General features: G+C 36.1%; 1 protein-coding gene across 1 annotated transcript; it reads left to right on the top strand.

Annotated features, from left to right (window-relative positions):
• The first annotated feature begins 371 nt into the window (after positions 1-371).
• On the top strand, positions 372-110260 carry CFAP54 (cilia and flagella associated protein 54). The gene is given in 69 exon segments (XM_051621259.1): positions 372-568; positions 5910-6015; positions 10241-10387; positions 12505-12676; positions 14552-14610; positions 15863-16006; positions 16434-16544; positions 16644-16745; positions 18387-18585; positions 19594-19689; positions 20760-20872; positions 20993-21170; positions 21779-21852; positions 23647-23781; positions 24806-24956; positions 26602-26660; positions 27638-27766; positions 28456-28597; positions 29399-29476; positions 29560-29681; positions 31503-31676; positions 34831-34923; positions 37037-37222; positions 38214-38356; positions 40627-40774; positions 42122-42277; positions 43696-43818; positions 48620-48763; positions 50120-50216; positions 53147-53236; positions 54387-54513; positions 55268-55352; positions 55872-56002; positions 57579-57809; positions 58237-58373; positions 60005-60183; positions 60858-61085; positions 61296-61519; positions 61615-61750; positions 63385-63499; positions 64503-64655; positions 65177-65374; positions 66176-66263; positions 66674-66880; positions 68441-68507; positions 70694-70876; positions 73049-73135; positions 74161-74283; positions 76239-76292; positions 78042-78258; positions 78589-78683; positions 79212-79381; positions 84749-84857; positions 86384-86516; positions 87243-87400; positions 87596-87781; positions 88938-89064; positions 90427-90582; positions 91758-91866; positions 94359-94464; positions 95203-95295; positions 95811-95952; positions 98038-98229; positions 99455-99663; positions 102766-102951; positions 105056-105162; positions 105953-106139; positions 107466-107543; positions 110060-110260. Coding segments are annotated over 69 exon segments (9501 nt in total). The 3' UTR covers positions 110180-110260.
• The last annotated feature ends 1766 nt before the right edge of the window (positions 110261-112026 follow it).

Below are 112026 nucleotides of genomic sequence, written 5' to 3'. Positions count from 1 at the left end.
ACGGTGCACGGCGATGCTCCCTCAGCTTCCCCTGGGCAGAATGGTGCCTCAGAGAGCGAAAAAGGCTCTTTCACCTGCTGGAGAGAGGTGCGAGGACCTGCGGCTCGTACCCCTCCGGCCGTGCCAGGGCCCTCGCTCGCCCCGCGACGGCTGCGACGCGACCCCCGCGCCGAAGACCCCTTCCCTCACAGAACCACAGAACTATTCCGGTGGGAAACGACCCTTGGGATCACCGAGGCGGGTGTCATCCCTCCCCGAGCGGGGAGCTGCCAGGCCCCAGGCCGCCCCCGGGGCCCTCCCGGCCGCCTCCGCCCGCCCCGCGGGGCCGCTGCCCGCGGCCGTTGCCTGGCGACGCCGGTGGCGGCCGCAGCATGGCGGAGCCCGCCGGGCCGCCGCTCCCCGCCTCGCTCCCGCAGCCCCTGCCGGCCGTTTTCTTCGGGGCCGTGGCGCCGGGCAACCCGGTGGTAGACAGCTTCGAGGCCGAGCTGCGGGACGCGCTGGGCTTCCTGCGGCGGCTGGGAGGCGCGGGGGAGGCCAAGCCGCAGCAGCACGACCGGCACCGCCGCGGGTAGGGGCTGCGTCACCACCCGCTCCGGGAGCCGCCTGCCGTTCCCGCCGGCCCTCGCCTCAAGCCCCCTCTTCCTCGACCGCTCCCCTCTTTCCTTGCTTTCCTCCTCCACCCCCTTTCCCTCGGCAGCCCCACAGGACTTTCCGCGCCGTCCCCCCGGAGCTCCCGGCCTGCCCTTCCCGGCCCGCCGGGCTGCGGCCGCGGCCCCTCCTGGCCCCTTCTGCCCTGCCCGGCTCCCTCCTCACGCCGCAGCCCACAGGCCGGGGAGCCGCCTCCCTCCCGCTCCCCTTGGTCCGTGAGTCAGCTCGTCAGGAGGATGTTCTCCTGGATCAGCTACTCTCCAACACCACCAGTCCGTTTTCCACTTTCTTCCTTGGTTTGTTTTTTTGGTTTTTTTGTTTGTTTGTTTTCTCCAAAATCTGAACACCTCCCTTTTCAACGCTTCCTAGAGGTTAACGCTTTAAGGAAAAAGCACAAGGTGGTGTGGAAATTGGCAGCACCACCGTTGGCTGTATCAGAGCTGCCTTGAGCTTTCTGGTAAGAAAATCCCTCCCGCCCCGGTGCCGGAGCAGCTGGCAGCCCCCCCAGCATGTGGTGCTGGGTGCGAGGGGGGACGCCCGTGGGCACCTGCGTGCCGCTGAAAGCGGCGCTCGCAGTCGGGCTGCGGGAGGGTACCTCCACACGGCTCGTCAGAGCATATGGCAGGTATAATTGTGCATGTTTGTTTGCTCCCCCCCATACATGTGGGTATGCATACATCTAGATTTCGTCATGCAGTTAAGGCAGAGCAACTGGAATCAGCGTATGATTCATAGTGCATGCATATGTCTTTTATAGACTGTGCATTTCTCATGTAGATTTCCCTGCTGCATTTAGGTACATGATGAGATAAATTTTCAATTGCTTCTGCTTGATTTTTGGCCATAATCTGACCAGCGCTCCTTTTACATTTTCCAGTTTATCAAAATCTCATTCAAAACCAGCACAGGAGTTAGGTTGCAGGGTGGTTAGCTCATCGGTGAGGTGCAGCTTCTACCCTTAGGTATTTCTCTCAGGTCTTTCCCAGATGTAGTCCGCAAACGACCCTTCTCTAAAGGAGCAGTAGTTGTTGTCAGGAGGTGGTCAGGTTCTGCAGCCTGGCATTTGTCTGCACTGGAGATCTTTCCTTTTCTAAACCATCTGGATTCCTAATTTGTGTGATGTGTTCATCTTCACGTCTAGGCCTAGTTCTGTCATGCAGGTATCAGTCTCCAGGCTTTTGCCTCTGGTGTTTTGAATCTCAGCATGTTGGCTTTTTTGTATTGCTTCAGCAGCCAATTTCAGTGCTTTGCTATTTTTAAGCTTTTCATTTATAGCTTCAGACTTTTTTTTTTTTTTTTTTGCTGTAGCTGATGTGTATTCTTACTCTGAAGGTTATCCCCTCTAGGCCCCAAAGAAGAAGAAATGCCACTCAGCTGCTTCAGACACCACCAAAATTGCTGATAATGAATGCATTAATTTTATCTTCTGCTTGGGATCTGGGGATGCTGAATTTAATCGGTTTGCAATGTCATGCCAAGTTATCAGTTCTTGTGAACAGTGTCTCCAAGCCTTTCTTTACCCTCTGGAATATTTTGACCTGAGTAGGCTCCACCTTATTCAAACTGGTATTTTGCAGATGTCACCCAGGTCCACAAATAACTTACTTGGCATGAGAGCATTTTCTCGTCCAAAGAATTCTACAGTGTTGATCATGGAGATGAGAACAAGCTACCTGGCTCTTGATCCCAGAAGCTGCTGTAGTAATGATCATCCCAAAATCCCAGGTCCCTGAGAACATTGTGTAACATGAAGCTCCCAGTATCTCAGTATCCTCCAGCATTCTTCATTTGTATAGAGGCAGTACAGAGGTAGAAGACTGGAATTCTGATTATTAGCAGATGTTCAAGCAGCTAGTAAAATCATAGGTATTTATTTGTGATTATGAATATTCAGGGTTATTTCTCCTTTGCCTCTTATTGTTTGGTAAGTCAAAATTGGAACTTGTGCTGCTTGCAGAACCAGCATTGGTCTAGTTGTTCCTAGGAGTTTCTGAAAGTAATGGCTGTTACAGATGCTTTCCTAAATGCTCTAAAGACTTCTTGCTGTGTCATTTGTCAGGCTACTTTTTCTGGCATGGGCTGAGATCAAAGTGTTCTCGTTATTAGAGAAGCAAGAAAATCAGCTTCCACATGGCAAGTACGTTCTGTTTAGAAAAACAAAATTGTCAGCTTCATTGTTCCAATGCTGACAGCCTTTGGTGTTGATAAGTCAACAGTAAGGCCATAATTTAAGCACTTAAAATGTTCTAATGTAAGAAACAAAAATTACTGAGGACCTGCCCTGTACTGGAATCACAAAAGTTTTCAATCAGAGGTAGTAGCAATCAAAAGAATTTTTCCCTTGGCTGAACGAGAAGTTGTTTTACCCCATTTCTCTTGGATGTGGTGCCATAAAAGTATTACCTTGAACTATTGATTATATCCCATGTTGTGTGGCTCATCCACTCTTCTTTAATAAGATATCTTTTGGTCAGTATCAGAGAATCCTTTACTACCTGTGGTAAAGGGTCTTGGCTCTGAAGTATAGCCACGTGTGCCTTGTCCTGTGCACACTGTTATGGGTTAACCTTCAGGATTATTTTTTTTTAATTATTCATAGAGTAGTTGGAAATGAAGAAACTTCACCTCTAAGCTCTGACAACCCAGTATTTTTTTGAGAAGTCACTTGCTTGACTTGTTCTGGTGTCCTGCAGCCTGTTTGAAGGAAAAGCTGATGAGCTGTTTGGGAAGTGCCTCACTCTCCTCTTTGGTCTGTGTCAAAGAAACATTCCTGTGTCATGAACTCACTTGTCGTTAGTCATGGCATTGTTGCAGATACAGTTGACGTTAATCTTCCAATTGAAGTTGAAAGTCTAGTTAGATTTGTCACTAATTTACTAAACTAGTTTAGTACAGATTTGTTACTTGTTTATTACACCTAAGAATCTCATCTATTAATATGAGCATTCCAAACAAAAAATGAAGATGACCTTCAACTGAGGACTTTACAACTGATCAGTTTTAAATAAGTTTATTTGTCTCACCTTCCAGAGCTTTACCCACAGTCATTCTTACTATCAGTTACTTTCCTGCCTTGCAAACTGATAATTATGGGTTTCTTTTCCTTCTGTCTCCTCCCCACCCCCCCAGTAGCATCCATCAAACCTCTTGGACTCTGGAATCTTTTTCCTAAGCTTCTTTCTGTGATAGTCCAAGGGAACTTTGCTCAGATGCCTGACAGAGTCCTTCACTTTGGAGCCTCTTTGCAGATTTATCCCTACTAACTGGAGGGGGTACTTATCTCAGCATAAGAAATTGGTAGCCACCAAGGCTGTTGATCACTTATGAATGGACCAGGAGGGATTAATTCCCCATTTGGAAGGTGTCCTTCATTAGACTGGGCTATGGTTTCCTTGGAGAACATAATGCCTTAGAACATTTTATTCAGATTGTTGTTTTTTGCCTAATTTGTGCTGTTACTGCATTTTCCCTTTAGGATGTACCTCTAGAATGTCCTACTTCTTTGCTGCTTACTTTCAAGAATTGAGAGTTGTGCTGAGATGATACTTCTAGAAAAAAGGACTATGATTGTTGTAATTCTTTGATGTAAAGATAATTTTGACAGGTTTCTCATACAGCCATCTGTTTCACCTTGAAATGTGAAGGTGGCTCACAGCTTTCTGTGTGAAAAAATGTTACTTATTTTGCTGCTTTTTTTTTTTTTTTTTTTTTTTTTTTTTAATTGGGAGTCTTCTTATATGCTGAATTGAAGAGCTATCTGGGAGACTGTGAGAAAAGATTCCAAGTTTCTCAATGTCAAAAAACAGTTTAAGAAAGTGTCTTGCATTCTAGTCTATCACCACCATTTTAAAAGATCAAGAAGTTCCATCTACCTCACACCAGTAAGCATGAGGTTTACATGTGAGAATTCAGCTAGAAGGATATTTTCAAACATTTATTCCTCTCTCTTCAGTTGTTTTCTTTCCTTATAAATTGGTACCTATGAATAATTTAGCTGTTGTGGTTTCACAAGGCATGCTTTGCTGAGGTTTCTGTACAAGTGATTTGTTAAAAGAATAAATGTAAGAGATGCCTGGAACCGTGAACACTGTCAATACTATTAATAATTTGGTAACAGAATTATTTTCTGAAAAATCCCTCTGCTTATTATCAGTCTCTCTGACCAATTATTGTTTTTCAGTTTGAATATACCCTTCTTAAAGAAGTCCAGGATGGCAAAGTTACACACATGAGGGCACCAGACCATTAAACAGCCGTCAGTGGGGGCTGTAACATGGACATAATGTCATCAGTCCCTCTGTAGAGAAGGCAAACTGCATCGAGTCAGTTATCATTTATGGGAGCCTTGCTGGTTCAGCCAAATAAGTTATTTGTTACACAAAATAATCCCTTATGACAACTGTGTCTAGAATAACATGCAGAGGCAACAGAAGATGATTGCAACTATTGCCATAAATTCCTTTCTACTTTAACTCATGTCATTTGGTTCTCCTGGACATTTCATGCTAAATGCAGTTCATGCTAGAGGCTTTCTAATTAATTTCTTCTTTTATGATTCATGGTATAGCTCTAAATACTGAGAACGCTATTGAGCTATATAACAGAGCTCTATATGGTCTATAGCTTTATGGTTTATTCCATGGCTACCAGTTCCCAATTTTGCTGCTACCTGGCCTGCATTGTTTCTTTGGGATATTTCTTCTTGATCTTACCAATTGTAGTTTCCAGTCCAATAATTGCTCTGAGCTGTAATACATTGAGTTTCTTTAAAATAGCAAATTATTTCTTCAAACAGAACCTCTCAAATACCAGCTGAAAGGTGGGACAGATTTTTCCACTTGTGACCACATTTGAACAATGCAAGGGGATTAATACTAGGGAATTTTAATATGAATTTACACAGGAGAAAATTATTCCTATTTTAAATGTGTAATAAAAACTGGTGACAGAAAAGAAACCCAGAATTATCCTTTGCTGCCTGTTAAATCCAGTTTTAATGATCACTTGCTTTGAAATCACAGAATCACAGAATATTAGGGGTAGACCTCCAAAGATCAAGTCCAACCCCCCTGCCAGAGCAGGACCAAAAAAACTAGAGCAGATCACTCAGAAAGGCATCCAGACAGGATATATAGAGAAGTTCAAATAGATTTGAAAGAAAGGAGTTTTCACGGTTTGCAGTTTTCCTGATTTGTTTACTTGTTATGACAGGTCTGCTGCCAGTTTAACCTGAAACATTTTCTCCTCTATCTTTTTTTTAGAGCAAATACTTTATTTAATATTTGGATCAAATACAAGCCTCGACTGCCAGAGTGGTATTTCAATGAAAAACTTCTGAAAGTTGGTGATTTCCTTGCTCAGATCAAAGTAAGTCACATGAAAACAGAACAGGCTCAACTGCAGTCTTTGTTTCATTGTGTTTCTGTGCTACTTTAATATTTAATCATATTGTACTGGAAGCTATTTAGAAAGTAGCAATTTTTTTTACAAAATAATTCCAGTGAGAGTTGGTGGTTTGTATCTTTTGCTTATTATTGTAAAATGGTGCTGATTTAAACATATATTTTCTATCTCTATATTTTCTATGCACCCATTGTCTTTTTAAATACCCCCAAACCTTTCTTTAATATTTGTCTGATGTTTCAGCACAGTAGGGTACAATATCTGACTGTCCCTGTAGATGCTGCTTAAGTACAAATTGACAGTGATAGAACAGTGGCAGTTTGTTCCACTGAAATGTCAACTCAGTGCTGAGTTAACCAAATGTGCATGTAAAGAATTATCAGGGGAGAACAGAGAGCAAAAACCAGAGTGCAATTGCACATTATACAACTGTATGTATTGATGATGCTCCTGCATCTTGAATTCTCTGTGTACTTTTGGTCTCCTCAGAAAGGTAAATCACAACTAGAAAGGATTCAAGAGCAAGATTATGGAAGACTTTATTTGAGGGGTATGTCACTATGTGATAACTCTTTTTATACTGTCACCTAGTCATCTGTTACTGGTTACTTTTGGAGGTGGGATACTGGGCTACTTGTTCTTTGTGTCTGCTGGGAAAAAAAGCCTCAAAGGTGCGTCACTTTTTATCTCAGTGATATTTGTGTCAGAAGATCATGTCATAAATCTGGGGCTTTCAAGGGTAATTACTAAGCAGCTCTCAGAAGCAGCTCAAAGGTAGTTGCAAGTCATTTCTTTTAGGACTGAAGATGGGTGTGTGATCCTGAGTGATACAGTTGTAAAGCAGAAATACTGAAGGATAACAGAATTGTAGGTTAAGTTATAAAGGTCCAGTACTTGAAAAGTTACTTGAGAGAATACACTTAAAGTTTGTAGAGGCTTAGTGTAATTTGCAGTAAGGTACAGCTACTGATTAGATACTATCTGTTTAGTGTGACTTTGTGTTTGTAATGATCCAGCAGTGGATTTTTCTGCTTTTTGCCAGGAACATATTAGAATACATTTATTTGGTCAATAGTACTTTCCCAGTTTAAAACCCTGGCTATTCAGTCTGTAAATGTTATGAGACAGTTATGTATAAAATTTAACAATGTCCTCCAATATTTCAGACCTGTTTCAGACATAGATTTTTGGTATTAGTCTTATAAAAAGTTGATTGTAACATAAAAAATAGATTTATAGCACAAAAGTTAGTGAAAGTTTATAACTTACTAGTAGAATTCTGCCATGCTTTTGGAAAGGTTTTTCTAACATCTACTTAATTTTTGTAGATAATGGGAATAAAAAATGAGGTTAAACAAAATTTGTATTTTTTTCAGAATGGAACTATTAAATTTTAATTCCTCTCTGCCTTGGGCGGAAAAACAGATAACTGATAACTGACATTATATTTAAATTGAAAATATTTTTCTAAAAACAGTCTAGTGACTTTTGCATTAGGAAAGCAATTAAATGCCATTTGTCACTGGTATTCACCCTTTTTCATTCTCTGCAGCATATGACACTATTAGATTCCCTCTTTTCCCCTATAAAAGAAGAGGGCATAATTGGAAATGTATCAAAATAGTTTGAGGAGCCATCTTTTGGAGGAACACAGGCAGTGAAACTGTTCTTCCGTATTATGTCCTTTGCTTATGGAATCTAGCAACGATAAATCCTGTTTGTGCTCTTTATGGAGAGTGTATATATGCGGCTATTAGGTGAGCTTTTCTGCAGACCATGGCAAAGGTACGAGTATCATGCAGATGTTATGAACTCTTATGTATCCTTCATTGCATCTGCCTGAAAGAATTCTGCAAAAGTGGCCCCAGTCCTGAGTAAAGAACATCAAGCTGAAGGTGAACTTCAGCAGCACTCAACGCTCTCTGGTAGGTTGAAGAAGACATATGGAAGAGTCTCTTAACTGGTAAGCCATTATATTTGAAGGTATAGGCTCATGGTGTAGCTTTAGGAATACTCACAGAAATTCCTAAGGAATCTTGAATAACTGCTTTTGTTAATATTCCCTTCGTTGCTTAGGTAATTCCATTAATGTTTTCTACATGTTCATGTTTTCCTCAAGTTATCATAGCTTCTGGGCCCTGGGAATTGCTTGGAATACTACATGAAGCTCTTAGAGCTTGGAAACTGTAGCTCTCACAGCATACTCAGTAAAGTTATTTCAAACACACCAAACCTGCTCTCTGTACTTTACATTGGCTTCCCATGGCACAACTCAAATGTTCCTTATATTCACCTTATATTCAAGGTGCTTAATGACTTGGCCCTAGATTGCCTAAAAATAATCTAGAGTAAAGACTTCTGCTTGCAACTTCAGTCCTCAAGTGTAATGTGATTTTCTATAGGAAAGGTAAAGTTACTAACGTTGAAAAAGTTGTTTTGATGGCCAGCCTTAAACTTAGAAATAAGCTGTCTTTGGAACTCCTATATTTAAGTGTATCTCTTTCACTTTGCAAACTTAGTTTTTTTCTATCTATTTTTTCTCCCCTGGAGTTAAAAAGGAAGGAAAAACTTAAGATGAATGCTAGTTAAAAATTTTAAGGCATTACTGGAAAGACTAATGTGGTGTAGCACCAAGTTCTGTGGTAAGTGGGGTAGAACCTATTGCATAAGTACCCATCTTGACTCCTAGCTGAAAACTACTCCACCTTTATGGTGTATAGCACTTCATGATGCATCGTCTTTAAAAATGAGTTATTGAATGTGAGTAGTCAGTGGGTAAGCACCAACTTAACTTTCTGTCCTCCTGCTGTCTGTTTTAATGCCTTCTCACCTTAGATGCCTTCTGTTGTACAGCTGCTATGTATCTTTTAGGACACACCTTAATTCATTATGTCATATATCTGGAAATTAGTTAGCCCATTAGTCATCATACTGATCAGTACTGATTCATTTACCCCCCCCTCCCTTTTTGCCTATATCTGCCTATTATCTCTGGTCTTATACACGTATTTTAAAATGTTGGGAGAGGAATTACCTTATTGTTATGTATCAATAGATAGCTTAATGCTATTCTGATCGATTACTTCAGACTGTGTTGCCACAGCTGGAATTTGTGTATCAGGTTACACAAGTGACCAGTTGCCTATTGTCCCTGGAAAGTAAAAGCTTCTGTATAGGGCTGCTGCTTTCATACAGCAAAGAGAACAACAGGGCCATGTGACTTGGACTCCTCAGCTGATTAAAAATTCAGGGTGTTACCTTTGTGGAAGGAATTTATGTTGAAAATAGCAGGTGCAAGGAAATACTTTTGAACTTTCTGTAATGAACCATTAAAGGATCATTTTTATGAATACAAATTAGTTACATTTTCCCCCAGAATTTATCATGACCAGTGTGTTTGTGCTAGAGTTACTGAGGTTGGTAGAGAAACCTCTAAATAATCTTTGCTGCAGGAAGTGGTGGAGGTGATTCACTAAATGGCACTTCCACATCTGAGTCAGAGCTGAACCATAGCATGATGTTAAGAGTGGTTCAACATGCTGCTGGGGAGCTGTAATTTGAATGAAACATAAAGCTCAACATCCTGTTTGTGAAGAGTTCTTAAAGACCCAGTGGCAATTTCTGGTTTATTAATGCTGACTGCTTGGCCATATGTAAATTCTGGTTGTCACTTGATTCTTTTTTAGTGTGTCTTTATCTTCCGCTCTTCTCTTCCTCTCTGCTTTTATGAAAAAAGGTCTTTGACATAAGGGAAACAGACGAGAGGGAAGTGATGATGTCTGTGTATTACTTATAAATTTCTACCTTATGAAGTACTTTTTTCAGAGGTGTAATATCGTTATCATTACTGTTGCAAAGCTGCAGGACATTCCAGGAACCCTTTGAGTTCATTACATTAGCCCAGGACCATACTTTACAATTGTTCTTTGATATGTCATTTTTATGATTAAAATAAACAGAAACTCCCAAACCACAAGCTCTTCTTTTAAGTACTTCAGCCTTTCATATGCTGAGTGTTCACATTAGAAATCACATTGCTGAATGTTTGTATGAAACTTTAGTATTTTTCTTCTAGCTGCTTTCTCAGATTGATGCTTTTTAACATAAAGATAATAAAAAATAATGTATGTTTTATAGAAATAGAAATGCAATATACAAACTAAAAAATGTAATAATATTTGCTCTTCAGGAATATAAGTTGGCACTTCTACAGTGCTATGGAAGATACTTTCAGCAGTTTGTTTCTGGAAACCTTGATGCTATAATTGATGATGTGCATCAATTTAAATCCACTTTTTTCCCAAATGGTCTCAGAGACAAAAATGCAGTACTTACGGTAGGTTTTGTTTCTTTTGTTTTTTTTGTTTGTTTGCTTTTGTCAAAGACATTCACAGGTTCAAAACAAGTAGCCTATTTTATCCTCCGCATATGTGCTTTGTATTAACTAAATAACAATATTCAATAGTTGTTAATAGATTGTTGCTATAGATTGTATTGAGATTTAAGTAATATATATGATATGAATGTCCAGTGTTGGTATACATTTTAAAGAGGATATAAGTGCTTATGCTATTGTGGCATAAGCCAACCACTATCAACTTCATGTTAAAAAGGCAATTTTCTCCTGACATGTTATTTTGTGACTGTTATAGCAACTTTTGCTCTGAAATAGTTGCTATTAATAACCATCAGAATCAGGATATGAGCAAAATTTTATAACTGTCCAGCAATTGTTATAGAAATTTCTGTACAGCGTGGTCTGAGAATGGAGCAGAGTGCAAGAGAATTAAAATATTATACTGTAATTTGTACCGTAAATGTGCAAAAAATCTACAGGTAAAAAAAGCTTGTGACATGGTAAAAAAGCAGCATTGCATTACTGTCAATAGCTTATTTGCTCACTATGTGCAAAAGAGGCAGAATGCTGAGCAGTTTTGTAAGTGCTCTAAGCTCTGGGAAGCTGAGTGACATCAAGAGTGTGCTGGTATCCTTTTGTGTTAATTGCTTATCCAGGTAGGGGCTTGCAATTTATCATTTGTTAGTCATGGGTGAACGTGATTCAGCAGGTGTAGGGGGTGTGCTAAAAACATTTTAGATTTTACCTGAAGCAGTTATTTGCTGAGAAGCTCTGTTTTCAGTACATGGTGGATACTTCAAAATAAAATAATGCAAGTTATTATATGATCAAGAACAAGTAAAGGAAACCGTAGGAATCTCCTGTGTATTGAGGTAATCAAATATTCCTACTGTCAGAGTTAGTTTGTAAACAGGTATTTAGCAAGGAGAAAAAAACAGGCAGTTTGCTTAAAATCTGGAAGCAGATGTAATGATAGAAGAGATACTGTTTATATTATTATTTTTATTTTTCAAGCATAGTTCAGCTTCCTAGAGGGAATACGATCAAAGCTTATGTTAATCCATTTTATTTCAGTTTAAAAAAATGCTTTGTAAATAAACTTGAAGTTCCAGAGGTAGTTTCTCCTGTTTTCTGTATGTCTGCCCAGGCCTTGAACCAATTATAGTGCCAGATGTTCTCATCAGTCTATACTGAAGTGCCTGTTCTGCAACTTGGCCTTTAGACACTGAGATACCGCTAAGTATTCAGATACGGAATCTAATTTGACAATGAATCTCTGCAATTGGAAATGGATAATGATAATATGTCAAATGATTGCATTTAAAGGCTTTATATTTAATTTTTTTTTGGCCAAGTTTCTGTGGCTAGCTTTTATTTTGTAGTGTAACACTAAGGAAATAATAGAAATGGATTTTCAGAGCTTGAAACTTCTACTTTCAGTGAATTAACTGAAAAAAAAAAAAATTCAAATATTATCAGGTTAGTAGGCTTCTGGGAGATTGGTAGCTACTGATTGTCCGTGTCCCACTTAGCTCATTTTCTCACATGTTGGCTTGTTCAGCTGATACTGTGGTCCAGGCAAGACTGAGATCACAGTATGATAGGTATTAAAAGGAAGAGAAGGAACAATGCATGTGTAGAAGAGATAAGGAACAGATGAGCATGAGAAATAAGATATCTGTGATACAGATGGAAAAGTAACGTGCAGAGAAGTTCAGGATATGCTGTGATTTACAGAGGACATCTACAGAGAAGCCAAGAATTAAAACCAGATTCTTTGAATATCAGTTTCATGCCTCATCCAGCCTTTATTTCTCCCTTCACTCCTTTCAGCAACCCTAGTGCCCTGGCTGCATTTTCATCCTGTGATGCAGTGGAAACTGAGTCAGGCTAAGGGCACAGCAACCTTAAAGCTTTAGCACTTTCTCCATATCCTAATGCTCATTTGGATGGCATGCTGATTTTTTTTTTTTTTTTCCTGCTATGCTTGATCTTTTCATACACACCATTTTGTTGTACTTTGCTGGTGTGAAACCAACATATGCATCTATTTTAACTCTCTATATTATTTTTATGTGTGTTTCCATGTGTTTTAGTTGCGTGCTTTGCAAGAGAGAAATGTTTGCATTTATCAGATGATTTGCAGCAGTGACAGAAATCTCCAGAATCAAGAGTCCCTGCAGACTTGTTTGAATGTCTTGTCCTCATTACGACTCACTATGCAAGTGGCTCTACCTCAGGAGAATTTGTGTTGGCTTATCTACAATGGTACCTCAGACTTTACATTCCTTTGCTAAGCAAACCCATAGAGGGAAACTTTATGCATAGTCTTTCAGGTCCACCCAAAGGGTCATGAATAAATCTGTAGTTAGTCCTCAGTCACAGTAGGTTTTTTGTGTGTGTGTGTGTATTTTTTTTTTTTTTTAATTTTTTTTCTCAAATGAGAGATTTTTATGTTGAGGTTTCTACATACTGTGCCTTTTCCAGGTGGACTGTTGCAGATGTAATAGCTTTTTTCTCATAGCTGTGGTTAAAATGAAATCTAACAGTATAATAAAGGCATTTTTTGAGTGAATCCTGATTAAAAAAAACAACCAACCAACCAAAACCCCAAGATTTTTTAATCAGTAAAATGTGTTACTTTCTTTGTTGTTTTGTTTTGTTTTTTAGTTAGTTTGTTTGTTTTTTTAAAGGGATTGCAGATCTAACAGTAGAAAATTATTGTCTGACATTACATCTTTGTGTTTTTCTTAAATGTTCTTTAAGGCTAGGGTTAATAATAAGCTTAATCTAAAAATATCATATGGCATTTAAGAACTTGAAGCTCTGTATATGATTTTAGTGTGCTATTTATAAATGCTTGAATTAGGAAAAAACTTGAGGAAAAAAAAGGAACTTCCATGAACCAGATACACAAAAAATAACATATCAAGATTTTTATTTCAAGAACAACAACAGTATAGTTTTGCTTTGAAAGACAATGCGATTTAATCAAAAGACTATTATTCAATCATTCTACTATGATCAACTGTTGCAATATAAATTGAGGAGATAATGTTTTAATTTAATTTTGGAAAATTTACTTTCTCTGTTATTGAATTGTTCAAAATTCTTATCCTTTTGTTTCGCTGGGAATGCCATTGCTCCCAGTCCCTACTTTTGAGGTGTGTTGTTTGTCTGTTTCTGTGGGAGAAAAATTAAATTTAAATCATGCTCACCTGGCATTCTTAAGTCTCACTACTTGAGTGTGGGACAGGTCTCTGTACCAAGCCTAGGCAAGAATCTAATGAGAATTAGGCAATAACTCAGATTTTACCCACTTTCTGAGCATTTTTCTGTAATTTCTGGCAAGAGATTTTGTGCCTCATTACACATTTGACTGATAAAAAACAATTTTCCTAAAGCTTCCCCCATTATTGCTTATTGGGATAATAACACCCTTCTAGCTATGACAGTTAACATTGTATTGCTTCCTGCTGCTCAGATGTCCCCTTAGGAACATTTGTACAGACAGAAGAATAGACCTTTTTAATGTGTTTGTTTGTTGTTTTTTTTCCTCCAGAACTGCAATGTCTTTTAAATTTCTCGGGCTGATTGTTGAAAAGCAATTTTGTGACATAGCCTAAATTAAGTAAATTTTTACAGGATTTTCTTTGTAAGTCACTTAGATATTCTTGAAAACTGTAGTCACAATCAGTTTTCTTCATTTTGCTTATCATATTTGATATCATGTATTAGTGGTGGTGTCTGCCAGGACAGTGCCTTGGCAGACTAGAAGAATCATGTAAGGTAAGGTCTGTGAGGAGAGGTAATCTTTGTTTGATAGAGGCTGGCATTTGGTGATAAAAATATTATTTTTCTCTCTATCAGTTACTTAATAAAAATTTGATATAGTAAATTCTGAAGATTTCATCCTTTTATTATATTAATTCATTGTGTAGGTATTTTTAAGCTATTATCATCTAATAATTTAATGGCTTAATCTTCTCTAATTTAAAAGTAGTTATAGAAAAATCATTAATTTATTTTTCAGCCTCTGGAAATAACAATCCAGATAATAAGAAAAAGTTTAAGTTGGTTAGCATATTAAATTTCATATAGAAATCTAGAATTTACCTATTTTTATTTATTTTATTTTTGCAGGTACTATTCATATTTACACCATATGCAGACATTTGATGATGATAGGTCAGTCTGCAAAGGTATGGCAAAATAAAGAGATGCATTTGAAACATTTACAAAAGATTGGACGATGCACCTGTATTTTGCATAACACTGTACCCTGACTTTTCTATTTCATTGTCACTGCCAATAGCAGTACTTTGTCACAAGGGAATAACATGTCTAGATTGAAAATGGCCAATTTCTAAGCCCTCACGCCTTCGTGAGTATGCTCCTTCTTCAGTTGTGGAATGGAGCCCAGAATAATGTCTTGCTGGTCTTCAAGGTGGGCTATGTTAGACTGTTTCAGAGGGCTCTGGATCCCCTTTCTTGGGCAACTGTATTTAATCCCAAGAATTATCTTTTCTTTTGAAAAATGTGGAAATGTACTGACACCTGGTGGCTAGCTTTTTAGTTATAAAATACTTTAAATTCACCAGCCCTTTCCCCCTGCCCTTATCTTTTTAACTGGCAATGTAATTTTTTGTTTATCTTAGCTTTACTTTTTTTCTTAATCCAGTGTGTTTTCTTACCTGTTAGTTACATTAATCTTTCTTTTTTGTCTTTAAACATCTTTTATGGAAACCAGAAATTATTTAGAAGTATATTCAGGCTTTTATTATACAGGAAACAAAGGAATTATTATAGGTATTTCAGATCCTTTACATTAAGACAAAAGGAAAATCTGTATATTGATTAATTTTGGACTGAGGTTGTGCATGTGCTCATCCAAAGAAAATACAGGAAGAAGATACTATTCAAACAATTTAGTAGGAGCAATTTTTAAAAATTAAACTGCTGCAATGACTATATTGGCCCTAAAGTTAAGATCCAATAGTGTAGTTGCTTGGTTGTAAATTAGTCTAAGTGCAGGCTGTCACCAAAGAAGGCAGACACCACTGCATCCCAAATATGCTTGCTGATCTAGTTGAAAACTAACTTGGGAAAAAAACATCACTAGAGCTGACACACAGAGAGAACTCTCAACACAAGAGCAGATGAGAGAGAAGGGCAGGACCTCTGTGTGATGTCAAGGCTATAGTGAACTGGAGGGGTAAAGGTAGGTTGGAGACAAAAAAATAATGCTTGGCCACAGTTTCAGGTGAAAATATGCATGAAGAATGTTTTGTAGTCAATAAAACATGTTAAAAATTAATACAATTTCTGGTTGGCTTTATTTTCCCCCTCTTTTGATTTTTCCTACTAGTTGAGGATGAAGCTTTGTACGAGTCCTTTAGTATATTTACATAGCTTTAAATGCACTCAGCTTGAAACTGGATTTCTTCATCACAGGTTCTGGAATACTTACTGTGGGCCAGTGTATGTATGGAATCATCCATTCCACTCTTATCTGTACGTTATTTGACATGGAGAGCCACCCTCTATACTGCAGTTTCTCAGTGTTATTTTGATTGTCAAGCTGGCATTCACGGAGAGGTAAATGGATTTGCCACATGCTGCATTTAACATGGAAGCAAATGGGAAAGATGTTTATCTAAATATCTCTGCTTATTATCAGATCATATGTATTTAGAGTTCTGCCCATATTCCAAAATTTACCTGCAAAGTGGAGGTGTGTTTCCACATGTAAATGAGTAATCAGTTCAAAGTTAAAGGCAATAGTACCTTATAATATAATCATACAGAGGAGTGCATAGACTTACAGCATTAAGCAGTGGCCAGTGTTCATGCATATATACAAAAGGTGTTTTGCAAAGCTTTTCCTTTTCAATTCCTGTTCATGACCTGGCTTTTACTGCAGCTCTTTACAGTTGTCTGAATTCAAGAATTATATGATACTAAAAAAATATATATACAGAATATGAAAAAAGTATAAATTTTTTTTTTTTAATACTTTGGACAGATATTTGCTCGCCGTGGTCTGATTAAAATTGATGAACTGAAGCAATTAGAAAATATCAATTTGCTGGAAAATTCAGAGGCAAAAAACATTTTTAGAGAGGCTACTCTAAAGGTATAATTCTGCCATTCATTATAAAGAGGTAAAGTAGTAACAGTGTCTGTGAACAAAACCTGTAACACAGTCATTTACTTACTTTTTTCTTTCTGTCAGATGTCAGTAATGATTTTCAAGAGAGCAGTATATGAATCCAGAAGAAAGCCAAAAGGCTACTTTCGACCTAAGATAAGAGTTAACCTGAAAGAAGCACAAAAGGTAAGTCTAAGTTAGATATTACAAAGAAATTCTTTAGTGTGAGGGTGGTGAGACACTGGCACCTGTTCCCCAAGGAAGTTGTGGATGCCTCATCCCTGGACATGTTCAAGACCAGATTGGATGAGGCTTAGAGCAACCTGGTCTAGTGGGAGGTGTCCCTGCCTGTGGCACAGGGGTTGGAACTAAATGATCTTTAATGTCCCTTCCAACCCAAACCATTCTATAGTTCTGTGATTCTATGATTTGCCTCCTCTTTGCCAGACTAAGGCTTCCTCAGCCTGTTCTTTTATATCGAATATCCCTAATCATCTTGGTAGACCTCCATGGGACCCTGTAACTTTTCTTAGCATTCTTCTTACATAGAGGAGCCCAAAAGTGGACTTAGTAATCTAGTTGGAGCCTCATGAGTTCCGTATAGGGGAAGAAAATAACCTCTCAATGTTTTGAACACTTCTGGTGTAGCTCAGTCTGCATTTCACCTTCTTTGTGACAAGAGGACACTGCTACTCTGAAAGTTAGTTTCTAGTCTGTACAGATGTATTCCTCCCTAGATGCAAAACTTGGCACTTCTCCTAGTAGAGCTAATTCCTCAAGTTTCTCAATGTCTGCTTGGACTAAAATTCATTCACCTTTTAATTCTCATGATATAGATCTAGATCCATTACATGTGTCATATCAAAATTAAAGAATCTCTTCTCATTTTTTGAAAAACAAAAGGAAGGAGATACTATAAAGGAACATCTTTATCCCAGTTTGTCTGATGCTAACATCAGATTTAAACATCTGTAGTTGAATGGATAGGTTAAATCTGATTTTTTTTTCTTTATGATTATCTAATTTGTTAATTTATTTCAGCATAAGCTACAGGTAAAAACATGTACTGCGCTAGGTACAGTAAAAGCCAAATAATTTGAAAGAAGAAGGCTGTATTATCTATCTGGATGGATCCAGCAAAGAGAGAAGGAAATTCCCAAATTTTTGTCTAGTTAAATGTACCTGGATTGGTTTTTTTGGGAAAGTGCCAAATAAATAGAACTGAGATATTGATGGATTATGAGCATTATTTTAAAGCATTATGTCTCTGATTTACTTCATGTATGTTTGTGGTTTGGTAACCATGTAGATCTGTGATTTTTTTAGCTGTCAATAAATGCACATATTTTTGTGTGTTCTGCCTTGTATTTTGATATGCTGTTTGAAAGGTGCAAGTGAGGAATAAAATAGTGTTTTGTTTTTACTGTGGTGCTTAGAATCCTAACCTTTCTCTGATTTTCTACAGAGTGTGTGGAGCTTGGCTCCTTAAGCTCAAGCCTGTATTATTGCAAGGAGAGATCTTGATCCCTTAAAATACATGGCCTTAATACTCTCACTCAAAATTTCTTTTGTATTGTTTTCCAAGTGAGATGCCATGCAGCAGTGCGTGTGGTTGCCATGCAGTTATGGCACTTCTGTACCCACTTAGCACGAGGTTTTGCTATGCCTTTGAATAATGAAATTCTAACTATATTTTTCAGTATATTATTTTCTGTTTTAAGCATGTGCTTACTTTCTGATGGAGAACTTTTTGATGGTGAAAGAAATCTTGCTTTATTGTAACTCAGATTAGATCTTACAAGACTTACATTGCCTTTTCTTACTTAGTTTGCATGGCCTCGCACTGCTACTGAACAGCTGCTGACAGAAATGTTTGAAAGTGCTGCAGCTCAGTTCCTTGCCATCCTGGAAGCCCTGTCTGATAGTAGCAGACATGTGTTGGGCCCTGCTCCACCTCCTCCTGATGAAGTGGAAATTTGTGATGTCATTTCTGAGCTTTTTTTTGCAGGACTGGAAATCCTCACAGGTAACAGCATAAAGAAGCAAAAAAAATGTTGGTGAGGAACCCAAACCTCTGTTGTATTAGTTTTTTTCTTTTCTATTTCATTTATAACAACAGTAGGTGGTCTTTCTTATCTTCATATAATTTAAGATGAAAATCTGAAAAGCCTATCTCTGTTGTCTGCTTTGTCAGTAAAAATCTACAATTATTTATGCATGGATGCATAGGATGGAGTTCACTTTCTTCATAGGAGCCTTTACGGTGCTGTCCCTTGGATGGCTAAAACAGTGTTTGTTGATAACACACACCCATGTTTTGGCTGTTGCTGAGCAGTGCTTGCACAGCATCAAGGCTCTCTTTCCAGCCCTCCTCCTCTCAAAGACCGGTAGGCTGGGGATGAGTAAGAAGTTGGGAGAAGGCATAGCTGGAAGAGCTGGCATGAATTCACTTAACAGCTATTTCATACCATATGACATCATGCTCAGCAATAAAACCTAGGGCTAAGAGAGAGGGTGGGAGCACATTAGTGGTTGTGATGTTTGTCTTCCCAAGGAACTGCTGTGTATCCTGAGGCCCTGCTTTCCAGGAAGTGGTGGGATAGCTGCCTGTCCATGCACAGCTTTTGCTTATTAAACTGTCTTTATCTCAACCTGTGAGCTTTTCCATCTTATTTTCTCCCTCTGTCCTTTTGAGGAGAGTGAGTGAGAGTGCAGGTCTCACTGAGTGGGGGTCTGAAAGCCAGGCAAGGTCAACATACCATGGCGTTTCATGTATTTTTTAAGAAAAAAAATAAAATCTGTTAAGGTTAGATTTACAAACTTGACAAAAACACTAGACTTGATAATTTCTAGACCTTTTTTGCTGGGCTCTTGACTTAATATATCTGTAGGTGTAGAGGTATTTTGTTAATAAAAGAATTTACAGAGACTAAATACACTTCAGAATAATATTTTCTTGATATGATTACTGGCTAATTGGAATCTGCCAAGTCAAGTACAACATAACTGATTTAATAAGTTTTCTATATTTAAGGGGGAGTGAACAGTACTGATACTCAACGAAGTCATCTCATCAATCATTTTGGTATAATTAATGCATCGTCAACCCTTCTGGAGTTGATACTAACAGGTAAACTAGCTTTAAATTTTCAAAGGATTCTGTACACAGTGATGCAAAGGCTTGGGAAGCAGAATTCATTTTCGTGTTAGCAGTGGTTCTATGCATAAAAGAACTGCAAAATGCTGCATGAGTTATGCTTGTTTATACATGTAATGTTAAGGCATTCAAAAGGAATTATGTACAGATATTGCTATGATTTTCTTAACACAAGTATTATTTAAATACCTTATAGTAAAACCTATGGACACTGTAATTATATAATGTTCAGCATAGCAGTTCATCTAGATTTGCTACTGCCCCCAAGCAGTCATTCAAAGGCCAAATTCTGCAATGATGTCCTGATACATTTGTATGAAAGAGAAATGGGATTCAGTAACAGAAGGACTGTCATAGGCTTGTTGAGATCCTTGAACCAATAATTGTGCTACTTTGGAAAATCACAGCTGTCTCTTACTAAGTTAATATTGCTAACACCTTTTAGCCAAGTGACTCTGTGCCCAGGTGATAGGACCAATGAGTGTGGCATGTGCTTAGGACTGCAGAATGCTGCTAAATATATTAGCCAAAATGCTTGCTTAGAGTTCCAAGGACCTCGAAATCCCTTTTCTGCCTGACTGTAGTTTGGATAAATTTGAATTCCTATGTGTACATGCATATTTTCTGACACACTAATGAGAAATGTTCACCTATCTTGCAAGAAATTGTCCATGTTTCTATGCATTTTTTAAACTAAATTTCTTGAAAGAAGGATCATTATGTGGTGACACCCAGATTTGAGCTCTTTCTGCAACAAAAGGACTAACTCCTTGATATTTTCTACACAGGTACACTAATACCATTAGTAGTGTAGCCTCTCTGGAAAGTAACTGGACATTGCAGAAGTAGTATTAAAGTAGTAAGGATAGACATTAGAGCAAAATGATAAAGCTCTTGTCCTTCAAGATTATACTGATTGTTCAAAAACACATGGAGTTTTATCTTTGTATTTATCAATACTAAAATTATTAAACTAAATTAAACATACTAAATTAACTAAATTAAACTTAAAAAATTATACAATGTTTTTGTCATCACTGCAGGAGAAGAGGGTGTGTCTGGAGATGCAGCTGTGAAATTCATAAAATTAGCTTTCAGCTATGAAGAGTGGGATGTGTTTGATTCTGCTGTTGAATTTGTTGTTAATTTTCTTCAGGTAATCCAGATGCTATTTAGCCATTCGTTATGTAGTATTTTCCTATGAGGGTAAAAAAGGCTGTTCAAAGTACAAATGTTTAAGACAAATTTGTGTTATTTTTTTTCCCCTCTAAATTAGACTCAAGAGGACCCAATATGGAAGAAAGCTGAAATGGAACTCGAACTTCTTACACTGATGCAAGCTTTGCTATTTCCAAGAAAAATTAAACACAGTTTCACTAGTACTGACAGTACTACCAAAGAAGCTAGAAACTCCCAGGTTTCTCAAAAGAATCAAACATTTAGAAGTGAGTGCTGTTCAGTTATAGCTGTGTTTGCATTTCTGATATTTTTGCAACAAGAAATTTTGGTTATTATTTAAAAACTATGTGATATGGTGCATGCACTATTCTATAACAGAAGCTAGCAATTCAGAAACTGCCGTGCATTGAATTTTGTCCAGTTTTCATTTGCCAGTACATGACTTTGGACCATTTCCCTCAAGTGTGAAAATGCATGATGTATGTTAAACATACATCAAAATATATGCAAAGATATAAAATAATGGATGCTTTCAGAGGGGTTTTCAGGAAAAATGTAAAATAGACATGTTTGACTTTCTTTTGTCTCTTTTTATACTTCATTTATGTACAATTTCTTGACATCAAAGCAAGAAAAACTTGTTAAAGCAACTGTAGTTTAGTTCTATGACATTCCAAAAAACTGCAGATATCTAGAAAACTTTCTCTTTCCAAAATCAGAAATTCTCACTTTTCACAGAAGTGGATAAACTTGGGAAAATACCTCCCCTTTTAATTTGTTGTTTCTTAGACTGCAAATTGGTAAGTTGATTCAGTCATGTTTTCAACCTAGAAGTAACATCTTGCATTTCCTTTTCTTCCATTTTTAGAAACATTGAATGTAGAGCATGGAGAGCCTTCTCATGATATTATGATTTTGGCAACAACAGTATTTTCCTGTGTCTCCACATCTAAGCAGGTATAATAAAATCAGATGCATTTCTTCTGCATGAATCACAATCTGTAACAAATGCATATTGTTGAAGAGCAAGGGGATCAGTTGCATGATTAACAAAGTGCAAACATGAAATAGCAAAAATGAAAAGGTACACTGAGAAGATGTAATCAATTTGTGATTAAAATAAATAAATTGTTTCAATAAAAGAATAACTTATTGGTGCTCTATACTATGGCTACTTTAAAAATGTTTCATAAATATTTAATAGTTTTGGAGTTTCATAGAGCTAATTGCATGTTTCAGCTAATCAAGCAGAGATCAAATTTATTATGTTACATTTAGGTGCTCAGCTGTTGGAGACTTTTCTGCAATATATATAGGAATGAGAGCGATGACCCTAATGAATGATAATGCCTTTATAGCAGTGATATGCCTTGAGATTTCCCTTAATGTGCTGTTGTGAGGGGAAAAAAATTACAGTACAATGTCTCTACTGGCGTTTACACTAATATAGTTTGTGATACTGAAACATTTTCCTTAGAAAAAATGTGTTCAGCTAACTTAGTGTATGTCTTAACTGAAAAATTAATTTTAGATATAATTTTAATAATGCCCCAGTTTGAGTATAACTGGGGCACACACATTTTTTTAGCTTCAGTGTAATATTCTCTAGTCAAAATAGTCTGCCTGTGAGGTAGTTACACCTGTAGATAGCATGATTTGTCATTTTTTCACATGACTGCTGTATTATGGAGGCATTTTTCCATAAATCTGGGTACCTAATCTGTCAGGGGAAGGAAGACAAGATGTTCTCCAGATTAACAGTGAGTTCACTGATCAAAAAGCTTTCTGCTGCCAAACAAATGGCAAAATTAATCTTGATTTACTTCTTTTTCAGTTTTTTTCTCCATTTCTCAATATCAATGTCCCTAAAATGTTACACTCATATATATGAGTGTACACATAGTGTGGCTATAGCAGGCTTGAATTTCACTGTACCTGAGATACTAGTCCAACTCTGGTATAAATGGCAATTAAGATGTGTGACTGATCCTTAATCACCATTCAGGATGTGTTTAACACAGTGTAGATGGACTCTACTGCCTTTTAAAATGGGTTAATTAGGAGGTTAACTGAATAGATTTGTGGACTCGTGACAAGATGTTTTAAATTTGTTAATTATTCTCTTGACAAGATGCAGATGTGTTTTAACATTGGTTCAGTTGTTTGATACTCCCTGCCAAACTTTTTTCTAGTTGTTTAAGTTGTTCTTCACTGCTCCCTTATCAGAGATGCACCAACAACCCATGGAAGTCTGGAACTTTGTAAATGCAAAATTAAACCTACTATTTTAGATCTTCTTCTGTAAATATTTAAATACTGTAGAAAAAAAAAAATGGCACTAAACATTTGAAACCTGTTAAATTAGATTGCTTCGTTTTCCCAGAATGTATTGGCTATTGTAGCATTTCACAGATGGTTAATTTGCTTGTCACTGCCATTTAAGTTTCATCTCACTGCTTTCCTTGTCTGTGTTACTGTTAAGAGCTTGGCAATAAAAAATAAAAAAATCCCCCCTTGTGCCTCTAAAACCACTTTTACTGTTGGGCGTAAAGAAGCTTGGGAAGTCTACCAGAAATTACTTAAAAAAAATTATTAAGTATTCAAAATGTTATTGTCCCTTATAAGAAAATTAAATATGGTAAAGATTTGTTTATTTACTTTGAAAAATGTTGAGGCTGTTTATGTACTGACTGTTTTGTCAGTGTTTATATACATACCTGTTTTTACAATTGTATTGTTTATTCTTTCCAGAATATCCAACCTGACAAAGAAATACTTGTTGAAGTAATAAAGTTTTTGTGGCAGAAGTGTAAAACAAGACTTCAGCAAATCCAGCTGAGTGGAAGTGACTGCTTGAAATATATCCACAGACACAAAGCTTACCAAGTACTCCTTTATTACAATGTATTCCTCTTAATATGAGTGCAGTCAGTTATAGTAAAGCCAAGATAAAATATTGGTATCCAGTCCAAGTACATTTCCATATGGTAAAATGCAGATAAATCTTCTCTGAAAATATGATTTGTATATACACTTTGAACATGCTGTCCTCCCATATGTCAGTATCAAAATACCTCAGCTTTTTCCCAGGGAAGTAACCCATGTGCTGCCAGCAGGCCATGGTGGAAAGAAGCTAAAATAGTTAAAACATTTGGGCATGATGTAAGAAGAAGAAACATTTGGTGTGTTATGGTAGAAAATATAAATATATTTCAAGGAAGTTCCCTAGATCAGTTGAAGAATGTGGCAAAAACTTAACAGTGAAGACAAATGGGGTTACTGGATAGAGTTACAGCCTTACCTTGAACTTTTCCTGAGCCTGAGAGGCTTTTGGTGAAATGCAGTTTCCAGAAGGATAATTTACACTAGTTTCTCTGGGCTGCCAATTGATGCTGACCAAACAGTTTTTGGAGGAGTTAATTTTGTGGCCCTGATCCCTGTAGTAAAACTGTTCAGCCATTCACCAAAAAATACACCAGCCGTTCATGGTGACTTTCCTATGTGGATACAAATGGAGCATTCAAGTCTCCTTTATACTGTTTGACTGGGAAGCTACAGGGATAAATGAGAGGCAGATGATCAAATCTACTGCAAGGCTTACCACACAAGATATAGAAGTTGTGCCTGTAGAACATTCATAAACCTTTCTAAAATAATAATTAAAAATATAAAATAAGAAGTCTGCTGTCTGGAGAATTAAGGACTTCAGAGCAGCACAAATTTAACATCTTAGTCTAGTGGCATTTAAAAAAGGATGCCAAATTCTAGAAAGGAATTTTGTCCATCTTTATGAATCTTTTTAAATTATTTTGAGTGCAAAACTCTATCTACCTCTGTAATACATAGCTATCTTCCAAAAATTGTTTTAACTCTGTCTTGATTTTTTTTCTTTTCCCTCCCCCATTTTTAGTGGGTTCACATACTCTGGATAATAAATGAAACCATCCAGAGGAGCAGCATAGCAGACACTAATATTGTAATGCATGCAGAGGTAACCTTACATCTAACTGCAATATTGGAAAATGTAGCTGATTCTGCAAGTAAATCTAAGAAAAAAGCAGGTAAAGCTTTCAACAAAAATGTAGTTTTCTTTCAATATGATTTTTGAGATTGGAACTTTTCTGAGTTCAAAACTTGGACAAATAGACATATTGAAAAATTATTGTAAAGGAATTTTTGAGAGCAGAATGCTCATTTTTTGTTCACACACTTTCATCCATAAGAGAACCTAATGAAATCTGTTTTTTAAAGAATTTCTGCCTTTATTTCCTTAGGTTTCCATTTCTACTGAAGTAAACCCTTTTTGCGTTACATCTCTTATGACTCACCCTCCCCACAAGTCTTCTACATGTCTCTTAGCCCCTTCAGAGTAGCCTCAGATCATTCATATGTTTTCTTAATATTGGCTAGGCAGAAGGCAGTGAGTGCTGCAGCTCATGTGGAGGAGCCAAGTGCTGGTTGACTAGTGGCAGGCCAAAGAGAAGAGAGAAATATGAGGTCATACTGAAGCTTTTGCTTTTATTGGGTCATTAATTTGGATCTCTTGTTGACACAAGTCTTGATTTTTTGTACAGGAATTCAATTGTCTTTGAACTTAAGTTGGCTGACATTACTGGGATACAATGCAATTGTAATCACATGAAACAAATTTCCTTCCAAAACCTGACTAATGTTGTAAAATATGAATATTTAGACATACTTTAAAAAGTTTTCTGTTATTGTGGATGTAGGATCTTGGAATATGAACTGTAGTTCTCAAATGATTTACAGTAACTACAGAGTAGATTTTAAGGAACCTTTTAGAACATGTTCAGGAACATTCATTCAGTTTAAATATGACTTTTTGGAAGCAAAAAGAGCTGAATAGGTAGGAGTAATTGGTCAAAACAGGCTGATAAATAGTCAGTCAAGTGCATATTTATGCTGAGAATAGTCTTTTTCCTGAATGAATGCTGACTGAATGTAGATTTTCTTATTAACAGAAAAGAAACATTGAACAAGCAGATATAAACAGACAAAAGTGAAACAGGGAGTACAGGACTGACTAGCAGATTGTCTCTCTGAAAGGACAAAAAATGAATTTATTTCAGTGAAGAAATAAAATTTTGACAGGTTAGGGGGCTGTAACCGAGAACAAGGAGACTGCTTCCTCTTCTTTTGGAAAGGAAAGCACAATTCTGGATACAGTCTTTATGAATTAGATGAATTTAAACAATCCAAATGAATATTAAAAGGGTGATAATATCCCTTCAAGGAATATTAAATTAAAATCGTATGTATAATAAAAATATGACCTCAAGTATTTAAAAATCCTCCTATAAGTTAAATTAGCATTAAACCTGCTGTGAATTAGATAACCCTAGAGTTGAATTGATTTAAAAGTGGAAAATAGGTATGAATTCTACAACAATGTGAGGAACCACAAAATGACTCCACATTTAATTGGCCTGGATATAATGTTGCTGTGAAAGATAGGGTACATTCAAAAATACTACATACACTGAATTAGTATGATTATACACATGTAGCTATTGTGTTTAAACCTCAAAAAAGCTTTTCAAGCAGCAATATAATCACCTCATAGTCAAATGCAGAAGATCTGAATCATTGCAAGACTCTTAAGTTAATAGTAGTGCTAATCAAATGGTACTAACATTTTCTGAGTATATTTAATTTTTACTTCCTGATTTTCTTCCTATAAAAAAGGTAGAATAAGTGCCTCGCTCTTGCAAGATGAAGCCTGTGATATTCCTGAAATTCTGATGGTAATGTTTAATTAACTTTTAATTAATGTAGCATTTTTTAGTAGCATAACACTTATTTCTGCTTGAAGCTTTTAAGACAATTTTGTATTTAGTTTTATGAAGCTGAAATGTTTCACTCAATCATGCTAGCACAGGGGAAAAGAGCAAAGATATTTTTTCAAATGAAATAAAATCTAAAATACTTCCTGTGGCCCTTTTTAGTAATTTGTGATATGGAAGTTTTATTTGAAGCTTTTTTTTACAGTGTGATCACCACTTTCCACTGTACACTCTATTTTTTTTATGCTTAGTACCAGCTTTAAACAGTTTAATAGCACATTTTTAACTGATCATACAAACCTTAGGACTTTCTTAGTTTAGGACAGTATTTTGGGTTGTGCTTTTGCTTGCTGGTTTCTGTGAAGGAGGTGATGTGGAATAGATGGAACATCCAGAGTGTCCAGTGTGTTCAGTGCTCAGCACTTTGCAGGAGCATCCAATCAAATAATTAAAAACTACTTACCAAAACACATTAAGAAGAAAAAATATATATTAGTGTGAGGATTCAGGAATTTTATCAATGATATGTCTTAATGTTTATACATATGGAGCAGCTTTAATTCAGTGACAGTTTACTTGAAGTTGTTTTCTGAAAAGTCAATGTTTTGTTAACAGCATCTATGGAACACTGAAAATCTGTGAAAAGCACTTTCAGCTTAAATCTCTGAGTACAGTTTCATTCTGCTATAAGTATTTGAGTTAGTAAATTGGTTTTTGAGAGTTGAAGGAAAATCAGTCCTAAATTAATGAAAATTACTTGACATTTAAAACACTGATATTAGTATATGAAGGCATGGAGAACAATGCCTATGTAAAGGTTATTTGTCAGAGTTTAAACTGCATCAGCTAAGACTAATAGCACTTTACTTTGATAGTCCATATTATAACTTTTAATGTTGCAATTCAATAAAATGTGTTTCTCTGTGTTTTCATTTCAGAAAAGTCCTACAGAGCTGTTACAAATTGCTTATGAAAGTATTGAAAAAGCAATTAATGAAATGAACACATTTTGCCTAATGACCCTTGTGCCAGATGGAAAGTCAATATTTGACAACTGCTGTACAAAGGTGAAGTCTACAAAAAGTGACACTGCAACAAAATCTATAAATAATATATTGGATTTTGATGACACAAACCTGATATTTTATTAATACTTATAAATCTTAGTATTATCAAATGTACATTATCTTCCTGTGCCATGTAAAAGAAGGATAGAAAAAGTAAATATTTGTGTGGTAGAAATAGTATTTTTCTCTTTGACTAATAAACTATAAACTCTTTTAGGTTTTCTTTGGCATTTTCTTTTGGAAATAATTATAACTTGTAGCTTTCTCTTAGAAAATAAAAGCAGAAATACTTTTCAGATTTATTGTTTGCAACTGCTTATTATTAAAAATAATTTTTACTGTTGAGGAGAGTTCAGAATTTAGAAATTTTATCATTGTTCACCAATATTATCTTTGTTTGGTGGACCAGTAGTACAATGAAACTATTGTTCTGTAGTTTCATATTCATTATTAATCCAGTTTCCTATTGATTCTCAACTTTGGCCTAGTTTTCTTTGACTGCTATCTGTGCTTTCCCTCTAATAAATATCTTTTCTTCCATCCTTTCTTGAATGGCTGCATATTACACAGATATGACAAATTTCAGTGTTTGTCAATTTACTGAAATAATAATATCAATGTCAAGACTAATGCAGTAAGCTAAGTAATAAAAGTTTGTGTTTGATTAATTGCCACTTCCTATTTATTAGGTGGAGTCAAATGATCAGAATTTGAATTCTGTTTTGGTATGTGGTAATGATAAGACAGGAACAGGTTTCATAATGGATTTACATGTGGAGCTCATTCAGGCCCAACATCGAGTATCTGTGAAACTTCTTAAAATGACACAAGGTATGTTTCAGTAATGGTCAGTGATCTTCATAGCTTGATTAAAGGCCTCTGTTTATGTATTTTGTAATACTATGAAATAAAGGAGTATCTGCTTTCTAAAGAGGAGCTGATGGTGGGCAGTTTGCACACTGTGTACAGACAGAAATAATTATGTACTGGATTTAGATAATTTAGATTTACTGCACAAAACTAGTCTCTGACCTCTACTCAACCAATGGGAGTTAAACTTTGCTATCAATTACTGGATTTGATTTCTAGACAGTTTTTTTGTGGTATTTTCATTATAATATTAGCTGTTATGGTGTCAGTAGGGGACAACTGGGGGATGCTCTGCAGAATTACTATTTCTGTAATGCTGATTTTCTTGCTAGAGAGTATTTTTGTCAATACTCTTTTTAATCTGAGTTTCTACTCCTGTGAAGTTGTTCTTAGCTCTTCCCAGTCAGGAGACATCCCAGTCTTGCCAAATGCCTTCTGAAAACACTCTACTTGGTTTCCTATTCCTGGTGGTATTTTTTAAAACAAAAAGGCTAATATTAGTTTGACTCTGCAGAGCTCCCCTGTGCACTATTTTTTATGATCAAACAAGATCCTGTGATGTTAGTATAACTACTAAAGATGTTAGAGCATGAGGGTGGAATATTATTAGTGGAATGATCTGTCAAAGGAATTCTCCTTGGACCAAAGAAAAGAACATGAGATAGAGCAGAGCTTTACTGCAAAACTATGTATAAACCCCTCACTGAAAATTTCTCCTTACCACTGTCAGAATGAATAACTTAGGATTGTCTTCCCCCATAGATGTCCAAAAGGATGAACAAAGTCTTCAGTCTAGGAAGGCCCATAGGAAAAATATTGAAGATACCCATTATTTAACAGGTAAGGTTTATTAATAAAGGTTTTAGAAGTATAATAAAACATTGCTATTGTTTAAAAAATTTATTAAAATATCTATTTTACAGAGGCAGGTATAATGAGAAAAATAAAAAAGAATAAGCTATCCAGAGCAATCTTTTTGATGCAAAAAGCTGTACAGAAGTTTCCTAAAGAGTTAACCACTTCTTCCCAAAGGCAGCTACTGGAGGTAATAAAAAGAAGTATCTTATGGTAGAAATTTTTTATCACAGTTTTTAATGTTCTGTATAACTAAATTTGGATTACTCCTTACAAAAAAGAAGAAAATGGAAGCAACTTGAGGGACATTGAGCATTTTTAACTTCTGTTGTCAACTTTTCCCTGAGAAGTTCTGTTACGATGGGAGAATTAAGTGATTTAAAACAAGGAAAAAACACATCCCCAGATTTTGTGCACACATGTGCATTGCAGGAAACCTGAAAGAAGAAATGATCTTTCTTTCTACACTTCATTATTTAGACATTGAAATTATTAACCTATGCCTTGCCAAAATGTCATGTGAGTTTCCTTCTCCCCGTTACAACCTTCAACATCCCTCTTTTTGCAAGATCTGTAACTTGTCTTAGATTTCTTTGGCTGGTGTTGATGACATAGACTTTGTTTTATTCTTATTAAATGAACAGTTTAGAAATTGAAGATTTTGGAATTTATCGAGGCTAAAAGTAGATTTGTCATGGGCTCATTTCAAAGTCTTTTGAAATCAGTGGGGTTCTTTGTACCAGCATTTGTCCCTGAAAATTGCCTTCTTATCAGTGGAGCATAAAATTGCTGTATAGCCTGTAAAACAAATAACAGAATTTGCAGTTCTCACTATATATGAAAAGGTATTTTGAACAAGAAATTACTAAAAAGTGTTTTTCTTTTAACTGCTACAAATTTGAAAGCATGATACAATTTGGAAGAGATACAAGGCTTATTCAACCTGTGATCTTACTCAGTATGATTATTTTAAAGCCTTACAAATATATGAGGACAGAAAAAAAGAACTGCTAAAGTGCAAGATTATTGGAATGTCACTGAATAACCAATAACTTGGCATTTTCTTTTTCAGTCTGTCTTTCAGACTCAGTTCAGCCTAAATCCTTACTCGAGTGTATGGTACTAAAAGGTTTCAAATAAAACCCCTAGTTGTAGGAATATATAATCTGTCTCTTCTCCCAGAAGAATGTAATTTGCCTAAGACATTCCTGATTTCTGAATTTCTGGGAACAGGCCTTTTTGGCTTTGATTTGCACTGGACAGCTGCCACAAGTAAAGATATAAAAGTACTAAGTTCTTAATATTAAATTTCCAAGTTAAGTTTCTCTTATCCTGACAATGCAAACAATGTGAAGAAACCTAACAATTCGCTATTCAAAAATGTACCCTGATCTCCAACCAAATAGCTACATAATCACTGTGTGCAGGATGCCCCCACATTTTTTGAAAGACAGTAATGTACTGTCAGTCAGCTCTCAGCTCTCTCCAGCTAATCAAGGGAAGTGGTTTAGCCCTACAGTTTCTGCACCTACATTTTCCTCCCTTTTCTTTATTTCTGGATATAATTTCTTTCCTCTGTTTTTGGAATACAGAAAATCAGTCTAGCCACTTCCACAGCTCCTTCAGAAATTCCATAGATCAGGTCTCCAGCTCTCCTAAATAAGACTTGATACCTTTTTTGTTTCCTGTTGGGGCTAATCATTGGTTGCCAGTGATTGCTAATCAACATTATTTGTGATCACTCTCTTTTTTCCTATAGGTTCTTCCAAAATGCAATATGCATATGCAACCCTGCACTGTCTTTATTGTATATTATGAAATTGCATATGTAAGGCTTACACAAAGAGCCATTTATCCTAATATCGGATGTAAGATTATATAAAAATTTGTAAGTTTTCTATGTAGCCATAAATTTTTGTAAGGTAATTAAAAAAAAATATTTATAATTGTTAAATCTGTCTGATTGTTATGTTTGAACAGTTTTTCCCTTTTGTTTTAATTTAAATCATAGGAAGCACTGACTTTAATTGAGCAAGTTGAAGCTGAACAAAGAGCATTGTATTACAGTCTCAAAGAAGTTATGAGCAGCAAGAAAAAAAGCAAAACTCCTCCACCTCCTCTGTTACTTTCAAGATCACATTGCTCCATGACGTTTAAACCAGCCCCCTTCTCTTCAGATATTGAAGTAATGTTTTTAGTGATGACTGCATAATAAATAACTGAACAATACAAAAGAGAGCAAAAGTTGTTTCAACAGTGCTATACCATCACAGTTTTCCTTGTTGTTCTTGAGAAGATTATGTTATTCTGACTTAATTACATACGCTTTTTTTTTTCCACTGTGAGTCAATTGACTCGCTGCTTTGATCTTCATATTTGCATGAAACTTTCTTCATCTCATGCGTCATGTTCCTTGGTGCTTCTGCGATATAACACTTATTTATTCTACTTTTCAAAAGCTTACTCTCTTGCTTAGAGGCTGACGCACTCCTAGTTACCCTCTGAGGAAATGCAAGGCTGTTGCATCACGTGGTGCAAGAAAGTACCACACTGAAGCTTTTGTTAATGAAGTGCTAAAGTGCCATAGTTCAGGTGGAAAAATCTACTTTGTGTTCAACATGTAGAATGCCAGAACTACTCAGATCATAAGGGTTTTTAGGAAAGGTCTCCAGTCAAACCTTTTACTCAGAGTAGGGTTGGCTGTGAGATTAGACCAGGCTGTTTATATCTTTATCCAGTCAGCTCTGAAAAGTTTCAAGGATGGAGACTGAACACCTTCTCTGGGCAACCTCTTCCAACAGGACAACCTGTTAATGGGAAGACTTTTTTCCTTAAGTGCAGCTAAATATCTCTTGCTTCAATTAAATGTATTATTTTTCATCCTCCTACCATGCACTACTGTGAAAAATCTGGATACATCTTCTTCATCACTTGCTTGCAGGCACTCAAGGGCCTGGTAGATCCTGGTAGATCCCCTGAAGCAACCTCTTCTAAAGGAAGAATAAGCCCAGCTCTCTCAGCCTGTTCTTGCAGGGCTAGTGCGACAGCTACTGACCATCTTGGTGGATCTCTGCTGTAATCACTCTAATCATTCAACATTTCTTGTTAGAATGATGGGGGACAGAAGGAAAATTGGCTGTGGTATTTCGAGGTCGTCTCGTGAGTGCTGAGGGGAATAGTCACACTCCTCAATCTCTTAACTGTACTTCTGTTAATACAATTCAAGATGCTTTTAGATTGTTTTGCTGCCATGGCACACTGCTGGTTCATGTTCAGCTTGCTGTCTGACATGACTCCCCCATCCTTTTAGTGCTGCTCCTTAGCTTATCAGTCCCCAGCCTGTATCCTTATGGGGCATTCTTCCTTCCCAGGTGCAAAATTTTGCATTTGTCCTTGTTAAATTTAATGAGGTTCCTGTTGATACATTCCTCTGGGCTATCTAGGTCCCTTTGAATAGAAATTCTACCCTCAAGCATATCAGCTGTTTCCCTCCATTTGGCCTCATCTGTAAACCTGGTGTGTGCTCACTTTTTCCCCCATGTCATTGCTGTAGTTATTAAGCAGGACAGGTCCCAGGGTAGTCCCCTGCAGTGCTTCACTTGTTATCACACTCCAAATAGAGTACAGACCATTAACAACTAGTCTCTGAGTCTGACCTCCCAACCATTGTTTTACCCATTCATCTGTTCATCATCCTCACTTGTGTAGAACAACACTGGGAGGCCTTGCTAAGGATGAGGTAAATGACATCTATGCCCCGTCCCTCATCTGCAAATAATTAATTTTGTCACAGAGGCCAATCCTAGTGGTCAGCCATGATTTGACCTTGTTAAATCCATGCTGACTATTCCAAATTACCTTATTCTTTTTCATATGACCAGAGTGGGTTCAAACAGGCTGAAGTCTTGAATGGAAAAATTCACCAGCTGCCATTTTCTTGGGAGAGAAATTTTCATAGTGATTTTGCAAGCTTCTTCAAAATAGCAGTGTGTATAAAACGGTAAAAATTCAGATCTTATTAATAGTAGTAAGAATGCTTCTGTGAACAGTTGTTTTATAACTTGCAGTTTATTGTATTTTGAAAAGTTTATTAAAAAAATTAATAGGGGAAAGTTACTCCTTTTTATACCTAATTAACATAAAGTTAAAGTAATTTTTTTAAGTCTGGTAGTTCATCTGTTTTTGTAAGTGTTAATTTTTCTCAGTACAACAGAGTGAACATAACATATTGCGCCACCAGATGGTGCAATGAGATTATTATTCTTATAATTTGAGCCTAAATATTACAGACATTTTTTTTCTAAAGATATGTATAGCTGTTGAGCAAACATGAAAGCTGTTTTTTATGAAGAAGTTATTAGCTGGAAATGGATACTTGGGTTTTAATTAGATACATGTAGTTCTTGTACTAGAAGTCAAAGTATCTCTAAAATTTTCTCATCTTAAGATTGCTCATTTGCTGAAAATTATCTCTGTTTCAATATCTCCTGAAAAACAATCAGGATTCATTGCAAGACAAATAATGTGTATTACAAGAAAAATGAACATTTCAGGTGTTCACAATTTTTGTATGTTGATAAATGACCTCATTTGCCAAACCTCAGGCCTGTTTAAATGTCCCCTGAATGCAAGCAGGCAGCTTTTCGTAGAAGTTTAATACAAGAGAACTTAATCAGATGCATAACTTACTGAAATCCATCTGCTCAGTTCTGCTGAGATGAAATCAAAATTAGTTCCCATGTTTGATTCACTGGACACGACTGTCACTGATCCAGGAATGCATGCCCACATTCTTCCTTGGTTAAAGATACTGAAAAGTGGGGATGATACGCTCAGTGAGTTTACCAGCAGCTCAGTGGTGTTAAAAAAACATTGGTAGGAGTTGACGGTAGGAATTAAGAACATGGCATTTTTAGAAAATATTTCTACATTTCTTCATATCTGCTTTTCAGTTGCCTGCTTTTAAGGATCTGTCCTCAGGTAGTTTGCTGAATCAGACACGGATGTCAACTTTAGAAGAATACCACTGCAAGGATCAAATAAGGGGATCAGATAACTTAAAATCTACAGGATGACCTATAGATTTTATGCTTTGTGATAGATTTGAGATATAGAGTAGCTCAAGGTAGGAGACAGAATAATGGAGAGTCATCTGCTTTTATTGCCAATTTAGGATATCTATCTAGTTCTCCAGCACAGTAAATACATTATTTATTCTTGTGCAGTTAAACTATTAATTTTTCCCCCAGACTTTTTTCACAAAATTAGTACATTCTACATTAGGAAAATTTGGAAATGCTATTATGTATAAACTTGTTTTGTTTTCATTTTTTTCAAAGGTTTCATGGTACAGTATTTTTGGCTGTGTAGCAGAAGGAAATAATAAGAAAGTAAGGTTAAATAACAATAAACTTCCAAATGCAGGAGAAGAGGTAAGAAAGACGTAAAACTCCTTCAGGTCATTCTCTCTACCTTTAAAACAACCCAACTTTCTATGAGTATGCATCTGATATATTTTTTTAATCAGGTAACTGACAAGGCCTTTGACCAAACAGTTTATCTTTATTTTAAGCAATTGAAATTTTCTAGGTTGAAGGCATACCATAAGCAAAAAAAGTTCTAGAAGCCTTTTTTGAATAATGAGTTAAATGATTCAAAAGCTTCATGTTAGAGAAATCTCTGTCCCTTCTGTTATAAATCTTGGTTTTGAGAGACTTCAAGGCCAGGCTGGATGATCTAGGTGTCCCTGTCCATGGCAGGGGGCTTGGAACTAGAGGATCTTTAAGGTGCCTTTGAAACCTAACAATTCTATGATTCTATGATTGTAAGAAATACAAAAGGAAAATAAATACATTATGTGTTCAAAAAGTGTGCCCCAGACACTACTCGTTCCAGGAATTAAAAAAAGAGAAATTCTAAATAGATATAAATGTAATATTTTTCTGATTGTGTAACTTCTATCAGTTATTTCTTTTTAACAAGACCTTACCTTATTTAATTCTGGCAACACAATAATATAACTCCTTCAGTAACCTTCATGTTCAGGCATGATTGACTTCTGCAGTCCTGCTGTTTCCCTGTCATGCTGTGAACATGTGGTATGACAAATCATCCCAGACATCTGTGATTACTTATAACTGATCATGTGTCAGTATTCTTTTATATTATTTCTTCATGGCAATTTGATATTTTATTTTCTGATTTTCTTCCCTTTGCGTCTGTTCCCCGTATCTCCTTCCCAAAGAGGAAGATGCCTAAAAGAGAATGTGTGTGTAGCTACTGGCAATAGAGGCTTTCATGTTCTTCATATTCCTATTATCAAATCCAGAGAATCAAGCTTCTTGTGATGTACAGTGAAAAAGTTTCAATATACTATCCTGCTCCAGGTGAATTAAGTGTTTCTTTGGAGACTTTAAACCCAGTGCTAGCTGTTCTTTCTGTGAACTTGTTGCAATCCATCCAAACCATTGACTGCAAGCTATCGAAGCTTCTGGAAGGCATTCGAGATGTGAAGACCTGAGGTTACCCAGACATCTTAGCACTGGAACTTCTGGTTGCTTAAGGATATGCTTTTGCAAATGCTGATCTACAGAAAAAGTCACTATCTGGTGCTCCATGGAAAAGGTTTAGAATCCTTGGTGGTGGAATGATCTATCAACTTATATACATGAGAAAAGCCTTCTTTAAGGGGTTAATACTAATGGTCTTAGACTGATTTCTGGTCTGCTGGTTCAGGATCCAGCCCCAGCATTTAAAGGGATTTCTGTGGTTCAGAGGTCTCCTTATGAAGGCCAGACTGAATAAGAACACTGTGTCAATGCTACATTGATATACCTTGTTTCTCATGTTGTGACACAGTCAGAGTCAGTTGTTTGTTGTTTCAAGAGCCTAAAGATTTCCTGTGGCTGAGTTGTCCTGGTTATGGATGGGAAGGTGGAAAAGCATGTAGGGGCAAGCTATGATCCTACAATGCAGGTGGACAATTACTTGAAGGAAAAATAAATATAAAATTTTGGAAATATATTGTTTATGTACACATTCACTATATACATGTTCACAAACTTTAAAAGTCCTGTTAATGATGTTGAGAGGACCTGAGACATCCTCTCCCCATATCTAATACATGCATGTGGCATGGATAGAGGAGATCCATATGCTCTTTCTCTGGAAACACAGCTCAGGGCTAAAATGTCACCATCTCAATGACTACAAGCTTGCACACTCACAGTATGAATGTGCAAATAGTCAAAAAGGTCTTAGAGAAGCTCCAGATCCTGGTACTTCACTCTTCTCTTAGGTTATGTGCTCTGTATACTTAATTGCATTCCAGAGAAAATTGATACTTCCCCCCCTGTCATTTCATTGTTTTCTCATTGTCTTCAAGGACCTAGTATTCCGTGGATTTATGACCAGTCTGTCGATCAACGTTACACTTTGATTGTATCCCAGACCATTACATAATTTGTTTAACAATAAAAGTTTAAAGTTTGAGATTTGGTTTTGATATGTACCGTTGATGTAACTAGAATATATTTTTATTGGTAGATACCAGCTGATGACAAAAGCCTCTTGGAAATACATGGCTTAGATCCCAATGAGAAATACATATTTGCAGTTGCAGCATATTCTTCTGATGGAAAACTTATTGGTGATAGCATTGGGGAAACAACCAAGCCAATCCTTGCTTACCCACCACTTTCTGCCACTACTGTTCGAGCCTATCTGACTCAGGTAGGGTTAGAGTCTTTGATAACAAATGCATAATTTAATTTGGTTGCAACTAATTGTTTTCACTGATAGCTTTAAAACTGCTGGTAAAACTCAAGGCTTCCTTGCCAAAAGCTTGATTAGCACAAATCACAATTTTAACATAACAAATTATATATTTGAATAACTCAATTCTGAATTCAAAATTATTAGAAATTCCAGTTTAAGGGGAAAGATGTCTCTCAGCTAGTTTTCTTATTCCTGTTCCTGGTTTTCAGTCTTCATTTAACTTATTTTTTCTTTTTCTAATTCTATTTTTTCATTTGTAATCAAGACCAAGTGCTAGAAATAATCCTATTAGTCATTACAGTATGGGATGAAAACTCAGAACTTACCAGGTATCAAATCCAACCATTTTCATACTGAAATTATTTTTGTAGTGTCTTGTGGAAAACCACAAAGGCTTTGTCAGACCTTTATAAAAATGTTCTGTAGTCTTAATAAAGAAAATTTAAAACAACTAGTGGCACGGAGAAAAGTTAAATTGTCTAGCCCTACAGATCAGATCACAGGGAACTGTTAAAAGATTTCCTAAAATCTTTCAGAGTAAGAATCCATATGAATTTATACCTATTCGTGTGACTCCATTTACATCCTATTATCCAGAGCACCAGGGCATTCTGCAGAATTAGCAAAATTAAAATGAACCAAGAGAAAGCAATATGCCTTCAAAAAACTGCAGCACAATACCTATAAAGTATTCCTCAAAGGGCTGCTAGAGCCTTGGATAATAGTCAAGAAACTCTTTTGCCTTCTCTGATATTAATTCTGAAGTCAAACTGATAGTAGGATTAGATTGTTACTATGTGTGTTTTATTAAAATATGTCAAAATATACTTAGAGAAACTGTAAAATTAATGTTAGAGGGAGTTTAAAAACTTTTCTTGCTATATTTGGCTTGGTCATTTGATGAACATGAAAACCTGACATTTTGTTGTTGTTGGGTTTTTTGTAGGTAGCCTATCAGACTGGCAACTATACATTAGCCAGAGAAGCATTTTCACCGATGTGGGATTATTTTGTTTCAAATTCTTCTCCACTGCCTGCCAATGGAGCTGTTATTTCTGCAAGCAGTAATTTGACTACATCTGTAAACAGGTAATGTGCCAGAACAAAATTGAAATAATAGTTAATTATAGATGTGCACATATTATTTTAAAGCGTACCAGGTTGTGAAATCTTGTTTAGACTTGTGATATGAAAAACATTCTGAAAAAAAATGTGTGAAATGAGTTATAAAAATATAGTGTTTTATAATTAGCAGAGGATTTTGGTTATCTATGGAAATGCTAGCATGGCATTTACACACCTAATTGTTTATAATGATTGTTTTTTTAAGATAATGGAGAAACATTTATGAAGTGGCTATTAGTTCTGTGTGATTCATTTTCATATGCAAAATATGTAACAGGAATTGGGTTCTTGACTTTCAGCTCCAATTAAGGGAGCAGCAGAGTTCAGAAATTCTGAACATTTTGTCAAGAGCACCAGTTAAAAATGGGTAAATGCTTGACATTTTTGTTTTGGGATGGCTATATATATTTGCCAATAATCTTTGAATATATTGAATGACTTTAGAAGCAATATTTTAAATTAATTCATTTATAAATAAATTTCAAATGTTCAACCATAATACTATTGTTTGTTCATGATGACAAAGCACAGCTAGAAATGTTGTGATTACATTCACTGAAATTCAATATGCAGAAATAAATCAAAACTTAATTCGTTCCCAGATAAAAGAAGGAGAGATATAAAATAATAGACATGAAATGCTGTATTAAAAAGAATACTTTTAAATGTTAGTCAACTGCTTCTAATTGATGATTAATTAGCATCCGATATAACTGAACAGAAATCTTCATCCTCACTTGTGTACAATTCTTTTTAGTCTAATTCTTTCATTAAGTAATTTTTGGCAAAGTGCTGGAGAGATGAAAGGGTTTTGCAGCATCTCTATTTCAGTTTGACAGACTGGCTCAGTCTTGAAACCATAGTGATAAAAAGCAACCTTATTGCATGTGTGTTAATAGTTCATGAATGCTTCAAGAATTAGAGAAGAAATAAAGAAATCCAGGTTTTTGTTTCAAGAAATAGATATTAGAGGGATTTTTTTTGCTTTTTTGACCATTTTGTCCAAGCATATTTTTAAATTTAAGTTTATTTAAATTTGTAATTTTATTTTATTTTAATTTAATTTAATTTATTTTTTACAATTAATATAGAAGACTCTCAAAGCTACAGTAAAAGAGCTGAAATGAGGCAGTCTCAATTTTACAGATCGGTCACTAAGAAATTAAATGGTCTAATTTGAAAGCACACAGGACTTAAAAAGACAGTAGAGGGTGCTGGAAGGAAAGGAAACCTCTTGTTTCCAGCCAGAAGCTCTATTGATATCTTGGTGATGTCAAGTATATATTGTCCTTCTTGAGTTTCAGTCTCTTTTAGGAAATAGAACTGAGGAGGATGATTTTTTTTCTTATACTTCAAAATAATAGGGTTTTTCCTGTAACAAAAGTGTATATAAAAAATATAACAAGGACAAACACCCCTCTGCCTCCACCTGTGGAAAAAAACCACAACAATAAACCACCGACAAAAAAGCAGGCAGATGAAGAGATTCTTTTGAGACTTGTAATACAAGACATCACTGATGAAAAGGAGTCATAGAATCATAGAATCATTAAGGTTGGAAAGGACCTTAAAGATCATCAAGTTCCAACCCCCCTGCCATCAGCAGGGAACCCTACCACTAGACCAAGTTGCACAAAACCTCATCCAGCCTGGCCTTAAAAACCTCCAGGGATGGGGCATCAACAACATCCCTGGCCAACCCATTCCAGTTCCTCACCACCCTTACAGTGAAGAATTTCTTCCTAATCTCCTAAACCTAAATCTCCCCTCTCTCAGTTTAAAACCATTACCCCTTGTCCTATCACTCCCTCTGGAGTCTGTTGCTAAATCTTAGTAATGGACTTCACAACTGCTTGCATCATTGCCCTAATACAGAAAAATAAGGTGTAAAAAAAGTTAAAGTAAATAAGCTGTAGCATCTCAAGGTTTCAAATAAAGTACAAAGTAAGTTTCACTGGATTAGATGAAATAACTAGGGAGAAAGTGTCTTAGGATAGTGGAAGGTATACCAAAAAAGGGAGTCTTATCTCTTTCATTTATTTTTTATGTTTGAAATTGTAAGCATTTTTTCAGTTTTATGTATACATTTTATTTCCAGAAGTAGCTACAGCAATCCTCTTTGTCCATAATTTAAAAATTAAAGGTTGCATTTTAATAGAATGCAGTTTCAGGCATGTGATATCTGAATCGTCATTAACATACTTTTACTGTTCTGTTGCTCTTATATTTTGTAGGTTACGTTTTGAAGTTCTATCTCAGACTTCTCGTATTACCTTGCACCTCTTTCTGAGGAATATATTTGCTGTTTGTGACATTAATGTAATGGAAAGAGCACTCTTCTGTGATTCCATCTGTTCCAATGAGATACTTTATAAGGAACAAGTATGTGTGGCTTAGTATAATGTACTGGATTTGATTGTACTTTTTGATCACCTCTGTTTCATCATTGTAAGATAAATGTTGCAATGTACTAATCCTATTTAGAGAATACTTCGTTTTCTGTGAGTTACCTGGTGTGCCTTTCTGAATTATTTAGTAGCTGTTGCTTATTTTACATCCTGGAAATATGGTTTCTGAATCAGTTACTGCCTAATCCAAAACCCACTCATGCCAGCTGGGGGATGATTTTCTTTGACGTCAGTAGTGGTAGACTATAATTTAAGGAAGTGGTATAATCATTGTAATTTTTGTTCTACTAAGATGCACCTTGTAGTTTTAATTTTAAACTTTCCTGCTACTTAATATATTTTCATTAATACTGAACTTCTAGCAAGGTTTCATGGTTTTAGTATCCTAAGCTTCTTATTATACTTTAATATAGAATGACAGAAAGGTTTGGGTTGGAAGAGACTTTAAAGATCATCTAGTTCCAACCCCCTGCATGGGCAGGGATACCTCCCACTAGATAAGGGTGGTTCAAACCCCATCCAACCTGGCCTTGAACACTTCCAAGGAGGGGGCATCCACAGCTTCCCTAGTCAACCTGTTCCAGTGTCTCACCACTCTCACAGTCAAGAATTTCTTCCTAATGTCCAACCTAAATCTCTCCTCTTCCAGTTTAAAACCATTACCCTTCATTCTTTCACTATATGCCCTTGTAAAAGTCCCTCCCCAGCTTTCTTGTGGGCCCCTCCAGCTACTGGAAGGCCACTATATATTAAGCTTCTTTTAATATACTAAGGCACTTTGTTTCAGAATTTCTTTTAGTATAATGGCATGTTAATGACACAAAAAATATTCCTTTTTTAATTGGATAGTCAAGCTTTGCCTCCTGTATTATTACATTCCTGTTCTTCTTTGCTGAGTACTTGTCTTGTAAAAATGTGAGCGGTCAATTACTGAGTGACTTTACTGGATCTGCTCAGACATGCAAGGCCTGCAGAGATAACTGGGAGGGAAAGGAAGGAATTGTTATCCTCCCCTACCTACTCTGAGAGGTTAGCATGTGAAATTTCTGCTCCACACAGGCTGAGGTTGCTAAGCAGGCTATGTAAATTATATGAGTAAATTCAGAGGGCACAAGTAGGTCAAGAACAATCTTTACCTTAGAATCATGAATAATGTTGCATTTGTTTATATGCTTCTAACAGATGTAAATGTAAATTTATTTTTAAACTTTTATCTTACTTGCTGCTTTTTAAACTACAATAGCATCTGACTTCTTTCTCTCTCAAATGGTTTAAACCAATAGAATTCATATGTGAATCAAAATATGTTTTTCTTTTGCAGGTTGCTAGATTAGCAGAATGTGAAAGATTGATGGTGGCAATTGGACTTAGCAATTGGTTGAATAATGCACGTTACACCCTGCAGTCTGTTGTACAATGTTATGGTCTCCTTGCTCCAATTATTTATCACAAGATTTCTTCAGTGCAAGTAGTACAGGTGAGAGCATTTTAAGACAAAGCAGCTGGCATCCAAGTCCTGCAGTTATAGTAATTAAAATTAAACTTGTAGTGGAGTTTACTGTTTGAGAGATAAATATCTAGGTTTCAGGTTTTTTGTAGTTGCTGAATTAAAATCCTTCTATGGTTTTATGTATTCCCAATGTGTATATGTTCAGTGTAAGCTGCAAAGATTGTGCTCTCAGATATACTAAAGTAACTGCAGAATATTTCCTCAGGATGAGCACCTTGTCTTTGAAAACAGAATACCTGAATTACCTTGTCTCATTTCTGAAGCAGCAGACATTTATTTATTTTTTTTTAGATTCAGCAAGGATACAGTAGAAATGTGCAACTTTTCCCCTGTAATTAGGTAGTTTTGACAGGGAGCAACAGTAAGAGCATGTTTGTTCCATGAGGAAGGATGAGGTGACTGCAGTGCAGGCAAGACACAGAGTAGCTGCATCTGAATATGGCAGACAGAGCAGGGTGTTGGTAAGAGGATCCACTGACAGTCCAGAGAAGGTGAAGTTATTGGGCTGGCCCAGGGTCCATCCAGGAGAAAAAGTCAGGAGCAGCAGGAGTTGGAGACAGAGGCTAGAGACAAGGCTACAAAACAGATCCAAGATCCATCCAAGAGGCAGAACTGAAGACCAACTCACCAATATTATAGCTCAAGCAGGGACTGAAGGCTTGTGTCTGAACGTAATTGGGGCTCCTGGGGCCCTGCGCAGAAGATGTGAGAAAAGAGCCCAAGTGAGGCTTCTCAGGGAATGACTTTTGGGGTGTTCAGGGCCCTGAGAAGATTTTAGGAGTGTTTAGAAAAAAGAATAATAATGTGTTTACATACAGGGATACCCTCTTGCTTAAGGAGTTGTTGGCTATGGTGACCTTCAAAAGCCACTGGAAATGGCTCGTGGTTCTTATTTCCCAAATAAAGGGAAAAATAATATCATCCCATGCTTTTTTTGTGTCTGATAGACAAAAATGGGGGAAAGAAGTCTTATTTTCAGAGCACACCCAAAACATTTTTCTTTCATTTAAAATTCTGGCCAGCTCAATATTTTTTTAAGCAGTCCTCTTCTAGGAGTAGCTCATCTCACTGGACTAAGCATTCTTTGATTTCATCTTAATTAAATCAGCAAAAATATACATCATGTATCTGTAATTTAATATCTGTGTTTTTATGTGTACATGCCATTTATTCCAAAGGGCTGGGGTTGAAATCTTGCCATTATTAATCTTAATGGAGATATTCTTATTAGCTTTTGTAGAGCCAGTTATTTCAACCTTATATGTTAGATTTCAGAGTTGGAAGGGACCTTAAAGTTCACCATCAAACACAATAGGCTGTACAGAGGTAAAAGTTTCTAAGTGTGTTGCAGAGTCCAAGTTTTCTTTTAACCCTTGTATTTACAGATCCTCATTAAATGCTTGGCTGTCCTTCAAGAAATTCCAAGTGCTACTTTGCAGAGGAGGCAGGCAGGATGTTATGAGAGTATTCAGCATATGATTGCTTGTACTTCATTTTATACAGCAAAGGTATGGTGGGTATTACTGAGCTTACAGCTTAGTTTAAGATATAGCCCTTGTCATTCAGAGAAAAAAAAAAGGATTTAGTAAGCTGGCCTTCAAAGTTATATCTTAGAGAACAGTCACTCTTAAATAATAAAGGCATAGAAACATAAATGAATACCTTTGTATCGGTGCATTTTATGTAGTAACAAAAATTTGACTTTCTAATAGAATTGAGAATGTTCATTTGTTCAGAAAATTGTCTGAATCTGTTAGTCCATGACATGAAATCTGTATTTTATATCATTGTGTGTATTTTTACATTTAAAGTAGTACTATTTTCAATAACGCCTTATGTAATAAATAAATTTAAAAGTTTATTTACTGAAAATAGGGCATATTTGTAGTTTTAATCTGATTAGCGTACCTGACTTACTTGCTACTTAGATACAAGAAACTTTGTACTGTTTAGTCCCATGTGCTGGCAGGAACCTGAACACCTTGATTTTTAACCACAGGATATATCTGTAGATCACATTTATGATTCAGATATTCACTTTTTTTAGTGAGATAAGGAGAAATTTGCTACCAGTAGGATTTTTTTCTTAGGCATAGAGACATGCTAGAGTTAAAGTACCCACCATGAGAAATATATCTTCTGGATTTCAGCTAAGAGCTCATAGTGAAGCTGAGCTGCAGCTAATGCTTTGGGGGATCCCCCTATGTTAGTGATCCCTCACCTAGTCTTCATAGGAGCTGGATGTCTGTGCTCACCTCACCAGACCAGAGCAGTGTCAAGTATCCTTAAAAGTGCACTGCAAGAAAGCCCAGTTTTCATTCTTCCTATAAAGATGCGTATTTTAAGCCCTGGTGTTGTCATTTTGTTCATGTTAATCATATAATTCATAGCAGTGAGGGCAGTGCCAGGGAACAGCGAGGGCTGGGGAGCCAGGAGCTGGGGGCAATGCCATGCCCAGCAGGGCAGCACTTGGCAGTAAGGTTCAACCAGGAGTCCAGATCATCAGGTGAGTTTGTGGTGATGAGGAAGGTCTGAGCTGAAGCTGGGAGGTCAATCCGCCAGTCAAGATCAGGTCTTGTGAGAGGAGCTAAGGTGAGACACAGCTCAGCAGGCTGGTCCATCATGATGGGAGCAGTCCGAGGTCTAACTGAGGCGTCAGTCCATGCATCAGGTGTCCAAACAAGTGGATCCATTTCCAGGCCCAGGGAAGGCTTGTAGCGCGCTGGAGACCGGCATTCCTTCCACATAGGAACTGGCAGGAACGGTAGGCCTCAGAACTCAGCTGAAAGAGACCCCCTCATGCCATAGTGGGAGGGCCCAGGTGGAAGCTATCAAGGCCAATAAAGCCTATTAGCAGCCTTGGAACCTTGATATAGCAGTTGGTTGTGGTTGGATTCCCCAGGTAAATGACTGCTTGTATTGCTGTTTTGGTTTTTTTCCTTAGAGAAAGCATTTCAACAGAGTAGCAAACAGAATGAGCAAATTGCAAATGCTTCTTATTAATCCATGGTGTATGGTTTTCTGTTGAGTTACAGTCAAGCCATGTGCTATATTTATCCTAAAGTAATCTGTACACTTATTTTCTATTCCAAAGACAAACAGTCTAACATGAAGTTACCTTGCATATAGAAGAAGCATTTTGGCCTTTAGAACTCTGTCTAAAGAAGATAAAGTAATCTAAAAACATTCTTTACACTGTTAATTTCTAAATGTCATCATTTAAAAAATAAATTTCACCACTCCTTTCACTAATACAGTTGGGATTTTCCAGTGTGCATTTGATACCAGAAAGGTAAATGAGGATCATTTAGTTACCCTTTGTATTCTTTGATAGAAGTACTGCCTGAGAACGGGAGAATGTCAATCACAGGAGTAGATACTTCTCGTTAAATCTATCTGTTCTCAAAGGGATAGGTTAAGCAGAAGTAGAACACATAGATGACAACTGCAATTCCAATTACTTTACAGGTCTATAGTACTGTTTTTTTAATGTAAGGAAACGTAAGTATTAATTGATTTCTATTTATAGAATCATGGAATCATAGAATCATTAAGGTTGGAAGGGACCTTAAAGATCAAGTTCCAACCCATCCTGCCATCAGCAGGGAACCCTACCACTAGACCAGGTTGCACAAAACCTCATCCAACCTGACCTTAAAAACCTCCAGGGATGAGGCATCAACAACCTCCCTGGGCAACCCATTCCAGTTCCTCACCACCCTTATAGTGAAGAATTTCTTCCTAATATCTAACCTAAATCTCCCCTCTCTCAGTTTGAAACCATTACCCCTTGTCCTGTCACTATCTTTGCTGATGAAAAGCCCCTGCCCAGCTCTCTTGTAGCCCCTTCAGTTACTGGAAGGCTGCTATAAGGTCTCCCTGGAGTCTTCTCTTCTATAGGCTGAACAGCCCCAACTCTCTCAGCCTGTCTTCATAGCAGAGGTGCTCCAGGCTTTTGATCACCTCGGTGGCCCTTCTCTGGACCCTCTCCAACAGGTCTATATCTTTCTTGTGCTGAGGGCAACAGGACTGTACACAGTATTCCAGGTGGGTTCTCACCAGAGCAGAGTAGAGGGGCAGAATCACCTCCCTGGCCCTGCTGGCCACACTTCTGATGCAGCCCAGGATGCAGTTGCTCTCTGGGCTCCAGCACATACTGGCAGCTCATGTCGAACTTCTCATGAACTACCACCCCCAAGTCCTTCTCCTCAGGACTGCTCTCCAGCCATTCTGCCCCCAACCTGTCTTTGTGCCTGGGGTTGTGCTGACCCAGGTGCAGGACCTTGCACTTGGCCTTGATGAACTTCATGAGGTTGGCACTAGCCCACCTCTCCAGGCCTGCCAAGGTCCCTCTGGATGGTGTCCCTTCCATCTAGGGTGTCAACCACATCACACAGCTTGGTATCATCATCAGATTTACTGAGGATACACTCCATCTTACTGTCCATGTATCAAACAAAGATATTAAACAGCACTGGTCCCAGTACTGACCCTTGAGAGACACCACTCATCACCTGCCTCCATTTGGACATTGAGGCAATGACCACAACTCTCTGGGTGTGGCCATCCAGCCAATCTCTTATCCACCAAGTGGTCCATCTGTCAAATCCTTGCCTTGTCAGTTTGGAGACCAGGATGTCATGTGGGACAGTCTCAAAGGCCTTGCACAAATCCAGGTAGATGATACCAGTTGCTCTGCCATTATTCACCATCTCTGTAGCCTTGTTGTAGAAGGCCACCAGGCCACCAGGTAGATTGCTCAGGCATGATTTGCCCTTAGTGAAGCCATGCTGGCTATCACCATTTACCTCCTTATTTTCCATGTACCTTAGCAGATTTTCCAGGAGGATCTGTTCCACTATCTTGCCAGGCACCGAAGTGAGACTGACTAGCCTATAGTTCCCCAGGTCTTCCTTCTTCCTCTTTTTGAAAATAAGGGCTATGCTCTCTTTTTTCCAATCAGTGGGCACCTCACCAGACTGCCATGACCTCTCAAATATGATGGACAGAGGCTTAGCAATTTCATCCGCCAGCTCCCTCAGGACCCATGGGTGAATCCCATCAGGTCCCTTAGATTTATGCACCTTCAGGTTCTTTAGATGGTCACAAACCTGCTCTACACCTACGGTGCGGGTTAATTCATTTTCCCAGTCCCTGCATTCACCTTCTGTGGCCTTTGTGTTGAGGCTGGAGCACTTGCCAGAGAAGACTGAAGCAAAGAAGTCATTGAAGACCTCAGCCTCTGCAATATCCTGTGTTGCTACCTTGCCCATTTCCTTCAGGAGAGGGCCTGCACTCTCCTTGGATGTCCTTTTCTCCCCAACATACCTAAGAAAGCTTTACTTACTGTTCTTAACATCCCTTCTGGCAAGAATTTAATTCTAGCAGGGATTTGGCTCTCCTAACCTGATCCCTAGCTGCTCAGACAACCTCTCTGTAATCCTCCCAGGATATCTGCCTTAGCTTCCACCCCCTGTATGCTTCCTTCTTCAGTTTGAGATTTTCTAGGAGCTGCTTACTCATCCATGCCAGCCTCCTGGAGTTTCTACCTGACTTCCTCTTAGTTCAGATGCAATGCTCTTGGGCCTGGAGGAGGTGATCCTTAAATATCAGCCAGCTTTCATGAGCCCCTCTACCCTCCAGGATGTTATCCCAAGACACTCTCTTGAGCAGATCCCTGAAGAGCCTGAAATCTGCCCTTCTGAAGTTGAGGGTAGTAAGCTTGCTGTGAGCCCTCCTTGCTGCCCTGAGGATCTTGTACTCCATCATTTCGTGGTCACTACAACCTAGGTTGCCCTTGAGCTTAAGCTCAAGCCTTTCCTAGTTGGTGAGGACAAGATCCAACATAGCACCTCTCCTTGTTCGTTCCTTGATTACTTGGAAAAGGAAGTTATCATCCTTGCACTTTAGGAACCTCCTGGATTGTTCGTGTTTTGCAGAGTTGTTCTTCCAACACATGTCAGGGTGGTTGAAGTATCCCATGAGGACCATGGCATGTGAATGTGAAGCTATTCCTATCTGTCTATATAGTACCTCGTCTGTATTATCCTCCTGCTCAGGTGGCCTGCAGCAGATCTCCACTGCAATGTCACCTGTACCTTTCTTCCCCTTAATCTTAACTCCTAAGCTCTCAGTTGGCTCCTCATCCATCCACAGGGAGAGCTCCATGCACTCCAGCTGGTAATATTTAGTTAATATAATATATATAGTTAATATGACAGTTATGTGTTTTGTCAATTATAAGTAGACAATAATGAAACATTGCATGTTATGCAAAACAAAAGTATTTAACAGAAGATTCTTTAATAGGTATTACGTTCATGGAAGGAATATGATCTAGCAGTAATTATTGTTAACTATGGGAAAAAATTGTTGGATTCCTCAGCAAGATCTTCACCCAGTCTGTCAGAAGCTATGAAAACTGAAGAAAAACAGACTAAGAAAGAAGTTAAGGTAATTGCTCTTATTTTTAGTTTTTATTTTCTCCAGAGACTGAAATTATTATTATTATTATTATTATTATTATTATTATTATTATTATTATTATTATTATTATTATTACTTCTAGTTTTAATAGTGAATGTATGGAATAAGGTTTGTGTTTTACAAGAGTTCCCAAAGTACAGCCAAGAGGCTTCTATTTGATTGTAGCCATCTGTGTTAAAACCAGTTGCAGATTGCAGTAGGTACAAGGTCTCACCTCATTGAACTGGAGAGGGCTTAGGAATATCACAGGTCAGAGCTGTGAGGATCCTGCAGATATCTACAGAATCATAGAAGCACTTTGGTTGGAAGAGACAACCAATCTTCACATATAGTTTCCAGGAATGCTTTATTAGAATTATGTAAGTAAAGAAGAGCAAAAAATGCTAAATAACATTGAAATTTAGCCTCTCAGTTTGTGTAGCAGCTGCTTGAAACTGAGTCATAATAAGAGAGTAACTTAGGAATTGTGTAGTGTGTATTTCTCAGTGAAGGATGTTAAACCTCAAAGACCTTAATACTTCCATTGAAGAGATGAAGCCGGTTGTGAGAATTTCCTGTAACTTAGAATAAAGTGTTGATTGTCCATACTTTTTTGATTTTTCTTCCATAATATTGTAAGAGATTTTACTGGTGAGTCAATTTAAAATGAGGTGAGAAAGTAGGAACAATGAGAAGAAGAAACAGTGTGAGCATGGAACTGACATATATTATAGTGTCACAAAGTCAATCAGCTTAAAGGCAAGGATTTTTGTAAGAAAATTTATAGGACACTGATAGGATCGAGGACAAAATTTTCTCCATTGTTTATTGCTGAGTTTATGTGAGCTGTTCCCAGGTTCTTAATGACACAGAGAAAGGAATCTAGGATCATAGGAATAATACAGTATCTTGATCCAAGTAGGGCTCACTGAAAATTACATTTTCACCAAAGTGAAAAAAAGTTTCCAGAGGAATATTTGTATTTCTTTAGGCAGTAAATCATCTACAGCATATTATTTTTTTTTTTTCTGGAAAACAACATATTTTGTCAAGCAATCTGTTAAAATATATTGTAGTAGCATGTGAGACTTCCCTAGAAATGTGTTCGGTGGCAGAGCTACACTCACACCCTTGAGGATCAGTCAAGAAGGAATCATGGAGCTGTACTAAAAAAAGTTACGAACATCAGTTTTATTTCACTTGAAAAGAAATACAAGACAATATTGATGAATTTATTAGATACAGAATTAGAAGACTTGGCATCTAACCTAAACTCCACTGTTGACCTGCCAGCTTCACTTAGGTAAAAGCTGTATTTTCATAATTAAATATTGGAAATTTCAGGCTGCTTCTGCAAAGACATCCCATTTAGCTGCAATGCAAAAAGCGACAGAAAATCTAAGTGTTCTTGAAGCAAATCTCCTCAAGCTGACAAAACCAGGTGGGTGTACTATTTACCTCTTCCTATGAAAATCTTGATGGTTTCTTTGTAAAAATGATTTACCTAAGAAGTACTTTTATTTCATGTATCATCCATGATAAATCAACCAAAATAATAATTTCTTTGATCTTGTTTTTACCTGGTAGTGATGTGTATAATGACTTTTATTAATCTTTTTCTAAATTTCTACCAAAATACTCTGTCCTTCTTGGAAAGGAATGGCTGTTTTTGTTCTCTTCTGTGTAATATGTGTTCTCTCAATCTGTGTAAAATTAGTTCCATGTTATTAAGTTTGCCTTATCTTCCTTTATCAGAAACTGCAGCAGCAAAGACCATTGTCCGTTTATAGCATATCTTACTAACCTACCAGTGCTAGTAGTAATGACCACTGCAGGAAATCGTAGTGGAGAAAAAGCTTCCTAAAAAAAATGAAGAGAAATTGTGCTTTTTGGGAAGAAATTGCATGTATCCTAGCATTTAACTACCTTCTAACTCAGGAATTATTTTATCAACTTTAAAATATCTTAGAGTTTGGATTATGCATAAGAATTTTCAGGCTAATAGTTCTGCTAAAGTTAGATGAACTAATAAGTAGTATTTATAAAGGAAAATTGATTAGAGCTTAAGACACAGAACCACTGTGTTTTCCCCATTATATTTACATGTCATCTTGTACTCCTTGGAGCCTGGATAGAATAATAGAATAATTTAGACTGGAAGGCATTTCTGGAATACATTTATTCCAACTCCCTGCTCAAAACAGGTGCAATTAGATCAGGTTGCTCTGGAACTTTTCCAGTAAAGTTCTGAATTTCTCTGAAGAAAGAGATTTTGCAGCCTTTATGGGCAACATGTTCAAAAAACTGACCACCCTTATGTTTAAAAAGGTTATTTAAAAGGTTAAAAGGAATTTTCTGATTTCCTGCTTGTGTCTATTGCCTCTGGTGCTATCAGAGAGGACAGTCTGTCTCTACATTCTGTATTCCTCCTATTAGGTAGGTGTAGACTCAGCCTTCTTCTCAATTCTGAGCCTCTTGCTGTGTCATGCACTCCAGCTCCTTGTCATCTTGGTAGCCCTTCACTGAACTTATTCCAGTATGTTAGAATGTCTTTTACTACAGTGTACAAATCCAAACATTATAATCTAGATACGGTCTCACAAGTGCAAAATAGAGGGGAATAATAGTTTCCCTTGACCTGCAGGATATGCTGTTTCTTATACAGCCCAGCATGCAAGTGGTCTTTGCTGCAAGGAAGGGCATGTTGCTGTTATCTTCTAGTTAGTGTCCATCATCTCTGCATATGCGTTTTTCTTAGAAGAGAAAGCGTTTCTGTAGTAAATAGAATTTAATGAGTGACCCAAAAATTCCGTCCATCTGTGCACTGATTCTTCATTTTTTGCTGCTGACATTGATGCCAGCATTCCTGCAGAACAAGTTACAGACTGAATGAATTCTGTAAATTAATTGAAAGGTACAGTGATTACTTAATAAAATTTTATTCCATTCTTACTTAATAGAAAGTTAAATTAATGGGCTGATCAGTTAGAGAGGAACGCATTTTCAGTAATTGGCAAATCCTTGATGGCTAAGCCCTGCTCTGTTGCTGAAATAGCATATTTATCAATAAGCATCAGGATACAAATTGAAGAGGAGACTTTTGCTGAGGATGTTCAAAACATAACAAAGCTTGCAGCTGTCCTTACAAATGTGTTTAAGTGTTTCAGGACAATGTGCACACCAGTAGAGCATGCTGCTAAAAATATTTTTGGGAAAACCTTTTAATAGGAAATCCTGAAATGTGGATCAACACTTAGAATTCCATTGCTGATAGTCTACAAGTAAAATAAAAGTGAGCTGAGTATGCCTCTTCCATAAGAAACTGAGAAAAACTAAATATTTCATACACAGCACAATTTACATTCTGAAAATGCAAATGTTTTCCCATTTGAAACAAATGGGAGGTATTATTCTTTGTGAAAATGCTCATTGGAAGCAATATGGTTTTGGACTTGTCAAATAGGAGAGAGTACTAATAAAGAGTGTGACTTGTCATAGAAAGAAAATAAAAAAGCCCATGCTTATCCTGTTGCATTCAGCAGGCTTCAACTGACTGCGGCCACTGGAGGGTGTAGCTATTCATCCTCTATCACAATGGGTTGTTCCAGAGTGCATTTTTAATCTCTTTTTTTCTCAGGGACCAGCTGCATTGATCTTTCTCAAACACAGAACTTGCCTAAGCACAAAATGTGTAGGTCATATTTCTTTCATAAGGCAAAATAGCAACTACCATATGTAACATTGTCCTGGTGCTCATCAGCTGGTAACACAGTTGTGTTGAACTCTCAGAAGCTTGAATTCAAGTTACTATTCTCCTATATACTGTATATTATACTTGTATCTATATATTGTGTATTTTATTTATATCTGTATCTAATGTATTATTTATAGAATAGCAATACATTTGTATACATATATTTATATAACTATTTAGGTGAAGAAAAAGAAATTCCTTTACCTATTTATGCTATCCATACGCTGAGCATGTGTGTAAGCACTGGTCACTGTCAGCATCATGTGCTCAGTTAATGCTGTATAGCTTAAAACATTTCCTTACTGCACATCCTCCTCCACGGATGATTTTGCACCTTTTTTAGACCTCTGATGAACTCCAGACATCCTACTCATTAGTCTAGTAGCTGGAAGTCCATCAGGCATATCTGTGAGCTTTTTACTTTTTAAGTGGCACAGCTACTAATGTTAGAGGAAAAGAGCAAGCTTTTGAATTTCTCTCTAAATGACAACGAGAGGTTTAAAAGCAAATTGCACTACAGACAGATTTTTCTAGTCTTCATTTATGATTCCAGGTAGCGTTTCTATTGTACACTATCACTGCATGTCATAATGGATTTTATTTGGTTATTGATGTAGCTTGTAGATCAGAGCTTACAGGACAGGAAGATCCTTTGTTCCTTTACCCTGTAATTTCATGTTGGACGTCAAACAGTGCTTATCAAGAAGGTAGGATAATTCATATTTATTTTAATTTTAAAGGCTTCTTTACTTCAGAAAGTCACCAGTAAAGCTATCTACTTCTTGCTTGGAATAAGCTTTGGAAACTTCCTCTTAATTTTATTCTCAAAAATACAAAATCAAGTAAAACATAGCTTAAAAAAGGTTCTTAATACGGTCACATTTAGAAGTGTATTAAATGCTTGCAACAAATTATTTTAGATGCTAATGTTAAGTATATAAAATATGAATATTCAAATAATTCGATTAATGGTTATTTTCTACTGACCTTAAAAATGAGCTCATTTTTAAAAAGTTGTGCCAAGTCTCAAAAATTCTGTTTGTATGAATGTTCTTTTGAATGTTCTTTTTAACTTGAGATATCAAATTTCTACATTAAATTATGTTACTGAAAGAAGAATTCACAAAAGTCTGAGTAAACCTGTGGTTTTGAAATAAGATTTAAGATTTTGGTATGTGGCCTTTGTCACTACCTTATTTTTTTTTTAATAATAGTCTTTGAAATAACAATGTAGCCTAGCCTGTAAAGTTAGTGTACCTTTCAGATAGGATCAATATTTATTTGTTGATGGCAAAAAAATTATGAAGGCTGCCAAACAGTAGAAGTAGTTTGCAAACAATTAAAAAGCTACCTAAAATCTAGACAACACAGTTTCACCTCTGCACTGAGAACTGTGTGATACTTTTAGGCTAATGTGTCTGTCACTGAGAAAAGCAACTTAAGTGAACAGGATACAATTACTTTGTTTATGCTTGCTTTATTGTTTTTTCAGAATTTTCAGGCATGTGTGCAATTAGGCATATTGAATGTCTTTATAAAATTTTTTTGCATGGGGTACTGCATGGTAAAAAAATAGTTCCAAACCTGTTTGCTCAGTCCCTAAAATATTTGTCAATCTAGGAGTATAAAAAGAGTGAACTTGTGATTCTGGATACCTGGTCACAAGAAGTATTTAGCAACAGCTATTGTGTATCATGACTTATCTTATTTTACTACCAGTATGCCTTTCCTCTATCAGCATGCAACATGAAATGAATACATACTTTGAGACATACATAGCTATAGTTATAGCTGAACCCAGAAACTGCTACAGCATAAATGAAAAACCTGTGTTAATTATTTGTTACTTTGTTGCAGTGATGAAATTCAGAAATAATTCGCGTTTTCTTGAGTTCTTTGTTCAAGTTTTGCACAAAATCATGAATGAAGAGAACTTTCAATGTGTTTTGGAGTGGGCAGGCAATGTGGAAGATTACTTGAAAAGGTAGATCTCTGTTACAGTAGCACTGAAAAACTACTATTTTGGTTCACCAGTGTCACAGTTAGAGCAGAAAATGTAAATTGTACTTGGTAGGAATCCCATCTGCAGCCATTTCGATGGCTCCTACTGTGCAGAAGTTCCATGAACACAGGATTATATAGCTACAGAAAATACTGTATTATGACCTGGTTGTACACAGAGACTTCTCCCTTGGCTGTGTCTGATTAAGACTCCTGTCTCCATTGGCGATTTCCAGGATTTTCCTTTTCACAGACACCACTTGGTACTATGGCCATTTGCCATATCATTATTATGAGGCAGTGGGATAGTTTAGAAAAACTTGTTGGATTAAATCAAGAGCAAAGTGGTCAGGACCTCCTGTAACATCTAAAAAATTCTATACAGAAAGAAGTGGAACCAAATTGTAGACACTTAAGTAAAAGGTTCCCAAAGAAATTTAACTATAACTTTGGACATGAAGAAGTTCTTTGCAGAATTCCCAAGTGAATTTGGGAAAAAAAGTGTTTTGTTTTACTGGGAGTCAGGAAGGTGAATAGTTGTTGCCTATAAATTCAGATTTCTGGAATAAACCTTGAAAGTGAGCACTCCCTCTTTTTGAAGGAAAAGAGGAAAAGCTGCTGAATTTTCAACTTCCAGTGAAAAAGGAATGGCATCTGCTCTATCTGTTCCCAAAGATACCTTTTAACTATGACAGGAGTTTAACATGATGCTGATTTTAACATTATTTGTTTGTCAGGAGAAACGACCAACTTCTTTGTATCGATGGAACTCTTCCAGAAAGGAAGGATAGACACACTACAGGAGCTGCAGGGCTTCAGAAAGTGAGTTTTACTTTTAAAAAGTCATGTAGGTCTTTACTGGACAGCAACACCATAAGCACAAACATAAATTTTAAAACCTGTCTCAATTAAACCTGAGCTGGAAACATGCACAATTACTAAAATTTGGGATACAAACTCTAGTCCCTTAGCTCACCTCTGCACTCCTCGAACCAGGAAGAAAAGCTGGCATGGGGCTTATCTGAAAGAGGAATTTGAGATGAGTCAGAGTAATGAATTTCAAAATCATTGAAAACTTGCCTTTCATCAGCTCCCTTTAAAAAAACAGTATGTTAATAGGAAATGCCTTGGGTACCATCAGAAAAGAAAATGAAAAGCTTTCTGGAATATTAAATAACTCTTTTGCTGTCTTATTTTGGAAAACATTTCCAGAATTTATTTTCTGCTCTCTTCTGTTCCTGCATAAGCCTAAAGGCTGCATACCTCAAGTAATTGATAATGTAGGTATAAATAAGTATTTGAAGTATATTTAAGATTTTCATGGAAGATTTTTTTTTAAAGAATACGAAGACCTCACCTTTAAAGAAACAAGAGGCATCAGCTTTGAAGAAAACAGGAAAAGCAGCCTCGCATTCTATTCCAAAAAAGGGGACTCTTAGACAGTATTTAATGAAAGATCCAGATGCACAAAGGTAAATGAACATAAGCTGTCAGGTACATATGCAGAGCTAAACTATTTTGACGGAAATCTCGTTTCCAAGTAAGTGTGTATTTTAAAACTTTTTTCTGTCAAAGGGATGAATTTGTGCACAGTTCACTCCCTTTTCTGCTTTAGTTTGATATAAAATTGGCTTCCACTCAGGAAAACAAAATCTATCTCATTTCTGTTTCAGAGAATAACTGTTGAAGATTGTGAGGTATTTGTATTAATAATCAAAGACTGTATTTCAGTTGTGTTGAGCATGTTGAGTCATCATGGTGGAAAAGCTACTTTAGTCTGCATACTGTAAAGCTTTTCAAACTGTGTTTGGGAGTTTACCTGTTAGAAATCTAATAAAGAATATTTCTCTTTTCCTGATGTTCTCATAGTTTCAGACTGACTTTTGTCATCCCTTTCTAGCCTTTTTTAGATTCTCTGTAGCTTTTGGAAAACTGTTTCTTGATAGAAACAAATGAAAATTCAATCACCTCTTTTGGCAGATTATTGTATATATTTGGTCAACTCATTAATAATAGTACTTTCTGACTCAAAATAATTTGTAATATTCATAACCTGGTGCTTTGGTCACTTATGTTTCCAACAATTAGCAAGTAGAAAACTAGAATTATCTGAACACAAGCAATCATACAACTGACTCTAGAAGTGTTTTAAATAACCTCAAAAAAGTCTTCCGTACACTAAATATTTACCTAAATTGACCATTTTTCCTCCTTGACAGAAAAAACCTAACTTACCTAACATAATTTTCGTGGCTTTGATTGAAGAGGGGATATTTAACTTATTCTGGGCTTTTTGCTTTTTCAGCTACTCTTTGATATCTTACATAATAATATTGCTCTATAATATAATCAGTGGTGTATATGATATACTGTTCTGCCCACATTTTAAAGGTGAAAAACCATCAGAAAAATAATTTAGATTGATAAAGGGATCTGTTTGCAGTTTATAGAAATAAATTAAAAAAAAAGATATTTGATTTGGCTACATCATTGTATGTGTGCCAGGTAATATAGAACGGTTTTATCTGGCAGAGAAACAGAAAAATCTATGGCTGGAAATTAAAACCAGGCATACACATTTGAAATAAAATGTTTTCTCACATTGAGGATGGTTAGCTACCAAAACACAGCAATAAAAAGAATGATCCACATTTATAGTGTAATAGCAGACCTTCCATCTCCTGAACAGACTGTTTGAAACACACTGTGTTAGCTGTAATAACCCTTTTGGAAGATTCAGATGCAAATAACTTCAAACACAGAGCTAAGCTTTTTGTAAGTACTAAGACAAATATCTTTGGAAAGTTGTTAAAATGTAAGATAGGATTTAGTGTGTTAAATGCACTTAAAGAAGGAAAGCACAACTTCTTGTTTTGACTGCAGCAAAAATCCTTTTGCTAGAAGTATGTCATATGCTTCTGAGTTAATACAAGTCTGTGGATATGAAATGGGATGTTTGTGTGTATCTTTACCATGATTTCTTTTTTTTTCCTGGAGGTTCAGAGAAGCACAGTTTCATTTCTTGCTACTTCATATATTTTGATTTAGGAGATGCGACAAAGAGTTGCTCAAAGTAGCTCATAACACTTTGGTGATACTGCTGAAACCAATTGTGAGTAATTACTTAAAACAAAAGAAGTTTCATCAAATATGTCTTGAAGAGATGCCCTGGAGGTCTCAGATGAATATCCATCTGGCACTTGCACACTACAACTTGCTTAGAAAGGAACTGGAAGAGCAATATGGCATTGAAATTTGTGGTTCACAGCATCTGGACAGGTATATCTTACTGCATCATCAGTGATTAGTGTTAATGTGGATTATTGTGTTATTGCCATTAATGCAAACAGATCTGAATTACAATATCGTCAGTCGGTTTATCATGTGAACAGTTCAGTATCCAAATGTGAATTGATTTATTATGTAACAAGTTTTGCTTTCCATCATATGGCAGGTGACATGCACATTTTTGGTTGCTCACTTGACCGGTCCGATGGAAGTTTTGAAATATACCACACTGTGCTGTTTTTTGTTTCCTTACAAGTTTTGGTCATCATTCGTTATTTCTGATTCCTGAAGCTGCTGGATAGTAATCAAAATTCACTTTTGAGAAACTGAATTTTTTGTGTATATCAAAATTATTTTAAATACTATATCTGTGGGGTTTTTCGTGTGCTTTCTTTTTTTTTTATCTCCCATTCTGCAGTTACAAAATTTTGGATCCTGAAATATTCTCATTAAATAACTCTGGCACGGTAGTGGTGAGAGAAGATGTAGAGAGTAACATGAGAACAACAACTCCTCCTCTCCTTAAAACATCAGGAATGACCAAAAAACAAATTTGTAAGAACTTTTAATGGGTACACAACTGCAATCAGTTTCAACTTAACTTTCTCTTAATTTTTATCTTGACCTCCATCATTAGTTCACCACTTCACCTTTGGAAAAACACTAATGTCAATTTAAAGAGAAGATGCTTCTGGATTTCAAAAGTGTCCTCCATATTTACTTGTTTTTTCATACCTAGTATAAAAAAGAAGTCATAGTCAATAATGGGACATTTATACTAACTCTTAAGTTATAACAAGAATTTATATGTTTAGAAATGCTAATACATTAGTGATACTAGCTTTTGGTTTGCAGAAGCCATGCTACACAGTGCTATTAAACTGATAATATTCCATATTATTCTTAATTGTTCTGTGGGTGTTAATTGGTCTGTAGTTTCCTTTAGATTTCTTATCAGGGCAATTGTTTCTTGAGACAATCTGCAAATCTTTCTGAAAGTTACAGACTGAAGTTATCTTTCAATCTTTAAGTAGAATAATTTAGGTTTTCTTCTTTATCTTTTGCTCCCCAGTTTTGTCCTGTGGCAAAGACTCCCTTTTTATCTTCTACGACTTTTACTTCAGTTATCTGTTTTTCACACTTACTATTCTATTATCCCAACTATTTTGAGTAACATCCATTGAGGTTTCAACAGGAGCTGAAAGGCTCCTGTTTGTAGGTGACTGTGAAACATAGGACTTTGATTACTTCAGAGGTTGGTGATAACATACAAGTCAGAGCAAAGTAGTCTGCCTGGACACCACAAGTTCAAGATGAAATCACAAGTCTGGTCTTTTCAAAAGTGCTTCAGGGAACACCTTGCTTCAGCTGTAGAGAGCAAAATTTTCCTATCATTCCATGTAGTACTTCCTTAGGTAGGAACCAACCAGCCTCTTTGCCTTTTCCAAGGAAGTGTGACAAAAACTAGCAGTTGAATTCACTGGTTCTCTTTGCAACACCTTGCGGTACTATTTTGTCTTGATGCTTACAAGTCACTGAGAAACCAGTCACTGAAAATTGCTGAAAACTAACAGAAATGCTGTTTATTACCCGCTAACCTTTGCAGCAATTCTGAATGAAAGTTTCATGAAATGTATAGTTTGCCATAGCATTCAAATACTGTAGCTTGAAATTAGCTTCTTCCTGAAACCTATAGCTCAGATATTGCTATATCCCACTATCATAAAACTTTGTATTTCCCCTTTGAATATATTTGGTATTGAATAAAATGATTAAGCTATTCTTCACATACTGCAGAATTTGTCACAAGTCTTGCTTTCTTCCTGACTTCTCCTTTTAAGAGGCCTATGTTTCAGAAGGGTTCTTGGGAGCTTAGCACATGGTGGTGTCGTCCTAAAACTTAACTTCTTTGAGGGTTGAGTTTTGGCTTTGAGGTTGAAAACTATTTGGTACACATTAGTATTCTGCTAAAACTATTTTTAGCTCTGCTTCTTCCAAAACTTAAGTAAAAGCATCTTAGATTTTAAACATCATAACCTCATAAATATGATAACCTTAATACTGGCATTATCTAACATTCAAGTATTTAGCTGCCACAGGAAAATCCTAGCTGGCTGATAGTATTTTCTTTTTCATTTTTTTGAGAACTTGGACTAATTTTTAACCAGTGAACTTCTTGTCTTGAGGTACAGGTAAATCTGAGCACAGCATTAAACTCCGTGGAACAGATACTCCTGAAACTAAAAGAAAAAAAAAAACAGAAATATCTGTCTCTCGTTCCCCCAAAGAACGCAACCAGGTTCTGTCAAGTAGCACTTTATTGGAGCGTTTTACAAAAATCTTCTTGCATTTAAGAAGAGCAGTGGTAAGATGTGCTTTCTTATGAAACATTTAATTTATTGCTAAGCATTGCATTACAGTACTTTCTACTTTCTACATAGCCAACTCACTTTAGAAACTTAAAAAAAACTTCAGTGTGAAAAAACAGTGATTTCTCATCTTCTGCAAAATGTCCAAGTACAGTTTATGAAATGTCAGACATATCACCTATTATAATGTATATTTCTATCAAGCATATAGGAATGTATATAAATGTTTTATTTTTCATTTAGTCTTTGTAACTTTTTCATGCTTGTAAATACTTGAAGACTTACCTTTCCCTGTACTAGTCTTAATGAATGCCTCAGTAGCATAAAAGAAGGACCAGTGATTGAAAGGAAATGCAGACTATACTTCCCATAAATGCTTCTAAAACCCAGTGAAAATACATGTATAGGGGGTGTGACTTAATTTTTGTTTCTTATTCTCACACCAAAAGCAACAATTAAATTAAGTTGTAAATTAATGCCCCTATGAAAATTTCCAGATAAGGTTCTATAATGCTTTATATACATTGATGTATTGAATGATCTTTTATTAAAGGTAATCCATAGGCTGTAATTTTGAAAGTTTACTTATACCTAAGCTTTGCAATAAAAGAATTAAGCTCTTAATTTCTGTATGTCCAAAGTATAATTATATTTTTAATTATATGCACAGGTTCTTGCTCACCGTGGTGGCCACTGGACTTTGCTTCAAAATGCTTGTCGAGAACTTTGGAACTATACTCAAGAATTACAACTGATTGCTAATCATTTACATTCCCATATGGGTACATTTCCCATTACCAGGACTTTTCTTCAGAACACCATATGGTTGCCATTTTATTTGGCATCAGACATGATCATTGATATGATAACTGAACTACAAGCAAGCAGGTCTCTTAAGGTAGAAATTATTTTTTATTAAGACAGTATCCTCTTTTTTATCATAACATCAGCAGAGATAGTTTTCTTTCTCTTGCATTATATTCTGATATTTCCAAGTCATTCTCTGTAAGAAGTTTTTAGAGATTTACGGTATTTTCTTATCTTTTTAATTTTGTTTGACCCAAAAATTTTTGAAATTAACAGGTAGAATAATGTGTCTTCCCTGTAGATTGTGGATCCTGAAGGAGACTTCTGCATCCCCAGTTGTTTAGGAGGTATTATGGATGAGAATGGTGGATCTAATCTTCATCCACAGTCTCCCTTGGACGATGTGAATGTGGTTGACTTGAAATGTATATGTAATCTGATTCTTAAAACAATAGAATTGTTATATCAACTGGAGAAGTGGGAAGCACTGGTACACATAGCTGTACAATTTAATATATTTACGCAGTAAGTTTAAACCAACTGTAATAAAACTGAAAAGCAATGTTATACAGTTAAATATACCATTATTTTCCTTAATTACTATATTTTGCTTTTTTCAGTGAGAGATACACAGAACAAGTGAGTCCACTGCTGGTGTATGCTCAGAGGCAGCTGCTGAAAAGGATGCAGCAATTCAGTGGCCCAGAGAGCCATGAATCTCATTTCATAAAATCTGTGTCTGATAGTGCACATAAGGTGAACCACAGATTTATTTTTTGGTCATTCACATTCAATGTGAACTACATGTAGAGAAGTACATTCACTGAGTAGATTAATATGTTTTTTCATAAAGTTCACAAATAATAAATTATAATAATGAACATAATTGTTTAAAGTGTGTGGAAAAAAAGGCTTATATTATGTGATTCCAGCAACAGCAGAGGTCTGGACTTGATAACCCAAAGAACATTTCTTCCATGCATAACGTACCCATTACACATGATGAGCCTAAATCTAATTTAATATAAATTCTTCATGCCACTCTTTTAACCTGAAAGTATTTCTCTGGATATTGCACAATCTTTGTGATTAATTAAAATTACATACAAAGAGATTGCTTTGTTTCTGCATTAGAGTACTGCTTCTAAAGACCAAAATTAATAAAATTGAGTTAACTCAAACACTGACAATACCAAAAAAAACTTGGAAAAACTTGACCACCAACAAAAAACCCCATAAGCTGCTCAGTATGTTTCTCTCATTAAAAGCCACATAGTAAACTGACCTCGCCACTTGGATTTTTTTCATGGAATTAGCTATTTAAAATTATAATTCACCTTTTTTTTTAACCTAAGGTTTATTTCTTAGAAGTTTCACTAAAGTCATCACACAGTTGATACCTCTAATATGTTTCTATTACTAATATAAACACAGGACTTGAAGGAGAATGAGGAACGTGAGGTTTGTTCTGAATGTGAACATGGGTTTCGGGAGTCCATTGCCTTGCCTAGAGGCAGCACACAGGTGCTCAGGGCTCGCAGGAACTCAGAAGGTGCTTCTGGCTTGTGAAGGGCAGCTGAGCTGCTCAGTCTTGTCTCTCTGCAAGGCTGTTTCCTGCTGACTTCTTTCAGTCCCTGCTCTTCAGAACATGATCCTTTGTCTAAAAAAAAGGGCAGTGTGACAAACCACTAAATAGTAATCATAGTTTTGAAAAACAACTTACGGAATAAAGACTGATGTTAGGTAATAGTAATAAGGATTGTTCAAAAAAGACATCATCAGGTTAGAAATGTGGAAGGTTTGGCTACATTTTGCAGTGTGGTGCCATTCAAAGAGACTAGAACTAGCTCTGAACTGGTTCTTTTGCTTCTGAAGTGATGTAGCTACATTAGCAAAATAAAATGCCTGTGCTGGATCAGCCCTTTATAGAAGTCTGGAAGTTTGCTTCTTCAACAGGGTTAGACTGCTTCCATTACTTACTTAGAGCTATTTTGTATAAGGCTACACAGCTTTACATTGTGCTTGACAGGCAGTGTGCTCTTTAGGCATCCTTGCACAGACAGGTTCTTTGTAAGCATGCATTTATCCAGACAAAGAAAGGTGGAATACTTGCTGAACATCAACAAGTTGCTCATGATTATGGCAAATACTAAATAAGTTACAAGTTTAATTCATTAACATCTAAACACTAATATGTTACATCTAATATTTAGGTATGAATGTTTCCTCTCTTAGTGACAAGGGTACTGGTTTTACATCATTGGTGTTTTATAGATTAGTCCTCTTTTATTTTGTGATATGAATGAGTATTTAGATACTAAACTTTAAGCACCAACAATTTAGTTTTCTGAATATTTTGGCTTTAACATGAAGCAAAACTTCCCCTTTAGATGAGCTGCAGAAATTACATTGAGCAGAAATTACAGCTGCCTGTTGCCTGTTCTCCTCGTGAACTGATTATTCCTGAATGGTTCTTCTCTCCTGACATGCAAAAGGATTATACAGGTCAGAGCACATTTCATTATTGTTAGTTCTCTTTTCTCCCAACCCCTTCCCTTTTTTTCATACTGGATTTTGTTTTTTAATTCCTCCTTATCATAGGTCTTCTACTGCTCCTAAAATCTGTTTTGTTTAGTATAAACTCAGTTTTGCCTTCAAATTTTTATTCTTGATATTTTGCATGGATAATAATGTTGGTAACACCTTTCTGAATATACTCAGAGGGTATCTGAAAACGGAGAAAAGCTGTTGTCATCCAGATGCCAGATGACCTACAGTATGTTGAGTGCTCTTGGTCCAGTTTTCCACTGGTATTGTTGGATATCCAGCAACATATCCAGAAGTTAATGTGAACCTGCACTGATTTTAATAGACTCAATAGAAAAAACTGAAGTGTAAGGTGACAACAAACCTATTTTACCAACAATACTTATTCTTTCCAGTGGGATTAAAATGTTACAGTCATTAAGGAAAGTTTGTAAAGCATAGTTCACAGATATGACAATGCATTGTACACAAGGCTTTGTGTTCAATTCAGCTGAGGAATGTCATTAAACAATAAGTAATGCTGTATGTAATGTGTAACATAAGATTATGCATTCAGAGAAGACAGCACTCACAGGTTTGGTATATAGGAACTATGGGAGTTATAGGAAATGGGATCAGCAGTTGTAGTAAAAGATTTGTTTCCAATCTTCAGTCACCAGAATTCAGAGCAGCATGCTGAGCTGAAGCATGGCCAGTGAAATTGGAGTTCAGGAAATACAGATGTCACATGACAACTAAAATGTAACACTGAAAAAGATACAAATGCTCAAAAGTGTTAGCGGTGGTTAATAGTTTTGCTTTAATTCATAATCCAACATGAAACAAGGGTGAACATTACATTAATATATTTTATTTTTTAAGTTGTGGAATTGTTCAAATGGAAGTTTTGGGGGGCATGCTTTACTAAAATATATATTTATGTAATGCAAAATTTTTATCCATAATTATTAATTCTTTTTAGATTGTAATCAAGCCAAAGCCCTCGTTTATGTACCTCTTGATGTGAATGATACACTGAAATGTTTTAGAGAAACTCTACAAAATTCTAAACATCACAGCAGAGCACTGAGACACAGCAGAAAGCTACTTTCATTACTTCTTGCATACACACAAGGTGAGTTATTTTTTGTAGTGTTTCTCATTTAATAAAGTGTGTATGCAGTTAAAATAATACAGAGTGGAAGAAATAGATTATTTTAAATTCAAGTTTTAGTTGTTACTGATGATTATAAAAAGCATAGAAAAGGGAGTTATATATGAAGTTCTGTAAGCCCAAGCTTTAAACCTGATTTCCTGCGATTTGTGTCTTATGGTTGGATGATTTTATTTATTTTTTTTTTAATCCAGCTCTTTCTGTCTGCACACAAACCTCAGTCACAGGGCTAACTGGCAGCTCTTCCCAAGTTTATTTTCTCTAGTAGGGTACATATATTCATTTGTTTGCCCTAAGCAATGAGCTGTGTCCAAGGAGTTTAACTAGGAGACACACAAGATCATACCATAGGAAGCTGGATAAAAATAGGCTACACAGGAATTGTGTATTTGTTTGAGTAATGTGGTGTGGAAATATTTGTGGTGCTGGAAATAGTATAATACTTTTCCAAACTGATTGTATAAATCACTTTTCTGATCTAGAAAACCGTGGAAAAGCAATCAGCAGTAATATCACTTCAGAGAGAAGGGTGACATTTAATATGGGAGTTGAACTGACATTCCTACCAATACCATGGGACCTTGCACGAGAAAATTTTATTTCCTCCAGTATGGTTGAGAGTAAACCAATGCCACCATCGCAGTTCTCAGTAGTGATCTCTTCTTATGAACAAACAATTGGTAATTTAAAAAATAAATTTCTGTTTACACTTCAGATGTAGTATCATTCTACCTATCTGTGTTCATATATGTTTATTCCAGTGTTATTTTCCTCTGTCAGTTTACAGATATACTCAACCTTTCTGTTGATTCAGAAAATCTGCAGTAGATCCTAAACAAGCCACTAGTTAGTTCATAACCTCTACAGTTACCTAATTTTTTTAAAAAGATACCAATTAAACCCAAATTAAAATCTGCTATAATGTTTAGCAGATTCTTTTTCATTCCATTCTAGGAAACAGACCTTTTCAGTTCTGTATATTTGAATATGTGACCTAATTGCTTGGCTTCCATGTTACATTCTACTGTGGCTTTACTCATACAGTTACAGTTCAGCACTGCTACCTGTTTTTTACCTGTTTTTCCTCTGTGACACAACAGGTAAAGTGTAGCAGGTCAACAGATGCCATAAGTTGTTTTATTTGAAGTAAGAGGTCTAGAAATGACCCAGGGACAGTGCTGCTGTGCAGAGGTCACTGTTGATCTCTTGAAAAGGAAGACATTTGACAAGTCTGAGAAAACAATAAGAAAGCTTAGGTAAACAGATCCATAAATACATCCTACTCTTCTTTTTAGTTAGTAGAAAAAAGAAATTGTATGTTTGAAGGTAAAATCTACAAACCTAATAATTATTTAAAATATTATTAATCCATTGAATTACATGTGAATGCATGTCTACTTCTCATGGAAAAAAAAAATTAAGATTCAATAGCTGATTTAATTATGTATTTTTTTTCTCCTTGATTAAAAAATAAATAACAGGAATCCTTGAAATAAACAACCAGAGAGAACTCAAGGTTCAGGCTCTACATGAACTTGGAAATCTTCATTTTTATGCTGGAAACAAAAGGTACAGTTACTGGATTAAAAAAGACCCTGGTTTCATTTTTTTTTTAAATTGGCATTCATACACTTTTGGGAGTTCTTGTGCTGTCTTCAGGTCCATATAACTTCTTTCATCTAAGTGTCTATTAGGTATCTTTTGTGAGACATTTTTGTGTAAATTGTGTGTTTTTCTTAGCTAGCTAATTGCAATTAAGCAAAATAATTAAGCACCTCTTCTTTTTAGGAATTAATATCTATTGTTTGACAATTTAATGTTAGTGTACTGTTGACCATGTATCTTTTTATGTTGTAGAAACTGTATTTCACTTAATAAAAATTATTTATAACTCAGGCAACAAAGGTAAAATGAAGCAAGTCTTATCTTTCGCTTTGGAAAGTGTCAGCAATATGATGGCTTTTTTTAATGTGTTACAGAGCTGCTTTTAAGTATTGGTGTCAAGCCCTTGATGAAACACTCAACATTGCTGATGCTCTCAACAACTGGGAAGAGTTAGGTTTTCAAAAAGATGCTACATACTGGTTTGCAGTTGGAACATCTACTGATACTAGTCAGAAATTTCTTTCTCAGGCTGGAGTTTGGGGTTGTTTACATGCAGCAGTTTTAGTGGCTAAGATAGCTCAGTAAGTATTTTATCTCCATATGTATGTATTTCATATTTTAAAGGAATTGCTCATCCAGGACAGTAGGCAACTTGAAATTAATTTGAAAACACTGATAAGTTGCTATAAAAAAGACTCATCAAAAGCAGAGAATTTTTTTCTTTCAGGAAGAAAGTTGCTCTTTTGGATAATATTATTTGTTCCCTTTTCTTGAGTGGTCATCTTTGATTTTAATTGCAGCTGTATATTATATGGAGATGTCACAGAAATAAAACAAAATTAGAAAAAGTCATAAGCATAGGGATTTTAAAGTAATATTGATTTTCAATTGAAATATCATGTCTCCCAAGTCATTGCACATATTAAATATTAATGTATCTTAAGGGCAGATTTACTGCCTGAAGTACTTATTTTCTGGTGAATTACAACTAAATGAAATTTGAATTACGGTTTTAAAGTCTACCATTAATAAATATTTCTGTCCAGTAGTCCTTGACTGCTTGTAAAACATTGTGGATATAATTCTGAGCTGTCTCTCAATGCATTGTACAATATAAAAATGAACAAAGTATAAAATATATCTAAGCCAGAAGCATTATATCCACGAAAGGGCAGAGTTTCATTTGAGTAAACTGTCTTGTCTGAGAAGCAGGGCTCATTAATAACGTTGTAAAATACCTGTAAACCAAGGTAGCTTTGAAAGTATTAGCATGGGTATTTCAGGATCAAATGTCATTGTCACACTCAGAATTAACACCCAAGAGGAAAAGCAATGAGTTCAAATTGATTCTAAACCACTGCTCTTCTAATTCTGAGCTGTAGTGCAGTCTCAGGTCCAATTAGGCAAGACTCAATCCCTAGCTGCTTTTACAGGTGCTTGTGGCACATAGTTGTGCACTGTGTGCTATCCCTTTGTTGCTAATACGTTGTTCCAAATCCTGGCAGGGGTCTGGGGGGAGCTGTCCTCCCAGCTCCTCACTCAGACAGATCTTTTCTATTCAGACATGACTTGTGCTGTTAAACGTATTTCCCTTGAGGTGCTCTTTCCAGAGCAACTTAGTCTCAGGCTGTAAAATACAAATTAAAGGATTCTGTTATTGTAGTAAGGCTTTCTGATATTGTAGATCAGAGGAGTCGCCTGCTATCAGCATGGTTTAAAGCTCAGATGAGGTCCTGTGTGAGATTAATTTAATCTAGTTAGACACCTACCATGTGAACATCCACACCTGCTAGTTATTTTAGGCTTCCTTTGTGGAAAGAAATACACTTTACGGCAGGAGTTACTTGACCTGCTTTATCCTTCTAGTTTTGTGTGAGCTGAATTTTGCACGTAGATTGCCGTTTCTCTCCGTTAACTTATAAGACAATCCAGACAACTCCCTTTGTCTAGGTATGTCTTTGGTCAAACACTTTGCATGGCACGGCTGAGCACCTATCTACAGAACAGGCAGCTGTTTTCCAATGTGGAAAACTTCTAGATTGTGTTAGTATCATTATCATACTAGATAAAGAAAAAACAAGAGTTTGAATAATTCATATGGATAGGCACATTCGTATTTCTTATTATTTGTTGTACTTCAGGTATATAACAACATCAAAGATGAGATTAAGAATGAAATACTGCTATTTTTCTGCCATACTTTTTAAGGTAAGAATACGATTTCCGTTAGAACTCATGAAGTTGACAAATTGCTTCTAAAATTTAAGTTGCAATAAGCCTCTATTAAAATATTTCTCTCTTCATTTTTGATGCTAAAGGAAAACTGGAGATCAGAGGTAGCTGACAATTTATGCACATTAGATGAGATGTTTTTATTCTCTTTTTTTTCACATTATTCCTGTAGTATAGCCTAAAAATTATCACTTCAATAAAAGACTAATGTCTTGGAGAAATAATGAAATACCGAAAAGCGAAGATGGCTAAAATATTTAGCAGTCAAATATATTTTTCTTCTCTTGAAGCATTCTGCTCAGGAAGAGCTTGATTCCATCAACAATAGCAAAATGCTGTCAGATCTGTACAGAGTCTTCACAGGTTGTCATAAAATTTCAACCAGGAGAACAGACTCTTTGTAAAATGAAATTTTTGAATCTTTTTTTAGCATTGGAAGGTAATGGTTTGTAATACTAAAATACCAGCTCTTTAAAATGTTTGCTCTAAAAATAGAGGGTAGTCAAAATGATTCAGTTTCATTTACAAAGAAAATAAGATCATTACAATTAAGTTTGAAAACTTTTAGAAACAAACCTTAGAAGAAAAAAGGGTTTCAGTTTACTTTTAAAAGGAAGTTTTAAGATGCCAGTAACAAAAGTGATATAGGTAAAAGGAATGCAAGTATTCTGACAGTCATACTTCACTGGGATCAATGTTTATTCATCCCAGTGCAGCAACGTGAAGTTTGTGGGTTTCCTCCAAAACAAACCGATACCACTCTTTAAAATCTTGTGCCAGCCATGGCTGTGATGGTGTGACCTCTGGTAGGCCACATTTAAAATCTCGTGAAGTTTAGCAAAGGGAGAAAAAGTTGAAGAAACAAAGACAAAGGAGAATTTTTACTATTTGCTAGCATTAGAACTGCTAGTGGTACAAAGCTGAATGATTTTGGTTCCTCCTTTTGACAGGGATAGTATTAAGCATTTGCTCCTGTTGTATAATGGGAGAAATAATTGTGACTTGACTGAAGGGGGTCTGATATTAATTGGGATAGGAGCAGCTTGCAGGGTGAGTGACTTGAAAAATATAATAAATTACTGTCACTGTACCTTTGTGATTGTTAAGCACATAATTTGTTCCTTGATTTGGGAAGCTTTTATAGTCTTATTTAGATTCCACCTCTAGTAATTGCTTTAGGCTTGTTAATATCACAGATCTGGATATGAACGTACAAAACACAGTTAGGAGGGGTATCCAACATCTGAGATGTTAGCACTCCTCCCTTTCTAGAACATTTAAGTTACTTCCTTAAAATTCACATCAGTTTTAAGTGATATTATTTAAGCTGCACTTGCTGATCTAGTTTAAGGTGGACCTAGGGTGGAACTAGCTTTTAACTGGCCTTAAAGTCAGCACCTCTCCTCAAAACCATGGCTGAGGTGGTGGTGGGGCAAGGACTTAAGGCAAAGTGAAAGAGAACTAGCTTTCTTAGCTTGTGGGAAAAAGAAAAAGATTTTTCTTCTAATGGAAGACATTTTCCATCTTCAGACTGGAAAAGAAATGTTTGAGTACATTCCCAGAATCATCTCAACAAATTTTTTTCCTCTGCATTTTCCTAGATTTTGGAGATATTTGAATAACTTAAGTTCTTTTTGTGTGCTAATCAGAGGTTTATCCTACGAAGGTTTATCCTACAAATTACCTAAGAAGCCTCTGTGAGAACCCCTAGTGGTTTATTAGTATTTTTCCTGTGCTTCCAGGGGTTTATTTGGGATGCTTTGACTTGGAATATGAGAGAAACACCATTGGCTCTTCAGAAGGATTTTTCATTACCTGGGGAGTACTTGCTGAAGAATCTTTCATGAATATTTTTCTTCACTCAGCTTAGTTTTTCTCTTTTGAATGTTCTATGAAATATTGCTCTTAGACTATTTGCAGCCAGCTTTTGGTTTTGTTTTGTTGCTGTTGTTTTTTTTCTTCACCAAGTCACATGTAAAGCATTTTTTCTAAAAACATTTTTCATGGTTTTGTCTGGAAACAATTGGATAGTTAAAACATTGACTGGATTTCATTTATGTAATTCATTTAAGTAATCTATGAGTCTCAAGGGTTGGAGTTTTTTAGTGTTTAACTAATGCCTGTACATCTTTTCACAAGTAGTTTGTTCTTATTACTTGCAGACCCTGTTTAGAGCTTCTCTTCCACATCCAACATCTGACTATGACTTCGCACAATATGAAACAAATATGCTTATTCCTGGTATCGACTTGTTCTCTGATCGCTACAGAGCTGATATCTCTACTGTAGTTGCAAGTCTGAATTTCCTTATGGTGGAACTACATTGTGCAAAACAAAATTTAGTAGTAAGTATTATTTTTATATTATAGAAATTAATTTTAAGATAGCAAGTATTTTTTTTGTTGTTTGTGTGTGTGTGTGTACTTAAGACATACCTCAGAAGCTCTAGTAAAATACTTGTATGTTTACATTCTGTGGAACTGAGACAGAGGCAGGGTATAGCTTGCTGCCTGATTTTTAGAATATACAGGCTACTTGTTTATTCAGGAAGATGACAATACTTGATCCACTTACCTTAGGCATTTTAGAGGAAATTTCCTACTATATACAGTTTGGAATAACACTGTACTGAGAATTGCTTTAAATGCAGTATGTCCAGAATGCTTTCAATAATTTTACTTTCACATTCAGTAAATAAAATCTCTTCTGCTGTTTTCATTTTCACATTCTGTTATTCCTCTGTATGGAGTGTTTTTAGAGCTTCCCTCTTACATTGATTATGTGGTTATTTCCTCCATTTAATGACTGACCACTTCCACTTTAATCCAAATTATTTCAAAGGTACAGGTATCTATACAGTGCTGAAGAAATAGATGGAATTGCTTACCAGTACTGAAGAAAGTGTAGTTCTACTTCTGTTCCTGTTTGGTCCTGTATATTCTAAGAGATTTTCATGTCAGGCAATTCTTGTATACATCTACAAATCAACTTTCAGCATGACTCCTGGCAGAAAAAGGAGATAGTTTTCTCGTGCTTTAATGAGTTGAGTCCACTTAGGGAAAAGTCCTGCAAGTGGAAGGGCCAGTGTAAGGGAGGGGAAAAGATCGGATGACTGGCAGCAGGGGAGTTAGAAAAGGTTAGAGGGTAGAAATGAAAGAGGCATTAGAGAGGAGGAGACAACGTTTTACCCCTTTTTTGTCAGCAAGCCATTTGTTGGATTAATTTCTTCTGGAACTTCAGGCTAAGTGTCCATCTTATCTCCTGTTGTTACTTCTTTCTCATCCTTCTTTACTGGAGCTCACTTTGTTATTAAGCTTTGTCTATCTGCTCTCACTGTGGGAGATCAAGTGAGATGAAGGAGCAGACAGTTACCTGGAGGGAGGGACACTTAATGTGACTGCTTGCTTCACATGGCCATGCACATTTTTTATTCTTTTCTGCACTTGTACTAGCAGAATATAGATCCAAGTCATACATCATGGTCAAAGTAATTGCAGTTTCAGCAGGATAAAATCTTCATTTTCCCTGAGTGCTTAATGTGGGAATGTTTTAGATGGTGGACACTAAGTTGATTTGACATTTAAATCAAAATACATCAAGATTCAATATTTATTAAAAATAAGATTTTGAAGACTAATTTTGTTGAACTGCTTCAAATATCAGTTGGAAACTGTATGGGTACAATTAAAACATTTGCCTCAAGCATTTGTAATCCAAACTCAGAAGTATTAGGTTACTTTATGAAAAACTTGAAGTGCATTTGACAGGAAAGTAACAATGCTTTTAGCATTTTCCAAGCTTGGGGACATTTTTCAAGTCAAGAAATGTATAAATGCTGAAAAGTAATTAAATTTTGGAAGTTTTTTCATTTTTGATAAACAAAGATACCTTCTAGGAAAGAATCTGCTTTTTATGAAATATTGTATAATAATAAATACGAAGTTTGCATACTTTACTAAGTTTTAACCTTTTTTTTTTGTTAGTTATCCCTACAAAAACTTTCAATTTGTCAATAAGCCTCATCACCATCCAGTTTATTTGGTATTGTTTCATTTAGACAATTGCAGGACTTAATTTCCTTATGTTATAAAGCTCACAGAATTCTATAATTCTGTTACTTATACTGAAAAGAATTATGGCATCAAAATGCAGACAGTTTTAGAAATCCCTTATATCAACATCTTTCCATTAGGTTTACTCACTAATGGTGGAGTTAAAAAACTCACCTTGGACACAGAGATTGATTTGGGAAAACTTTATTGTCTCCATTATGAATGCTTAGGCATGCACAGATATATACACACACAAATTTATATATATAGTATGAGGAGACAGCCAGCTGAAGAACTTCATAATATATTCATCCTTCATAGATGATAAGAGTAGTGGTGGTATATGGCAGTGAAAGCAGTTCTCTTGTATTGTCTCTATATCTGTGATATGTAATTGCAATGTACATTTCTATAACTGTACCCTTTATGACATTTATAACTAGATGACCTAATCCTTTCCTACAGATTTTACCATTGTTCACATTATACCAATACTTTGTTTCTGAGATTTGTAAGGACTCAGCTAAATGTATTGAAGGAAGAATCTTAAAGGTAATTAATGAAACTTTATTTTTATCACAGCTCATTCTATTTCAAAAAAGCTTTCCATTTATTTGTTAAATGTCGTTGGTTGAATATTTCTTTATATATCACTACTGGGGAAAGCAATGCTTTAAAGTTCAGCTTTTGCTTAGTGTTTCTTAGCATGATAGAAGGTAGAATAGGACTACTTTCTAAAAACAATTATTTATATTCTCAGATTTAGTAGGATGTAGAGGTATTTATTCAGTTTTAATTTTAATGTCCTACAGAGACAGAAATTATTCCGTAATTTCTTTCTAGTCTCCATTTAATAAGTGATTCTCCTTAAAGATATGATCCTAAGATTTTCCCTCTAAGATCCAAACTTTTCACTTGCTATTTTTAATCTTGTTCCACCATTCTTGTAAACGTTTTATTAAGTGCAAAACATAAATGTTTTGCTGTTCACAGTGTTCACTTCTGCATTTATTTTCAGTAATCGCGGTGGAACCAGGTTGTCAGATTTCTGGGACTTCTGTCATTTCAGTGATGCTTGCTTGTTGGTTTTGTTTTGGATTTTTTTAATCCCTTCCTTTTATTTTTTATTAAAGGAATCTTAACTTGTAGTGAGAATCAAAGGATTATTGGTTTTAGATATTGTCAGGAAATGCTGATAGGGGTTAAAGATGTTCGCTGAGTACTACAAGACTAGGATGAGTGAAAACTGATTTTGATCAGGGACAGATCATGGACTGACACTCAAGGTCTATCCAGATTAATTAAATTATTTTTCTTTGACAGGAGCAAGTTTTTTTGAAGAATATGGTTTTGGGGTTTCTTTTAATTTTGGTTTTTAAAAGTGAAAGACCCATATTTGAGATTTCATTTGTTTAGTAAAAAATGTGAAAGATTTCTTTCCATTGAAGGACATTCTCCATTAATCTACTATTCCAGTAGCCCAGTCTACTTGAAAATTACCTTTGAATACATTTTATTTTGAGCAAAAAAATAACTCAAAATTATTTCAATCACAGGCCTTGGTTTTTTTTTCACAGATTAAAGTGCTTACAGATTTAGGATTTTTTACAGAGGCTTTCCATGAGCTATCTTTGCTTAATTGTGGAGAGGGAATTCCATGGAGAATACCTGCAGGATACAGAAAAATTGAACAAATTAAGGTAAACATCAATAAAGTATAGTATCAAAATATAACACTCAATTATCTTTGTGAAACCACACATACTTCATGTCTGCAAGTTATTACACAGTCTTACAGAAATGCTAAATTTCTTTCAATAAGCAGGTCAGATAGTAGGCATTGAATTACTTTAATTTCTCTCTCTGGACAGCAGGAGCAAAAATAAATTTTGAAACATACTTTCTGTCTGCTTTATACAGTGAGTAATGGAGAAAATACTGTTGAAAAAATAATGTGGGATTTCATATGAAGACATGAAAAATGTGGCTAGAGTTCTCACTCCTGCTGCCCCAGCCAGGAGCAGGGCAGCTGGGGGGCAGCTGTGGCAGCCCCAGCCCTGGGCATCAGACACTTCTGTGGTTGGGGACAGGCTGAGACTGGGTCAGGACATGGGCTGGCAGGTTGGGGTAAGGATCAGACCTGGTGTGAACTGGTCTCAGACACAACCCCAGGATGGCTGCACAGGGCCCTGGCTGCCAGGAGCTGGAGACTGGCCCTGCTGTGGCAATGCTGGGGCAGGGGCTGATGGCCCTGGGGGCAGACAGGGGGGCTTGGGCAGGGTGGGGGGAGTCCCAGGAGACACTGGGCAGTAAAAGCCTTGACAGTCACAGCACCCCAGGTCAGGCCCTGTAGCCTCAAAATGGCTAGAACTTTAAAGAACTAGCACAAACAGCAGTATCTTTTTTTGGCAGCAGCGAACAAATTTATGTCTGAGAAGAGATGACTTAAATTTATGATAGGATGACAAATGTCTACATTTATAAAACAGAAATATGGACAAGCTGCAGTGGTATTAGGCCTTAAATGAAATATAAACTTAATAAAAAGTAAAATTTAAATACTTCTTTAAAAAGGTGACCTTTTTACTGTGCCAATGAGACTTGCATACTAACTGCATAGGAAGATAAGAAACTGAAATCTAGAGGTTTTCCTTAGAGCACAGGATGCATCACATTCTCACTAGATTAAGCCATCTATTATGAGCAGCCTCACTGGAGGCTTTGATTCTGCAAAGCCTTCCTGTTCCTGGCTAGAGTAAGGAATGCATTTAGTCCTTAATTATGGTAGTGAGGTCAAAACAAGCCTTTAAGTCCTTTATTTAATTTGTATATTGTCTGAAGAGCTCACACAGTTCTGGTTGAATTGTCATCTGTCTTTTTGTAACTGGGTTCCCAGACGAATGCTTGAGTGAATAGCAGAGCAGGTTCAGCATTAGGTCTCTGGTTGGGTGCGTGTAGGTTAGAAATGCATGTAATAGCTAGTGTTTGCTGGGCTTCTGCACAGCTCTCAGAATAAGAAGGACCCATATTCCAGGGAATGATAGAGATTATAGAGGCCTACATCTGGAATTAATAGAAGAGTTAATAAAGAACACACCAAACCTAAGTGACAGTTCTGTGTGGAGCTCTCAGTTATAATGAAGACTGGAAAAGATCTTTAGTTCTGCCTTTTTCTTCCACTAAGGAGACTGAGCTATCTTCTGGTGAAAAAGTAAAGGCTTTTTCAGCAAGGACTAGAATTAGGGTTAGGGTTCAGAAAATTGAAGCACATGTAAGCAAAGAAATAGTTGTTTTTAGAGCCCTCAAGTAGGCTGAGTTCTCAAGTTCATCTTGATCTGTAGTTCTTGTTTTCATCCCATTCACAGATCTGTGCTTTGGTGAAAAAGAGGAGCCATGTGCTAAGTCTGGAGTTAAGTTTGGGATTCAGAAATGTAAAGAACATAAATGAAATTAACAGTGTCTATAGAACTCCTAAAATGTTTCTCCTTATGGTTCAGAAATGTAAAGCCTGTAGAAGCCAAGTAATTGTTGGTATTTTCAGAATCCTCGAAGTACAGTTGGAAATAAACTACACTTTTTCACTGCTCTGCAAAGTCATATGTTTTATATCCATACTGTAACACATTACTTAATTTTGGTTTTGTCCATTTTACAGCTGTTACAGAAATTTGACTCCTCAAAATCTCTCCTGACTGTTACAAATTTACAGGTAAAAAAAATCTGAAAGAGCTAGAAAATTTCGTGCTAGAGATAAACATTTATTTTCCTGGCATCAGTTATTTTTGGTTCAGAAAATATACTTATTATTGGTAAATACTAGTAAATACAAAACATATTCTCAGCAGTTGAAATTTTAAATTTTATGGATGACCTCTCAAGGGAGAGACGAGTATCATTATCACCATTTTTCAGGTGGCTGACCAAATATGTAAAAATCTGTGATTTGTCTGTGCAAAGAATGCTAGTGGACTTATTCAGGTTATGTCATGAGATGTAGGATATGTTGTTCATTCTGATAAAATATGGAGAACATCCATCATCTTGCCTTCTAATTTTTGTCAGTCAGAGCTGTCTTCATAAATTTATCCTAATTCAGACTGGAGCTGGAGTCCATTTCTAAAAAAGAAGGTGAATCTGTAAACTAGTTAATGAATAATAGTTTCTAATTTTAGTTAAAATTACATGTTCATCAATTACTTATCTTTTGTTTTTCAGTATTACTAATTTTCTTTCATTTGCCTTGTCACAGATCCATTGATCTAGTAAGGGTATATGTTGGCAGAATGTACAAAAAAAGCTGTACTATAAAAACAAACTGATAAAGTAGAAACCCCCCACTGTTTTCTCCAGTTTGCTCTCTTTCATGTGTCTCCTAAAACAGTTGATATTAGAAGACAGAAGTGAGATGTCTATTTTGATAGCTTTTGATTTCACTAGTTTCAGATTTATTCTGCAGTTGTGTTTTATCTTGAGCTTTGGATTTAAACACTTCACAGTCTATATGGGGCTCTTACTGGTCTCCTTATGATTTTGCAAAGCTGCTTAGACTTTCTACTTCTAAATGTATTTATCTAAAGTTAGAATCTTAAACTCGAAAGAAAGATGATATCACAAATAGCAAAAAGATTCTATAAAATACCATAGAACCATACCATGGGAAGGTCCCCAAAGATCATGTTGTTCCAACTCCCCAGCATGGGCAGGGACACCTCTCACTAGACCAGGTTGCTCCAGTCCCCATCCAACCTGGCCTTGAACACTTCCAGGAATGGGGCATCCACAGCTTCCCTGGGCAACCCATGCCAGTGTCTCACCACCCTCACAGGAACAATTTTCATCCTAATGTCCAACCTAAATCTCCCCTCTTTCAGGTTGAAAATGTTCCCTCTCATCCTATAACTGCATGCCCTTATTAAAAGTCCCTCTCCAACTTAGGCTACTATAAAGTCTCCCTGGAGCCTCCTCTTCTCCAGGCTGAACAACCCCAAGTCTGAGTGTGTCTCCATAGCAGAGGTGTTCCAGCCCTCTGATCATTGTGGGCCTCCTCAGGACTTGTCCTCTTTAATATGCTATAGAAGATTTTGATTCCCTGCTTAATCTTCTAGTTAGGGTGAATTGTAACAACAGACAGTCCTTTGTATTAAGGTTTCTGAACTACAGATTTTGCTATATATTTTTTATGACCACATAAGTTCAGAGAGTGCTATGGACAATGCAAATGTACACAGAGAAATAGCTGTAGCTTCATAGATGCACATTCTGCTGGAAAAGTGATCACTGAGGCTGTTGCAAACTAAGTTTGGAAAAGAATAATCCATAATGACTAAGAGCATATTACTAATATTATTCCTGTTAATTGTTTATAAACATCATTATTAATAGAAGAAGAATTTGCCTTGAACAAGAAAAATGTAAAATATGTTATTTCAAGTAGTCCCAATTGTTATCTTTCTTGTAGGTACTGGAAGACATATTTAATTTGAGTCTATCTTTAACAATGGTGCCGATGTGTAACCAACAAATTATGAACAAACTAACTTTAGTCAAAACACATTCCATCATTTGCCTTTCTGCCACAATATACAACATACCTGAAAAAGTGGAAAAACACATCTATACTGTTGAAAAAAACCCCCCGAAGGAGCCAAGCAGAATTAGAGCATCAAAGGCAAAAGGTAGTTATAAGGGTGATGGAAAAGTGCATTGATTCTGCAACTTGTTTCAAGCATAGTTTTCCCACTTTTAACTACATATGTATTAACATGTGATATTATAAACATTATTCATATTTAATGTTGCTAGAAAAATAATAAGCATTGAGATTTTTCAAGGGTTTTTTGCTAGTATCTCTAATATTTTTAGAGGACTTCCATTCTTCCTCACTTACTTTGATATGGAAAGTCCCAATTATAAATAAAGAAAAAAAGAGTGTATTGTTCAAATAGCAGAGAATGCTTTGGTTCTGCTTCTGTTACCTGAAATTTCATTTTAAATGTATTTGACAGGTGCTGCTGGTAAGAATTCAAGACAAAAGGAACAAAGTGTCACAATGGTGCAGCTTGTTGACTGTAAAGATGAATTAAATATGGCCATGCTGAAGGTAATTCTGTGTTTTAGGAAAAAAGTCTTAAGAAACTACAGATTGTTCCAAAAACATTGCTAATGCTTTCAATATAATAGAAATTATCATGAGAGGGTGGCATGAGTAAGGGGACTAATCTGACTGTAATTTTACTAGCCATACATGAAGTCTTGGTGGTTTGGGGCAGTTTTTTCAAATATTCCCAGTGGTTATGGTCTAGTTTATGCTATAAAAATGTCCATGGGAAATACTGTCACATTCAGATCTCAGTGTGACTGTTTCAGCAACCAGGGTAAAGACAGAATGGGATTTCCAGGATAAAATCGTTGCCCTTCAGAGGTGACACCCACAGAACAAGTCAGAGCTCTTTGATGGGGCACTGTGCTCTACAAATAAATGGAAAACTATTCTCTGTCATATGTGAAATGTCTTACATTTTTCATGTTCCTCTTTCTGGTACTTTGTTTTGGATAAACCATACCACAGTTTATTAGCTTCTTTGTTTGAACGGGAAGGGGGGTATTTGTTCATTTTGTTTTTCTGTAGGGGATTTTATTAGCAGAAGCCGAAGAAAGTCTTAGCCGTCTTGTGCAGAACACACAGGACAAGTATGATGGGGAGATATCTCAGTGTTCTGCTGAAGATTTAAAAGCTCTCATTGAGGCCAAACTTCAGCTTGCCGCGATTTCTCAGCAAAGGCATCAAGCAGCTTGCAGGTAAGCAGATCTCCCTTACAAAGAAAGGCTGAGGGAGCTGCATCCTTTTAGCTTGGAGAAGAGGTGACTGAGGGGTGACCTCATTAATGTTTATGAATATGTAAAGAACAAGTGTCAGGAGGATGGAGCCAGGCTCTCCTCAGTGTCCAATGACAGGACAAGGGGCAATGGGTGCAAGCTAGAGCATAGGACGTTCCATGTAAACATGAGGAAAACCTTTTTCACTGTGAGGGTGACAGAGCACTGGAACGGGCTGCCCAGAGTGGCTGTGGAGTCTCCTTCTCTGGAGACTTTCAGAATTCTCCTGGACAGGTTCCTGTGTGACCTACTCTAGGGGATCCTGCACTGGTGAGGGGGTTGGACTAGATGATCTTTCGAGGTCCTTTCCAATCCCTAACATTATCTGATTCTGTGATTCTGTAATATTAGGAACAAACTTATGTTGCACAGCCTTGACTACAGAAGATTAAAAAAAATAATCCAGCATTTTTTTTTATTTGAATCCTTTATGTCTACATTAATATTATAAACCGTAGTAACCAATCATAACAACCACACTAGTATATCTTCAAATGTAAGTTACACTAGCATTTAATTTGTTATTACTGCTTTATTTTATTAAAAGATCATTGGTTATTTGCCTAGGATTTCTCTGTGAGGTGTTTTTGTGATAGTATTGTACAAAATCAAAGAAAGAGCTGCAGTGTTCACTTGTTTTGTTGAAGTCAAAGTCTGGATATATTAGGTTATGTGTTTTCTATAATTTTTAAATGTTCAGCAGAACACCGATGTTGTTACCTCCAAACTACTGAATTCTACTTTGTTTCAAGAACACCCTGTATTACTATGCTAAGAGAATAAGTCCTTGATGTATTACTGCAATCAAATTATATTTTTAATTTGATTAAAACCCATTGATGTAATCTTTAGTACATTAGACTAGATTTTAGCAAGCATTAATTACAGTATGTAAAATACTGCTGTATTTACATGGTCTATTACTATTCTCTCCAAATTATAACTCCAAAATTTGTGACCTTTTTGAGGTCTGGATTTCTATTGAAGAACTTAATGAAATTACAGTTGTGCTGTTCTTTGAATATATGGAGCATAAAGAAATATATTAGATATTAGTAGATGTTAAATTCTGAACATTTATTTTATCTTTCAGCTAGGATTATTCTTCTGTTTGGCAGAACTGTAATTTAAAATTAATTTGTGTAAGAAGGATAATAGTTTGACAATGCATAATTTTTATTTGTGTCAAGATCTTTTAATCTAATCTAATCTAATCTAATCTCTATCTAATCTATTTTATATTTGGCTGGAAAATCTTTAAGGGTATAAATTTTTAACAAGATATACAGCACATATAGCCATCACTTGTCAGTCTATATATAAATCAGCATGTAGTAAGTATAAATATAATAAGTATTTGTAACTTTTGTTAGATCTAAACACACCAAAATTATTACAGTAAATCTTAAATTTTAGTAAGCATTAAGCAAAAAGCAAAATTGATATTTTTTTTATTGTTGGAATACTGGTGGATTGCTGTAACACTCCTGCTGATGAAATGGTAGGTGATTCAGTTGGCTAACAGATAAACCAGTCTCAAGAGATCTTTTCCTTTTTACCCAACTAACAGAAATGTTTTCTTCTATGTCCTTCTACTTTCCTTCTCCCAGCTGTCTTAGTTGAATAAACAAACCTCCAAATCAGAGAGCCTTTAAATAGCACAATTCCTTCTTAGTTTAGCAGCTAGTGGCACAGCACTTCCTCCCATTCGCCCCCACTCCTCCTCTGCTCTGCCTGGAGAGTAAAGATACTATTCAGATCCTGCCTGGAGTACTGTGTCCAGTTCTGGAGTCTCTAGCATAAGAAGGACATGGAGCTGTTGGAGTGAGTCCAGAGAAGGGCCATGAAGATGATAAGGGGGCTGGAGCACCCTTCCTGTGAAGACAGGCAGGGATATTGGAACTAGATGATCTTTGGAGTCCCTTCCAACCTGAACCATTCTATGATTCTATTAAAAATTTAACAAGGATAGGAGCTTCACAGTGTTGTACAGACTCCTGACTGAAAACAGTAAGAGTACTGCAGCATGGTCTTTCACCCAGGTTTTGTTTAGTTTGTTTTAAAAGATGGACATTTCCCAAAAGTTCAGATACTAAGATGGTAATAATTTAGTAGTACTGTCAGTGCTGAAAACAGGAAGCACAAACTTGTAGGTTATTGTGAACATTTCTCATAATGAAATATTAATCTATTTCAGTGTCTTTCGAATTAGATTAATTTACCATAAATTTGTCAAAGTGAAAACTACAAATCACTGGACAGTGACTTCATCATGCTTGTGAGGGCCATGTGTAACCAAGTACCAGTATGCAGACCTATGAAATACCCTGTGCATAAGCCTGACTTAGCTTGATACTAAGCTTGATAAAACCTGTGTTAGTAGAGTTCTGACCCAGACATTCTCACCCTGCTATACTGGTTCCAGCACGCAAGGCGTGTTCAGTGCAGGACCCTTCTTTTTGACAGGCAGTTGTATCTTAGAGTGTCATTTCTCTCTTGGCTTCTAACTTGTCTCAGATTCAAGAAACTTTTTTAGAGTATCAGGCATTCTAATGGATGTCAAGCATTTTATGAATCATTTTTTGGGACTCTTAAATTTTTAATGGGTGTTTAATGGGCCTTATATATCGATAGAGGTCAGATAGCAGGGAAAAAAAAAACAAAACAAAACGCCAACAAACAAAGCAAGGGTTTGGGGTTTTTTAACCTATTTTACAATTTTATTGCACTGCCATCCATGGAAACTGCTGATATATCTGCCTCGGATACAAATGAAACACTCCTTCAGACAGCTGAATGTTTCCTGCCTGCCAGCCTAGAAATCAAGCTTTGCATGATATTACAGAAATTCATCATTTTTTTCCTTTGGCAAAATGACTTAGTGGTGGAATTGTTATAGTCAGCTGTACTTTCCTATTTTGATCATCCTGTCACTTTCTGATTCAGCTGATAAAAGGATGTGTATTTTGTCAAGGGAAATATATAGACACATCACTCTTGTTGACAGAAGAAGAGGGTCACAAAAATTTCATCAAGGGAAGCTTCTACATTGCAGCCTCTATCTTGCATAAAATTTATGTCTCAGAAGAAGTTTATGTACAGGACTAATTCCATGGATCTCAAGGAGAGTTCTTACATGGTGTGTCCCTGTAAATACGTGAGGTTTCTAACTACCCAAATATATGTTTGTCTGCTTATGTGAGCATGTTGCTGCCTAATACATAAAATGTGAAACTTTGTGCTTCTCGTCTACATTTTGCTCATGAAATTTGTGTATAAGTATGTAGGTAAAAATGGCCTCATTTTCAAAATTGCTAAATGCTCACAACAGCAGGTAACTGGAGGCAGTGGTGCTGAGCAAGCTGGGTTAATATTTCTTAAAAGCCTGAATATGCTCTTGTGTGCTGCACTTTCTCAAACTTCTTTGAGGAATGCTACCCATAGTATCTCAAACAGTGGTTTTAAAAATGTCAGGTTTTAATGCCTGGTTTCAGGAGAAAACTCTTCTTAATAAAACGAAAGAAAAGCAGTTGGGATATTTCATTGTATTATCCTTACTGCCTCTTTTGCTTTTATAAGCAAATTTTGTTCCATCTTTTCCATTGTTAGAGAGACGGTTATCATCAAATTCAACAGTGCTTTTTTCTGGTTTCATTTTGTTGAAGAGAACTGAGGTAAAGGGATGATGAAGGAGATTCATAAGGACTGAATTCTGTGAGCTGAAAGGCAAGATATTAACAGTTTTCGTTCTCATTACTTTGGGGTCTATTTGTGCTGGATTGGTGTAATCCATCCAGTTCTGCACCACAAAAACAGCAAGCTGAATAGAATCAGAAAGTACAAGAAGACTTTAACAATGTCCCTATCTCTGGAGGTTATCCATCCTGTGGTTAGATATATGTTGGCAGAATAACGTAATTTCAGAGCGGTGTAGCTCTTGTTATGACTTCTTTGTGCATGAATCAAGAACTTTGTCCTTACAACAATTAATCTAGAACTTCTCAAAAGCAGTGAATTCACACAGAGCCTGGATATTTCTTGCATTAAAGCTCTTCACAGTATTCTGGCAGTGCAGAAAGGACTTATGGTCCTATACGTTATTTTTTTCTCTTGCTTCATAGCAGCCAGTCTTAATGTAAAGAGAGTCTCTCTGTTAAAAATGACACCATAGATGAGAATTTTGGTTATACATTTTCAACAGTTGACCTGCTGACATATCATTAACAGCTGAGCTAGGGATACTCTCAGGTACTTTTGCATCATTAATAAAACATGTTTCAGTGGGTGAAGAATAAGAAGAATTATAAAAGAAAAACAACAACCCCAAAGATGTTTTAGAGAAGAGGTAGGAAGTTAGAGAATTATAGATGTAGGGGAAAAATTCCCCTTAGAGATGGAAAATTAATACCAAGAGACATTGGGTTTGGCATTTCTTAGAATATTTTGAATAGTGTGTTCTTTGGGCAACAAATCCTGTTGTGAAAAAATATTTTCATTATGTTGGTTTTGCAAGTGTCTTAATACCATGAAAATAATAGTGTCCACAAAGTCTGCTGTTAGATATATACATTCCTATAGATGTTATGAAAATTGAATAGTGTAACTGAAAGCGTCAAAAAGCATAAAAAGGAAAAAAAACCCCAAAACTCAGCAGGGAGGAATCTGCCTATTTTGGGATTCCAACTCACAGTTTTTTGAAATATGGGGTTGAATGCTGCACCAGTCCTACTGGTGTCTGTATCTTTCTTGATGCTGTTTGGAGTGAACTCTAGGAAAGGATTTATCATTGGGATGGGGAGCAGCAGACTCAATGTCATGTGATTGCTTATGAGGTTTTGCCAGGATAGAACCTGGCTCAGTTTCTGGTTGATGATCCCATGAGTATTTGGTCATGGATTTAACAGATGGAGGAAAGTTTTTGTAGCTCTCAAGTTGTAGAATAGATACAGAACTCTTCTCATCTATTTTGTAATTGTCAGTATTTTTACATCTTCTAATTTCTAAAAGCCCATCCCTAAAGACTGCTATGTATAACTGAAAGTCATGGGGAAGTTCTGTTTTGATTGTTATTAGCAAAACGTTTTCTCTTCCTGTTGTTTTCTCACTCTCATACTGCAGTGCCTACAAATTCAGAATACACTTTGAGTGCAGTTTTTGTTCTACTGAAGCAAAAATTAGTAACTGCTGATAGACATCTCTGACGTAGTCAGAAATGAAGTATCTATTCTAATAAAAGCATAAAATGGCTAATACGATTAGTATTTTTAAATAATATTTTGTGTATCACAGTGTTGCTTTGGCTTTCTCTGCAATTCGACTTCTCCAAGATGCAAAAATTTTTAGGATGGAAATGACACATTTTCAAGAAGAAAAGGATGAAAGTATGTGTGAAAATTTGGTATGTGTGGTTACTTGTTATAAACTATTGTTTCTTACTATATGAAGTCTTGTATTAAGTGTTGAGAGATTTTCAGAACACTAGAACATGGCAATCATCTGTATTATGTGGTTACCATTAACCTGGGTAGAAAATTATGTATTACGTGCTTCAGTTACCTGCTTGGCCAATTCAGTGTATCTATAATAATAATAATTTTAATTTGTAGGAATTACAGTTTTTATGTATATACTATCAAATGCCAGCACTGAAAGTCACCTTTTGTTTAAAAACAAATAGAAAGTGGAAAAAATAGCTATCAGGTGAAAACCTTATATTGTTCTGTGAAGGTATTTTAGGTTCTTTGTTTGAAATCCTACTTCCTACTAGTGTATCCTTTTTCCAAAAGCCAAACAGACCAGTTCACATTATTTCTGGTTTCCAAATTTAGCAAGATTTTAGCTGACTTCTGTTGTCTAACACAGAGGGATACTGACCTATACTCTGGAAAGCCAATGTACAAAACCTATTAGTAAAACACCACAGTAAGTCAAACTGACTCACATGGACAGAAGAATTGAGCAGTGAGGCCAGATTTTGCAACAGGCCTAACGAGACTAAGCTTTCTTGCATGCAGTGTAATTATGCTCTGACTTTGTTGCATATCAGGGTCTATTGTCTTTCTGCTTTTGGTCCTACATTTTCTTAGGACTGCCCTAAAGCCTGTTATGGCTATTAAAAAAAAATATCAATTATAAGTAATTATAAGCAATTATATATTTGCAATTAATTATAAGCAATTATATATTTATAATTAATTATAAGTAAGTATAATAAGTATTAATGATAAGTACATATAAGTAATTAGTTATGATCTTTGGTATAAGTAGAATACAGGTAGTGCCCTGTCCACGTAGTGCTTACTGGAACAAATCTTTAGAATAGGTACTGTTGAATTTTAGACTAGAAAAAGACTTTGTGATACGTGAAGATGGTACAGGGAGTTGAGCTGAGAATTCACCCAAACACTTCCAGTACTATATTACATTAATATGTTACATTAATAGTTGTTTCTATTCACCAGGAACACTAAAAAATAGAAGTCAAATTTAAAAAAAATCTTTCTAATAAGTCATGAACTACTGGAGCTTAATATTGATCCTGCTCTAATCTACAATTAGATTTTTATGTGCCTTAGAGTTTTGTGTAGAGTTTTTATTAGAGAAGAATAAAGTCCAAACTGTTCTGAATTATTCTCCAGGACACATGTAATATATGGATATATTAATGGACTCTGCCATGAAAGCTGGCTTAATCTTCATTTGTTGCAAACTTTTTTCTATACATTAAAAGCTGCATAATAAATAGACTGCTGTTCTTAAAAAATATCTACCCTTCAAATAAACTTCAGGTTATAATAATGTTATTATTTGTAAAATATTTGTGTTAATTTGATTTATTTTAGACTGATACTGCCCTGTTGCTTTGTTTGGACTAAAGCAGTTGACTCAGAGTGTAACATTGCTCTTGCTTTTGGGAATTATTAGGACTCTAATGTTGAACTGCCTCTCGATGTAGCAGCTGCACAAGATCATGTGAATGTCCGTCTGTGGCTGAGGTGTCGTACAACGTTAGTGACTGCCCTAGTAACACAGATACATGGTGTTGCTGATACGGAAGGTATTACCCTTTTTTGGTTTAGACATTTGGAGTATAATGGGCAAGTGAGCCTATTTAAACACAGTTCTTGTTATTAAATAAAAAATCAGAATATTAATTCTGGGGCTCTATTATCACCGAACTATTATTTATAGTAAATTCATCCAAAGCAATAAGAAAAATACATTTCTGAGCACAATCTCTCCCTAGAGCATGTAAACACGAAGCATTATATTAATGTTCATTTAATGATCATTATCTTTTGATAAATCACTTCTGTGTGAAAAAGTTGAAAATGTTCTAGTGTAATTGGGTTAAATAAGTCTGTTTGTTTTAAAAAACCACTACTGCAACATGCTTCTATTTTTAAAAGTCTCAGAAGTTTTAACTTTTTGTCTTCAATAAATGAAGGAATGATAGCTAAGATCAGACTTTTGAATACATGGAATATGTTTTATGGGTGAGAATGCTAATCTGATCTAAAAAATCTAATTATTTATGCTTATGGATTGCATATAAAGAATGTATTTGGATCAATGTGAACCAAGTGCAGTTTAAAAACTAAGTGGTTTTTCTTTCTTTTTAAATTACATTTGGCACAGAATCAATGAAATGGTAAATGTGGAATCAATAATGTCAGATTTTTCTGTAACTTTTTAGTGTGGAAGTGACTTCTTAAAAATGGCAGAAGATACTGTGAAGTCTTTTCTATTGTATTTTTGCTATATGTATATTCTCTTCTTCTAGGAAATAATGTGGCTGAACGCAGAAGTGTGATAGATGAAGTGATACTAGAGGCAGAAGCCTTTGGTGATACTGAGACACAGGCTGAAATGATGGTGCAAGCTGCTATTCTTGACCTGCAAGAAAAACAACCCGTGGCAACCATTAAACTTCTTTTGCAGGTTTGAGCACAAAGGACAAACTGTTCGTTTTTCTTTGATGCATTTTTCATGAGGTCAGAACAGCTGATGCCAGCATTAAATAAGCTTGAAATAATGCCTCTGAAATAGATTTTTTTCCACCTTGTGTGATTTGTCCTCATAAATAGACAGTAAAAGCAGTAACTACTTTGGTTTACATTGTCTATATCCCAACAGAAAATCATCAGTTTACTCCAGGAGGATACAGTTATTTCCCCTCCAGCTTCTTTGACTCTTGTGAGAAGTCTGGTTCTGCTGGCAGACATGCTAACACTGCAGTCAGTAGAGGACACAGAACATTGCTCTTCTACAGTGGAACCACTGAACTTACTAATTTTGGCACATGAGCTTACCATTAAAGCAGTGAGTATATGTTGGTGATTTACACAGTTCCAACAATCTTAATTATCTGTTCTCAAAGGTATTTTAACAATTTATTAAAAATGGCTCTCCCTATCAACTCTTCACTTCAATTTTCCATATATTACATAGTGCATGGAAGTAATGCATCTGACCAAACTTATATTTATGTATATTCATTTATGTAGTCTGGTATTTTCATAAAATTTAAAATACTGAATATTTGCAAAATGTATGTGAAAGCTGAAATAGGTACACACACTTTTACAATTTGAAATAAGGGATAGGTTGGTACCCAGCACCTCAGGGAGTATGTACATCTCATAAAACTCCTAACTCTTGAGCAGCCAAGTTTAGGAGTTTAGCTTTATATGTTAACTTAGAATACTTTGAATTAGAAAATCTATATCAAGTAGCATATTTTTGTGATGTCTTAGATCAACAAATTGTTACAATCAGCATGAAGAAATAATTTCCATGTAAAAAATGAAATATGCAATAAACAAAAATAAATCTAAACACATGAAAGCTGTGAGAGGAACATATAGGTATAAACCACTTACCAAATTTACCAAATAGAGATGCATTTTGGCAGTCTCTACGTATTCTTGATACAGAAGTTTAATCCATTCAAATATTTGTTCTCCCAAGTACTAAAGAATCATATTAATTACTCCAGACTCAGACTTCCACTTGTGAGACTTGCTAGCCTGCAAGAGACTTAAGACTTTGCAGCATGTCCCCATCCTTTTTTCCATTAATGAAAAGTTTGACTGGTCAATGCATGTTATTTTATGTTATGGCCTTTGTTGGATGTCATATTTCTTGTAGAAATGACAATTTCTTTCTAGGGCTTGGGTTCTTTGGCAGATGTATTTCTTAAAGACTAATTTTAGCAAGTTTGTTTTTAGAAACTAAAGCCTAAAATTAATAAATTTTATCAAGAATAATTGAAATTGTTAATTTGCTACCAAATTCCTCTGCAAAGAAGACAAGTACGAACTGAAGTAAAGGTGTTTGGGAGTATAAAGCCCTTTTCTAGTGCTCTTCTACAAGACACATTTGACTTCCAGGATTTTGCAATATCTGTCTTACTTTTTCAACTGTTATTTAATTGGATGCCTGCAACTTGATTTTACAAAGCATACTCTTTTCATAGATTTTTGTTTGTGGAGAACCCATTGAACAGCAAATAGAAGACAGCACATTGACTTGCCTGGTCCTACCTCCAAAAAATATCTACTTGCCATATCTCAACTTGCTAGCCCAAGTCAAAATGAGAATTGGTAAGAAAAAACAGCAAGTAATTATTATTTTTAAATGTTCATTAATTTTCATTCATATTTTATGCAACAACAGATAAAGTGATGCATCAGAAGTGGTAAATTAATTTTTTGTCATTATGCAAATAAAATCTTTTGAAAACAAGCAGTAGATGCCTGTTTGGGCCCATCCAATCTATATAAGCAAAGTATAATGCTTATGGGACCTATAATCAACAAAGGCTTAAATATGAATGCTATAGCTTGATGAAACTCATGGCAACCTCAGGTTTTTTAAGTGGAAGTTAACAATACTTTTCCAACTTCTGTACAAAGCATTCATTCTGCAAAAACTTCCTGTGTATGTTCCATCTCCCTGGAAGCATTTATATGGAATCTAACTAATGATACTAAATCAGATGGGATAGTAGTGATAATTCTCTGTCCCAATAAAATAATCAGTGTTTTTTATTTTGTCACCTTTTAATTTAACAGCTTTTAAAAAATAACTTTTCCTTATCTAGAAACTTGGAAATATGCTGAATAGTAACAGAAGATAACCTTTAAGATCTGTCTCAGATTTGTTGCTGTATAGCAGATGCAGGGGTAGGGATATTGTTTCCATGTTCCTTCCGCTAAACTTAATTTGGGGTATATCTGACTTCCAATATACTAGAAAATCTAGAAATCACTTCACTTTGGTTTGTATTGTGGAGCAGTGTCAGAATGTTCTGGATTCTTTTTCAGGAACATATGCTCCAGGAGCACATCCATGCACTCCAACCAGTACTTTGTATACAGCTTTTAGGACTAGAACATAGGTAGTGCAAAGTAAACACTCTGAAAGGCATCTGCTGTGGCTGTTTTCAGCTTCAGCTGGTGTGCTCTAGAGATCCATTCTTACTGTGCCTTACTGCTTGTGAGAGCTAGTTCCTGTTTCTGAATCCACAATTTTAGGAAAAGCCTATGAGTATTGGGGAGTACATTATAAGAGGCATGCAATACATCAAAGATGCCTTTAGAACTGGTTAGAAAAAAATTATCTAGGGAATATGGAAATGTTCAGAGAGGTTTAAGTTTTGCCTACAACTGCCAGGGGAAGTAAAGTTATGCAGAGGCTTACTGCTAGTCTTTCCAGATATTTTGTGAAAGGGTTGATTTGTTTAGCCTCACCTTCTTTTGGATGGCCTGGTTAAACATCAATGGCAACATAAAGTAGTGAAAAAGCATTACAGCTCTGTATTTATGTCCATTAATGACTCAGATGTTTGAGATTTAGATTGTAGCAGTAAATCCATAACATCATTTGTTCTAGAGAAGTAGCTCTTTGTTTAAATTGGTTTTCCATTAAATAATTTACTAAGAAGTGTCTTTCTTTCTCCTTAGGACAAACATTAGCTGAAAAAACAGCTTGTACACCTGCAAGAGGAGATCCACTCCAATGGCTACGTGCTCTCAAACATTTAGAATCAGCATTAAAGCTTTGCAGAGCATCTGCAACAAAAAAATTAGATATGGAAGCTGAACTTCTTTTTCAGATAGGTAAATATATAAACCCTGTTTGTCCTAGGCAATCTGATGCATGTGGCCTCTCTTAAAATGCAGACATTTTACTGTAAAAATACAAAAGATTTGGATATTTCTCACCCTGTCTAGCTGCAAATCTCTCACATGGTTTTAGTATCACATCAGCATTGTTCAGGATGCATTGCACAAGTAATTTCAAAACTGCAGTAGAACTTCTCCCACCTCTGTGTTATCAGGGATCAAAGGGTGTAGCCAATGAGATTAAAGACACTGTAGGAAGCTTATTAACTTCTCTGCATCAGTCTGAACTAAAGAAGATGAGAAGCTCAAAAGTTTTTCTAAAGGATTTAACAAAACTAATGAATTACAGAGTATTTGCATGCATTTGGATTTTATTGACATTATGATTTGCACCAGGAGGTTGTTGGTTTGTTAGGATTCCAACCAGAAAGGCATTCAGACTCTGTGGAGTAGCTCTTAAAATGCCATTTATTGGAGTTTACACTGTGAAGAAAAAGAGGACAGTGTAAATATGTCACTTCAGATGCTGAGAACCCCAAGTTGTGAAGTATTAAATGGGCTTCCAATCAGGGTGTAGCAGAACACAGAATGCAGATCCTGTCTGGGAAAGGTTGCATCACTTTGGTCTTTTGAGCTGTTTGAAGACTTTGTGCAAAGAAAACATTTCTATTAACCATTTCTACTGTTGAACAAAAAGCATATTCACTTAAGAACTTCTTGCTGCACTTTCACAGAAAGGGCAAGTGGTGTAACCACTGGTACTGAGAAGATGGTGTCAATCAGCTCTTCTGTTAGCTGGCTATATTCACCCTGTGGCTAAGGGGTGTGGACAGCACAGCACACTGTATGTGCAGCATAGTACATACATACAGCCTGTGCCTGTGCATCAACTCGTCCATGTACCATGGTCTTTTAGTTAGCTTCACTACATGTTGGGAGTCTTTATGGTTCCAAAGTTTGATTATTTTAGCTACTCTATGAAGTAATTTTTTATACAAGCATTGTGCATTACATTTGGAACAAGTTTGAAAAGATCTTGCTTATCAGGAAGAGGATAGATAATGGATTATGTTGTTCAACTTTTCTGAAGGGAAAAACAGCTTGGGTCTCACAGGAAAAAAAAACTACAAAGATAATCTTGTAAATCTGTTTCTGTATTTCTTTCTTAGGTAAGGTGGAATGCCAGATAACTCAAGCAGGTAATAACAAGTCATCTCCAGCTGTTGAAACCCTGTTGGAAGCTATAAAACTCAGCCAGCAACATGATCAAAAATTTGAGTAAGAAACTAGCAATAGAACTTTAAAAAAAATTTTAATCATGCATGAATACATTTTTTTGACAGTTTTCTGAGATCTGGTGTGGGACTTGTATTTTGAAGCATCTTTTATGTTATGGAGAGTTTTCTTCCACTGCAGTAAGGAAGAGCTTCTGTAGTTCTATTATTTAAAATAAATGCTGAGAACATTTTAAAACACGTTTTAGAGCATACAAAGTTACAGCTTTCTGTTCTGTTTCCAAATATGTACCCTCTCTGTCAACACCAGGAACAGAGCTATCAATTAAACAGGGGTTTTATTCATTTTTCAGAAGATGAGCTGTGGTCTGACCCCTTTCCAGATCATAGAAATCCAGCTTGAAAAGGTTAGCAGCCAGAAACAGTCAGAACAGAGGCAGAAGGAGCATAGGAAATGTGTTTGTAACAGATATCAGGACAGTGACTTTGCCATTAGTTATCAGCATAGAAGATGCCTGAAGAGCTGAGCCAAGCTGGCTGATCAGTTCTGTCAAGCAGCTCTGATATGCTGGACTTTATTTATTTTTTTAGTCTCTTCACCAGTCTTAATGAATAACGCGCCACGTCCGGTTACAGGCAGTGTAAAGGCAGCAATTTACCTTGCTTGTTTGGGTTTTCTGTTACTTAAGTTAATGAACCAGAACTCTGAACACAGAAGCAGTTGCACAGTAATAAACCTCTACAAGCAGTCAGCAAGATGGAAGATAGTACAGAAATGGACTGTGGGGCTGTTTTGCAAGTTTAATTTGCTACACGCTTATTTAATTTATTACTGTCTTTCTAAAACAATGTACAGCAATATCGATGGTGCTTGACTTTCTTGTTTTAGAGAACTAAACATCCCCATTGCCTTTATACAAGCCCTCTGATATTTATGGGTGTGTTTAATTAAAGATGTTTCTTCATGTCTGAAACCCTTTTTTGTTAGCAAGACTAGGAAGCAAACTAAATTGTCACAAAGTAAACACAGAACTTTGCACTAAGTTTTCCACTTAGTTTGCCCTATCTTGAACTATACAGTACTCTCTGACTTTTATGTTTTGCTTTACATAAATCATGCAAAAACTGGAATTTATTGTACTATATAAACAGTCAACTACATAAGCAGGAGTTTGTTGCTGTGCCTAGGAAAGCTAATTCATGGGGGAAATCTGGAGAGATTTACAGAGCCAAGAGGAACCTGCATAAAAAGACTGATGTAAGCCTATAGGGAATGGAAATGTTGGGAGAAGTGCTTCAGATACAGTGATTTTCAGAAGGTCACGGGAAGTTATTCTGTCCCTTTACTCTGCTCTGGTGAGATCCCACCTAGAGTACCACATCCAGCTCTGGAGTCCCTAGTACAGGAAAGACATGGACCTCTTGGAGCTGGTCCAGAGAAAGGCCACAAAAATTATGAGGGGGCTGGAGCAACCCTCCTTTGAAGAAAGGCTGAGATCAGTCTGGAGAAGAGAAGGCTCTGGGGAGACCCTATTGTAGCCTTTCAATACTGAAAGTGGGTCTGCAAGAAAGATGAGGACAAACTCTTTAATAGAGCTTGTAGTGGTGGGACAAGGGGTAATGGTTTTAAACCAAAAGAGGGTATATTCAGACTAGATATAAGGAAGAAATATTTTACAATGAGAGTGGTGAAACACTGGCATGGGTTGCCCAGAGAGGTGGTAGATGCCCCATCCCTGGGAACATTTAAGGTCAGGTTGGACAGGACTCTGAGCAACCTGACCTAGTTGAAGATGTTCCTGCTCATTGCAGAGGTTTTGGACTATATAACCTATAGAGGTCCCTTACAACCCAAAATCCAGCCTATGTTTCTATGATTCCATTTTATTTGCCTGCTTTATAATACTACTGTAAAAATAACTAAAAGGAGAAGGAAGTATAGGAGGAGAACAGGAATTGGTGAGCACAGTCTACCTGAAGATACAGAGCGCTCTGGTACAGAACTCAAAACTGTGAAGCTTCCTCAGCTGAGCCCAATGAAGAAACAAAAGATTGTTTTCGTTGACTGGGTAATTTTACTGATTCTTGGAAGAGTTTACTGAAGACCTATACCCCAATTCAATCACCCATGTTTCTGGGAAACCTGGACAATGAATATATGCCTTAACTTGAAGAATGAAGAGGAAACAATACAGGTTCTGCACAGAAAGATAATTTCCCTTGCAGAATTAGTTTTCTTATGTTTGTGATTTATTTCTGGAATATTTGTTGCACATAATGAAAATTATATTTGGCATATGCTTAAATCAATGTGTTATTTGTTAGCACATGACAGGGATGTTTTAGACTCACTATGACTTTTAAACAGGTTCACATGGCTTCTGAAAGAAGACACACCTTAGGTAGATGATGAAGGCTGGATGAATGATTTATTTGTTGAGGCTGTCTGGCTAGTCTTATGCAGGAGTCAGACAGTACCACTGTAATTCTTACTTTGATAGTAACATTGATTGATCTGTGTCTTGTTTCTTACAGGTTAATAAGAAGATCATACCTTGAAATAGCACTTTTATATTTGCATTTTGCCACAAATAATGAGGCTGTGTCACAGACAGATAAGATGGTGTCTTCCAAATCAAAAGTATGTTTTCTCTCTTTTACGTAGTGGCCTCTTCAAAGCAGGAAATACATTTTTGTTAGAACACTGTGCACCTTGCCAGACTATTGCTTACATTGACTTGATACTGATAATCCTACTAGAAAAATCACACACAGAAATCATATAGTACAGCAGTAGAATTTTATCTTGGTTGATGTTCACTCTTTATTGCATTGAATAATAGCATTTAAAATATTTTCTGTATAAATAGGAAGAAACAGAACTAACAGTGTTTTCATTTCTGATTGAGTACTAATTGATTTGCCTTGCAAAGAAAACATAACATTCAAATATGGTTTTTAAGTGGTAATATTTATACGTTACCAGATTTCCATTTTTTAGTAGAAATATCAGTGACAGCATGAGAAATATAAGCACGCTAAAGTGGCTGCAAGCCATAGATTAAAAGTGTAATATATAACATAAGACAAAAGAGGTAATTAAGATTCCAAAAGATGGAAAATTATAGCAAAACTGTATACAGTAGTGACTTTAGTATCAGTTGCTCTGAGAGAATTTTTACAGGAGCAGCCAATTCGTATTCTCTGGATAATGTTTTTCAATTTAGCAATTAATCATTGGATTTACAATCAATACTGGTTTTTGCAACTTGCAAATGAAATGTTAATTGTGTAAGTAGAAGGCCTTTTTTCTATCTTTAAAATATATTTTACCATAATACATTTAGGATCCTAATTGTGAACTGGTGTATAATTTTAGACATCTTCTGGAAAACTCTCTACTAGTGAGGAGGCTCTAAAATCAGAGGGCTACAAAGGACAAGCCTGGATTGCAGTAAGAGCAGCTACACAGGTTGGTGTAATATCCTGAAAAAGAAATTTGTATTTATTTATTTATTTAAATTTCATCTTAGACAAGCAAACAAGACAATGCAAACAAGAGTGAAGGTTTCATGAAATTTTTGTCATAGGTCTTATTTGTGAAAATTAAAACAGACACTGTCTGAGTGGTACCTTTAATCTCTCTAGGACAGATCTGACTCTGTTTGCTTCAACTTTGATTCAGTGCAAATAAAACTGCACACTGCCTGATATGTGGGCACATATATTTGACATGTGGGTAGACATCAGTGGCATCCAGGTGAGGATATCTGATTTGAAATCACTTATGTGGTAATTAGGCTGCCAGCAGTAATGATTTATTTAAGTATAGTATGTACCATATGTCAGAGAGAAATAGCTTTTCCTGACATTTAAAAATATAGTACATTGAATAATTAATTTTTGGTCATCAACTTGCTACTCTCAGAGTTTAAAATCTGTATAAATATTGTAGTGAACTGGTTTTGAACAAAATATTGGTTTTAGGTCAGTGAAGCTGTGCTTGCTTCTCAGCTGTTAATTGGAATGAAGAGTGTTAAAGAACAGAGCATGAATGATGCAGTGCAACAGAAAATCCCAGAATTTGCTTCCATGGATCTTCTTGCTTCTTTCAGAGACTTCTTATCTGGTATTCTTTTATACCTTGTGATATTAGAACATTAAATAACTAATAAACTATGCATGCCATGCAATCTAGTAATACATTGAATATCTAATTTTCATTATGAAAAATTAAAAGTCAGACTTGTAAAGTAAAAGCAAAATCCTCATCCTGCATAGCAGTACTAAATATTGAGGAGTAATGGGTTTTAAATATCAGCTTGTGCATGTATTTGATAGTTTAAGAAAAACAGCATTGTTTGCATACTGTGCCTCAGAAAGACAGTGCCAATACTGCCACACTTTTAGAAAAACAGATGGATCTTGATCACAGGACTTCTCCATACTTCTAGAGTAGGTTTTGGCCCCTCTTTCAGTCATCATTACTTTTTTTTTTTTTGGACACTGACGGAGAACAGATTTTTCCCCTAGGTTTCTTAGCTTTTACTTGGAGATTTTCAGTTTTTCTTTTGATTTTGCAAAGACATGTTGAAGTTTAATAGCTTGGCTCTCCTTGTCCTGCCCTCCCTCCCAAAAAAACTCCAAATACCGAAAGAAACAAACCCAAATTCCTGCAAAGGTATCTGCCTGGGTACTGTATTCTAGAAGTCAAAGTCAGTATAATAAAAAAAAATTCACTGTCTTTCTTGTGCAATGGATTATCATGTAAAGATGCTTCCATTAGCTTGGTAGAAGTTTGCCTTTGCCTGGCTTATTTCCAACTTCTGCATTGATTTTACAGTTGATGAAATATAAGGTTTTGATTTTAAAAAAATAAAAATCAGTGAAACTAGGAATTCGGGGATAACGGTTGCCAGGTAGTATTTAAGCACAAGGGCAAGATACCTTTATTTATTTTTTAACTGAGAAACATTATTTCAGTGATAAAATTTGGGCTCAGTGGCTTAATTTCTATCATTGTAAGTGACTGACAAAGATTGAATTGCTCTGCGTGACATTTGCTGGCAAAGCTGAGCAATGTCTGCTTACTGTACAGTGTTTAAACATATGTGTTTTGATTGGTTTATGAAAAGAAGTGTTGTATGCTAAGACTTTCCATCAATCTGATCATTTTGTACCAGCTCCATTGCTTATAATTGCAGATAATTTTTTTTCTTTTAGCAAATGCAGCAGGTGTTTCTCCTGATAGTTCTGTTAGGCAACACAAAGAAGAAAAGAAAATGTAGAAAAGCAATATTAGGCCAAAATATATAAAAGTAAAATGAAATGGAAATGATCAGCACAGCATACTAAATATTTTCTGTAAAAATATTAGTGAAACACATTGTTAAAGTGTAATCTATAAACAGTGTGGCCATTTTAAATAAATTTTGTTTTTAGAATTGACAATGAAGTATCAGGAATAATGGAGACATTCAGATTTTGTAGAAGCACACAATTTTTTGCTGAAAGTTTACTATTAGGGATTACTGGAACATAATGTCTTTTTTCAGTTCACAATGAGAAACAGCAGAATTGTGCAGGCTTTTGAGAGCACCATGTACTAATACAGTGGGAAACAATTTGAATATAAGCAGTGATGTAGAGATAACTGCACTGAAATTTATTTTCCTCTTTTTGCATAAGCATAACTTTTAGGCAGCACCAAAAAAGGTGGGTTTTTTTAGTTCATAGTCAGGAACACATTCTATTGATAATGTGCTTAATATCTAAAAGGGACTGGATCAAAGCCAGCAGTAAATATTTCAGAGTACCTAACTCTTCTGAGTTCAGGTCAATATAACTGGAAAGTTCAGCTGCTATACTTATGACTGATGATTCCTAGTATTGTTTCCATTTAGTAAATATTTGTATAGAAATAATGGGATTATCTTTAAATTTAGAGAGACAAAGAGAGAGTACCTTGCTCACTACCCCTCTTTGCTTCTTGCAATGACCAGTCAGATTCCTGGCCAAGATCTGAGAAATATTTTCTTTACTAGATCAACTAATATTAAAGCATGATAGTAGGAATTTTCCTCTTATGAAAAACATAACCAGGTTCAGAAGTTACATTTTTAGTTACAGATCAGTTCCAACACAATGCAGAAGGTTTTTTTGAATTGCAACCATTCAATTAATGTTTATTCTTGAACTGTTACTGGATTTGCAGGTGGATACAGTGTTGTCTCTGAAAGTCCCAAAACCTCTTCTACTGAAAACAAACAAATCATACAGGACGAGCAGAGCCAAAGTGAAGGAACAGAAAGTCTTGCCAGCCAGAAGAAAGAGACAATAACATGGATTCACTTAATTCGCTACCACATTTATTTAAAAAGGCTTTATAACACAAATCCTCTATTTGGTATGATTATTTTTTTTTCCTTCTAGAAAACTGCTGTAATTGAGATATTGTTCCTGAGGGCCAACACTATCATATTAAAAGGCCATCATCTGAGATAGTCTTATTTTAGAATTCCTTTAAATTGTATAAATGTGAAAAAATCTTCACTGAAATCAAGATTTATGTCTGTTTACAGGCATTGTAAATGAGGATGTTACCACCTTTTTTCCATAATTATTCATAAGCCTTCATGATACCAGGAAAATCATTCCTCAAAACTTAATTGCTGTAGCTATATTGGAAACATGTTTTAAAATTAATTATATTTGCTTTTAGTTCTACGTACATCAGACTTAAGTCACCTCAGAAATAAATTTGTTGACTGGGGGCCTGTTTGTGGGAACTGAGTGGAAATGGAAGGTCTCAGCATATTGGGTGTGTTTTGACTAAAACCCCAGATGTTATTTTTAGTTGATTTCACTGTAAACAAAGGATGCTAATAGATAGGACCTTCCAAACAGAGTAAGAATCCATTGATTTCAGGGCCCTAGTACTATGCATCTACATCTGATGCCCAGCTGCTGGACATACAAGTGATGACCTGGTAAGTGAGAACGGAACTAGATTGTACTGTGCTGCCTAGAAAGGAACTTAGCAACTCTGAAAAGACTAATTGGGATTTTTCTTTGTAGCACCAGATGAAAGGGAAGTATTCTACTTCACCACAGAACTTTTAAGGGCAGTAAAGAATCTAGAAGCAGGTGTCAAAATATGCACGTATGTCTCAGCTGTAGTTACCAGCAATGGGGCCTAGGGAGCGACTCAGCTGATCAGCCACTAGTGCTCTTAATTAGGGTCTTAAGAGCTCTTAGAACTGCTTTTGACTGTATTGAATAAATATGTGTTTATTCTAGTGGGTGCTTAGACATCTAGTGAACATAATGGTGCTTACACATCTAAATTTAAGTACTCAAACCTCAAAACTGCACCTCTCATTTTTATGATACTTTATAAAGTCTCAACAGAGCATGTTTCATTATCAGATATCCAGTGAAAAATTGCAATACAAATTGCATAACCTAGTAATGTTTAAGGACATTGAGTGTAATTGTTGGAAATACATTTATTTGATATTGAATAAATTTAAAGATTTTACTGTATTTTCAAGATATATGAATAATGAGTAGATGTAGAAAGTTTCATTTTTAATGGCAAATGATGATGGAACAAAAATCTCTTTTCAAAGCTGCCCCTAACTCAGGACCTCGATCATGTTCTGCAAGAGATGGACACCTTAGTTCTGTTTTTGACTCAGGGATTGTTCTACGCATAGCAGAAATGCATTCCTTTCTTAAAAACCATTTGCTTGAATATTCAGTGTGTTGTCTTGAGAATTTCCCAGAAGAGCTACATGATGCAGAATTGCCACTTGGTAGTCCAGCTAGTTCTCCAAAGGTACTTGTTTTCTTTCTGATGTTTCAATAATATGTTTTATACTTATATTTAACTCATGTTATTTCTAGTTGCAATGATGATATTTCTGAGAGCACTATAGAAAAAGGAATGCATTATGCAGAGGGTTTTTTTGGGTGAAAAACCTAAATTCTGTGCAAGCAGAGAAGGATATAGCTAACAAATGCAAATATCCTTGTGTTATTCATTCCTGCAAATATTATCTCTACCCCATGCCCAGTATATTTAAACCCTGGAAAGCAGAATGATATTTAAGAAAGTTTCATTATTAGTTAATGAAATTGACTATGTGATTTGGTAGGACTAAGGCTTCTAATCTTGTAGATCTCCATGTTTCACATCAAAAATGTTCTGATATCTGCTTTGTAATTTGTATGCACAAGCCTCTATGTTGTTAATTTGGTCTGTAATTAAAACATTATTAAAAAATATAGTCTATATTCTCTCAAAATTTATTGAAGGCCTGTGTGCCATTTTTTTTCACTGATTATCATAAAACTAGAAAATCAATCTTTTCAGATCTCTGGCTTTGGAACAGCCTATTTGAGCTTTCAAACATAGGCAGCTCAGACTACATTACTCAGAGAAATCTTGAATTGGAATTCTGGAGACTATGCTGGCCATGGCATATGTATTGAATATTGAGTAGTAAAACTCTTTGAAGATTAAATGTAAAAATAATTGTCTTCAAAGTTTCTCCATCCCACTTCTTACATTAATAATTATCCTAATACTAAAAAATTAAAATGACAGGTTACTCTCTATGGTTGTTTTTTTTTAACCTATTTTGTTCAGTGTTGGATGGAGTCAGGGAAGCCTTGAGGGGTGAGAACTTGTTACTTTATAAAAATGTATTAAAATACTTTTGTGAAAGTAGCTCTTCTAGAGTTGGTGAACTTTCTGCAGTGTTGGACAGCATATCATTACTCATTTCCCAACAAAGAGCTGACTGTGCCACTGAATAAATTGTAAATATATGGTATGTGACATTTATAACAGCCATCATATATCAAAAATTATTTTACTCTGTCTGCTCTTCTTTTGACATAATTAGTATTACACTGTCCTAGAATAATAAGCTTCAGAGCTCACTGTCATGTTCATGACAGGTGCAAGCTGCATAATCATGTGTTAACTTCACTGTTGTAGACAGCTAACAAGCATAAAGCTCTTACTTTTTTTTTAATTCTAAGCTTCATTGATTTTTATCACAACATTTTTAGAAGCTTTAACTATTCAGAAAGCTGTGTAAGTGATTTTTAAAAAATTACTGTAATTCATACTGGGATTTTTAAAAATGCAAAAAGACAGAATTTTTGAAAGCAGGATTTTTATGTGCAAGGTCATTTTGGTTACATGTGTCTTTGTAATTTGATTTTTGACTCCTGAAGTTTTTTCAGCTCTGCTGAACAAAGCATCCAAATTACATTAAGGAGGCTATAATTAAAATCATGTGCCCTGTAACATTTTGCATTCTTGTTTTTTGTTCCACTCCATGATAGTACGTAGGATTGGAAACACTCAACTAAGGCAGTTTGCTGTTTTCAGGCTTATGAGAAAGTTGAACAAATAAATATTTATGTATGTAATTCAGCAGCCCTCCAGCTTGACAAGAGCAGTTGTAATTACCTTCCTCAAAAAGATTCAATATGATGTAAATAACAAAAGATGCAGTTCAGTGAAAAAGAAAACATACCACACATTTATTTAGATTTTTATATATTTTTATATATCTTAAAATGGACTTTCAAGAGGTCTAGTTCAGGGACATGGCATAAATTAGGTTGTTCTCACCTCCTCCATATATGTGTTTTCTCATAATTTGGTTCACTCCTCATCCTAGCAAGATAGTGGGTGATATATTGCAAAAACTACAGAGTAAGATCCTGAAGGTAGAAGATCCTTGTGGTAGGTGGGTGATCCATGCACAGCTCTTGGCATACCATGGGTTACGGCCACTGTTACACTGCCTCAACGTTTAGAGTCTGTGTGATATCTATCATCGCCAGCTAATTGTCCCAGACCTGAAGGTTCATCCATATGCTCGAATGCATGACTTCATCTTTATGTGGGGAAGGAAAGAACAGTTTCCCACATCCCACTTCTACCACATTTTGATGTTGGATGGGAACTGGCTTTATGAAGTAAGATTATGTCACTGTGAAAAATCCATCTCCATTCAGCCGGATTTACTGCCCTGTATCAGTCATGGGCTGTATTTTCTGAAAATAAAGTGGGTAAAATTCTCCAGTTTCTTTCAGCAATGAACATTAAAAAGAAACTAACTCTTCAGGCAGCTGTTTCCAGAATCCACATTTTGCAAACAATGATGGAGGCACTAACAAGCTTTTCAAATAGCTTCAGCATTCTCCCAGACTGTCACTGTTTGGCCTCCCATTCCTTGCGAAACACTTAAAAATATAACTGGTATAGCACAGTTCAGCCTCTAAATCAAATATTTTACAATTTTTTAAAAAGTTTTTATTCATGAAGGAGTGTTGGTTGACAATATGCCCCCATTGCTTCCCCAGTAAATGGTGGCCAAACAGTAATGATTTGATGGATAGCCTGCTAATATTCTGTATATATTTTAGTAGATACAACATAGGACAAATCCTCACAAACTAAATGACTGAATTTTCAGTCGATATCACCCCTTGATAGTTGCACGACTAATGAGAAAACAAATAAGTAAACATAAACAAAACAGTCTAGCATTCAGTTTACTATTTGAATTATTAATATGTATAGCAGACAAATCCCTTTTTCAACACCAGTTTTGTATGGTCAGCATGTTAAATAAGATCTTTTAGCAAAAACACAATGCTATAAGGAAAACAAGTCAAATGTAACAGTTAATGCTATTGTAGGTGTCTCTAAGTCAGTCCAATGGTCCTTTGCATTACCTTTAGAAATGTTTAATCATGTGAACTTTTAAAAGCTTTAACTTGGTAAAAGGGACACCTTTTAAAATCGCCCATTTATCTAACTAAGTCATTCTGATTTTAGTAGGCATTAGATTAGAACAGATTCTGTATGTTACACTCGAGAAAATACAATTTAAAATTTTCTTTTGTGTTTCAGATGTCTCTTGAAGTTACTGAAATTTCATCAAGGATGCCACATGTGAGAACAGCTTCTCCAGCTCCTGTCGTCACAGAAGCAGACGGTCAGACAGAGAGCAGGGCAGCAAATGCTTCAAATAAGGAAATTAATATTCAGTGGTACATTCCTTCTCTGGCAAAGCCATCAAACGATACAGAGACTAAGGTATAACTACACCAAAGCAGCTCCTTAGGTATTGGAACAAATTAAGTCTCATTTCCAATTAATATTTGTGCTCTGACTGATCAGCTTTTAATTTAATTATACCTATGCTGATTGGCAAGCTGGACAGCAGGGAGCTACAGATTTACTCTGCCACAAAACTGCTATGCAGGACAAACAGAATGCCCTGATGGGTTTTTGGTAGCAGGCCAAAAAGATAGTTGTTCACTATACAGAGCTTTGAGGCTATGTTGCATTCATGTCTTTTGCAGGTCCTTGAGGTCTTAGAATCATAGAATATTTTGGGTTAGAAGGGACCTCTAATCATCATTTAGTCTACTCCCCTGCAGTTAGCAGGGACATCTCCAACTAGGTCAGGTTGCTCAGTGCCCCATCCAACCTGACCTTGAATGTTTCCAGGGATGGGGCATTTACCACCTCTCTGGGCAACCTGTGCCAGTGTTTCACCACCCTTATTGTAAAATATTTCTTCCTTATATCTAATCTAAATCTACCCTGTTTTAGTTTAAACCATCACCCTTTGTCCTGTCACAACAGGCTCTACTAAAAAGTTTGTCCTCATCTTTCTTCTAAGCCCCCTTTAAGTATAGAAAGGCTGCAATGAAGTCTCCCCAGAGAACAACCCTAACTCTCTCAGCCTTTCCTCACAGGAGGGTTGCTCCAGCCCCCTCATAATTTTTGTGGCTCTCCTCTGGACCAGCTCCAAGAGCTCCGTATCTTTCCTGCACTGAGGACTCCAGAGCTGGAACTGCAGGTGGGGTCTCACCAGAGCAGAGTAAAGGGACACAGTAACTTCCCCTGACCTTCTGAAAATCACATTTCTTTTGATGCAGCCAAGTGTATGATTGGCCTTCTGGGCTGCAGGCACACATTGCCAGCTTATGTCCAGCTTTTCATCCACCAGTACCCCTAAGTCCTTTTCTGTAGGGCTTCTCTCAGTCCCCACATCCCCCAGCCTGTATTGATATTGGAGGTAGCCCAGACCCAGATGCAGGACCTTGCACTTGCTCTTGTTGAACCTTGTGAGGTTCACATGGGCCCCTTTCTCAAGCTTCTTAACTCTGTTAGGTTTGGTTAGAGCTGACCAATAACATTCACACAACACTGGTGAGAGGCTGTTAGAAAAGCAAAGACATACATATACAGGGAACATGGGTTTTTGTAAACATTATTTCCCTAAGCCATTGGAGTAAACATGAAAAATGAGAGAGATTGGAGAGTTGCAGGAAAGCAAGTGACTAGGACATGAATTTTTAAAATTATTTTTAGATAAGGAATAGGATGTAGGTAAAATGTCTGCTACTGCAATAGAAGTCCATGATCTTCCAACTTTTTGACATAGCAGATCAGTGTTAAAACTTTTACTAGACCCTTTTCATCTCTTATCAGTAGGCTGATAGAAGCTCTGTGAAGTTAGTGCAAATAATGTACTCTTCAATATAGTTTTGCAGGCTATTTTAGCATGACCTTACAGACCCAGAGACTAGTATACGAATGCCATATTCCAGACATTCTCTATATAATGTTCAGTTGCCTATACAGAAGCATATTTTCAATTATTGTAGCAAATTTATTCAGTTAAAGGTGAGAACTTTCTATTTCATTTTCTTGTACTCTTATACTGGTACAGCTTTATTAGATTGGTGAGTTATGTGCATTTCATGGATTTAAACTTACTATGATGACAGGGGGGCACAAGCCAATGTAACTTATTACATAGGACCTTTGGAAATTCAGTAAAAGCTTTCTGTTCAGCCTACCTGAAGTTGTCACTTTGGAGATGAGCATAAGTGGGATTGATTGACCGGGATCAGGACAAGACTAGGATTTTGATGGTGACTCTATAGGGTATAACTAATTTTAAACTAATATAAATTATATCCATTCTTAAATTGTTTTAACACCTATAACAACTGAGTACAGTACAAATTTATATGAAGTGACATTCCTCACTTTTTTGAAAGCCAGTTCTCTAAGTCTTCATCAGTACAATGTATTTGATAGTTACTGTAATGTAGTATCACTGAAAATGCTCAGGTCTACTGAACTGTACTACATTGTAGCTTACCTACCCCATCTTCTACAGGTTTTGCTGCTTTATGCTTACAATACAAAGCCCGTCAAGATGAGCAACATCAAGATTTTCAGCTCAATGTCTGTGTTTTCAGGCTACTTGTGGATTCCATTGGCTAGGTAAATAGTCACTGACTTTATCCTGTTATTTCATGCTATGTTAAAGATCAGTCAACCATTTAGGATGAGAGAAAATAAAGCACACAATATCAAAGAGCTCCAAGTCTTTAAAAGCATACATTTTAACTTGTCAGAGATTATGCACTACACAGACTGTAAGATGTTGTACACAGCACTAAACCCATTCATCATATGCCTTTTCAACACATTCACATTTCAGCTTTGATTCTCAAAAGAACTGAGTAACACATGCTAATTACATTACCCTGGCATAGCAACATAAGAAAACGCTAGCAAATCTAAGCAGCAATCCCATTCCCTCATTGGATCAGCGGCTTTCTCCATCCCATATTACAGCTCTCAGCATGTAATAATTTTTCTCAGGTGTAGCCCCAGACTCAGCCCTTAATTTATATCCTTTTTTTTTTGGTATTTTTTTTGGAATTGCTGAGCAGGTGGAGGGCAAGGAATAAAAGGCCAAGAAGAGTTGCAGCCCCTGCCACTTAAGTTGTCAGCCCACCTTGTGCTGGTTGGATGAAAAAATATTTTCTTAGAAAGGCATACTTAAAATGCTTCTTCTTACCATTTTTAATGCAAAAAACTACTGCATTCCACATTTCCACTTTCTTTAATGGAAAACTTCTTTTTCTAAAATTCTGAGATCAGTCTTGAAATGAAAGAAAACATAGAAGCTAATCAATACATACTAAAAGCTAGGGCAGCTTAACTATAACATGGCAAGAACAAATGTTTTATAATATTAGTAATGTAAAACCTTGTGTTCGTTCAGAATTATTTCTTTACGGGAGAAATTATCTAATCTGAAGCAGGAAGTTGAAATGATGCTGAGTTCTAAAAGCTTGTCCTCGGCTTCAGAACCTACAAGTTTTCTTGAAGAAAGTGAAACCTTGAAAATAATTCCTTCAAAAAACGCTGAAGTGACTGTTGCAAAAATGCATCTTGATGAAAAAACAGAAGTAAGTTAAAATAGCTCTGCTTTTAAATATGTCTGACAGTCTTTTATTTACAACATCTGTTTTAGGGAAATAAATGACAGGTAACTTGGAAGGCAGACATAGAGGATTAAACTTCCCTCACCCTTTTCAAGAAATGTTGAAGTATTTTCACTTTTCATTCTTTTCCTTATATATCGCTTGTCACTTTACAAAAATATCAGGCATCTTCAACCTTCCACTTGAAAATAAAGGCTACATCTTCAGGTACATAGATTTGAAAATTGAAGAGTAATTTATATTAATTTACACCCGAAAATGCTTGGCATAGTGTTAAATTAGCATGGCCATCAACTGAAAAATGCTTTTAAAAAATCTGTTACACATCTTCAATGTAAAATGGGCAGTGATGGTTCTGAAATCAGAACCTTCTAATAACATTATTGAAACAGGACTAAACTGGCAGTTAATTCATTTTCATTTTCTCTATGCCACTTTCTTATTTTCTTTTTATTAGCCACATTGAATATGGTCTGCAACCAAGTGACTCCCCGCACATACACACAAAAAAACTGTAATTTCAGAATTTTCCATGTGGTCTGTTTGAGATAATGTCATTGGAATAGAATGTTGCCACTGCATAACTGCTGCTTGATAAATGCCAAGGCAAAATAGACGTTTATTTTCAAAGTGGGAGACATTTATCATGTGACAGGATTCTCTTTATATCTATTATATGAAATGATTAATGATGTAGAGGCTGTCATTTTGTCTGATGGATGCTGTGAAACAGTGACAATTGTGCACTGTGCCATTATTACAAGGCTGTATTTTGACCAGCTTGGAGAACAAATGATGTTTTGGCCAGTCACAGTGTTTTCAGGAGGGCAGACAGAGCTGTCCTTTAGAGGGTGGTTCTGATTACCTGAAGGGTTTTGCTCAGACTTTCATTAATACATGTCAGTAATTGGAAAAGCAATGTTTAGAATACTAATAAGATTAACATCCCATGCATTATACATGTATAAATATAATCTCATTAGACTATTTAGAATGTCTTCAGTAAACAGGTACCAGAAGTGTGCTTGCTTACTGGATTCATACCTGAGTCGGGCAATTTTGCCTCAGGAGAAACTGCAAGGTTTGGGCACCTGTATTTCTACAGCAGACACAACTATTTGTGTTGCATAAAAATTATATTCATCAGCTCAGTTTTATTTTACTGTGAATTCAACTAGAATGAGCTAAAACTTGATTGTTCTGAAAAATTTTGTAAAGCCAAGCCATCTGTTAGCTTGTCAGAGGAGGCTGAGAGTAGAGCATTAGTGTTTTCTTTTTTTGTATCTTCAGGAAATGGCTAAAAGCTGTTTGTCTGAAGTCAAAGCACTGCTGTCTGGTGCTCCAGCCCTGTCCTTGCCATTAACTCAGGTATGGTATTCTTATTAATAGTAAAAATATATTTTCTAAAATAAAACAATTGTTCAGATAACCTGAAACATGGATTATACCACAAAGTATCTTTCAATTTTTTTTCTCATACATTTTGGGGCTGTTTCAGGTATTTTTTCTTCATCTTTACAAATAAAATACCAATATACATGATTACAAACTGCGACTATCTTCGCTGTTCATTAGAGTCTCCTTTTTACACATACAAAAGTGTATTAAAAATGAATCTTACTCAAAATGGGCCCATCTGTGTTATCCACTATTCTCTCATCATTGTTTACACAGACTTCAGTGAATTTCCATAATGCAGTTGCCAAATGCAATTTTCTTCCATCCCTGTTTTTTTTTCAGGCTTTCCTTCTATTTTCTTTCATTTTCTCTGCCTTGCCCATAACACATCCTTAGAGACAGCATGCCATTTTTTGTCCATGCTGCTGTATTCATCTTATTATCTAGTTGTGGTCTGTATCCCAGAGGAGACTATGGGCACTGCCCTTAGCGGGAAGCAGCAGTGTTCAGGGTTCTCAGCCACCAGAGGGGGATCGGGAGAGGATCACAATTGCCAGGGCTCAAGAACTCCAACGAAGATTTTGGAATCCACTGTAACATATCGACCCCCCAACTACTCCTCAACTATCTTGCTTGCAATTGTTCACAATGGGATGAGAATGGAATGACGATCCACTGCACTATTGTTTTCCAGTCAGCTCTTCCTATCAGGAGAGAATCCTGAGTTTTATCTGGGAACATTTTGGCTAGTAGCCTATTACAGAAGAGAGAATCTGTAATGCAGCCCTGTGCAACCTGCAGCCCAGTACCTAGGAGTAATACTTCCCTTTTATACATATTGCACCTTTCTTGCATTTCCTTGTCAACCATCCTGAAGGTCTCTCCAAAATGAACCCAGACCTTCATATCACTCACTCCTCACTCACTCACTCACTCACTCACTCACTCACTCACTCACTCACTCACTCACTCACTCACTCACTCACTCTGTATCAGTGCATCAAAATACACAGACATTCATTCTGCAAAGCTGTACTGCTCACAGTCCCACTGAAATATCTTACAAAGTAGAGATCTGACAGATATCTAGGGAAACGTATAGCTGAGTGTTCAGAGAATCACATGGACCTCCTGGACTTATTTTAAATTCTCCTGAATGCCTCTTTACTTTGCCTGTTTCTATTTGTGGGTCTACCATGAGAGTGAGGGAGCAGATGTAGTGGTGTCCTTCCAGTAGGGATAGGATGTTAACTGCTCTGTTTTATTCCTGCTAAATGCCACAACAAGCTAAAATGTGTCAACATTTGAGACAGAGATTTCAAACTAAGATCTTATTATATGTGGAAGCTTTGGTTGAGCAAGAGAAGCCTAGTCCTTCAAGAAGCTGAGTATCTCCATTCTTCTCTGAAGCCAGCAGAACTTGCAGAGTGTTCAGCACTTGATGATGTGTAGCATATTTCTAAGCAGTATTTCCCGTCTTCCAAATAAGTTGTGTGTGTGCATTATTCATTCTCCTTGGCTACAGGTGGAAAGCTCAGTGTGGGATGATGTACATCCTTCATGGGTAGTACATTCCCTTTGTTTGTAAGCATGCAGGAGAAGGCAGCAGATACATTGCTTTTATGTAGTTTTACAACTCTATCCCCACAACACACTTTTATGTTGCTTGTCTTCTTGTGAATTAACTGGACAAAGTCAGTTCTAATTTGGGGTATTTGTTTTCTCATTCTCTGAGCTGTCACGCTTTAACTCCTATCATGCTTCCTGCTTCTCTGACTCTCTTTTTTTTTCTGTTCATGTGTCTTATCGTGCTTTTGATTCAGCACTGCATTACATTTCTAAGTGGAAAAAAGCATCTTTATTGAATTATTCACTTAAAATTATTTGACTGTTCATGTTTTAAGAATAAAAATTGATCAGCCAGCTTGGTTTTAAAGCTATTTGATGAATAGCTAAGTTTTTGAGGGAGATAATAAAGCATAGTGTTTGAGAGTTCCAATCTTAAAAGTAAATTTATAAAGAAAATAATTGCACTAAAAAGTAACCTCCCTAGATAGCCCATTCCAAGCTTCTCTTCCTTTAGTTAGTTTATCTTCATATGTAAATCACCTAAATGGTTCCCGTCCATGTCCAATGGACATACAAACCAATTTATCATTGCCCTGTTTCACCTTTTACAGTTAACTCAATTCTTTCAGCTTCTCCTGTAAGGAAAGGCCTTCTAAATTATTAATTATTCATAGTTTCTGCTGCTTTTGTCTGATATCTTCTTTTCACCTATGGATGATCAGGATAAACTTTGTGAGGAAGACTGTTCATAGAAATGTCCTTCTAAGCCTGCAAGAGATGTCGTTAACCACAAATTTATACTGAGGCAATGAGTACTTCTAACTTACTCATTGGTTCTAAGTCAGAAATCTGGCTTTAATATGACTTTAATATGGACACACTCAAATTATTTGGTTTTATTTCTCCTGTTTTTCCAGCTCCCATTTGATGTTACTTTGCAATCAATAGAAAGTTTGGAAGAGATGTTTGATCCTGCTACTGGATGTACAATAACTGAGGAAAGTCTCTTCAATTGGATCATTTCTCTGTTTCGCTAAATTATATTTTTGCAATAACTTAACCAGTTGCTGAGTGCTATAGATTTAGACTTATGTTCTGGTGTTAATAAAACAACCTCATTAATCACACCAGGATTTGAATCCTACTGTGTTTTCTAATTTTAATTTTTAGCTTATTTCTAATTATTTGAAAATTAATAGTCTTTAAAATTATTTTTTCCTTTTTAGGAATTAAATGTATTAACAGTAGTTTCTGAATAAGAGGATTATTTTTTTAATGTATTAAATCATCTATAATTGAGTTTGTTGGGTTTTTCAATAATTTCTTATTGTTTAGAAAAGCTAAATAGGCTTGTAGCCTTCTAGCATGTTCTAATAAATATTGCTTTTTCCCTTAAGTTTTATTCTCATCAGCATTTTTTAATTGGCCTTTGTAGTTATCAAAAGTTTGAGTTATTTTTTGAGGTAGAGATTTTTTTTTGAAACCTGCATTTCAGACTTTTCTATCTTTTGTTAAAGAAAACCACATCTCACGTTGCTGAGGAAAAAATGATCATTCCGATGACTCCATAATTTCAAAGCATCTGTCTGAAAGTGCTGAAGAAGCCCTAATGAGTCCTAACAAGAGCCATCTAAGGAAACATGCTTGTCCAGTGTTAGAAATGAGGAATGTGACACAAAAAAGTGAGTTAGTTGAACAAGGCCTCACAATAGAGTGCAGTTAAGACTCAGGATTAAGAGTCCATGGCCCTTCGGTTTTGCCCACAAGACCAGGCACTTCTTCCCTAGTTACAATCATTTGTTTGCAACAAACAGCAAAAAACCCAGGATGTGTGGGCAGGAGCCCTCTGAGACTTATCACTTGCTATGCCGTGAAAATTCAGAACTACCTATTCCCATTTCTGGGTTCAGTTTCTGTGAAAAATAAACAATTGGATTGAAATACCAGCTCCTTTCATTTAATTTCATTCAGGTTCTCCTTGTACCATAGGCTGGCGATAAAATGATAACATATTTTGAGCTATTTGGAAACTGCAGATTTACCTTGGTTTGTTACCTGGCTCAGTGAAGTTTGTTTTATGGAGGGAGAGAGAGAGGTAAAATATTCAGCATCACGAGTATCTTAAATGTGATCAGTAAAAGGAAGAAATGGGCTGAGGTTTTCTGCTATTTTTCTTTATTCCTACAAAAGAGAGAAGACTGGACGTGTTTGTGTTATGTGTAGCTTTTTAAAAGTTGTACTATTTTTTATTTTGTGCAGCCTTCCCTGGAATGCTGTAGGTAGTAGGAAAATTAGAAGGATTATGATAGAATGAGAGAAAGTAAAAACTGAGTAACTGATAGGGAGGGTATTTTAAAACTGAGTTAGAATGGTTATTCAAAGCAACTGCCTAACAGCCAGTTTGGAGGAGATATTCCTTGGCATTATTCTTTCAATTAAAATAATTTATTGTTCTGCAATTCTTCGAAAAGTGGGAAAGATAAAAATTGACATTACTCATTTTTCTTTTACAAGGAATAAACAGAATATGGCTGGTTTTTTTGAAAAGCTCTTTAGTCTTTCCTTGTGCTTTACAAAAAGTGTAACACCTTTCTTTTTCTTTTTGGAGTCACCTTGAGGATTATCATACAAGTTTTGTGCAGCTTAATTAGTATTTGTAGAACACTCTATAGCATCAGGTGGAAATGGAAGTAAAGTTCTATTACAGATGAGATGCTTCTTCAGTGCTGCCAGACTGGACCTTGTTATAATTCCTATAGTTGAAAGAGAAATATTAAACAAAATGCTTTACATATGGATTTAAAATATGTTAACACTTTCTAAGACATTTTTGTTGAAAACAAAATATTCTCCTACCATCTTCTTAGCAGAGCAGAAGAAAATA

The sequence above is a fragment of the Apus apus genome, chromosome 1 (genome assembly GCF_020740795.1).
Source record: "Apus apus isolate bApuApu2 chromosome 1, bApuApu2.pri.cur, whole genome shotgun sequence".
In the NCBI taxonomy this organism is placed as follows: domain Eukaryota; kingdom Metazoa; phylum Chordata; class Aves; order Apodiformes; family Apodidae; genus Apus; species Apus apus.
The sequence above is the reverse complement of the archived record's forward strand: the minus strand, read 5'-3'. Positions and strand labels throughout refer to the sequence as shown.